The sequence below is a fragment of the Spea bombifrons genome, chromosome 4 (genome assembly GCF_027358695.1).
Source record: "Spea bombifrons isolate aSpeBom1 chromosome 4, aSpeBom1.2.pri, whole genome shotgun sequence".
Taxonomy (NCBI): domain Eukaryota; kingdom Metazoa; phylum Chordata; class Amphibia; order Anura; family Pelobatidae; genus Spea; species Spea bombifrons.
Window position 1 is genome coordinate 73,094,875 of NC_071090.1, and position 144,179 is coordinate 73,239,053.

A 144,179-nucleotide genomic window follows, 5' to 3' on the forward strand; every position below is an offset into this window, starting at 1 on the left:
CAGATTTGACTTACAGAGACAGCAGGTGAGGAGAGCCCTGCTCAAACGAGCTTACTAGAGACAGCCTATTTTACTTGACTATTGTGTTGCATTTGCAGAGGTTCTGTGCTGTGATGATTCCCAGTTTATTTTCTCTCCCTCCAATGCTGCCCTTTACAAAGTGCTCCCTAGGCCCAATTAACCCATCCAGGTCCATGGTAGGTTCAGCCCTGGAGAGCGGTTGGATATAGACGCAGAACGGTAAAATATAAACTAAAATACATTAATACCAAAAAGACAAAATATTCATTTATAGATTACAATGTCATACCTCGCCACAGAACAATTTAGACATAAATTGCAGTAAAGCATAAAGTATCATGTATAGCTTGGGAGGCATGATAATAGTCCTTGACACCCACATTTTTATTAAATGTATATAAAAAGTACTCCGTCCGCCATGGTGTGATGATTATTGCCATTGAATGGCTGCTTAAAGCAGCCAATCAGTGGCAGGAAAGCATTACCATTGCAATCAATGGAGGAGCCTTCGGCACATGAACAGAGCCCAACCCGCAGCGTTCAGATGGAGGAGAGTGTATCGTGTGCATTGGAAATAGTTGGGGGCATGGAAGGGGCAAATATGTATAGGGTGATTTTGCAGAATCCTCCCCCATGCATTTGCAAAATGGCACCATGCAGCTATGACGGCTGGAGTGTCCATTTTAAGCGCTGCGTAAATCGTTGGCGCTATATAAATAAAAGATAATATTAATTTGAATAAATATTGTTTGTTGTTTTCTATAGCACCATCATATTCCACAGCGCTGCACAATGGGTAGACAGGACATAATATCCCTTCCAGAAACAACACGGGAGGAGGGCGCTGCTCAGAAGAGCTTACAATCTACAGATAAATAGTTCTGTAACATTTCATGTGAAGCGTTAGTTACCCAAATAGTAAACAACAAAACAATTTAAAAGCAAAGTGGCACAACCCAGCTTACATATGTTAAGTTAACGAAGTGAAGGTGTAGGGGTCGGTAACCCCACTAACGTATTGTGTGATTAACGCGCTGCTGTTGCTGTTACGAGCTTGCCTTACCGTAATAAATAAATATAATGAATAATGAATAGCCAGTGTTGTGTAATCCTCATTATATGTCAAATACCCCTTGCCTATGAGCCTCACATGAGCAGGGGTACACAATACACCTGCCGTTACCCTACATGGTTGCCCTCCCTCGGTAAGGTGTATACGGCGTGACAGGACTGCCGCAGACCGAGCGCACCGTCATTCCTCGAGCCCGAGTGCTATAGCGCCGCTCGGTGACAGCGCGCGCCCCTGCGCTCCTCCCTTTCCTGGGTGTATTTTGTTGTCTCCTCCTTTTCCTTTTTTCTTCTGACAACTGGGGTCGTTGCGGCTCAGATACATGGAGGCCTGAAGCACCGAGACACAAACAAGGCACCGACACGACGGTATGCGGCACCGAGACACACTGTGCGTGTGACACAAACAGACACAACCGCTGACACGGCCAGGCCTTGCCGCAAAGTGACACCGTCCGGCCTGTCACACACACACACAGCCGGTAACAATCCTGCATCAGCACCTCAGGTACGGGGTGTGGGGCAGCTGTGGGGAGTGTGACACACCGAAGGGACAACAACTGTGTGTGTTTTTGTGAGAAAAAAAATAAAAAAAATGACGCGTAATGATGTGAGAAGTGGAGCTGTTTTGGGGTTTTCTGACACTCATGTGACAGTTGTGTGTGTGTGTGACCACTATAAAGTCATATGAAGTGTCAGTTGTATGCTGTTGCGGTTGTCCCATCTCCATTCATTATTTGCAGTATGTGTATATTGGGGAAGGTGCCTGATACTTCCGACTATGGGGTAATCTGCCAACAATGGCAGTGTATCATTGAGTACACCCTTTGGATGTGGGGCTAAATACGTGCTTATAGCATTGTACACACGCATGTATTCTTCATGGTGGCGGCAGCGTTAATATGTGAGGGTAACGCTCAGGTGTAATAGTGACTCCGGCTTCCGTTTGGGTACACAATGTAGTGTAATTGCTGTGCACGAGATGGACAGATGCATTGTGCACCTTGTAAGGCCGTGAATGAAACGGCACGGAAGGGCTATTCACGGTGACAATGCAATGGCTGACGGCAGCATCTTCTTTACAATTTGCATGAGGGGACGTCGTTAATCCTTGCAGAAATCTCATTTTGGTGCCACGATGCTCTGACGCCCAGTAGAGCTGCTCAAGGGAAAGTTTTGGTCCGCCTTTTTTAATGCTGTCGCACCATATTGTATCTATTTCGGTTTGATATACATTCGAATAATCTTTATATGTGTATCTATGTCACCATCTACCCACAGGGACTCTGCCTAGAAAAATGAGCCAAAATCTCTGGGTTTATATTCACTAAAGGGAGAGTTATGTTTTAGCTCCCATACATTATACGATATGCATTATACCTATCCATCCCGTATAAGCTTCTTTTGAGTCTGAGAGCTTTAAACAAGTAAAATGTACTATCTTTTGTATTTTAAGGAGTCCGAATACTTCTACAAGGTACTCTTGGTGGTAGGAAAAGCAAGCAGGATCAAAGTTCTAGATAAGGAGAATATATGTCAACTATATATATATGTGTGTGTGTGTGTGTGTATATGGATATAGAGATATATATACATACACACACACTTGTTGAACCCGATGCGTTTGGCCAGGCGTCTCATCATGCCGTGTCTATTGTTTTGCTAGACTTTGAAGTGTATTTTCGTGTGAGGACGACACATCAAGTCGGCTTGCATCATGAAAAAGGCAGATATGTTTTGGAAATACAGAGAAGGGGAGGGTAATTCCTCTGCTATGTGTTTACGCTTTCATATGCCTCTTAGTTATTTTTGTTTAAAAAATATGGGCTTTCTATAGAAGGGGTAGAAACCAAATGGGTTTGCAACGGATCCCATCAGGTATGATGTGTATGTCTGTAGTAGCCTTTTCTTTAGTTAACGAGTCCTAGACGGGTACTAAAATAACATCAATATATTGTATGTCTGAGCAGTGATGTAATGACCTTGTTGGCCAACCTAGGGCAGCACCCCCAATTGCCTCCCTGTCTGTGGTGGGCATCCTGGATTGCCGCCAGGGCCGGCCCAAGGCAAAATGCCGCCTGGGGCGAATTTTAAAATGCCCCCCTCCCCTTATCTACCCTTCCTCTCCCTCCGTCCCTGCCGCTCCCCCCATTATCTACCCCCCCCCTTGTACTTACCTTTCAGCAGTCCTGCGGCGAGTCTCCCTGTTCGGTCTCGGTGCCAGCTCGTAATGCTGAGCGCAGGAAAAAGGGGCTTGGGGCGGCAAAAAGTGCCGACTGGAGCGGTTGCCCCACTCGGCTCCATTGTCGGGCCGGCCCTGACTGCCGCCCCTGTAGACCTGTCGTCCTAGGCCTGCATATGTCACTGTTTCTAAGCAATGTAACATGTTTGTATGTTGTGATTGCTGAGTAAACTACCGTGTTTCCCCGATAGTAAGACACCCCCGATTGTAAGACGTATCGGGGGTTTCAGAGGGGTCGGCTAATATAAGCCGTACCCCGAAAGTAAGACATATGTCTTACTTTCGGGGAAACACGGGGGATTTGCCGGGTCCGCCACTCTAAGGGGCCGGGAAGTCCCCACCAAGGCCGGCCTTACGTGTCTGCGGCCGCACAGGATTTAAATTAAAACATCGGGGGTTTTTTTTAACTTTATTTAACATCCTCCATGTTAAATAAAGTTTTTTTAACTTTATTTAACATGGAGGATGTTAAATAAAGTTGAAAAAAAACCCCGATGTTTTTATTTAAACCCTGTGCGGCCGCAGACCCCTAAGGCCGGCCCCTTAGAGCAGGGCCGACCTTTGGGGTGTGCGACCGCACAGGGCGCCACACTCCAGGGGGTGCCAACCTGCGGCACCCGGCACCCCTCCAGAGACGGACAGTAATGTCCGCCGCTGGAGGAGCAGGCTCGCAAGGGAGCGGTATCGGAGGTCTTTAACAGACCTCCGGCTCCCTTGAGTGATTTTAAGCCGGGTTCAACCCGGCTTAAAATCACTCAAGGGAGCCGGAGGTCTGTTAATGACCTCCGATACCGCTCCCTTGTGATCTGCGCGGCAACAGCTGTTGTGCGCCGGGGTTTCTTGTCAGATCCCGGCGCACAACACTGAAGCTGCGCCCACCGCTGTCCGTGCCCTCTGACCCGGAAGGAGACAAGAACTGAAGAAGAGGAGCGAAGAGGAGGAAAAGAAGCTGAAAGAAGAAAGGAAAGGTAGGAAAGCATTAAGTGAGAGTGGATTGGTGTATATGTGTGTGGATTGGTGTATGTGTGTGTGGATTGGTGTATGTGTGTGTGGATTGGTGTATATGTGTGTGGATTGGTATATGTGTGTGGATTGGTGTATGTGTGTGGATTAGTGTATATGTGTGTGGATTTGTGTATACGTGTGGATTGGTGTATATGTGTGTGGATTGGTATACGTGTGGATTGGTAGGTGTGTTGATTGGTAAGTGTGTGAGAGTGATGGGTGTTATGCTGTACCATTTCCAATGTCTTTTTCATGATCTAATTATGCTCTAAAAGTACATCATAACTCCCATCACTCTCAATTTTTTCCCAATATAAGACATACCCCGAAAGTAAGACATAGTGGGGCTTTTAGGGATAAAAAGAAAGTAAGACACTGTCTTACTTTCGGGGAAACACGGTATTAGTTTGAGCGTATATCATCAGTAATGTACCTCTTTTTTTTGCGACTCGGTAATCAATGGAAAACCAGGAAAAGGTTCATCAGCCTCGGCTTTGTTAAAACCTCACTTTTATTGACTGTTTCATTCTTTTTAACACAGCTACACGTTTCATCTTTGTGTACTGGTTGTTGCATTTTACAGAAATGTGTTCAGTAAGTGTGAGCCCCGTGCTGTCCCCTTAAAGCTGTCCCTGACGCCCCTAGAAAAGAAGAATATGCTTGCGGTGTTTAACGGAGCCAGCTCTGGATCTGACTGAGGGAGAGTAACTCATGTGAAGAGAGAAGCATTTACCTGGTCGGTGGAGAGAGGGGCAAATGCATTTAGGAGGATTCTGTAGAATCCAGCCATACGTTTAAAAAATGGAGCACACAAAAATGTAAAGGGACAATGCGGCTATCATATGCATTAATGTGATGGCCGGAGTGTCCTTTTCAAATGGGATATACGCAACCTCTGGTGATCTAGGTGTCTGAGTATAGAGGCGTACGCCACAGACAGTATAGCTCTCTCTACGTACGTTCAGCACTTCCCGTTCCATCAGACTTTCTGCCTCATACACAACTCAATCAAAACCTCTCTGAAAAGCCACCTGTTCTGGGAAACGTACAACAACATTCCTTCCCATTACTCCCAACCATCATTATAATCAAGTCATCTGAACAATCAACAGCTTCAACACATCATCGGAACCGGATCAACTCATTCCCATCCAAGCCGTTCTCTCCTATTGTCTCACTCCCCTCAACCACCGACTAGATTGTAAACTCGCAAGAGCAGGGCCCTCTTCTCCTTTGCACCAGTTTGTTATTGTATGCGTTTATAAATTGTTCTACTGACTGTAACAGCGCTGCGGAATCTGAAGACGCTTTATAAATAAATGTAATGTAATAATCAGAGGATGACGCCGTATCATGGGACTCTGTTATGCCTTTGGGATTGTTTGTAGTTATACACACAATTTATAGTTTCTTGGTTACTTGGAGGTGTTACATTTTACTTGTCTGTTTATTTTACACAAGACACTAACTTGTTCATTGTAATGACTATTATAACTCCTCACCTGTTTCTGTATGCTTTCTGATTGTGTTGTATACTAATTGTTATATCCCGGGTACCCTTTGCACAGCGCTGCTGAATCTGATGGTGCTGTATAAAATAATAAGTTATAATACAATAGTTTATTCCAGGGAGCAGAGTACATTGTCCATTTTGTAATTTTAAGTGGTAGTAAAATATAAGTTTCCACCCTTAAGCAAAAAAATGGCGGGCCTTGTGTCCTGAGTAAGAGGAAGGTTGCATGAAGTGCTAGCTCTGGGGTTGGAGGGCATACAGGAGTACTACCTAACATCTTGGAAAATTGTAGCGACCTCAGATTGGTGCCCGGATAGTTTCAGTGCTGAAAGGACTAAGAAGGCAGCAGACACATTTTGTTGTAAGCAATATCATGGGCATTAAGGAAGTTCTAGTGCTCATGTCATTGACCATCTTTGCCTGGGAGTTGGCAAGTAGAAGAGCATCCTGGTACTTCACGTGTTGGAGTTTGAGGCCACAAAGGTACCTTTGCCCGCTACTACCACTTTTAAATTTTCCTGCTTAGACGATTCTTGATAAGTGCCGCAAAATGGTAGTCCGGACAAAGCTTTCATTAAAAAATGTGTTTTTTTTTGCTGAATATTTTCCCCTTCTGATTTAACTGCAACATCCTTTTGTCAGCATAATGCAAATAACGGCGCTTGGGTGTGTTAAAGATAGTTCAAACCTCAGGTATAACACTTGAACCGACCTCATGCAAATCAGTTAACGGCTACAGTGCAGATTCATTCATCCATAGGTCGTTTTACTATATGATCTGAAACTGTAAACTATGAAGTTTAAGGAAGAAAAAAAAAGGAATACCTTTCTGTCTCTTAAAAAGCGCCAACAGAATATTAAAAAGGAAAAACATGTATGGCAGAAAAAAAAATATAAGATTTTTTTTTGTTATGTTGGAATCCTAAAACATAAGTCTGTCTTAGCTGGTCACCCTCTTAACCTTCTCACCCCTCTACAATCCACCATGAATGCTGCTGCCAGACTTATCTTCCTCTCACATCGCTTTACTAACAACTCTCTCCTCTGTCAGTCTCTTCACTGGCTGCCTGTGCGTTTCGGGATTCATTTAAAAATCCTCACTCTTACTTTCAAAGCCCTTCACAGCAGTCCCCCTACCTACATTTCCTCACTCATCTCTAAATACACTCCTCACCGGTCTCTCCGCTCATCCAATGATCTCCTTCTAGCCTCTCCTCTGATTTCTAGCTCTCATGCCCGCTACAAGATTTCTCAAGAGCTGCCCCTATCCTCTGGAATGCCCTCCCCTGGGCCAATCCGTCTTCCCCCTGTCTTTATTCCTTCAAAAAATCCCTCAAGACTCACTTCTTTAAGCACGCTTATAATATTGCATATTAACAACCCCCATGTTCCTTTAGCTCACCTCTCCTAGTCCCTCTCCTGCAATACTTACACTAGTGTGGCTGGTCCATCCCTTACAATGGCACTTTTACCTATTGTGTAAATACACCCTAAATCCCTCTAGACTGTAAGCTCGTTTGAGCAGGGCCCTCCTCACCTGTTGTCTGTAAGTCAATTTGTTATGTTACATGCTACTTGTTATGTCCTGTCTACCCATTGTACAGCACTACGGAATTTGATGGCGCTATATAAAACAATAAATAATAATAATAAATAGGATTTGTTTGCTGAGAACCACATATACAATCATAAACTAGGATGCCAGTTATCAGGTTTAGATGAAGCATCTTTCTTCTCCTTTACCCATTCTTTCACTCTTTCACTTAATAAATCCATTTCTCAGTTAAAGAACCGCTAGAAGACCCCTTCAAGTGAATTTACTCTCGCTCGAACTGGTCAGAACTGAGGGGTGGCTTTCACTAGTAAGGAGGTCGCATGCCTTCATTTACCCATTATAACACCACCCTCCTGTATTATTATATACACATTGATATGATGTCCCGTTCTAATTTATCCAAGTTCTCAACCAAATGTGTTCTGCATCGCCACTGATCACAGACTGATGTGAAACTGCAAGTCTAGGCCAGAATTTTGGATCAGTGGGCCCACTTTTGCATGTAATGTTTCTTTCCAGGTCTTACAGCCTTGCGGTGGTAGCAGCATCTTTTAATTTGTTTTCAACTAAGGAATTGCTAATTAGCAAAGGTAAAATTTACATTAAAAGGGGCCCCCGACCGGTTGTTGTTGTTTTTGTTGGTAGTAGGGTAAATAGCAGTGTGTGCTAATTAGGTTTTTGTCCCATGAAGCAGATGTTTATGAAAACATAAAACTTTGGATGGGTGTTCCTGGTTTTCCCAGTGTTCGCTATAGTTAGTGTTGCCTTTCCTAACTTGACTTAGACCCTTATGGCAGTTCTGAGATTAGCTCAGGCTAGTACTGGCCCTAACTGAATTCAAAGTATTGCCATGCTTTTTGACACTGTGTGGCTTTGTAAGTGTGTTTGACACCATCTGTGACATCAACCTTTTGGCTAAGATCGGGTGGGTATCTATGAGATGAGGAAAACTTGATACTCTGGACTTACGACACAAAAGAGGCCTAAGGCATAATTTTTTGGAGTGATGGGTACACCTGAGAACTCACTGTTGATTGGGCCACCAAGCACACCAAACAGCACTTGGGACCTATGGCTGACTAGCACAGGTTACATTTTTATAATAACATCCATGGGTCAGGACCATAATGGCACACTGCGCTTTTCATTTGTAAACGTGTGCTTTTTTTTTTTTTTTCTCCCACATCCCCTTGAAAATCTCAACGGTCCCCCTCCTCTTTGGAAAGAGACCAAGAAGAGCTGGTACTCCCTTGCCAGTGAGGAAAGAAAGTGGCTACAATACCCTTTTGCGGGGTGTAGTCAGGGCCGGCCCTACAATGGAGCCGACTGGGGCAATTGCCCCAAGCGGCACTTTAGAAGGGGCGGCACTTTGCCGCCCCAAGCGCTTTTTTTTGTTTTGTTTTTGAAGCGGAGGAGAGAGAGAGGGGCACCGAGTGGTTTTCGCTTACCCGCTCGGCGCCTCTCTCTCTCTCTCTCTCTCTCTCTCTCTCTCCTCAGCGGCGAGTCTCCCTGTTCGGTCCCGGTGCCGGCTTGTAATGCAGAGCGCCGGAAGTGCCGTCAATTTCCGGCGCTCAGCATTACAAGCCGGCACCGTGGCAGGGCAGGGAGACTCGCCGCAGGACTGTTTAAAGGTAAGTACCGGGGTGGTAGATTATGGCGTCGGCGAAGTTTAAAAAGTTTAAATGCCCCGCGTCGGCGGGGGGGGGCGGCATTTTAAACTTCGCCCCAGGCGGTGTTAAGTCTTCGGCCGGCCCTGGGTGTAGTGCCAAGAAGTAGATGATTGGTGACCTGGTCTTTTTCTGTGGCTTTATGACACAGTGACCAGGACCTCAAGCTTCTAATTAAATCGTATGTGGGGCATTCATTTTTACGTGGATATGTTGCATGTCAGGTGCTGTATTGTCGAAGAAGAAGCTTCCTGCGAGAACCAGCTTCTGAAATAGCAGAGGATTGTGAATAGGTGGAAAGACCACTAAAAAGATTGAACTGCAAGTCTAGGCCAAGCTTCATTGGTATGTATAATTACTGGGCTTTTTTATTTTATATAAAAAAGGGGCACATATTACTTTCAAACACCGTGAAAATCACTCTGACGACGCCATATATAGCTGCTGGGGAGAAACCTCAATATATAAATCAGTGTGTCTGGGCTTCGTTACAGGCCCCAACGTTGCGGTAACTTTCAGGGAACTGGTCTCGTCATAACGGGACTCTTGTGGAAAATCGCCTGCAATTCTGCCACAAGAAGAAGATGGATTTTCCAATACAATCAAATTGCTTATATCAATCCTTAAACACAATCACATAGGTTTATTAAATACGCTGACCTCTAAAAGTAGATATTGGGAAATAGGTGGATCCTCTTTAAGGCATCCGAACTTACGCTACGTTCGTTAGGGTCTGGTTTAAAAGCATAATGCTGTGTCTCAGGAAGCCCCTAGGCAATGCCTATGATAGTGTTTTGTAAGCATTGACTGGTAGTAAGTATCTACACTATTCCTTAGAAACCTGCAGGTTCTGCTTTAAGTAGCAATGAGTTATTATTAGGAAGTTAACCAGAAGATGAATTACCTTAACATATATTTGTTTCCTGTTTTAAGGTCAGGGCTTGACAAATTTGTTGTGAATCTAGGCGCCAGCTAAAAAAGTTAGGAGCCAGGATTTTTTTTAAACTAACAGTTGGTTAGGAGTGATCTGATCATCACCAGCCCACTTACTAAACTCACAGCATTTGACCTGGAAGCACCCTGGACTTTCAGGTCAGTGCTGTTTTTTTGGGTTTTTTTTTTTTTAAATATTTTTTTTTGATATATATATTTTTTTTTAACACTTTCAATGCTGATGTTCCATTGGAGCACAGCATTGATTGATATTTAGTATCCCACAAGCTTGTGGGGACAAATGTTAACCCCTGCAATGCCACGAATGTGTTATAAACAATTGTGGAATTGAAGGGGTTAACGCTGCACTGTCGCTCTCATGGAGCGATCAGGCAGCAGGGGATGTGTTCGGCCAAATACATCTCCATGCGCTTGATATATACTTGCCTCCAGTCTGCTCCAGCCCTGGTCGTTTTATTATTGTCTGGCTATTGTTTCACATTTGTTAAAAACATGCCAATAAAATGTATAATTAAAGGCCAGTCTGGCTATCAAATGCACTTTATTCACCCCTTAGGTGATCATGGTGTCCTCCTTGCATGGGGATGGGGCAGTTCTGCAGCCTCGCCATACATCTGCCCCTTCTTCTTCTTCCCTATTTGCTGTGTGAGAGTTGTCCACATTTTGCAAACTTGCAATTGAAGTGCTTTCACGCCACTGATTGGCACTGATCATCAGACTATGGAGGAAGCTGCAGCGATGTATCTGCAGCTTCTCTCTAAGATAAGCACTTTAATGATTTATTAAAATGCTTTATGTTTGAAGAATGCATGTTAAGGTATGCGCAAAGCACTTTCATGTGCATATTTTTGTGAGGCTGTCTGGGACATCCTACTATCCCTTTAAAAAATAGTTTACTATTTCTGCAGTGCTTTGTAAACTGAATTTCATGTCATCTAAAGCTAGTTCCTCTCCCAGCGCATACTGGATCAAACTGACCTTCCCTGCCACCTTTCTCCAGTTCTTGCCTAAGGGTTGCATCGTCGGAGCACGTGACTCTAATGCGTTTTAATCCGGTCCGTGTTAGTGCTGTGAGCGGTAAATGACTTTGAGTTTCAGCTCTGCAGCGAGAATCGTGTCAAATGTGGTTCTCGCTATTTCCCTTTAATAATATTTTATTTTTATATGATGTTTTGTGTGTTGACGTATTTGAACACCTGTTTACTGTGTCTTTTCTGATTACTGGATTCATTCTCAATTGTAAAGGTATCAAAAATTCTTCCAATAAACAAATGCCAGAATGCACTGCCTGAACATTGACATTTTTAGAGAGTGAATCTAAGGTAGCCATTTGGTTGCTCTGATGAAGATATAAGTGAGAATTCCTAATGCTAGTTTAGTGTTGTGTGCCTGCCAAATAGGGTGTGAATGGTTCATTGGAAGAACATCTGATAATCAGAAGCAGTGTCACTTTATGTGGATAGGATCCAGCTGACATGTCATGCTCTGTGTTTACAAACTGCCTGTGTTGTATTAAACATGTCTGACGCTGGTATGTCTATATTAATGAGGACCCTACTAAATTTAAATAGACAAAATTAATGAAAGATCTGTGTTGAGAAGAATATGCATAATTATTTCTAACCAATATTGTATTCCATAATGCACATTTTGTTATTTTAATTTTACGTCATATAGTATGGTTATATCATTCCTCTGTGTTTTCCATACCTGCTGAAGCTGAATTAATTAATGTTGGGTGCATTAAGATTAAATATGTAATGTATTATACATAATGTGATTATACTGTCCCATGCTTCTCATCTACCTAGGCGTCCTACACCTCACCCTGAGCGTAAAGACCTTCTGATATACCCTTACTATGCAGACTACCGCACCTCTGGCCCATGGCTACTGAGTGCTGTTGGTGTGTAACCTCAAGTACGCAAGTGTGGGAGGTAAGAAGAAAATGTTTTATAGGACACTTTTTGTATTGTTATTGGTGGGTTATAGCCAACTTTATAGCGGATGCCTACAACACAATTTATATAATGCAATGTATTGTGTGTGGACTCGCTGGCATGGTTCAACATTTCAGCTGGGGAATGAGAGCATCTCAGTAACTAGGACAGTATAAATATATAGGTTGAGTGGAATATTGGTGCAAAGCAGTCTGATCACTGTAGCAACCAAAAAATTTGATCATTCAACTGGTTGATTTGGTGATAAGACCAGTTTTTAAACTTTGTACCCTTATCATGTTTTGTATTGTTTTATTTTGTTTTGTTCCTTCTGATATGTAGAAGTTATGTTATAGTTATGTGTACATAGCAATTGTTGTGAAAAGCAAGGCAACCCATGGTGCTTCACTACTACACCATGCCCAAATTGCTCATTAAACATGCCTGCGGCTGCCATGTATCTTTATCATGGTTTGTCCTGTATCTTGTAAGTCTTTTTACAGTTTAGAGTCTCATTTACAAAAAACGTTGTCTCCTTAATCTTTTTCTAGATTCCAAAGTCTTTATAGTTCTGTGTTTTTGCCCTTCTCCTGCAATTCTCAGTATGTTTTCAGTCTATTTCAGCATTTTAGCTTGCCTTTGATATCTCTCCATTTTATTATTCTTTGTCACTCTAACTTTCTGTACTCCAACATCTTGTTCTCTGTTTTCAACTCTTTTCTCAGGAGGACATATGGCAGTAGACTAACCAAATATGGCTGGCATGATGCCTCCGGTAAAACTTAAGTGGCTGGAGCACCTGAACAGCTCCTGGATCACAGAGGACAGTGAATCCATCGCCACTCGGGAAGGTGTCTCTGTCCTATATGCCAAGCTAGTCAGCAACAAAGAGGTGGTCCCTCTGCCCCAGCAAGTTCTGTGCCTCAAAGGACCACAACTGCCAGACTTTGAACGCGAGTCCTTGTCATGTGATGAGCAGGATCACTACTTGGATGCCTTGCTCAGTAGCCAGCTGGCCCTGGCCAAAGTGGTGTGCTCAGACTCTCCCTTTGCAGGTGCACTAAGGAAGCGATTGCTGGTTTTACAAAGGATTTTCTATGCACTGTCCAATAAGTATCATGACAAGGGCAAAGTAAAGCAGCAACAGCACTCGCCCGAGAACAGCTCGGGCTCTGCAGACACTTTGTCCATTAGCGAGCGACCTCGCTCCAGCACAGATGCCCTGATCGAGATGGGTGTGAGGACTGGCCTGAGCTTGCTCTTTGCCTTACTAAGACAGAGCTGGATGTCTCCAGCTGTTGGGCCTGGCCTGAGCCTCTGCAATGATGTCATCAGAACAGCCATTGATGTGGTAAACTCCTTGCCCCCTCTCTCCCTTGCCAATGAGAGCAAAATTCCTCCCATGGGACTCGACTGCCTGGCACAGGTAACCTCCTTCCTGAAAGGAGTGACTGTTCCCAATTCAGGAGCAGATACTCTGGGCAGGCGTTTGGCCTCTGAACTTCTCTTAGGTCTGGCTTCACAGCGTGGCTCCCTCCGTTACCTCCTGGAATGGATTGAGATGGCACTGGCTGCTTCTGCACTGGTTAATGAGACTGATAAGAACAAAACACTAACATCACAGGAAGGAATGATCAGCTGTGACTGTTTCATGAGCATCCTTCAGCAGATGAGGAGATCATTGGTAAGTTAAGATGCTGCAGTCCTACTCTTTATCTGTTTTGTTCTGTGTCGACATGACTATAACCACATGTGAGATAGTGCTGGTAGACTGGATGGAATAGCTCATCAGATTTCCATTCCAGGACAGCATATGATGTTGTGACTGCTCAAATGAATTGGACTTTTAAACAATTCACCTCGTTAATTGCAGCAGTAAAAATTAAGTAAATTCATGTAGTAAATAGTCTTATTGTGTTAGCAAAAAGCCATTGTACATGTGCTTTGATCTATTGATGTACTCAGCATGCAGGGTATTGAGGAGGGGTGACTGTAAATAAACACTCCATATACATAGGTAATTTCACATATCATTACTCGGTGATGGAGCAGTAAAGTGATTTTTTCCGAAACTGCATTCACCGCTGCTCTGGCTTGCACTTCTTACCTATTTATAGGTCTGGGACCTGAGCTGAAGCATACCATGCCTTTCCCAGATTTATACAGTTCAGACAGTGCAATATTTTAAGGGTGGTTGGGACATTGACAAGAGAAGAATGAAACCATGGTTTTGTTCTTTAACTGATGGGAAACAAAATAAGTTGGAACCAGGCTTTCTTGTCGATCAACTTGCCAGTGTCCTATAACCATGTGCAAGGCACCTACATAGTATACCTTATACAAGCATAAAGCCTTCTGGTCTTTTCTGAGGCCATTATGTCTTCCACTGTGCATATTAGCGTCAGGGCAAGTAGAAATCTTTATTTTAGTGATGGGTGCTTTAGAAGTACATGGATGGAGCTGGTGCGTTACCTAGCAATTGTTAAAGACAAAGGTCAGAGTACATGAGATTTTGTGTGCATGTCCTTTGCATGAGGGCAATATGATCTAAATGTGTTATGTGTCTGCTTTTGTATTGAACACTGTGCTCCATCTAACCAGTCTTGCTTGTTCTTCCTTTGTAGGGCTCAACAGGTGACCGAAGTCAGTGGAGAGAACCAACCAGGACATCAGATGGCTTGTGCTCCCTATATGAGGCTGCTTTGTGTCTGTTTGAAGAGGTAATGATGTTCTTTGTCTGTTGCGCTATTATAAAATGTGTATTTTTAACAAGTTCTATATTACTTTTGGATATTGCCAAATTACATCATATACCCCCAAAAAACAATCCCTTACTGGTACACCAGATGTTAACTGCCCCATCATCCTTTCCCAGGTATGCCAGATGGCTTCTGACTATTCCAGAACCTGCGCCAGTCCAGATAGCATCCAAACCGGAGAAAGCCCTGTGGTTTCAGAAACTTGCGAGGTGTATGTGTGGGGGAGTAACAGTAGCCATCAACTAGTCGAGGGGACCCAAGAGAAAATTCTGCAGCCCAAGTTGGCCCCTTGCTTCTCTGATGCACAGACAGTAAGTGTCTCAGTTTATTAAATGTATCGCGTCATGTCTGTTTTTAACATTATTATATTTACCTTTTAATCTACTCTGGGAGATTTGGATGGACAAGTGAGCTTCTGGTAGGCAGTTGAATAATTAATGTATGATTTGCTACACAATACAAAACTAATACAAGAAGAAGCATATATTTTCAGATTTTGGAATGGTGCTGAAATTACAAACATGTACATACAACATAGCAAGGAATCACTGTTGTGTGTGCCGATTCCTGAAGGCAGCTGACCACCAGTTGGTAAACAGTGTTCAGTATCTTCAATTAGGTACAGGGCTTAGTTCACTTAGTAATGTGTTCTCTGCAGATAACTTCCAGGATTGTATACAATAACCCCTTTCCCCACTTAGGGAAAAAGCCTTTCAAGTGTCTCCTTTTCAGACTTATGAGTAAGGTGAAAACTGTGCTAGATGATTTCTAGAGTTGCTTTACATGGCAAAGCCAATGTAATGGGTTTCCACTGAGCTGTTAACACAATGTACCCATTGAAGAATATTGAAATAGTTCTTTTTTTATATAGTTTTTTTTATAGCAAATGTCCGTTTATTCAAAAAGGTAAATCACAGAATACATATACATTGTGTAATTACATCAAAGTTGTGTACAAAGACAATATTACATAGTAATAGTACATGAATCCCTGAGTAGTACAAAACCGTCTAATCTCTGGAAGGAGAGTCATATGTTAACCATATGTAAAAGAGATCATTGGCTTTTTGAATGGTGAGCGGAGTAAGTACAACATAAGTTTGTTAAAGGATGATAAGTTCCAGAAAAACAATGCTCGTTAAAAAAATAAATAAATAAAAAGAGAAAAGATGCATTACCGTCATGTGTATAAGAGTAGAGGAGGAGTATATTAGTCAATAGTTAAGCAGTGAGGTAACGCCATATAATCTCTAGAGCCATCTTACTAAAAAGTTACGTGGATGAGGTGAACTTTAGATGTCTAGAGATCTTAAGAAGTATTGGGAGAAACGCGTATAGATGGGCCAAGAATTCTCGTAAAATCAGAGGAGGCAACAAAATCATTCCACCAAAACCATCTCCTATTGTGTTGGAACTCCATTCCTTTAGCAGGAAATTGTTCTTTTTTTTAAGCAGTCTTTACACTTGAATGTACCCTTAAGTTTGCTACATGGCTTATGTTATTTATATGAATTTAGCAGGGACATTTTTTTTACTTTATTTATATATTTTTTTTTGCAGATCGAAGCTGGACAGTATTGCACTTTTGTAATATCCACAGATGGATCTGTTAGGGCCTGTGGAAAAGGCAGCTATGGACGACTGGGATTGGGTGATTCCAACAACCAGTCCACCCTGAAAAAGCTAACCTTTGAGCCGCACCGCTCTATCAAGAAAGTTTCCTCCTCCAAGGGTTCTGACGGACACACACTGTCGTTTACAACCGAGGGGGAAGTCTTCAGCTGGGGGGATGGCGACTATGGAAAACTAGGCCATGGAAACAGCTCAACACAGAAATATCCAAAGCTTATTCAGGGGACACTACAGGGAAAGGTGAGTGATTTTGTTATTGCTATTACTTAAATGATGTTACTACTTTTTTTTTTTTTTTTTTGCATTGTTAATGTTACTTGTTAAATATATACTAGCACCAATGCATTTTGTTGATCTGGAGTTGTATCTCTGTTTTGAGGCTAGAAGGCAGCACAATATATTAAAGTGCACTTTTAAACTTTTTTTTTAGTAAAATTTCTTCCAAATATAGATGCATTTGATGATCACATTTTGACAACTGTATTTTTTGGAAAGCACCAATATCATGCAGAGCCTTATATATATTGAGGATTAGGGAGCCATAGTAAAAGTTAAATACGTAGAATACGGTAAATTACTACTTTTAAGAGATCAGTTGTGCTAATGAATGATAAGTGAAAATAAAAGAGAAGGAATTGTTCTGCATATTAACATTTTTTCTTTCTCTCCAACTCACATGTGTTTATTTTTTTATCACTCAGGTTGTGGTTTGTGTGTCAGCTGGTTACAGACACAGTGCTGCAGTCACAGAAGATGGAGAGCTGTACACATGGGGAGAAGGAGATTTTGGCAGGCTTGGTAATTAATGAGTACTTTGCTTGCACTGGCTACAGACACGACTTTCTTGCTGAAATCGGCAGAGAACGGCTGTCCATGCTAGTTTTATTGACAATAAACCCAATCGTTTTTAAGAAACCAGTAAGAAAACTGGAAGTATGCCGCTCTTGCAGATCCTGAAGAAAGGAAGTGAAGATGGCTTCCAGCATGATGAACAATTTATTAAAAACCCTCTTCTGAGAAGACACTTGACCACATACATAAAGCCTTTATATTCTTAGGGACAGAACTTTATTTAACCAAGTTTTTCAACTTCATAGAAAAGGGAAATGTGTGGTGTTTGGTACTTTGAGGATTATTTAATTCCCTGTCACGTTAACCGATATCAATTCACTGATTTGTTTTGTAATTGCCTGCATCTGTGTATAACTTTTTTTATGGTTCAATAATACCATGAGAAGATATAACACTTTTTTTTCTCTTTTTCCTGTAGGGCATGGAGACAGTAATAGTCGAAACATCCCCACTTTGGTGAAGGATATCAGTAATGTTGGAGAGGTATCTTGTGGAAGCTCCCACACAATTGCTTTGTCTAAAGATGGCCGAACCGTCTGGTCTTTTGGAGGAGGTGATAATGGTATGTACACTTTGTCCAACATGTTCCTTATGTTGCATTAAACTCTTAACTGAAAATTAATGTGCAGTGGAGATCATGCGTGAATGACCACCAGTGATTATTTACAACCTATAGGGATTGGGCATCTGCTGTTATCCCGATGTCTTGATATGTCTTGTAGTATAAGAGTTAATTTGCTCAGTTAGTCCTTTTCTGTTTATTCTGAATAGACACTCTCTTTTCAGGCAAGTTGGGTCATGGTGACACCAACAGAGTGTATAAACCAAAGGTGGTGGAGGCCCTCCAGGGAATGTTCACTCGGAAGGTGTGTGCAGGGAGTCAGTCCTCGCTGGCTTTGACATCTACTGGGCAGGTATGTCAGGGGAGTTTATTTGGTGTACACACTGACCCTCATCCATCTATTTAATTTGTACTTCTTTTTCCCCTTATTTTCATTTTTTTCTTCATCCTCTTGATTGCTCCCATTCTCTTTGTCACGGCATATCATCTTCTACGTGCTACCCCTTTTCAGTACTCTGTTAAGTTCCAAACAATAGACATAATATTATGGTTATCAGTTGTGGATACAAAACTGTTTTGAACCACCAAATGCATGGTATTGCTTGCACATGCCACAGTCCCACTTATATGTGCTGGTTTTACGTTAAGGTCTATGCCTGGGGCTGTGGAGCTTGCCTGGGATGTGGTTCATCGGAAGCAACTGCTCTTCGACCCAAACTCATAGAGGAGCTGGCTGCCACCAGAATAGTAGACATTTCAATAGGAGATAGCCACTGCCTGGCTCTGTCACATGGTATGTGTTCTTCTATTCTATACTGTACATTATGGTTTTGCCTGTTCATAGCAGCTACAAAATGTACTTTACAGTGTTCTACATAATGTCATTCATTGGGTTTATATGTCACCTGAGCCCTATTATTTAGTACATTTACACTATAATCACTGTATCCTATTGTGTAAAATTACCGTATTTGCTCGATTATAAGACGAGGTTTTTTTCAGAGCAAATGCTCTGAAAAATACCCCTCGTCTTCTAATCGGGGTCGTCTTCTAATCAGACCTCAAATAGAGGTCTGATTAGGAGACTAAGATCCAGATCCCCCGCACCGCTGCAGGGGACCTGGATCCTCCTGTCTCAACCGACCCCCCCCCATCGTACACACACTTACCGGTGCTTCCTGCTGTATTGCCGGGGCAGCGGGTTGACGTCTACGCGATCCGCGTAGACAACGTCCGCTGCAGCCGGAAGGAGGCGTGGCTAGCAGCGGGGGTTGTCTGCGTCCGTCGCGTAGACCTGCAGTGCGGGGAACTCTGATCTCTGACAGCCGGGGAAAGTATACGCGACGGACGCATACAAACCCCCGCTGCCAACTCCACCTCCTTCCGGCTGCGTTCGTCGCGTAGACACCGGTGCGGGGAACTCTGATCTCTGACAGCCGGGGAAAGTATACGCGACGGACGCATGCAAAGCCCCGCTGCCAACTCCACCTCCTTCCGGCTGCAGCGGAAGGCGACGTCAACCCGCTCCCCCGGCTGGAAGCACCGGTGAGAGAGGGGGAAGGGGGGGAGAGAGAGAGTGTGTGTGTGTTAGTTAAATGGGGGTATAGGGTGTGTGTGTGTGTTAAATGGGGGCATAGGGCATTTCTGGAGTGGCGTTAAGGGGCCATTTAAGAGAGCACTCTGCCTCCTGAAATGCCTTATACCTCCCTATATGCCACTCTGCCCCATAATATGCCTTTTAACCCCCTAAATGCCAGAGTGGCATATAGGGGTATAAGGCATTTCTGGAGGCAGAGTGCTCTATACAATGCCTTTTAACTCCCTTAATGCCGCTCTGCCTCCTGAAATGCCTTATACCTCCCTATATGCCACTCTGCCCCATAATATGCATCTTAACCCCCTAAATGCCAGAATGGGATATAGGGGTATAAGGCATTTCTGGAGGCAGAGTGGCACATAGGGGGTCAAAAGCCATACCATGGGGCACAGTGGCACATAGAGGGTTAAAAGGCATATCATGGGCCACAGTGCCATGTTGGAGTGGCAAGCCTGGGGGCAGATGTGCGTAACTGGGGGACAGGTTGGAAAATACAAGAAATAAAAACAAAATATTTTTCTCAATCATAGCTTTTATTAAAAAAAATAGTTTACATGAATTAACATTTACTGGTAAAACTTTTTTCCTTTTAGGGTCGTCTTATATTCAGGCTTTTTCTTTTTTTCCTAAGTTAATATTCAGATTTTGGGGGGTCATCTTATAATCAGGGTCGTCTTATAATCGAGCAAATACGGTACTTTCACGCTTATTTAGAACCTGTGCCAATACGTAAGCAACCAGAAGGAAAGAAAATAACATAAAACCATTTCAAAATGTTCACTGTAAGGGTTTTTGAAGACATTTCAATAAAATACTTGCTTTCCAATAAAGAATTTTGCTGTTATGAAATATTTAAGAACAGACAATTTCACACTGTATCTAAAATACAGTTACAAATTGATTTACTTTTGTCTGCCCACTGTACACATGAAATACAAATGCCTGAATCCAAATCATTTGGCAAGAAGGCATACCCGCGAACCATAGTCACATTTTGACTAAACAGAACAGAGTTGTCCTTACATTATGCTAAATTGCTGTTAGATGAAATTAATTTAGACAAATTAACTATTATTTACATTGCTTATTACAGTTACTCTCCAAGGTTATCCTTTATTAACAATGGAATTTATCTGAAATATAGTGTCACTTCATTGTTTACTGTATCTACATAATTTACTGTATAAACATTTCTTTTACGTGTTGACCTTAACAACCATAGACCCAATGCCCTTAGATGTTATTGAATGCTTTTATGGAAATAATTTGATTGCATTGACACATTCAGTTCCAGAATTTCATTTTTGGCATCTGCTATGTATTTGCCACTTATTCTGTTCAATTTTTGTACTTTCTCAATTGTTAGATAATGAAGTTTATGCTTGGGGTAACAACTCAATGGGACAATGTGGCCAAGGTAATTCAACTGGCCCCATCACAAAGCCAAAGAAAGTAAGTGGACTGGATGGAGTAGCTATTCAGCAGATCTCGGCAGGCACCTCACACAGCTTGGCATGGACAGCTCTTCCTAGAGACCGGTAAATACCCTTAAGAGTAATATAGTGCATATTCTGGCTGAATGGGTGGAATTCGTTCCTCTGCCATTTGAATTGCTCGCTCTCAACTATTCTGACTCTAGGCAAATTCCTCTAAAACAATTCCGTGTTTTGTTTAGCGAGAGGCTTACAGCGCGTGTAAGGCTATGTGTAAAAGTTTCTACTAGGAACCAGTTGGGCATGGTCCTTCTGACCGCCACCTATAACTACTTTTTGAAGTGTGTGTGTGTGTGTGTGTATTATACCCTCTTTCTCTCCCTCCAACAGAGTGCATAAGCCAAAGGTGGTGGAGGCCCTACAGGGAATAAATATATATCTTTTCTTTCTCGTTTTTTGGTGACCCTAATACAGTCCCCATGTGAATGGGCACTCTCAATACACCACTATTTTATAAGGATATTTCCGTATTTTTAACTGTTTCATTTCAGGCAAGTGGTAGCATGGCATCGGCCATACTGTGTTGATCTGGAAGAGAGTACCTTCTTCCACTTACGCTCTTTCCTTGAGAGATACTGCGAGAAAATAAACAGTGATGTACCACCTCCGCCTTTCCCATCTTCCAGGTATTATTATTTTGTGTTCCACACCTTTTCATTTTAAAAGTTCTTTCAAAAGACATATGGTATATTAAGACTGTGCTACACACGTTTTGTGTTCATGCTTCAGTGCAACTCCAAAGTGTGTGATCAAATGTGCAGTGAAACTGTCTTCTAGTCTTCTAAATATATATATATATATATATATATATATATACATACACATTTCTGATATGGTGACATGCTCTCACCTTCATCAGGCTTATTTAATTAAGTAAAAGTCTGTTTTATTGTTATTTTTTGCCTAGTGCATTTACTGGTCATGTGACATTAGCAGGCGCTAAAAATGGGGCAATACGACAACCATGGAGCGCATGTACATGGGGAGAAACAAAAAACAACACTAATGGTGTAGCAAGTAAACACAAAAGAAAATAAAAAAAGGGGTGTAAGATCCACTCACAAACTTGCTGAATAGAAAAGGCTCATCAGGTTCAGTAGGATTGCAGAATTTTAATATCTTCTAAAATCTATAAGAGCAAAAAGACCACAAATGGTGCAGTATCTTCACAATTCAGGGAAGAGGGAGAACTCTTGAGGCTGCTATCTTGGAGAGTATTTTTTATTATTATTATTTCTCATTTGTTCACACGTGGATTTTGGATTAATCCTTTTTTGTCTATAGCTAAAAATGGGGCTTCAGACCCATTAAGATTACGATGTGACTAAGGGAACTGGTAACTAGGGAGCAGGCATTACTAAGGGCAAAACAAAGAAAGGAAACACCAGAGATTTTAGATATGGAAAGAAACACTGGAGAATCAGCAACCTTCGCCTTCCTAGTGAAGAGCGCAAGATACCTAACTGGGTGTGGGCAAGTCTTATCGGTGTACAGTAGACCGTATATAACTAACTCATGAGATAGCTAGAGGGATTAACTTTTCATTTAATTATCTGTCATGATTGACAACAAAGCAAAATACACAGTTGAACGTGCTTTACTATATGTCTGTCTGTGTGTGTGTGTATATATATTTAAATATATGTATATAGTAAACTCACTGTAGATGTAATCAAAGCTTATTTTGCTGGTTATGTCTCTTATAATGTGCTTAATGGATATGCAGCTCGGCTGAAGTTAAGATGTTCAGTCTTGCATTGCATTAATTATTTTGCTTGTGCTCTGATGAAAGACCAAGGAAATAAATCCAGAAAATAATATATATTATTCTGCAAAAGAGCAGTGCATGTATTTTGTCACTAACCTTCACCCCCTTCCTAGAAGATTCCTGATTACTTAAGTAACCATAACTTTTATTAAATGGCTTAGTAAATCGTTATGTTTTATTGTCTTTTAAATCAATATAATGAGGTTTAATCTGTTGATAGTACAAAGTGATCAGTGTGTGGAGGTCAGTTAGAATGGTAATCATGATGTCATTGACCTCTATATATTTGATATTTTTTTATTTTAATTACACGAGGAGCTATAGGTCTTAGCTATAGGTGGTGGTTCACGGGGATATGTTTGTGCAATTATTTCAGGGAACACCACAACTTCCTAAAACTCTGTCTAAAGATGCTCTCCAATCATCTGGCATTGGCCTTGGCGGGAGGAGTTGCCACCAGCATCCTGGGGCGTCAAGCAGGACCCCTCCGAAATCTGCTCTTCCGGCTTATGGATTCCAGTGTCCCAGATGAAATACAAGAGGTGAGATCGGTATGCTTAAGATGGATGTACTGTAAACTCCATGCTTTTTGTGATCATTTAATATGCAAAACTGAAACAAGGAATTATTTTAAATAAATTATTCCCGTATTTGTTGACCTTACAGTGTTGGTCCATGGAATATGCTAGTTGAGACATTGGAATAAGATAGTAGAATAGTATGCTTGGTTTTTGAGTGAGTTGCATTATGCAAATAAACATTCAGATAAAATACTAAAGATAATCTGAGGTTCCACATCTCTACTCATTGTTTTCTTTCTTTTTCTACAACTAATTTTATAGTAATGTATAGATATTTATTGTAGCATCTCTAATCCTTGAAGGCTAATAACTTTTTTGTCTTAGATTGTCATTGAGACTCTTTCCGTTGGAGCAACGATGTTGCTTCCACCTCTACGGGAGAGAATGGAGTTACTGCATTCACTTCTCCCCCAGGGACCTGACAGATGGGAAAGTCTGTCCAAAGGCCAGGTAGGGACATGCGAGCAATAAGTGTCTGGATTTGTTTTAGGAGTTGTGGACTGCAGCACTGCAGAGTGCTTTTATTTTGTGAGGTCATAGGTTTTATTTCATTTTATTCCAATAAATGTACTTTATATGTAGACTTGGTGGCCGCCTTTGTCATTTGTGTCTTCCCCTTGCTCAGACACCACACGCAGCTTATAACTAATGAAATCCTTTTCACTAAAGACCTTCACGAGTCAGAGGCTCTCTCTGTTTGATTAAGACTGATCCATTCTATTGTTTGCCACTCGGCAATATGATAAGGTCTTTGTCTAGTAGGTTGAGCTAAGATAACGGAAGCTAGGACATTACTACACATTACAAACAACATTGTAAAAATGTAAGGTAAATTGTTTTAAAAGGGGAAACAACTGTTTAAAAACCTTTCTGTGTGTTTCTAGATGTCTAGCATGCCTTTGATCTGCCGTATCTGTTCACTTATGCACACTAACTGCTGCTTTTCCTTCTCAGAGAATGCAGCTGGACATCATCCTGACCAGTTTGCAGGATCACACACACGTTGCATCGTTGTTGGGATATAGCTCTCCAGCCGACTCCACTGATATCTCATCTCTGCCTCTTTCATACGGCTCAGTCTCTGACCCCACACAGGGAAGCCATCCTGATACTCACTTGGCTGAAATCCTAATGAAGACTCTCTTGAGAAACCTCGGCTTCTATACTGTGAGTTCTGTTTGACTTGGAGCTGACAGTGCTAGAAATCTTTCCAGATTCAATTTGATTTGTAGGTAGATCTGGTGTAAGGTCGCTTAAAATAGTGTGTGTGCGTGTATGTTTAGATTATATATAGATAGTATTATGTAGAGCAGAGCATGGCAAAACCCATTCACAGCAAAAGCAACCACTTCATGTAAAAACAAAATGTTACTTTTTGGCACTTACACAAAATGTTGGTCGTTCTCTTTTATAAATCCACGGAGTGCCAGATCTTTTATGCAGGCATACCTGTGGATCGACGTGTAAAATACATATAGACACAGAGGCACTTTAGTCCATTACATGATACTTCTATGTCTGCAACAAATTGGTGCTTTAATTTGAATAGGGAAGTATGTATATGTATATAATCTCTCTTTTTGTTCTCTTCAATTTAGGATCAAGCATTTGGAGAGCTGGAGAAGAACAGTGACAAGTTAATTGTTGGTGCATCCTCATCGGAAAACAGCCAGCCAGCCCATCTTCATGAGCTTCTATGCTCTCTGCAGAAACAGCTATTGGCGTACTGCCACACAAATCATATCAGCGAGGTACCTGGCCAAGGAAAGACGGCTTAAGTAATTCTGTAAAGAACGCCAATGTTTGTGTTATTCTGTAGCTGTTTCCTATTGAAACTAGAAGTAGTCAATATTACTTTATTTCAGTAACTTAGTTCACGATATGAAATGTCGACTAGTATATAGCTAGGACCAGAACAGCCATCCCTTAAACAGGAGTAGACTTTGTGTTGCTATTTATTAAGCATCCTGCTCTATAATTGGGTTTCATAAGCCTATGCTTTTCGTTGATCCTCTGTCATCCCCCGGTCGTGTGTTTATTGAACTGACGGTACTGACTCTCTCATTCAGAATTCCAGCAGCGTTGCTTTGCTCCACAAGCACCTCCAGCTCCTCCTCCCTCATGCCACAGATATCTTTTCCCGCTCTGCCACTTTGCTGAAGGAAAGTCCATGGAATGGGAGCGTAGGGGAGAAATTGCGTGGTACGATTTCCTATATTTACTTTATGCTCCGTGTTCTAAAAAATAATCACCTTCTATTTGCTGGACCGCAATCATAAACCACATCAATAGGAACATAATTATGAATAATTAACAATTATAATGTAAAGTATACATGCATTTATAATAGACCTTCTGTTGGTTTTGGAGTCCTACGTTTCCTTGTCACATTGTATAGAAATGAATATATGAAGCAGTGTGTTAAAGCAAGTTAATCAAGCCAGTAAATAAAACTAGTATTTTGACATATATATTTTTCATTGTAGTCTGCTTAATGCGCTATAAGTGAGTCCAGGGAGTGATTAGTCCTGTATCCTCTGTTTTCACTATGGGCCCAACATTTGTGTAAATTTGTCTCTTTACAGATGTAATCTACGTGTCTGCGGCTGGTAGTATGCTATGTCAGCTTGTTAATGCCTTGCTGTTACTGCCGGTGTCAGTGGCCAGACCTCTTCTCAGTTACCTTTTAGACTTGCTGCCACCACTAGATCGGCTCAACAGACTCTTACCTGCTGCTGCTCTTTTAGAAGATCAAGAGTTACAATGGCCTCTACATGGTAAGGACTCTTGCCCTATACATTATGCACCGCACATTTAACCAATTAGGCACTATTTGAATACAGTTGTTATCCACCTGAAATAGTTTTGTGGTCTCATATCGTTAAAATGAACACAGTTGGGGTTGTTTTGTTAAACAGCACTGTCTTTTTGTTATGTGCCGCGTGATCAATTAAACAGTTAAAAGGTTACTGGGAGTACAACTGAGCAGTCAGTATTTTAGATTATACTGTATTTTGTAATCAGTTTCAATTTACCTTTAGCCCTGTGTATAACATTTGGTGTCATCAAGTTTATCTCACTTGGTGTGGTAAGTTTGTTCAAAAAGCAGTTAATAGATCAATGCTTTATTGCTCCCCTTGTGTTATTTCTCCACTTTTACTGAATCTGTCATCATGATTTTGAATGAACTTGACTGAACTTTACTGGGGTAAAATAACCCCTTGAATTGGAAGCTGTCAGCTTTACAGTTTTTAGCACAAGTAACTTTATTGAATCATTTTTATGTCTTACATTTCTTCTTCTTACCTAACCTTACAAATGCTACCTGAACCAATCAACAGCAATCGGCAATATCCCAATAGAGAGCAGAGCATTTAATGATGAGAAATAGTGATTAAAATAAGCAACTTACACATATAAAAAAAAAAACACATTATGTGTATACCATGGGAGCGGCCGTTCCATTTCTCTAAATCAGCATGATTATTTTTTGGGTTTATTTATTTTATAGAACTGTAAAATGTGGGATTCAGAAAAAATGACCAATTCTCTTAAAATAAATAAATAAATAAAAAATTGCCACTTAAGTGATTATAATGATATTATAGCATGTGCTGTCTTTGTTTAGTAAGATCATTCTTGATCACTTATTGCTTATCTGTGTATTGCTTTTGATTAGGCGTGCACAGCAATTCAGTTCTTGGCCTTATGTTGCAGTGGTGTTTATCTAAATTGTATTATTGTAAATTATATCATCAGTAACACAGGGATATGTAAAAATTAGCAATGCCTGAAAGCAGTCATATTTGGCAATTACACAGTGTGCTGGTAAAATATAAATTAATATATATATGAAGTTTTTGCCGGACAATGCTAAATTGCACATTTTTTTTCCATTTTCTTTGCCTCTTCTGCAGGAGGACCAGATCAGGTTGACCCTTCAGGTATTCTCTTGCCCGCCCCTGCTCAATCATGGGTTTGGCTTGTCGATCTGGAGAGGACAGTTACACTGCTGATTGGCCGCTGCTTAGGTGGTATGCTGCAGGGATCCCCCATATCTCCTGAAGAGCAAGACACAAACTATTGGCTAAAAACCCCACTCTTTGGAAACGGCATTGAAATGGATGTTCCTCAGCTGGGTGAGAAAAGACGACCATCCAGATAATTAGTTTAGGACTACTATAACATACCACATAGCATAAGTAGGTCAACACAAGAAGGATCACAATTTTCAGAGTATTGGGCAAGATTTTCACAGCTGTATTTGGATGACATGGGAAGGTCCATAATTAAAATATACCACAAGGGTTTACCATGTCTACTCGAATGATAATACTGAAGAGTTCCTGTACCCTGAGAACACCACACATTTTTATCATTATTGTTTATTTTATTGATCAAGAGTAATAAAAATATTTGAATCATATATTCATGTAAAATCCAAATGTATTAAATGGAATTTAATTGATGTTTCTTGTAGACAAATGCATGAGTACGCTCCTTGAAGTGGCTCTTTCTGGCAACGAAGAGCAGAAGACCTTTGATTACAAATTGAGGCCTGAAGTTTCCATTCTGGTTGACTTGGCTTTGGGATCCACCAAAGAGCCAGCACGTAGTCTGTGGATTACAATGCAGGATTATGCTGTTAGCAAAGGTATGAAATTGTGCGAGGATTAACCAGTGTAGAATAAAATAACGAAGGTGTTCTTACTCTGTCCTTTCACATTGCAGACTGGGACAGCGCCACTGTTAGTAATGAATCTCTGCTGGATACAGTGTCTCGCTTTGTCCTTGCTGCCCTGCTAAAGCACACTGACTTGTTATCTCAGGCATGCGGGGAGAGTCGGTAAGCTTTCTTTATGACTGTTTAGCGCTGGTTCCATAAATCTACATTTATTGTGTACTTTTGGTGAAATCCCTGAGAAATATGTATTTTTCTGTAGGGTCTATTTTACATCTTACATCTTGTAATGGCCACATGTCGTGTCCTGGGCTGTATGTTATGTAAATGTATACCCGGTGGGCAGCCATTTCCTTTGGGCATTGTATAAATAAAAGATAATAATAATAATAATAGTCTAATGTATCTTTTTAGATACCAACCAGGGAAGGCATTGGCTGAGGTTTTTCGCAGCGTGTACAAAGTCCGTAGTCGCTTGTTTGCCTGCAAGAACATGGAGCTGATCCAAACTCGTTCTTCCTCTAGAGAAAGATGGGTATGTTCTGTAGTGTGCATGGTTTCTATTAATATTTTCGCATAACAGCCTACAAAGTGTAGTGTAGTGGCGTTGATTTGTCTGTTAAATACAGAAGTATGATGTAAAGATATAAACAAATTGAATTCTTGAAATGTCGCATATTAAAACATTGCATTCTCTGCTTCAGATAGGTCTTCGTCTAACTTTAAATGTGCATTATGGTAAAACAAAGCCTGCTTTCACTTTATTTGTACGTGAAGGATTTATGTTTAGAGAGCAGAGGCACACTAAAACAAGTAAGAAACTGGTAAAAATGCAGGACATTATAAGGCCTAAATTACCACACATATAGTGAGATTTAAGTAATTAAGGAAGATGTTCATGTCAATTTAAATATGCACCAAGTTTGCTTTTAATTTTATTGTTTTTCTTTTGCTTATGGACGGTTGTGTTAAAATTTAGTTTAATATTGAACCAGGAGTCTGAGAACCAGGAGTCTGCAGATCTGGGGTCCCAAGAGAACTCATTCACAAGAACCATAGATGAAGAAGCAGAATTGGAGGAACAGGCTGAACGGGAAAGAGAAGAGGGACACCCTGAGCAAGAGGAGGAAGAAGAGGAGCACGACCATGAGCTTCTAACTGCTGGCAGTGAGTGTTTGGTTAAATCCTTCATTTGATTTGTGGAGAAGTGTTTATTGACTTTGAAGCAGATGGTTATTAGACATGGAATACATGGAGTCATATGTGAGGTAGTGCTTGTGTTACATTGTGGTTGGAAGCCCATCCATTTATTCCACATCTTGTCTTTGCTGTTATGGTTCTGGAGCCTCTTTGTTTAAACCAAAAACTAAACTAAATTAAACTAAAAACTAATTAAAGGGACTTTCAAGCCATCATATGCTAGGTACATGGAAACTTTACATTTACATATTGTTCCCCCTTGCAAATGCATGGAGGGACTCCGCTCCAGTGGAGGTTTGGTGGCTGCTGTGGGTAGGGCTCTAACGAGACCCAGTGCACATGAGCGGAAAGCTCAATACAATGGCATAAATCAACTTAGAAGCAAAGAGCAACATTTGGAATGAGTTGACTTGCTCTGCTGATCTCTCAAAATTTAGCTCTTTACCATAATTTCAATAGTTATACCTTCGAAATATGTCCTTAAGTGTCTGCAGTAAGTTGCAGCTGTATGAGATTTTGCAACTGAAATATGACGTGCATATGGTTAGAGTGCAATAATGGAGATAGTTGCGCTGGCTAGCAGTCATGATTCAGACCATAGTGCATGTTATAAAGTGCTTTACGAAAATATTTGCATCATTTCATATGTAACACCTCCTACTACAAGGAGCAGACAAGTGTGACATAAGTCCCAAGCACAGAAGTGCTAAATTATATTTTTCATAGTCATTACTGCTTTGCCTGCACAATTTTGAGTCAGACAGGATTTATTTGTTTATTCACCATTCCACAACCAGGTCAACATCACATGCTACAGAGACATATAAAGAAATTTTGTAATTAACCCCGTTTGTGTTTTGTTAGTTTTTTTTTTTTTTTTTTTTAACCATCTTTGCACTAAATGCATTTTTTGCACCCACACACATTATATATTGTGGCGACATGGGGGCATTGTTTTTGCATGACGTACCAGGTACGTCACAGAACCAATGAGTCCACTTGGGCATGACGTACCTGGTACGTCACCGGACATGAAGATGTTAAAGTATTTCTTTTTTTTCTGTTGAGATTTTTGTTTCATTTTCATTCCTAAATTCTATACAATGACCAGACAAAGTATTAAAGACACTTCAGAAAAAGTTTGCAACCTGAAGCAAACCATTTCCTGTTGCTCTTCTTGTCAGAAAGAGTTTCACTACAGCATAAAAAAAGCTTTTCTTTTCTTTCACCGGTTTGCTGGCCTTTCTGACTGCGAAAAGTGTGTCTCTAATTGGTTTGTGTTAAATCTATAGAAACGCCACTGAAGACAAGACCTGCTTCCAATTGTCTTTCCTCAGTGATGTTGCTGCTCTCTTGTCCTAAGTTGCCTTCCTGTCTTTCTTGTGTTGCACATTACAGAAATATTTCAATGTTTCCTATCAGCCCGTGAGGTGGCACGCAGCCGAGAACGGGACAGGGTGAGCTTAGGCTCTTCTGGGGGCCCCGGACCAGGGGTTCGTGTGGAAGACCAGGCTCCTCAACTGGTACAAGCAAGAAAGGACAGTGGTCACCTAACCGAGGGGCAGGACCTCTACACTGCTGCTTGTAACTCAGTGATTCACCGCTCTGCCCTCCTCCTTCTGGGGGTAAGTCCAGTGATTGATCTGCTGGAAAAACCAAGGGAGGACGGTCAACACCACCCAGCGCCAGGAAGCTCAAATGAGGCCGCTGCTGCGATGACAAGGTAACCACCTATGAATAAACATTACTATACCAGGTCTGAATAGAGTATGAGCAAGGCATGTTTGTTTCAACTTTATGGTAACTTTACTAACAGGAGTGAAAGTCTCACAGCAGAAAGAAGATCTGTCCACATTCACCCAAACTACAGACTAGTCAAATCTAGGAGTGAATCTGACCTCTCTCAGCCTGAGTCGGATGAAGAAGGATACTCTTTGGTAAGTTAATGTAGGAATATTATGCTGCAGTGTTGTGTAGTAGGTAGACGGTTTAACTAAAATCTACTAACTATTAGGTACTGTAGACCCATGGTTCGCTACGTGGGATCTACTTGAGATCTGCTCAAGTCCCTTCTTGTTTTCCCAATTACCTTTCCTTGTACATTTGTGAAAAGATATAATTAACATATACACGTTACTGTAAAATTAATAATAAGGCAATTTATTTTTTTTCTGTTTCAGAGCGGAAGACAAAATACAGACTCTGACCTAGCAGCCTACAGAAAAAGAGGTAGGATGTTTTATGGCATCTGTAGGGATGGGAGGTCGTGCAGTAGTAGCCTGTTGTGTAGTGTGTGCTCAGAGAGGCTAAGAAACCTGGTTTGCCTTTAGCTCCACTTAAGCTTTTTTTGGCCATAGCTTTTTATAGGATATGGGACCTTTAGGAACTAATGGACACAGAGATCATTAGCTCCTCTTCTTGACTGGCACAGCCCAGAAATGTATTCTCTACTATTATAAACGTTGCAGCTCCCTAATGGAAAACAGAAATAAATGTTTATCTCGCCAGATGAGCTTCCTTAATCTTAACTCTGTCTCCCCCCCCCCCACCAAACTTCTTTTTTTCTTCTGACATGGCCGTTAGTCCACTTGTCCCCCATTGGCATGCTGAGCCCCAGGAAAAAGAAGACCGCCAAGCAAGTACCTAATGGCATGTTCCCACCTCTCCTTGTCTATTTGAAGCTTCTTCCGAACTGGCTCTTGCCTTCATTTAAAACATGATCCATTGTATGAGCTTACCATGCTTTGAACTGCAAAACAGAGGCATGCATTTTATCATCCACTGTATGCACAAAAGGCCTGTTAGTCCAGATATGGTATTATAACCTAATAATTTTAGTTAAGGGTGCAACTATTTCTCTTAGATGTGCTGCCAAATATCAGGAGGATGGTATTGGTAGAGCTCATTGCTGCTACGTCGTAAGTCTAAAGCATTGTTTGCATAAAAGCCAAGTCTGGTTTGGAATCTTGCTATATGTACTCATTTGTCGCTGCTCACAGTTTAAACTGACCAGTCTGACAAAGGCCAAACTGATGAGGGAGCTGGTGCCATTTCTTTTACTTTTTTATTTATTTTTTTTGCATCTAACTCCTAAATGGAGTATTAAATCAAACTTTGAAATTCTCTGATCAGTATTTCCTTCTCCCCAGGCTCCCCATCTGAACCCCCTACCAGTGACTCTTGGGCTCGTCTTAAACACAGTCGGGACTGGCTCTGTGGCTCGTACTGCAGTTTTGATGCTGAAATGGATGATGGCAGAACACTGGGAGTTCATACACTTATAGAGAATGCACTGAGCTTTGTAAGCGGAGATGTGGGCACCTCTCCTGGATTCAAAGAGCCTGAAGAAGGGATGTCTACATCTCCCCAGGCCTGTATTATTGCCTTGGAACAACAGCAACTGAGGGCAGAGGTATCCGTGTAACTAATACTATGAAAGCAATAATTATGTTTAAGTAGTGATTACTCTTGGTGCCATTGTTAAACACACAAATGAACTTTATAGTGTTAGTCCAAGAGAACATTAAGGATTAAGAAATGTCTCTTGTTGAACTCTATGTAGGAACAGCTAATGTTTTTTTATAGCAAAATATTAACATTACCTGTGTAGTGTTACTTCGGAATGAACACTATGCAGTAATGAAAAACAAAACATGTACGCAAGCAAAGTACTTTGTGCTTTTTATGCATCAATTAATAGGTTCCTTTCTAATTACTTGGCTGGATATGAAGACTTTAGTTGACTTTGAGTCACACCCATTGCATTTAGAATACGTTTTATGTAGCCACTACTTAACAGAACTAGATTTTATATTGTGTGGGTATCCCTTTTACATCTGATTGCCTGTGATCTGCCAAAACTATTTCCGAATCCCTGTCCCTGTAGGTCAGACTGTTTTTTAGTAATTATGTTAAATAATTCCTTGTTGTACCCGCAGAAATGATTCAGTGTGTCTAAAGAAAGGAATACGTTGACAATTAACCCCCTAACCTCCTGGGCCCTCCGTTTTGTCTTTATGTGCTGCTTGCAAATGCAGTATTACTTTTCTCACTGGAACGGAACAGGATCCTAACATTTTTACACTACTAAAGCATGGGATTTCATATTAACTGTGATAGGTTTAGGTTGTTAAGGAATATATATATATATATATATATATATATATATATATATATATATATGTATATATGTATATATATGTATATGTATGTATATATATATATATATATATATATATATATATATGTGTAATGTGTTTGGGATTTTCCAGAGTTGTTTGCTTGTCCATTGCAGCAATGGAGTTGTTAGTATATATCACCCCCTTTTGTTCTCCTGCTAGCTCCGACTGGAAGCTTTACATCAAATTCTTGTGCTGCTGTGTGGAATGGAAGAGAAGGGAAATACACAGACTCTAAGCAGCCGACAAGCTTCTGCATCCTTCGAGTCATCCTCACTGCTCACTTCCGTTAGGCTGCAGTTCCTGGCTGGATGCTTCGGTTTGGGTACCATTGGACATGGTGGAACCAAAGGGGAGAGTGTACACCTACACCATTATCAGGTAAAAGTGTCCTGTGTTGGCATAAAGTTACTTGCAGCTTTGACACTTAATTTTGATAGAGGAAGGACAAGCCATCTGATTTTTATTTACAGGATGGGATCCGTGCATCAAAAAAGAGTATTCAAGGAGAGATCCAGAAGGCTGTGCACAAAATATACCAGCAATTATCTGCCACACTAGACAGAGCACTGCAAGCCAACAAACACCATGTGGGTCAGTAACTTTCTTTCCTAATAAACTCTCCTATACCTTTTAAAGAAGTTCCATGCCCATGCTACGTGACGTGCGTGTATAGATAAATAGAGATCTAGATATATATATTTATAATGTATACACACACATCCATTTTTCCTGCTGTATGCAGAAAAAAGAAAGTTCTTCCTCCATTCTTAATAAAGGAGCAAAAAAATGTCATAGTACCGAGTTTTATTATAATCTATGTACCTCCTTTAGCATATGTGTGACCCACATCTCCCTTTCAGAAGCTCAGCAGCGCCTCCTCCTTGTGACAGTCTTTGCTCTCAGTGTGCGGTATCAGCCGGTTGATGTGTCCCTGGCCATCTCCACTGGTCTGCTGAGCGTTCTCTCCCAACTGTGTGGAACAGACACCATGCTGGGACAGCCACTTCAACTGCTGCCCAAATCTGGAGTGTCTCAGCTAAGCACTGCCCTCAAGGTAGCCAGCACAAGACTGCTCCAGATTCTTGCCATCACGACAGGGTGAGCATTGGTTATAGACTGTTGTAAAACATGAAACTTCGTATTAATAATACTATTGAAGACAAATAGTTACTTGAAACAACCATCTTATCCGTCTGTGAAATAAGACCTTATTTAACCAACATTTTGAAACTGTCAGTGGTGGGCCCATCGTGTAGAGGTGATAATTATCGCTTCTTTAAACCAGAAACAGAGGCTAGCTGTAAAGAACACCGTTCAACATTTATTACAGGTTGCTACCCCTGCCATGGCAAGTACTAATCAACCTCCAGTTGATAGAGGTGCTCTCAGAGAGCATCAGTGCTGACCTCTAGTTACTCAGCTGTTATGTTGAAGGTAGAGAAAATACGGTGCCTACATCTCATTCTCTGAAAATTATGCAGCATTAAAGACACTGGGGTTGCGTTTAAAGTTTTCAATAAATGTCACATGCTTCTCGTGTGTTTATTTTCCTTTATTTACTTTGCTTGAATATATGACCATTATTTTAATATTTTGGTATTATAATTAACTATAATCTTTTTGATTATTGAACTGTAATTGTCATTCCTCCAAACAGGACATATGCTGATAAACTGAGTCCGAAAGTGGTGCAGGCGTTGCTAGATCTGCTCTGCAGCCAACTAAAGAACCTGCTTTCTCAGGCAGGAGTGATGCTTCTGGCCTCGTTTGGGGATGAAGAAGTGGAAGACAAAAAAGCATTAATAGGAGAAAGTGAAAGGAAAGATTTCAGAGGTATGAATAACATCGGTTTTACCGGGCTGCCTGGAATGCATTCTAGGGAGTGCGTTAACGTTGCCAAGATCCACCAAGCATTAGGGGCGATCTCTTTCTCCTTTTTTATGTCTGCAGAGATCGGGGAGTGTAAAAAGTAATATCGCGTATAGTGAAAAATGAGCGTTATCCTTTTATTTTATACACAATAAATAAAATGCTTAAATGATGATGCTTAAAGCCTGTGTTTTACAGCTACACTGAGGAAGCAGCGCACAGCTGAGCTTCACCTTGGGGACTTCCTAGTCTTCCTGCGCAGAGTAGTGTCTTCCAAGGCTATTCAGTCTAAAATGGCATCTCCCAAATGGACCGAAGTTCTGCTCAACATTGCCTCACAGAAATGCAGTTCAGGTACGGCAACTTGTAGAGATCTCCACAATCCTTGATCCCTTTTGTGTGTGAATCCTGGATGTTATATCATTATCTAGATTTACCTTGCATGACAATTAGAACACGGGAAAACAAAATCTTTGTAAACTCAAAGAAAACAATAACGTGTCATCCATAGAACCTCAATTTATCCTTTCAGTCCCCTTTAGACATCCTTGTATGTCCTTAACCCTTGCGGCAAGATGCCCATTAGGACGCACAGGTACGTCCTGTTGCAGTTGCAGGGACATCTCCCTGTCGCTACACCGGACATCAAGCTGTCTATCGGCTGTCAGGCTATCCTGTGTTGGAAAAATCATATCATGTGTAGCGTTGCTCCCCCCCGAACCCCAGTACACTGTCATTAAAGAAATGCTTGACTGTGTTTAAGCATTCACTTTTGGTAAGTGTCACTGCTGACATTCACTGGATGTTCACTTGAGGACAGGTGAGCCTCACTGGAGGCTGGTTGCAATTATTACAATCTGCAATGCAGGGCTAGTGAGATCAGCACAAACAATTCAGGAGAAGGAGAAAAATAGTTTCTCCCCCTTCCACAAAAAAGTGAAATATAAATAAAATAAATAAATTTCATTGGGAGCCCCAATGAATGAGAGATCCCCAAAGGGATTTTGAGCCGTAATGCACTGGGAACAGTGCAAAAAAAAAAGTGAATAAATACTTCTCCTGAACAAAATGATCTATAATTTATGCGGGTTCATCAAATATGGAAAAGGAGAATCATGGTTTAACAAACATATGGTAAAATGCCGCTAATTTGCTTCTTACACTGTCAACCAGTGGCAGTAATTCTGCAGAATCTGTAAAGCGACCACCCAGCTATCATATGTATTAAAGTGCATATGATGGTGTGAGTGTCTCTTTAACCACTGCCACGCTATTACTAATATTGTTTGTTTCCTTTTAATGACATCTTTCTGTAAAAATGACTTGCCTTTGCTAATCTTTTTCTGTTTCAGGTGTACCGCTTGTCGGGAACCTTAGGACCAGACTTCTTGCTCTACATGTCCTAGAAGCTGTGCTTCCTGCTTGTGAATCTAGTGTGGAGGATGATCAAATGGCTCAGGTACAGTGTTAATGAAAGACTATGGCACTTTGACCTGTATTTCCATGCAAATAAAATAAAATAAAGCATTGCCTCTCAGGTGAATACATTTTGGGCAATTAAACAAGTAAACAGCAGTGCTTTTAATTGAGTGCATGCTCCATAAAACATATATTTCTATTCTAACACACTTTATAGAAGACCACAAAGTGTGTTTTGCAACATTGGCTCTCCTATTAAACAATTTCAAGTGTACTTAATACTCTTACCTTGTGATAGCCCATTCCTGTTAGCGGACATGGATGACCCTTTGCCATTGTTCTTTCTACAGGTAGTGGAGCGGCTGTTTTCTCTCCTGTCAGACTGTATGTGGGAAGCTCCTATCGCTCAGGCCAAACATGCTGTCCAGGTCAAGGAGCATGAGACAAAGCTGCAGGTATGTGATCTTATTTTAGATAGCATCCCTTAGGCTTAGGTAACCATATTGCCTGGTTAGTTATTTGTAAATATACTCATTGTCTCTGCTCATCCACACAGAAGCAGGGGGAGCTGGAGGAGGAGGAGGAAGATCTGCCCATACAAGAAGTCTCTTTTGATCCAGAAAAGGCCCAGTGTTGCCTTGTGGAGAATGGGCAGATTCTGACCCATGGAAGTGGGGGTAAAGGTTATGGATTGGCATCCACGGGTGTGACCTCAGGCTGCTACCAGTGGAAGGTACGTGGGCAGCTCAGAGCCTATAGTAGAGCTGGTTACTGTGGGGTTTAGATGTGCTATCAAGTGACCACCACCATCATTTCCGTAGGGGAGGGGAGAATAAAATGATAAAGATGCTATATAAGATAAGGTGTAAAGAATCACCTCTGCTTTAAAGGTTTGTGTCAGAGAGCTCATGATGGTAAACTCCATCATGAGTAGATATCAGAATGCTGTGTTTATATGTATAGGCTTTGTTTACCCATTTGTGGCTACATCTTTTTTAATGAAATATTAGGTCACTGGTAGCTTACAGATGTGGCCTACGTACTATGTAATTTTTTTGTTATTTCCTGCCTTTTTAAACTTGCAGTTCTACATCGTGAAGGAAAACCGAGGTAACGAAGGCACGTGTGTGGGTGTTTCCCGCTGGCCAGTCCATGACTTCAACCACCGCACCACTTCAGACATGTGGCTCTATCGAGCTTATAGTGGAAACCTTTATCATAATGGGGAGCAGACGCTCACTCTGCCTAGCTTTACACAAGGAGACTTTATTACGTGTGTCCTGGACATGGAGGCACGAACTGTGTCCTTTGGCAAAAATGGAGAGGTAAGGTTCCACAGGTCATGTTTAGTTATGGGTCTGGGAAAGCTTATCTAGAAAATGTAGCATCTGTGGTAACTTGGAGTCATGTCAGCAAACCAGAGGTGTAACAGCAAAAAAAAAAAAAAAAGAGTAAAGTGTCCTCTAACACTAAAAAGTTACCCTAAATCTGATGTATAACATTGGATAAATACAGGAGCACACAAGTTGATTATTAAACACATGAAAAAAACAAACGCATACTGTTCATATGATAACAGTAAATAATTGCAATGCAATATGATTGGAATTGTATCGCTCTTTGTACATATTGAGCAGCCTCTGGCATGTATACTGACTATAGAGTTACTGAGACAGACTACCCGGTGTTTCAACTTGTTTAACCCCTTAATGACAAAGCCCGTACATGTACGGGCTCAAAATGCATTGTTTTAAATGGGTTTAGGGACCGCCCATTGTCCTTAAGGGGTTAAGAGACAGAACATATTCCAATATATGCTTTTCTTCCGTTTTTTTTTTCTTTGTATGAACAATACTTTTGTTCAGTAGATATGTTGAGGGTATTTTGATATTTTTTGCTGTTTAACTTATGTGTTTTGGGGTTATGCCACAGCCAAATGGATAACTTACTACTGCAGGATGCATATTGCAGTAAATCAAAAGCCAAACAAAAATCATGTATACGTAGACACATAATATAATTCCGATGGTGTTTTTATCAAATATAGAAAATAAATGTGGTGTAATAAATATTAATCTGACAAAAACATTTACCAAATTAAGCAGGATCTAGTCGTAATAGCCTAGGGGGAGTTAAGTCTCACATAAACACTTGGGGCCTCAGGGGTATGTTCCTCAGATGGAATCTATATGTGAAAGAGACCTCTTTGCTCCAAAAAGCTTATGCAGCTTTTCATCTGTTTCTGTGTTAGCATAAAAATGTCTTTTTGACTCAAGGCTCACTGATGGACTCCAGGTCTATGTGAAGATTCACGTGTTCTGTCTATTTGATACTTCTGGCTTCTGTTTATCAATTGCATAGAAACAAAGACATAGCAGTATTGAATTTGACACATCGTGTATAACATTATCTGATCTGTAGTTTTCTATTTTGGAGAATTTATAGATTTTTTTTTTTTTTTTTTGATGGTTCCTAAGTCCTTTATTATACATGTATTTTAAGTGATACTCCATGCATAATAATCATGCGTATCAATGCATTCTAATTCTTTAATTTATGTTTTGTTATTTGATTTGCTTTCTGTGATAGGAGCCCAAGTTGGCATTTGAAGATGTAGATGCAGCTGAGTTGTACCCCTGTGTGATGTTTTACAGTAGTAATCCTGGAGAGAAGGTATGTTGAGATTTAATTTACATTCCTGTTTGTTCCATCATACTATTCTTTGGTATGCATAAGGCACATTTGAAACGTATACTGAAATGTGTGTGTGACTGCACATTCAAGCCTAGGTAAATTGATGAAAATCTAAGCTAATGCTTCCTTGATACTGCCGCTTTCATGCTTGAACATTAGTATGAGGTTCCTAATAGGGAAGGCGGTATTTCATAACGGGGAAGGAGTTTCATCCTACCGGTTCTGGTATGGAGAAGTCATCTTATCTTAGGGAAGATACCTGCAGTTCCCTTGATGCCCTAGGGTTCTTTGTGAACTTGGATGATTTTACTCCTTGCTCTTGATGATTTTGATCGGAATGCCTGCTCATGGGAAGAATCGCTACTGTCCCAATCCATTTGAGTTACTATTGTTCTGACATTGGTTTGGTTGAGCTTCAGAGCCTTAGAAATGATTGTGTAACTGATATCAGAGGGTCAACGTGGACTAGTGCATTTAGGGGTAAAGTTGTCCAATGAATGGAGCTTTGACTTCTTGAAAGCTTGTGTGACTCTTCATCTTACTACATGAACAATGGTCCCCTAAAATATATCACATTTCTATGGCTAAAACACTGTTCACAAATAACCAAGTTAGTATTGACTTGGTGCCCAGTAATAGAACATATCGTTGGTACTATTTACTGTACATGTTATGGGACAAACACTTGCAAATAGTTTTTTCTTCCAGGTAAAGATCTGTGACATGCAGATGAGAGGAACCCCTAGAGACCTTTTACCCGGAGACCCCATCTGCAGCCCTGTAGCCACCGTTTTGGCCGAGTCCACTGTGCAGCTCCTTAGAGTTCTTCACCGCACTGAGCGCTGGACACACTGTATTAACAAAAAGATGATAGAAAGGCTGCACAAAATCAAAAGCTGCTTACGGGAAGCAGGAGGCAAATTGAAAAAGAGCCGCTCTGTGCAAAGCAGAGAAGAACACGAATCCCGAGAAGAACGGGAGGAGGAGAGAGGGAAACATGGCAGACATGGTTTGGCTGAACTGGGGGAAGCACACCTGAAGACACTCTGTATGGAGGTGTGGCCGGTTCTAGCCGTGATTGGGGGGGTGGACACAGGACTTCGCGTTGGAGGGCGCTGCGTGCATAAGCAGACTGGTCGACATGCCACCTTATTGGGTGTTGTGAAGGAAGGCAGTACCTCTGCCAAAGTACAGTGGGACGAGGCCGAGATCACCATCAGGTATGTGCTGTTCTGGTTTAAGAAATTATAGGTACGCAACTACTAAATGTAACAACAAAAGCACTTCAATGAAATGAAAGTACCCATACATACGTTTAATATGCAGAATAGCCAGCTCCTGTGAATGTTTGTCTTGTGGGATGAGCTTGGTTTGCCCTGTCTAATGCATTGAAAAAACAAAAATTTTCTCAATCTTCTTGACACTTAAACTATGTAAGTGAATAGATTGGTGTGTGCACCGGTGATGGATTCTTAACAGATGCTCTAGACGCTTGACAGTCACCTGTGACAAATGTATTGATCTTCTCACATGAAACTGACGTTTGTTATTTTGTTTATAAGCTCTGTGAATATATGTATAATATGGTCAATAGTAATCTTTTAAGATGTATATATCGAGAGCAAATTGAAAGGAGGGATAACCCGATAAAAAGGCCAGGGATCTGTGCAATATATGCTGCCTTCTGTGCGGTAATTTTGAATTTCCTTGTTCCTTTTCTCACCTCTTTGAGCTCTATATTATCTTTATTTTTATTTCAATAATTCCTGTATGCTATACATTTTTTATTTTTTTATTTTTTTTTTTATTTTTTTTTTATCCACCGCTGCCAATGATTCTGAAATGTGTGCAAGGTTAGCTCTGTTTTATGCAGATTACAAAAATGAGAGCATATTAAAATAAAGATACGATATGCAGTCACTCAATGACACCCTAAATGTTCCTGTGATTCAGAACTCCTTCACTCCATTAGTAACTATTAACTATACTTCTCTCTGTTAGACTGCATTGCTTATCCTTATCACCATTGTTCTTGTATGCTTGTCATTATAGCCCATGGTCTTTCCTGTGCTGTGTATAATTTCACCATTTTCCTTAGCTTTTTCTTTCTTTTCTTTGGTACGGTGGTATTTCTGACACAAAGGTAAATTGTGCTTTTCTGCATATCTCAGAGAGTTGGCAGCTGTGTATATATACCTACATTTTTCCTGTACTCTCCTCTTGTCTGTCCCTCACTTGCCTCTTCCTGTGTCATTCCGATTTTTTTTCTCAACCAAAGCTTCCCAACTTTTTGGTCGCCTAGTGACACCCCTCTCTACAACTTGGAGCCTTGTGACCCCCCTCCCTTTGATGTGGCTCGTTTCCGTGGGCTGACGGCCTCAACGCTGCTTGACCTCACATACCTGACAGGCATCCATGAAGACCCAGGCAAAGTTAGTGCTAAGCGTCATGAAAAGAAGCACCGCCATGAGTCAGAGGAAAAAGGGGAACCGGAGCAGAGAGGCGATCCAGAGGTTGTCACAGAATCTCGAACCCAGGATGAAGGAAAAGCCGTTGTCAGTTTAGCACCAAAATCAGAAAGTGAACAAATTCCGCACCTAGGAGATGCATCAATGGTTGATTCTCAACACCACCCTACAGATGGGAAGCGAAAGACCCACGATCACATTCAACGAGGCCACGAAGTTGTCCCGTCTGAGATCAGAGCCGTGCAGCTCTCCTATATCAACCTTGGAGCAATGAAGTCTCTTGGAGTGCTTTTGAGCTGCAGCAAATATGCAGAACTTCTCCTGATCCCTAAGGTTCTGACAGAGAATGGTCATAACTCTGATTGTGCCAGCTCCCCTGTTGTGCATGAGGATGTGGAAATGCGGGCAGCCTTGCAGTTCCTAATGCGTCACATGGTGAAGAGGGCTGTTATGCGCTCACCCATAAAGAGAGCCCTTGGACTGGCTGATTTGGAGAGGGCACAAGCCATGATTTACAAGCTAGTGGTTCATGGGTTACTGGAAGAGCAGTTTGGTGGTCGATTAAGGCAAGGTATGACATCCCTATGTATCATTTTATGTAGAGGTTTTATGTTAAATATGTAAATATACTGATTAACAACTATAACGTCAGTGGCTAGACACTTCAGTCTAATACATACATACAGGCTCAGCTTTTAGAAGCTAAACAGAGATTTTTTAGGTTTAATCTTCCTTAGTGAGGCTGACATTTTTACTTTTAGTAGCTAAGCAAGCAAAGTGACAATTCTAAAAGTGGAAAAAATATTGTCTGGTCAAAATTGTAAAATTGTTGTTTTGTTTCTTACATGGTTACCTAATAGATTTAGACCAACAAGCAGAGGAATGTGACCAAGGCCAGCAAGCTCAAACACCAGTCACCACCAGCCCCTCTGCTTCCAGTACCACCTCTTTCATGAGCAGTTCACTAGAAGATACTACAACAGCCACCACCCCTGTGACGGACACAGAGACAGTGCCAGCATCTGAGTCCCCAGGAGTAATGCCTCTTAGCCTGCTAAGGTACCAAACGTAAATTTAGCTTGTGGAAAAGCTAACAATCTGTAGTGCCTCTTAAAGAGACACTTCACATCATCCTGTGTACTTTAATGCATATAAAGCTGAATGATCCCTTAAAATTTTCATGGTGTCTGCCTTGCAAATGCAAGGGAGGAATTCTACTTAATCCTCCATATGTGCAGGAGATGACGCGTGATATACTTAAGCCAGTTAGCTTCAGTCCTGGCCTGGCTTTTGTTCCAGGTTGGGGAGCGACTAAAAAGACCCCCTTATGCATCACTCTGATTTATTTGAGTGGTTGTCCTTTACTGCCACTGATTGGCTGCTTGAAGCAGCCAGTCACTGGCGCAAATTGTCTGACCAACGAGAGACCTGCTGCAGTTCTGGAGCGGATCCTACGATCCATGGATTCATGACTCCACCAATTTATTGGTCCCTTTTACTGCTGTACTTTATTGTTCCGTATGGATGCATTCCTTCCTGACACATAGAATTAGATTTTCCTTTCCCTCATTTACCGCCTACAGTGATTGTATGTAAAAAGACATTCCATCTTTAGCTCCGTGCCAGCTAAGGCATTTCTAGTAATGTGTTGCATGTCTCTTGATTCCAGATGTTTTATTATTTTTCCCACTGCGGTTTAAAAAATGCATTTAATTTCTTCTGGGTTTCCCTCATATATTTTCTATGTATCTCTTCAGGCAAATGTTTTCTAGTTACCCAACCACTACCGTGCTCCCTACCCGTCGGGCTCAAACCCCTCCTATCACCTCGCTGCCCACGTCCCCTACAGATGAGGTGGGAAGGAGGCAGAGTCTTACATCACCTGACTCACAGCCATCAAGACACACAAATCGTACAGGTGGGTTGCAAGAAATACACATTGGGCTTATTCATTAAAGTGGGGGATGGGAGGAGATGTTTTTGGAATAGAAGCTTACTTGGGTTGTGTCCTTCATTACATTATTGGGCAGACTAGATGGGCTGAATGGTTCTTAAATGCCATCGCTTTCTATGTTTCTATGTAAAGGGGAGTCAGTAAGGTAAAACTTAAATTTTTTCCTGCCAAATTTCATCGTTCTGTGAGATACTGCCATTTAGTGTGTTATATCTATATGTTTAAGTATATTAGAGGATCCCATTTGAACATGTTTCTTCAGGATGAAACTACTGTTTCAAATTGACTTATTAACTCTCATGCCTGTATGAAACATGTTAGTCCAGTAGTATAAAATCCTTTTTTTTTTTATTGGACTAACATTCCTTTTTAAGGACATGCTTTTGAGAGTATTAACCTCCCTTTGTCAAGTCAAAAGCGATACTAACTACAGACATCTAAGCGAGACATGGGCAGCAGTACTGGGGTTAAGGAGCATGATAGAGGCTGATAAGGTGCAGGTCACAGTAGTTTAAAGTGGATTTAAATTTAGTTTAGCCAGAGAAGAATTTGGCGTGGTAGAGGTAGTGAGGGTAATGATGTTTTGTTTTAAAAAAAAAAAAAAAAAAAAAAAATGAATTCGAGTAAAATCACAGAAAATCTCATATGAAGTTCTGGTGATGTAACAGAAGCCCTATGTCCATGTTTAATCTGGTGTCCTTAGCTTTCAAATGGTTAATCATCTTTATTTCAAATGTTTTTCTGGCTTGTGTGTTTTCAAAGTTCCCTGCTCCATTGAGGGCCTCAGGATAAAGTGGTGGCCAACTGAACTACAGTTATTGTTATTGTCATCGTGTCTGTTAATGAAGTGTCTATGTAGGTTCATCATTAGGTTCCGTTTCTGACTGGTTTCTCCAATGTTCACATTTATTGCACCGGATTAAACATGAACATGGGATTCCTGTTATATTACAAGAACTTCATATGATATTTTCTGTGACTTTACTCTAATGTATGCATTCTCCTCATGTTACAGGCATAACTTGGTTTATTTTTTTGGGAACAAAATTAATTGCCCGGTGCCCACATCCACTCTTTCAAACTTTCATACTCGTTCACTCTATCTCTCAGGCTTTCTAAATGCTTCCCTACCTTCTTTTCTGACCACTTCTGTTGACCACTTCCGTATCCTCCACTACTTCTTCTTTATATTCGCCCTTCTCTTCTCTAGTCTATCTTCATTCCTTAATCTGCTATCTTCTTTCTTCGTCCGCATGTCCGCGGACATAACCCATAGACAACCTCCACCAAAATGGCCGCGCTACAGTGACGTCCCCTCAGATCCTCCATTCAAGGGAGAGGATGTCACTGCAAGCGCAGTCATTTTGCCCTTCCGTGAACTGAGTGAATAGCAGTCATTCAAATATTGAGTATCATAGTTTAACAGAACTTAATATCTGAATTAACATTTTTGTGTTGCCTTCATAGCCAGTTTGAGTAGATTATGGATATATCCATAGATATGGACGGTCCATTTATGTGTGTGTGTGTGTGTGTGTATATATAATATATATAGTGTGTGTATATGATTGTGTATACGATATCTGTATTATAAGAGACTATACACTAAATTTCTATCACATATTATATGTGTTTCTTGTCCCATCAGCTTTGTCAGACCCCAGCAGCCGACTCTCCACATCTCCCCCTCCTCCTGCCGTAGTTGTGCCTCTGCTTGAAATGGGATTCTCAATCAGGCAAATCAAAAAAGCCATGGAAGCCACAGGTATACATTTTCCCCCGGCAGCTAAATATACCCTCTCTGCAGGACAATGCGACTTAATAGCTTCACAGCATGCTTAGAGATACTCACCTAATCTGTGGTATCCATCCTTTACCCATGTCTAAATCAAGGATTGCTGCAAGGTCTGTTTTACTAATGCTGCTCTTAAATTAACCATATAGAACTCTTTTCCTCACACATGCGGAACACAATGTCCACCTAGTAATTTCTGTCTTCAGTTAAAATACAGCAAGCTGCTCCTTTGCTTAGTGTACTTGAGTACATGCATATGCAATGTGTGCAGCCTGTTCTCAAGTGTGACAAAAACATCCTAGTATATATTGCTAGTGTTTTTTTCCCCAGAATGGGTGACTTGTTCTTTGTACAGTCCTATTAATGAGCTGGTCGTCATACAGAGGCTGGACTTGCCCTGTTTGTATAATGATATCACATGCCCTCTAAGACCACTTTTGTTCTAGTCTAAACAAACTCAATTTCTCTAACCTCTCTCCATAACTAATATGTTCCACCATCTTATTCATTTTATAGCCGACCTTGCACGGCGTATTCAAGGTGTGGTCTTACCATTGATTTATACAGAATCAAAAATAGCTATGTTGCTAGGTTTACGGTCTACAACTATAACCAAGTTTTTCTTATTTAATTATTTTCCTACACAACCTATTTAAAGGCATAATTTGTGCATTTATTATACATATTTAATATATATATATAAATATATATAAAAAAATGTACACACATACATACTGGTTGAGCTTTTGATCCCTTTTTGAATATTGCTACCACTTCTGATTTATGTCTTATTGCACGATGCCAGGCAAAAGAGGATCTTTGAAGCTAAAAAGCTATGGTCTGGCTGTTTCTTTGCTAAGTTCCCGATTGTATGTGGCCTGCCCTGGTCCATTATCTATTTTAACTTTATCAGGCTAAAACCTTGTCCTGTGTTAACCAATTGCATTTGCTGTGCGTTATTTTAGCAATGTTAGCATACCTGCAGGTATCGGCTCTTTATTCATATACAGAAGCAAAACTTCTGCTTCCTTCCCTAAACAACCTTACCGATTTCAATGGGCAAGCAGTTTCCCTCCTTAGTTTTTCAATTTATTAAATCTGCATGTTGCTTTCAGGTGCTAGAGAAGCAGACCCCCAGAACATTACTGTATTGGCCATGTGGATGATAGAGCATCCTGATGATGAGGATAGGTACTCTGGCAGGACCCCTGAGCAGTGCCAAGGTGGCTCCATCACAGTATCCAGTGGCAAATCAAGTGAAGTAGCCTACACAGGGGATATTTCATCAGCGGACGCCCCAGAGATGGAAGAATGCTTTTGTGACAGGTATTGCAATTCTTTTTCTGAAATATGTTGTGTACATGCAGCTGGAGTGAGTGCTCACACTAAAATGTTGGTGGCAATGGAAAAGCGTTTGTACAGTGTTTTGTTATACCAGCGATGTTTTATAGAGACAATAATGGGGATTATTGTTCTTTAAAAAAAATGTTTGTGTTGTTTTAAAGGGAGTTGCTTTCTTAGACAATTAAGAATTCTGCTTGCTACAAAGAGTTGGTTGTGCAGGCACTACCCTTTATTAAAGCAATATTTGGGCTAGTGTGTCTTTAAATAATATATTGTGTCTCTTGTAGCCCAGACAGCATGGAACAGGCAGAAAATGCTGGAGCCAGTAGTGGTCAACAGGCCAGAGGCAGGTCTACAGTCACCAGAAGGCAGAAGTTTGACCTGGCAGCAAGAACATTACTGGCACGAGCTGGTATGACATCTGTATTATTATGGCTGTATGTAGTGTTAAGGAGTTAAACACATGTGTATATGTTAATAGTTAAATAAAAGCAGCACCTCAAAGCACCTAGCCTATATAACAAGGTTGGACAGACTGGTCTGGGGGTTCAATTTTTTCTGCATGTTCAACAGGGAACGCCAGGAGCAAAATTAGGTGTACCATCCCAGCTGCTGATGCTCTTTGCTGAGGCTGAATGTGTTATTACAGGGTCTGGCAAATATAGCTTAGGGTAATAGTTGCTGATGTCAGTATGGAGCGCATAGCAGGATAGCTGACCTACAGTGCTCTGAACTGACACGCTTATGACTTTACGAGATCCAGCCTTCTACCAGACTCAGGCCCAACAAAGTGGCTTGGGATTGATATTAGGAAACAAAGAGAAAAACCTAGGCCTAGAGAATGGAAAGTTAAATGTACATGGAATGGGAGAATGTACAATTGACATAACTGGATGGCAACAACATACATTGGTAGAATTGCTGAGAGAAATGGGCAAGGCGAGATAGGAACGCCAAAAAAGAGAGGCATCAATACCCTGCCTCTGACACTCTCAGGTGAGAGCACCCCAAATAACAGTGATGCTCACTAACGTGGTGGAGTCTGCGGACAATTTCCAAGCACGTAGAAGTCTTTTAAAGAAGGTTATCAACACCATTGAGGACATACCGCTCAAAATAATTTGCTGGACAGTAAAGTGGCACATGGTTAGCTTGTTACTAAAAATACAGCAGCCATAAGCATTATGTAGGGTGGTTATCTGACCCTTGATCATAGGGACTGCCAGAAAGTCTGAGATCTGTGAATACTTTTGGTCTTTAGTGGCTCATACACACTCTGTACCTCTTTTTCTTTTCAGCTGGATTATATCGTACAGTTCAGGCTCACCGCAGCCAGGGCAGGAGAGAAGGTGTCTCATTGCAACAGGAGCCTGGAGCTCTCTACGACCTTAACCTGGATGAGGAATTGGAGATTGACCTAGACGATGAGGCGATGGAGGCGATGTTCGGGCAGGACCTGGCCAGTGATAATGATATTCTGGGAATGTGGATCCCGGAGGTACTGGACTGGCCAACATGGGTGTGTGACGGCGGCTGGCGCTGCTTTAATATCTGTTCTAATCCCACAAACCTTGTAACGCTGCCTAGCTTGAGATGCAAAGCATTTGTGCATGTGGAAATAATCTACAGTTTGTTTAACCAGACAGCACGTTGTTGTATTCTGTTGCCTAAGCTTTGGTGCTTTACATTGTGGAGCCTAAATCTTCCCATCTGCTTTGCAGTGAATTGATATTCTACCAAATAATTTAACTTCAGCCCTGATATGAGTGTCTCTGTGCCAGTTGCATATTTGTGGAGCCTAACTTGCAATTGAGGTGATATTGAATGAATGTATGAATTAGCATAACAATTAACATACAGATTATCACATAATATATTTTATTGCATGAAAGCTATTGAAATTATATTCATATCAGTTATATTTCATACCCTCTGTGTAAAAACAAAATAGTGCATTTCCCTTGTTTGGTCCTAATCCGCAGCCTTTGTACTCATTGTTTAGTTGTCCTTACATTCTTTTGCAGCACGTGTGTGAAACAGAAGACCGAGAGGAGGTGGTTATTTGTGAGCTGTGTGAGGCAAGCGTGCTCAGCTTCAATCAACACATGAAAAGATACCACCCAGGCTGTGGTCACAGTGCCAACCGTCAGGGTTATCGCAGCGATGGTTCCTATGTTGATGGGTGGTTTGGAGGAGAGTGTGGCAGCGGGAATCCCTACTACCTACTATGTGGCAGCTGTCGCGAGAAATACCTGAGTCTAAAGAGCAAGCGCAAAGCCACTGCCTCTGAGAAGTGAGAACATACAATAATTATTATTTAAGCCATGCAGTCACTCTTTTTTGCTAAGAATTTTGAAATAAATCATAAATACACAATTGCAGTAGCATAGAATGTTGCTTAACATTTATGTTGCTGTAGAATAGAACATTGCCCATGTATCCATTTTATATGACTGTTTTAATAAAGTCTTGATAAAGAAGAAGCTTTAAATTGTTAAAAACTGTGCTTACCATCCTCTGTTATATGAGGCAGCATGAATCTGAAGATTTACTTTGGAAAGCTGTCCTGTGCCTGATAATAGCACATCCTATTTCTTTATTTCAGGTACAAAGGACACGCTCCAGATTTAATTGGGAAGCAAGACAGTGTTTATGAAGGTAAAACGATTTAGGATGGAGAAAGAGGCAGAACTCTGCTGAACTTTAAATAGCAATAGTACAAAACACACAATGTACACTATATAATAAATACATTATAGTTTCCATCACAGTTAATTTACATTTTATTACAGAGGACTGGGACATGTTGGATGTTGATGAAGATGAAAAGCTGACAGGAGAGGAGGAGTTTGAACTTCTGGCTGGGCCTCTTGGCCTTAACGAACGCAGAATAGTACCAGAACCAGTCCAGTTCCCAGACAGCGACCCACTGGGAGCATCAGTTGCCATGGTGACAGCTACCAACAGCATGGAGGAGACACTTATGCAGATAGGTAGCTGCGATGTCAGGGTTTTTTTTTTTCACTCTGTAACTTGGTGTATTATTCTACAATGTAGGTTTCAGACAATCTTGCATACTTTTCTGTTAATTAAATGAAGGAGTTTAGTTAAACTGCTGCCTGTTTTGTTGTCTCTGAATGCACGGAAAGGTTTATGGGGGGGCTTGGTGAAGCCCATTGAAACCTCTGTACCACAATGACTGTGTCTTTACAGAGCCATCAGTATGCAATAAATTTAGCAACTGTTGGTATTATTAGGAAGAAAAGAGGCAGTTACCTTTACGTTTGCATGTCTGTTATCATAACCTATGAGTCTTGCCTGACAACATAATGAGCATTTGCAAAATGATTAGTTATTGAGAACCCTCCTTTTAAAAAGAAAATAATTTTCAACCTTTTAGATCAACAGTATGGTGTTGCATATTACAGCTCTGAAATAAACTACGAAATAAACAGTACACATTTTTTTCCAATGCCTGCTCTTCACCGCATTATTATTATTATATTCAGGCTGCCATGGTGCTTTGGAGAAAAGCTCTTCTGGCCGGGTAACGCTAGGCGAGCAGGCAGCGGCGCTGGTTAACCCACATGACCGCGTGATGGCATTACGGAGGGTGATTGCGGCTGCTCAGGTCCTCTTAGCTCGTACCATGGTGATGCGTGCACTTTCACTGCTGTCTGTCAGGTTTGTACTTGCTATTCCAAGTAGACCAATGTTATGCTGCAGTTTGTAGTTGGCTTTACAATGTGCTTCCAATGTCCATATTTATCTTTTTATTTTCTAATGCTATCGCCTGATAATTTTCATAGGTTGTGATGCTATTCCTTTTTTAGTATCTTAGCATAATAAAATAATCTCCCCAATAGTAGATCAGTTGTCATTTTATATTCTACTGATTAGATGTCTGTGTACCATTAGTGAAATGTCTATGTCTTACTCTGCCTCACAGTGGGTCTAGCTGCAGCCTCGCTGCGGGCTTGGAGTCTTTGGGCCTCACAGACATTAGAACATTAGTACGTCTCATGTGTTTGGCTGCAGCGGGCAGAGCCGGTCTCTCCACCAGCCCCTCCGCCACAATGTCCGCTTCTGCGGACCGCTCACGTGGACTTCACAGCAAGACCAGCAAACCCATTTCATGTCTGGCGTATTTGAGCACCGCTGTTGGATGTTTGGCATCCAGCACTCCAAGTGCTGCCAGGCTTCTAGTTCAACTCTGCACTCAGGTAATACTGTTTCTAGTGGTGCACGGTGACAGTCATAGCAGTTTAAATATATGTAAAATGTTTTTAAGTTCACTAACCAAACTATAATATTTTTTGATGTGATCTGTATTTTCCTATTAATTTCCACACAAGGCGTGCAGTGGAGCAAATATTGCTCTATTTGAACACGTGAAAAGTAAAATGATTGTCTTATTAAAGTATCTGTCTTTTTTATTTTTGTGGTTGCATTCATGCAGAATTTGATATCAGCAGCAACGGGTATGAATTTGACTACTGTGGATGATCCGATTCAGAGAAAATTCCTACCCAGTTTTCTACGTGGCATTGCTGAAGAAAGCAAATTGGTCACATCCCCCAACTTTGTAGTGACCCAGGCATTGGTGGCTCTTCTGGCTGACAAGGGAGCAAAACTAAGACCAAACTATGATAAAGCAGAGATGGAGAAAAGAGGTATGATACGTGTGGACTGCTGCCAAGTTTTCTTAAGTTCTGTTTGTAATTGCTGAAGTGTAGCTCTCAATAGATTATAAAATAGAAGGGGGTTTAGTGTGGTTGTTTGCCTTTGGTTAAGCCGTGAAGCTAAAGCAGTGATACTTTGTCAATAGTTTAGTTTTACGGCTGGCAAAGATCCTTCTGTGGACTAGATTATGTATAGCTGTTGAGCATAATCCACATGTAACATCCATATTTTATCTGACCCATATAACTTGCTCATGTTCCTAGATTCAGTTTGCCTTGGTACCCTGGCATTTCTATTAAAATGCTGTAATGCTGTAGGTCCCTTGGAATTGGCCAACGCGCTGGCTGCCTGCTGCCTGTCTTCGCGGCTTTCCTCCCAACACCGGCAGTGGGCTGCCCAACAGCTAGTACGCACCCTCGCAGCTCATGATCGTGACAATCAGACAGCACCCCAAACCCTTGCGGACATGGCCGGAGACCTAAGGAAGTGTTCTTTCATCAAGCTGGAAGCGCACCAGAACAGGGTGAGTCTTTACTTACTTACTATGCTTTATTAACATTATTACCCTGCATTATATCTCTTCAACAAGTGTGAGAATCAGATTCCCGGTGGAACAAGAAATTGCTAATTACACCATAAGTAGCTATTGTTTGTTTTTGTCTAACTTTCAGCATGGTAGTCTTTCATTTGATTCCACTTCTAGGAGCCGCTAGTGTTTAAATGTTGCTCTGCTAACATGAAATTGTTTGTTAAAATTTGCATTATTGAGTAGCTTAGTATTATTAACAAATTATCTTTTATATAATATGTAACGTATTTGCTCAGTTATAAATAAATAAAAAATTTGAATATTAATTTAGAAAAAACAGCCTGAATATAAGACTACCCTATAAGAAAAACGTTTTACTAGTAAATATTCACATGTAAACTATTTTTTCATATTTAATAAAAACTATGATTGAGAAAAAAAATGAATTTTTTGCTTTTATTTCCTTTTATTTGCCAACCTGCTGCTCAGTTATGTACATCTGCCCCCCAGCTATGCCTTATACCCCCCTATATGCCACTCTGTCCCCAGATAAGCCTTATACCCCCTTATATGCCACTTTGCCCCCCCCCGACTCACGCATGCATGCCTAGACTGGTCCCCCATGCTCCAGACTCTCTGGTGTCAAGTGGGGGCAGCCGGTGCTGCTGGGCTTCTATGACCGAGCACCGGAGGGTCACGGCAGTGCTCCGTCATGAAGCCCCGCCAGAACTGCCAGCAGAAGTTGTCTGCACGCAGACGTTTACCGGCAGCCAGAGAGGAGGCTCCAGGTTTCCTGCAGCGCTGCGGGGGATCTGGATCTTAGTCTTATAGTCAGAACTCTATTTAAGGTCTGATTATAAGATGACCTGGAATAAAGGACGTATAGAAGCTTGTCTTATAATCGAGCAAACAGTATTTTTTGTTGCCCCTTACGTACACTTATAACATGACTGCTTCCTCCCTAAAAAGAATTACAGCTACAATCGATCTTTTTATATGTCTCTGCAACCCAAGTTTTCTTGTGTTTGTTTTTAATCCAAAGGTTCATTAAATTAGGAAGAGACTGCTGCATTATCTATTTATTATTGTTTATTAATAGTGTTAATAGTATTAACAGTATCTGCAGTGCTGTACAGTGCATTACACAAACAAATAAGCAGAGATGGAACATGAGGAGATCCTTGATCTTTATACAAGGGAGATATGTCTAGATATTCCTTAGTACACCCGGTTATTTTTTGGAAAAGGACATTATTCTGGGGGGCGGACATTAATCTCATTGTCGTTTGATTTTTTGTAGGTTATAACCTCTGTTTGGTCCAGTAAGAAGGAGTTATTAGCCACAAGTGGGAGTGATGGGACTGTTCGTGTGTGGAATGTGTCCAAGAACCAGTATTCTCTGCAGCAAACATGCATCTTCCATAAAGTGTGAGCGCAGAAACCTCTCTCCTCCTTTGTCAATTACCACTTCCAGACGCACACAGCGACCGTTTCCTTATGTAGTGGAAGAAATTGGGTTTCTTTTAGATTTGCTTTTGGATTGTATAGGAAGTTTTTACCGCCATGTTTGCAGAGAATTCCCCGCAGACTTTAGATGCAGAAGACTCGGATCACAATGATGACCACTCTTAATTACTTTCCCTTAGATAACTAACTAGCGTCCCGTCATGGACATTACAATTATGATTCCCAAACCTGTGGCACTATAGCGTGCATATAAAACACATTTTCCTGTCAACCCTAGACCAGTTTGAACTTGTGCTTTGATGTTTTGCTAACCATTGTTTTTTGTCCTAGTGAGGGAGCTGCTGAAGAGGCTGACCCGTGCCTGTCTCCTGTATGCTGGAGCACAAGCGGGAGGTACCTGGCTGGAGCATTGGAGAAGATGGTAAACATCTGGCAAGTAAATGGTAGGATTCAACGTAAATATTACTTTATAGCACAGGTCTGTGTAATGGGCATTTTCATTATATTTTGGGGGATATACTTTGTCTTTAATCATATAATACTAGCCTATAAAAACTCACCTTTGGCAGGCTAGATGTTAGATGTATGTTTAAAGTTGAAATAATTGTGCATTACTATACATGTAACTTGCATAAACACTGTACAATTAAAACTTTGATGTTATCCCCTATGAATCAGGAGGAAAGTGTCTTGTGGATGCTCAGCCTCACTGGGTGTCAGCAATTACATGGCCAGAGGAGGGTCCTGAAGGTGTGTGGACTGGGGATACCCCAGAGTTCTTGTTGGTTGGGCGCATGGATGGATCCCTGGGGCTCATTGAAGTTATAGATGCCTCCAGCATGCGCAGACTGGAACTGGATCACTGTTACAGGAAGGAAGGTAAGTGGCCATCACAATCATGTAAATCATGTAAACAAGTTTAAAAACACCAATGCAGTACAATCTCCTTGAAATGAGAATTAATCTTGGTACATTTTATGGTATTTTTATTGTATAATTGGATAAAGAGACCTCCCTTATTGTGTCATGCGCAACTACATGATTACGTCAGATTCATGTGACAATGCATCAGGCAGGGGACCTCCCAATCGCATATAGCGCAATCATCTCTATACTCCCAGGGGCCATCTTGGTTCACCCTTATGAGCAGTGGGACAATATCCACATGATCTGTCCATGTTAACAGCTTGATCACAAACAAGGGGAAATGCGAGAAAAAAAAGTGATATTCTGCATCTGGGAGTGTAACTGAATAAGAAATTTGAGGGCCACAAGTTGCTTGACCCAGTTCTACATCCACAGTTGCTCGTTCCTGTTATAAATATAGATTTATTATGTGTGTTTCCAGTGGCTGTGACCTGCATTGCTTGGTTCAGCGAAGATCGTCACTTTGCAGTTGGATATGCAGATGGGAAGCTATTGATTGCAAACAAGGAGCCCATGGAAAAAGGTGGAATGGATCTTATTGATGCACACAAGGTGAATGAATGAATGAGATATTGACTAGGAACATATATCCTTTCTTATTGAGCTTTATATTTATGTGTTAGAACATTTATGAAATATATATTTTTTTTTAGGGAAACCGGGCGTAGGTATGACCATATATCAATGTTCAGAAATAACATTTGTGTGTGTGTATATATATATATATATATATATATATATATATATATATATATATATATATATATATATATATATATATATATATATATATATATCTCATAATCGCTGTTTTGTTCAAATTCATACATTATATAATTTTTGTGTGTGGCTGATGGCACAAGAAGGTTACTAACCGAGTTCAATGTTCTCTCTGTACTAAACTGAGGGAACCACTAAAGGAAAACCACTTTATTTATATATAATACACACACACACACACTGTGAAGTATCTAAGAAGGAGCAGTGTTATTTTATGTGCTGTTGTCCCCTAATTTTTTCCTGTATTGATCTTGTTTTAGGACATGTGCACAAGCTTGAAATGGGATCCTACTGGCCAGATTCTGCTGACTTGTGCCAAAGAGGACACAGTAAAGATTTGGGGGAATTCAGCGGGGGCATGGAAACCCTGCTACTGCCTCGCTCATCCATCAGTAGTTAACACAGTAACCTGGTGCAGCCTCCCCGGAAAAGCAGACAATCCACTGTTAATGCTAGGAACGTAAGTGGAATGGTCCCCTTACCTTTAAACCTAGGCCTTGACATGAGAACCAGAGAGCCTGTTTGATTACCAACAAATCACAACATTTGACACTCATTTTGGATGCATTCTTCTTTTTTCACAGTGAAGATAATGATTTGCAAATGATCTGATATGTATTATATAATGTAGAACTGCATGTCACATTGCAGGGGGTGCCAGAATGGTTTAGTGTGTGTGTGGACGGTCCCCTACTGTCATCTAGAAGAATTTCAGTCCAAATCGGCTAAGCCAGATGAGTGGAGAGAGACGACATCCAGCAAGGTAAGTGGCTCTAAAATAGGTTCTTTATTCAAAACCGTTATAGTAATTATATTTTTGTGTTTCATGGAGCAATGGTGTCTATTTCATTTCAGGATTTATGTAACAAAACTGAGGTGGCACGTTGTGTGTACAAGCTTCGTGGTCACATTACCCCCGTGCGTACTGTGGCTTTCAGTCCTGATGGATTAGCTCTGGTTTCTGGAGGACTTGGGGGTCTTATGAACATTTGGTCCTTAAGGGTAAGAACAGTTGTTGAGTTAATTGGGAATAGCACTTGCCATATGCAGCTACTCATTTTAGCCCTTATCAGGGCAACTAAAGACTGCGCCAAAATAGTTTTCAAAAATATAATAATGATATGTATGATATATATATATATATATATATATATATATATATATATATATATATATATATATATATATATGATATATATGTATATAAAATAATTTGGTGTTTTGTTTAAAGATTAGTTTGGTGGCAGCTAGTTTTACACACTCATAGAGACATGAGTTTGTCCGTTTGCAGCAAGCAGATAGCACGATTTTAATTTAAACTTGTGATACTTTCTGTCCTGTGTAATGGTTTAAGTATATTGAATGAAACCTTTAATTTGAAACTTCTCTATTTTAGGATGGTTCCGTCCTACAATCTGTTGTCACTGGCTCTGGAGCCGTTACAACCACAGTCTGGATTCCTGAAGTTGGAGTAGCGGCCTGTTCCAACAGATCAAAGGTAATTTTTAGCTGCCCTGCTTCTAGAGAACCGGTGAAAACTAGAGATTTATTCAGACACCATGGGGTTGGGTGCTGAGTTTTATGGTAGCATTAATAGATGCGTCAGAACACAAGGTATGCACATTTTTTCATAGAGAAACGCATAATTTTAGTATCTATGTTATAATGATCTCCATAATAAAAAAAAATAAAAAACTAGCTGTCCCTTGTAAAAGTGCTGCCTGGATCCCATGGACCCACCGGCCCGGCCCTGCATGGGGGGTATTACTGTACTCAGGAGATGTTGCAGAACGCATATTGGGATGTTGTTTGACAGTGTCTAGTTTTCCAAAATATATGGTATGATGGGTAATTTGGGACATCTTTGAAGCCGACCAATTCAAATAGGACATGAGGGCAGTATGACAGATTTGAATTAACTTGGGGAAAAAAACATAACATTGAGTATTTCTAGTAGAATCTATTTAGCGAGTTTTTTTTTTCATTTAGTTTTGTAGATGAGTAAAAGATTTTTAAAATAGAAGTCAGAAAACATGCTTTTTAAAAATTTTCACCATATTTTATATATTTTTTTAGTAAATTAGATAATATGATCAAAATAATGTTATCTAAAGAAGCCCACAATATATAATGTGTGCTGGTAGAGTAAATGAGAGAAGACACATAAACATTGCAGAGATGTTAAAACAGCCATTGTCACAAAGGGTATTTAAAACAAGAAAAAGCTTTTGTCTTTAAGGGGTTAATGTATATAATGTTGGTAGGGAAAGCCACACATTTCTCACTTTGTAGCCATGAATTTTGTGTTTTGTCATAAAAAGTAGGGGTATTTGTGATGTACAGATTGGAATTTGTGTAAAATTACCTGATGCGAGTGTTAAGAAAGTTTGCAGGGATTAACACAGTTGAGGGTTAGGAGTATCTGTATCGGCTTGCATGGTTGAAGGAGAAAAAATATTTTCTTTTAGCCTTAAATACAGTGCTGTATACAGTAATGTAGTTTAGCATTGAAGAAAGTCTAGGTTTGTTTCACTTTGTTCAAATAAAGTTCCTTTATCCATCAGACATGATATTTTGGGTTACTTTCCCTGCTAAAACACCATACTTGGGTGATTCTTTATGGCAATGCTATTGATGTCTGTTCCTCCATAGATTTTCATCAGTCAGTGTGTCCAGCTGGATGATTTAGACCAAGTCATTCTATTGTTCGCTATATGCAGTATGATAAGGAGTCAGGGGGTTTTGTCTAAGAGATTAATCTAAAATGGTTAGCACATATAGCACATACACAGCATGTGTTATATGTTGAATTATGTAAAAGCTAGAATGGTTTTAAAAAGGAGAAAACGATACAATCGTTTTCAAAATTCATTTTAATGTGATACCAAATTCTTATGTATTAGTCAATTTGGTTCTAACCAAAATCAGAAGAACTTTTATAGTTTTATTTTGAACTTGTAAATGGGGCAGAATGATGTAACGCTGCCCGTTTTCATAAGCGTATGTTCATAGTACCTAAATTCTGTATGTATCATACCCCGTCACAGGATGTTCTAGTTGTGAATTGTACTCCAGAATGGATGTCATCCAATCACATCTTAGCAACTTGTAGGACTGCACTGAAGCAGCAGGGGATTGTGGGACTGAACATGGCTCCATGCATGCAGACGTTCTTGGAGCGTCTTCCCGTCATGCTTCAAGAACAGTACGCATATGAAAAGGTATGTCTCTCAGTGTCTCCTGTGTGATTCATTACTAAACATCCCTATTGAGTTTTAATGAGTCCTGTAGCTGGAATTTTCTAGCAGTCAGTTGTGAAATTTGCGAGCTTTATACTACCTAAAGCAAAAACGTATGCTATTGTGAACGTGTTAAACATATTATCAGCTTGTGTTTGGGCTACAGTATACAGCACTTGCCTTGTTTTTTATTCTTCGTAGCCAGAGGGTGATGTATGGCTATGAAGTGTTTACCAAGTTTTCCTGTAATGTGTTTGCTTTATGTTGTTCAGGAGTGGTGTTTATAAATATGTTTATAAATGTTTCTATGGTACACCCAATCTATGTTCTGCTGAGCTGATTCTATGAAATGCCTGAAACTATCCTCTGCATGAAGTGTGTCCCTTGTTTTTCAGCCACATGTGGTGTGTGGGGATCAGCTGGTGCATAGTCCCTACATGCAATGCCTTGCATCGCTAGCAGTTGGGCTGACATTGGAACACCTTCTGTGCAGCGCTCCGCTCCCCCCTCACCACCGCTCCGTGCCTCCGGATCCAGCTTCATGGAACGCTGCAGAATGGGCCTGGCTCGACTGCTTCTCTACCACCATTAAGGCTGCTGATGCCCTTGCTAGGGGTGCACAGTTCCCAGAATCCTTCACCGTCCCTGACCTGGAGCCAGTCCCCGAGGAGGAACTGAGGCTCTTAATGGTATGGTCTCTAGACATAAGTACTTAACCACTTTTTGTTCTTTAAATACAATTCCAGCTGTTGTAGGGCCCCAGAATACCAAGCTGCTGGTCATTTAACTGCACATTGAATTATGAAATTTGTCCCTAAATAATATAGCTAGTTTATTTTAAATGTCTATTTTTGTACAGTTTATTTTAAATAGCTTATGATAAATTATATTCCTTTCAGCTTTATCTGTATGGATACATATTTATTTGGCATTAGGTGTTTGTGAAGCATTACCAAAGAAGAAAAAATGGCTCACATCTCGGTTCTTTAATCTCACTACTAGGAATATTACTGGTCTGGCTCTCAATGTTTTGTTTCTTACAGGATAATAGCAAATGGATCAACGGCATAGATGAACAAATAATGTCATGGGCCACATCCAGGCCAGAGGTGAGTAAATGCATTAACAGTCTGTTAAATCTTATTGTCTTTTGAACAAGAGCAACAGGAAAAAAAATTCATATTTAGTGCCAACTGCAAAAAAGAAACCTGTGATTTCAGTTTGCTCTTAAATTAAATCAGCCAACTCACATAAACCTTCTTCATAGAGCCTTTTTTTATTTTTACAGACTTTAACACTTTCTGTGTCAGAGCGATGAGCACAATAGCATAGCAATACACTGACACTTCCATAGCTAAAATACATAAACAGATAAACACTTGAGTCTTCTTGAGGCAGTTCAGGGGTAGAACTAAAAAAACTTGGCTTTTTGATCAGTAAATGAGTAGTAGTAAAACGTTACTAATCTGTAAAAAGTCATGAATATGTCACTTGGCAGGACTGGCATCTTGGAGGCAAATGTGACGTGTTTCTGTGGGGAGCTGGGCGCCACGGGCAATTGGCAGAGGCCGGCAGGAATGTGATGATCCCGTCAGCAGCTGCTTCCTTCTCCCAAGCACAGCAGGTACCACTGCGACAAAGTGAATGCCAACCTCGTAATAGATTTTAAGCTCTTAGGCCCCTCTTCTCCTTCTGTACCAGTTCATCTTAACATTTGTTATGGTCAGTTTTGTATATAGTCATTTTTTAAGTTTTACTTTTCACTGTCCCCCTATTGTAATAGAGCTACAAAATCCACTGGCACTCTGTAAATAAATAAAATTGGGGGGCAATGTATATGTTAGAGATTGTCTAAGGGAAAAAATGAGTGAATGCGTGTGGCCTTTCTTTGTGTTCCTACGCACATTTAACTTTTGCCTTCCCTTGATGATTATTATTAACCCAGTATGTTGTCTCATTTTTAGGCGATCTGTGGCCAGAACTGCACTTTTGTGATCCAGGCCAATGGCACTGTGTTAGCCTGTGGTGAGGGGAGCTACGGACGCCTTGGGCAGGGAAACTCTGATGATCTCCATGTACTTACTGTTATCTCTGCTCTGCAAGGTAAATAGGCGCCCAAGAAAGATAGATTTAGCTGTAGTCACTTGCTTGACTCGCTCTAGAATTTGGAGAGAAATCTCTAATACGAAAGCTCTTTTTTATTTTGCTATTTCTGTTTCTACATTTTTGTCTGCTACTACTCGTTAATTTATTTGCATCTTGATGTCTAGTCTTTTGTTGAAGTTGAGTACATTTTATTGAGCCAACATAGGAAAAGATTAACATTTTTTTTAGATGGAAACCTCTGAGCCCCTAAAAGCGTATGACAGAAGAGTTGTGGTTTCAGCTCCCTCACTTTACTATTCATTGTACTGGAACAACACTGGCAAGCTCCTCAGACCTGCATAATTCAGAGGGCAACAAGTCTTTGAAGAAATCCCACAGATTTAGCTAGACATTATACAGGGCCAGTCAAACTCTCCTGTCGGTTCCCTTTAGTGAATAGACACAAGAGCCCCTAGCCCCAGCTACAACATACACACATAGTGTGTATGTGTGTGTTAGTATTTGGTGTTAGCATGTGAATTTGTGTGTTGGCGTATGGTGGTGTTGTGTTGGGGGAGAGCCTAGAGTCAGTGGCCCCCGGGAGGGGGGAGTGGAGGGGCAAAAGAAAGACTGTATGTGTACAGTGATAGTGAGCTGGTGTTAAAGCGAGTTTTGTGTTAGTATGTATGTGTGATATGGGGGCCTTGAAAAAAATAGTGCACCCAGGCACCATTAACGCTAGGCTTTCCCTTGTTCTCCTAAGGTGTGTTTATGGGAGGATCTTAAGGCAAAGTGATGGGTGGAGCAATCTGGTGAGACAGTAGACTGGTCATGGGGAGGGCTGATGGGAGGAGCCGAGGGGCCCTGGCATTAAGCATGTGACTTTATATCTTTTCTGTGTTAGTTCAGTAAAAGGTAAAAATACTCAATGTTCCCATCAGCTAATATGATTTTATCTGTTTTCCTCATATGGCGGAAGAGACCAGAAAACTATATGTAGCGTTACATTGTATTAGACAGACAAAAAATGTATATCAACCTCGACTAAAGGCTTCATTATCTCTTGGGGTAAAATGCTATATACAAATGCTTATTGTGCAAGAAACAAGAGCTTTCAAAACCAGACAATGGATCACTGATTACCTGCAGCTGACTGGATTGTCACTTGTGCTTTTTCTGTCGTTGTCACAGGGTTTGTGGTGGCTCAGCTGGTGACCTCCTGTGGTTCAGATGGACACTCTATGGCTCTAACAGAGAGCGGGGAGGTGTTCAGCTGGGGAGACGGGGATTACGGAAAACTGGGCCACGGAAACAGTGACCGTCAGCGGCGTCCAAGACAAATTGAGGCGTTGCAGGGGGAGGAGGTGGTGCAGGTATGTGATCGTGCTATTAACAATGCAGGATAGTGGAACCTGCTTATTAGGATTGAGTTATCAGAGATGTCTAGAAAATTTACAGAAAATAAAATCTATAGATTGAAGAATCAGGAAAATGGATGCATCCATTTTTTAATTATGAAACGTAATGGTGACACTTACTTTTTGGGTGGGTCATTTAGCTAGGACATCTATATGGGACTGGTAAGAGATGAATCAGTAGCAACCAGGTTATATGGGCTTTCAGGTTGCTCACTATGGGTGACATTAGGTTTTAGTAAATATGAGATTATTGTGATGGAATTAATTGGTGATGTGTACACTGCCAGATGTCGTGTGGCTTCAAGCACTCAGCAGTGGTGACGGCAGACGGGAAGCTGTTTACATTTGGAAATGGAGACTACGGACGCCTGGGCTTGGGAAATACATCCAATAAGAAACTACCTGAGCGGGTGACTGCCCTGGAGGGATTTCACATTGGACAGGTACACCATTTTATTCTAGTACTGCTAGAGGAAGAATTTGCACTTCTCATATACAGAGAAGACTTTGGTGGTTTTTCGGTGGGTTTTATGTGATGTCAGTCCGGTCAGTGTAAATAAATGTTCTGTGTTATTGGTTATTCCATGTACATTGTTAGTAAGAGGCAACATAATAACGCACAATACAAAAATCCCAACATTAGCGTATCGCATTTATGTTTCTGAGTGTCTAGATGTTAGAGCACAATAAATATTAATAATACAAGCTAATAGAAAATACACCCTAACATTTCTGTGAGCTTGCAATGTAACCTTAATGGCACTTTCATACAAAGTTCCTAGCGAGAATAGTGGGCTTATTTAATATGGTTAATTGAGACAAAAGTACGGGACTATGTTAGTATGTTAGTATGTGCTTCTAAATTTCTTTGCACTGGCATGTGGGACCAGTACATATATATACATTTTCAAAATACTTGCTCATTGTGGGATTAGTAAATATCACAAGCTATACTGTGTATGTGTTAAACTTTTAAAACAAGCATTTAAAGAATTGGTGATAGTAAATACATATTTAAAGTCTAATGTTAGCCTGACGGGCATTGTTAATAATTTGGCAGTACAATACTTGACATTAAATATTAATCATCTTGTAATAATTGCTAGTGAGCACCATTCCTATTTTTGGCAGACATGTTGCAGTCATTTCCTTTGCCATTTTGTGGTGTTATGTTTACACGCAGGGAAAATCCCCGAATGGGGTGTATATAGGTAATGGCAGGTCTTCACTACCAAGTATGCTGGAGATGTGTGATATTTTAAGGTTCCCTTTAATTCTACATATTATCTGCTAGAACTTAGATTTAGGAGCCTGCCACGGATTTGTACTGGCTCTTCTGGCACTTACGTCTATCATTTTGTTGCAGGTTGCTTGTGGACTCAACCACACACTGGCCGTCTCAGCTGATGGCTTGGTGGTTTGGGCTTTTGGAGACGGAGATTATGGAAAACTTGGACTGGGAAATTCAACAGCCAAGTCTTCCCCACAGGTGTGAAAAGTGGAAATATATACATGGAAGCTTAAGATCATAGTGACTCCTAGGACGTATATTCTAATAGCAAATGAGAAAAAGAAATCAAAGTGATGTTGGATTTGCTTTGGTCCTTTTCTATTGCAATGTTAAATAAAATTCTATCATTACTACAGGCTCATTTCTTAATTTTCATGTGTATATAACAGATCATTAAAACACTTAATCCTGAAATCCTGTGCAAATGCTAAAGCATTTGCTACATTTTGATACAAAATTCCATTTTTTATGGTTGTTGTAATTGAATGTTTTATAGTTGTTGTAATTGAATGTATTATTTGCCAGGAATACTTTGCATAATAATTGCAACTTGCACTCTCTTTGCAGAAAGTGGACATTCTGTGTGGAATTGGCATAAAGAAGGTAGCTTGTGGGACACAGTTTTCAGCAGCACTCACCAAGGATGGACATGTCTACACATTTGGCCAAGGTTATTTTATCAAATTTAAAGAGACAGCAACTGCATAGCCCATTACTCTATAGCTATTCTTTTCTTCACTTTGTTTTTTAAATCCTGTCCATCTTGATTAATAATAAATGTATACTTTGCACTATATTCCCACTGCAGACCGTTTGATTGGTTTGCCTGAAGGACGAGCTCGTAATCACAACCGCCCTCAGCTGGTGCCAGGACTACTTGGGGTCTTTATTGAGGATATTGCTGTGGGAGCGGAGCATACATTGGCTCTCTCGTCATCTGGTGAAGTGTATGCCTGGGGAAGTAATTCAGAGGGACAGGTGAGTGCCACATCATACACTATAAAGGAACAAAGTTACCCTCAGAACTGAGGTTGATGATTTCAATAACAGTCTGGTTGTATTGACTAGAAATGTATTGTGAACATCTGGTACTTAATGGATCGTGTCTTTTAGCTTGGCCTAGGTCACACCAACCATGTGCGCGAACCTACTCTTGTCACAGCATTGCAGGGAAAGAACATCCGCCAAATTTCTGCTGGTAGATGTCATAGTGCAGCGTGGACCGCATCGCCTGTACCACCTCGAGCACCAGGTAACTAACAGCCTCTGGAAAGTAGGGTTATCTCTTCGTGATGTCATCTACATTGATATGGGGCACACTTGGTGTGGTGCTACACAGGCCTTGCTGTGTGGGCTGCTGTTGCCTTTCCTCACCCATGTATAGCCCTATAAAAAATATATAAAAAATGTAAGGACTTTAACAATGCATTATGCACTTGGCCTTTCTTGGAGGAGAAACTCAGCTAGGTTGTCCCTTAATAATGGATACTTAATATTGTAGGGTGAGATTTCTCATCTCACAGCTTAGTGTATGGTAAATAAATCCCAGTATGAATGCTGACCACCATTACCCATGTATGCTATTTGTTTGCGTTTTATCTTTTAATTAAGTGTAATTTTTGTACCTTCAGGTGTTGCAGTACCATTACAGTTGGGTCTCCCTGATGCCGTCCCACCCCAGTATAGCTCACTAAAGGATATATGCACCCACACAGTGCGAGCTAGGCTGCGGCTTCTATACCACTTTTCTGACCTCATGTACTCTTCCTGGAGGCTTCTAAACCTCAGTCCCAATAATCAGGTATGAAAATGGTAAATGTAAGATGGATTGTAAGTACCGACAGGTACAAAACCAGGGGGCCCGGTCCCTCACTAGCCATCAAGCAAAAACTCGACCACAGACCCCCATCCCCGCCCCGCTGCACAATGGACTGGTTGCAAGGGAGAGCTTTGATTCAATCCCCACCGAACCGGTCTATTTGTGCTATGAAGGCTGTGCAATATAGCTGCATGTGTGTGATTACAAATAAAACATACAGAAATAGGAACAGCCTGTGGTCGTGGCCCAAAAAATCCAAATCCAAGCAGATATCTCAACCATCCCTAACGTAAGAGAAAATATCAATTATACCTATATATATCTATATGTATATAGCATGGTCACATCATATTTTCAGCGTGGTCACTAATATTTATGTATTAGTGTATGTCTGTAAGACTAAACACGCATACCGTTTTGATCTCTGTTGTATGCATTTTCTAGCTATATAGCTATCTAGTATATAGGTGGCCGGTTCCCCTTTTGTATAAAAAATATGTAGTTTGAAGGTAATAAAATGTGGGGGGTTTGGTAAATAGGATCCTGTTTTGAGAACTGTCGATTACCTAAAACTACACTGCAGCATTATAACCAATCGTTTATATTACAATATTTATTTTTCAGTAGACAGTTATTACTTGGAATAAACTTTATGTGATTTTGTTGATAATTATGTATGTTGTCCTTACAGAGCAGTACATCTCATTATAATGCAGGCACATGGGGTATTGTGCAGGGCCAGCTCAGGCCACTACTGGCTCCAAGAGTTTATACTCTACCCATGGTCAGATCCATAGGAAAAACCATGGTTCAGGGAAAAAATTACGGACCTCAAATTACAGTCAAGAGGATCTCCACCAGGTACGTGGTTGTATATTAAGCTAGCCCCTCTAGCAATGTTCTGGCTTATAGAAAAAAAATATTTAAATGTAAGTGGAATCAGATTCTTCTTGAAAGAGAACATGATTTCTTTGCCTTGAGGATAAAGACTTTCCTCTTGTTCACACTTCAGAAACATGGTAAAAAATAGTGATTTCTACGACAAAAGCTTGATTGTAATACAGTTCAGGCAGGATTGATTCACTTTTCAATGCTATCATATCTTTGCATTAGTTGGATTTTCAATGGTCGACCTGTATTTGTCCACAGACATCCACCTTTGTGCCTGAACTTATCCCCCTCTTTATGGCACCATGCTCAGTTTTCTACCAACATCCTTATTGTGATTGTCTCTCCTCAGGGGCCGAAAATGTAAACCCATCTTTGTGCAAATTGCTCGGCAAGTAGTGAAACTTAATGCCTCGGATTTGCGACTTCCATCCCGGGCCTGGAAAGTGAAGCTTGTTGGAGAGGGAGCTGATGATGCTGGAGGGGTATTTGATGATACCATCACTGAAATGTGCCAAGTGAGTAACCCATGTGGTTTAATACCCTCTTGTTAACTTTATTCAGGTCTTATATAAATAACCTTTTGTTCAGGGGCTTAAAAGGGACACTCCAGACATCATTATATGCACTTTAATGCAAGTTTTATATGCTGATTTGTATTCGTCAAGATGTTCTAGTTGTTTCTACTGTATTTTCAGGAACTGGAAACGGGAGTAGTGGATCTTCTTATTCCATCACCAAATGCTACCACTGAAGTGGGATATAACAGGGACCGGTAAGATATTTGCATCAGTAGGCAAACATGCTTTTGGCACTGTCAGCAACGCTTACTACTATCCTGTGCCCTTTAAGTAGCTTTCATTTGTTTTCTTATTGGGAAAACAGAAGATGATTACTCCTGCAACTTAAAACAGACTGGATTTTTCATTTATGAAATATCAATCAGATCCTACATTTATTATATGCTTTTTTTTTTATATATAGCGTTCTTTACCATTGATAACGCTATATATTATAATAAATATATAGCCTTATCAATGTTAAAGAACGCTATAAAAAAAAAAAAAGCTGAACACCTGGTCAGCATGGATAACCTATTCTACCTGGGCAACAGAGATGGATTTCAGCCATATTTGCTTTAAAGTGCTGTAGTCTATAGTTGGCATGTTCCGTAACTTGTAACTGTATATTTTAAGTTCAGAAGCTGTTTATAATGTTAACTACATAATGAAGCGGACACAGTGGATAATTGAAACCGATAATTTTTACATATCAAAATTCTTTATACCCCCAAATGTTGTTTACAAACTGTTCTACTGGGGTTTTCACCTTGACTGCCTAATTGTCATGACTAAATATGGGTTGGGAAAAAATATTCCAGCTTTACTTAGTCTGACCCAGACTTTTGTTTCTGCTCATTGCAAAACTTAAACATAGTGGAAATTGCTTTTGTTTCAAAATGAAAGAAAAATCACCCTGGGGGTGCCAAATCAACATGGTATCCGTGTTCCTGTAAACAATGACACTGTCCGCGGGTTCTGTATCATTTAGATTACCTGACATTTGCAACAATGCCTTTTCCAGGCTAAAGGGCAAAATGCCAGTAAAATTGCCTCTAGTGCGTGACACTGGTTATCAATCATTTATACTCAACAGTGTAGTTTGAGTAAGTGGGCGTTTTGCTGTTAAACGTTAAAAAGCAGCTAAAGCCATTACTGCGCTTCTTTCATTTGAAAACAATGCAATGACATACTGTGTTACTCACTTAGTTACCTACGTCTGTCTTCACCCACCCTGCAAACTAGCTCGAAAATACATAGATCAAATAACATTTCTATGTAATGGCATACAGATATAAATGCTTAAAAGTGCCTCTCGCGCATCATTCCACCGGTACATTGTTCATGTGCACATCAAACTGACTTACGTATAGCCTGTATATTTCCATGGTTATTGGCATTATGTGTAGATGTCCAAAAGAAGCAGGACTGAACTAATTATATGACTATTTTTCAACAGTCTGAGGAAAAGGGGGCTATAGTTGCATTTTTTCAGTGTAAGGGTTGACCTAGCTAAATACTTGACAATCAGAACTGTTTTATTCTATTATTTTAGGTTCCTATTTAATCCATCAGCAGGGATGGATGAACATCTCATGCAGTTTAAGTTTCTGGGCATCCTGATGGGTGTAGCCATCCGTACAAAGAAGCCCTTGGACCTACACTTGGCCCCGCTGGTATGGAAGCAGCTGTGCTGTATCCCACTGACACTAGAGGACTTGGAGGAAGTAGATCTGCTGTACGTACAGACGCTCAATAGCATTCTTCACATTGAAGACAGCGGCATCACCGAGGAGACCTTCCATGAGGTAGAGCCAAACATGTAGTCAGTACTTGTCCGACTGGCTAACCTAAAAATGAGCATGTCTGTAACTCACAAATCACAGGAATGTCGTTATTTGAACATGAATGTTTACTTTCAATATCAGTAGTGACAAAATTCACATAGTGATTGTGTGATGTTTTTTGCATGACAATCCATAGAATCCAAAACAGGTACCGTTGTAGAGGTTGGCAAACCAGTCGGTGTATGAGGCAAGCTAAGTCAACGCCTTGTGACGCTTAGACTGGGCTCAGAAGAGCCTCTTGCGAGCAAAGCCAGATTTTCCTGCAGCTGGAAAGTATATGTGAGTCCCCATATGGACCATACATTGATCAAGATGAGCCGGGTCATGCTCCTCCTTTGTTCCCAAGCCATGCAGACACAGGAATTCCACTGGAGCCAATCCCAGCTTGCTCATTTATAGTGAGAATGACTATAGTTTTGAGCGTCTTACCTTATTTGCACCATGGTACCGTGGTATAGATAGAATGAGTTAAATCTAGAAAACTGAAATACTTGGTTATTTTATTGTGTCCTGTTTCCAGATGATCCCCCTTGATTCCTTTGTGGGTCAGAGCGCTGATGGTAAAATGGTGCCCATTATCCCTGGAGGGAATAGCATCCCACTGACCTTCTCTAACCGCAAGGAGTATGTGGACAGAGCCATCGATTATAGGCTACATGAGATGGACCGCCAGGTGAGAAAATACAGGGGGCTGTTAGGGATGTCTGTGAGTACGGGCGAGATGCCTAGGGCAGCAATAAATTAAAGGTGGTGAAAGAATCTAAGGGTTGACTACTAACTGGCAGAACTAGTTTAGCATTATTATGTTGGTGGCTACAACTCTTAAAGTGGGAATTGTGCATTTCAGCACTCTGTAGGGGTCGAATAAATGCTGCATCTGGGAATGGAACAATATCAATATTGGCTGCAATGTAGCACACATTATCTGTTCTTGCTGTACTTTACAGGTAGCAGCGGTGCGAGAGGGCATGTCATGGATTATTCCAGTTCCTCTCCTCTCCCTTCTCACTGCCCGCCAGCTAGAGCAAATGGTGTGTGGGATGCCGGAAATCTCTGTGGATGTCCTAAAGAAGGTGGTGCGCTATCGAGAAGTTGATGAGCAGCATCAGCTAGTGCAGTGGTTCTGGCAGACGCTGGATGAATTCTCTAATGAAGAGAGGGTCCTGTTCATGAGGTTCGTCTCGGGCAGATCCAGACTCCCAGCTAACACTGCAGACATCTCTCAGCGCTTCCAGATCATGAAGGTTGATAGGGTAAGGAAACAACTCAAGGTTCAAATGTTCTGTCTTGTTGGATCATCTGTTTCTTTAACTGTGAGCTTGATTGTGGTGGGATAGAGTTGAACTGAAGAAGCGTTTACAGTTGTGAGAGCAAAACAAAGCGACCAAGTTAGTATTTGGAACAGAGTTTCAGGTGCAAAAGTTGTTGGCAGCAAATTACAGCTGGAGAAAAGTCTATTCAGAGTTTTACTTACAAGTTATTTTGAGCGGTAACTTAAGCAAAAGATTGAAGAGAATAGTGTTTGAAGATCTTAATTTGTACTGAGATTTGCAAGCTAATAACCTCCTATGAAGTTAGTTATATGGCTCCTTATACCATAAAATTCTGCTTTCAAAAGATAAAATATTTAAACACTAGAAACTCTAGTTTCATTTTTTTAAGTCACTAATTTAGTGTGGAAAATGAATTAAGTCGATATTAAAAATTATGTAGGTAATAGATTCTACATCTTCAAGCCTGTTTGTCTCATTTAAGCAAAAGTTAACTTGACAGCCATTTCATTCTTTCTTACATAAAATGTTCCTTTAGCGCAGTTCTTGGCATGAAAGAATTTCGTGTTCCAGTAAAGGCAACAAATGCCACTCTGTTTTTGCAGGACGGGTTACACTTAGAGCACTGCTGAGCTAGAGACGGCAGAGTATTGCTGAGAAAAAGGATCAAATAAATGCTTATTGAGATGGAACATTTTGAAAATGCATAACCTCCTAAAAAAATGTAATTACACATTGTCACTCACGCCACTCTTCCCACAGCCTCACGACAGTCTGCCTACCTCACAGACCTGTTTCTTTCAACTACGGCTCCCTCCGTACTCCAGCCAGCCGGTGATGGCCGAACGTCTGCGCTATGCAATCAACAACTGCAGATCCATTGACATGGACAATTACATGCTGTCCCGCAATGTGGACAATACAGAAGGTTCTGACACAGACTACTGAGCCCTTCCCCTACCACCGCCACACCTGCTCACTCGTGCTGATGAAGAACAGGCATTTTACAAAATACAGTGTCATTTTTTTTTATCGACTTAAAAATATGTATTTCATTTTTCCCAGATCATTGTGAAATATAACGCAGTGAATTTGTCCCTTCCTCCCTCACTCGATTGAGTATTAATAGGTTGCATGGAGAGCAGACTTTCTGTTAAAGGACAGGGTAATGGGCCTGGGCGTTGGCAGTGTTTTTTTCCCCTTTTCTTTTGAAGCCCACCCTGCCCGGTGTACTTGAAACGTTATACATTGGTGCACTTATTGTTCATCCCAAAGGAACAGTTTTACATAAATATTCCTATTTATTTTGTTTTAATTTGAAAATTGCCTGTGCAGGATTAGAAATGCAGAAAATTAATAAAATGTGCTGAAGGCGCCACTTGCTGTACTTTTAGCATTTGTGTGTAAAGCTGGACGCATCTTCTCAGTGAAATATGTCCAAAGCAAGGTCTGTTAAACACCTCCGTGGATATATACACTAAGGATGCACGTTATGTTTACACTGAACTATATTATAAAAAAATAAAAACTTGACTAGGATTTCACAAGAACTCAGTATATAAAATAACCGCAAAGTAACCGTAAAAGCAACTTTTCAGAAATGTGTTGGGTCAATATTGTTTTCACTGATTAGTTCTCAGAGCTCAAACAATCTAGTGGTTTAGTGACAGGATCTGCCCGGTGGGTAATGTCTGGTCAGGAAGGACTGGTCTTCACTTGTAGGGTGGCCACCTGTCATTTAATTGGGAGATGTCTATAGATGATGATTTCATGTGAAGTAACCCACACACTCTTCCCATTATCCTGATCATCATCATCATCATCTACTTTAGGAGATTATACGTTCAGTCCTGGAAACCAAATATATTCTCTTATGTGGCTACCAACTGTAAACATCACAACATAAGCTTTTACACGGCAGCTTTAGGGTTTACGAGACTGATAGGGAGGTCATGTCTGTAAAGGATAAGACTGCTGTTCTGCGCACACATTTTGCTTTCCAGTTACACACTGTCTGCAGGAAAGTATGCAACAGGCCCGCTGCAGCTGCTACCGGATTTAGTGTTTTGCATCCCAAGGATGTTCTTCAGTTCACCAAATCACAGCAAGCCTTTAAAAGGTCTACAGGCCGGTGACTTTCCTTTCTAAAACCTGTTGGCATCTGGCAATGTTCTACCATTTGTAGCACGTGTCTTAAACCAATACGAAGAATATCACAATAGTGTCCACTTACTGCAATAGTACACAAAAGAAACAAGAAATGCTTAAAATAGCACATATTACAGCACACAACCAATAGAAAAATCCACATCAATGTTAAAGGGCACCGATGCACTGAACATGGTCGTTGCACTGGTTTTTCTTTAGTTACATGTAGCCACAGACCCAAAGTGTCCTTTTAGATAATCATGATTCAGGTTGAAATGCCATGTATGCATTTGAATGGATGCCTCATTTATTACATTTTATATTAAAAAAAAACACAACATACAAAAGGATCCCCATATAATAACTATAAAAAAGCATAATGGCTTAATATGACTTTAGCACACAGAACAGACTCAACAGGAGAGATCATCCCCAGTAACGGACATCTCCACCACATCCCTGATGTAGCTTGAATGTTATTGTGTGGGTCAGACACATCCTTACTGATACATAAAAATGTTATCTGCAAAATGAAGATTGCGTGTGACCGGATTCCCCTATTAACCCGTAAACAAACTTGCTCATGGGCAGAATTAATTATTCTGGGCTGTACCTGCCCAACATTAGCCGTTTCCCATTAATTAAGAAGTCTGACCTCATTATTTCACTGATACCTCAGCACTCATGTAACATTTTCACTTATTACAAGAAATGAATAGTTTGTGATCTAGATGAATTCTAGTGGCACATCCTTTTGGTGTAGTTGGGATGCCAGTTATTCTCTAGCTGTCCAATGTTTGGTGGTAACTGAACTACAGGGATACTATTATTCAGTATAAATACACCAATGCCGCTCTCCTGGTTCATGTATTTTCTTCTTTCTATAGCGTTATGATAATAATGCATTTTTTATTTTGTCTGTGGACCAAGACATTTTATTTTATTTAATGGCTCACTAAAAATTAGGTTTTATTAGCATCTTCTATTTATGGACTACCACTAGGGTATTTATAATTAAATTGCAGCAGGTGTTTTGCTGATTTACTTTGGGGTTTTTATTTTTAACGATATTCTTGTTGTTTGCATGCATGTGTTCCGAACATGTAATTGTTTTGTGATATTGTCGGTTTATTCACAATTGGGTGGGTTTGCAGGAGAGTTGTAGTTTGAACTCCGCTAAGTGCCAACTGCACTAAGCTTCTCCTGCAAAAAGACATTGATTGGTGATACAACAAAATATCTGATTTTACTAATTTAACTGTGCATTAAGCTCGCCCCTTTTTTGCAGGAAAAGCTCAGTGGCGTTTGTATAGTGAAGTAGGGTCATTTCAAACTGCAACGCTTACACAGACTTCCTCTAAGGTGGAATAATTGTCCATTGTTGTGTCATTCCACATGATGTAGTCTTCCAGATGTTCTGCATCACAGTAAACATGGATCTGCGGTATGTAGAATCCATACAATCACACACAGCAATCAATTTGTAAATCATCGTGGGAAGCGCATATGTATAAGAACTAGCATGATGATTAATAACCTTTTCCCCTTGATTTTTACCATGGGTGCGTTATACTATAAAGGAAACATTTTACATGTTCTGGGTAGCGGCATGCAAATGTTTATCAGGGCCGTTCGTCCTCATCCTGATAATAACCTCATTTTAAAGGAGTTAGAGAATGGCACGTTTTTTGTACGGATTTAGAGCACTTAGCATGTAAACAAACACACTAAGTAAACAGTAGTACTACAGAGCACTTTGTGTAAAACTCCCCTCATTCCGTCCTTTACCGCAATATGAGTTTACGTGGAGTCCTCTGCAGAAAAAGGTTTGCTTCAGGAATCCTGTCTGCAATCATGTTTGCGCTTCTGACAGCCTGAATGGCGAGCTTTGGGCAACTTTCCTGCAGCCGGCGGAGCCCATCCTGTGTCACATTTCGGCAGAAGTTTACGTGGAGAGTCCGAAGGCAGGTGGCAAGACTGGGGACCGCGGCTAATGTCTGGTCAGTCATTCCAGAGCAGTTCTCTAGTTGGAGACTTTGAAGTTGGGGGCAGCTGGACAGGATCTTGATGAGATTGTCATCCGTTACATGTGCACAGCCAGATAATGTCAATGAGCGCAGGTTTGGGCATCTAGGAGACAAGAGACACATTGCTATCAGATTTTGACAAAAATAATACACAATAGCATTTTAATCTTTTTTTTTTTTTTTTTTTTTGGTTTTAACTGTTTTTACCCCCCCCCCCCCGACATTTCTAGTGGTTACTCTGTGCATCCCTTATAGTTACTGTCTACTGCCTTTTATTTCCTCCACGCTACTTATTTGACAGATAGTTGCTGCCATCTGTCTAAAACCCGCACACCTGTCCTGCTCTGGTAGAGGTATTTCAGACACCGCAGACAAGCCTGATTTCTGCCATTAACTGAAATTCATTTGAACAGTTTGAATATTCATTAAGAAACTTATTTGTGCGGATGTCTAATCAGGACATATGACGTATTTTATCCCTACTGTGTGGAGAGTATAAGATTTTAAGTGAAAATTCTGCACAGTTTTGTATAATATTTCAGGAAACCTATTCTGTGGCTGAAATGTAGTACTGTGGTCACCATAACTGTCTTTTAAGGACTGCTTGTGGGAGCTCTGTTACGCTGCTGCATGGGTTCTTTAAGGAGGGCTGCATAAAGGTAGATGTAGAGGTAGATACAATACCCATAATGCTGTGCATTAGCAAAACAGCCAGATTTGCTTGGATTATGATAGCTTTGCTGCCTTATTGCATTTGGATTTGTGATACCAAAAAACTTTTTTGTGTAATGTCAGAAAAGCATGTTTGGTATTTGCTTCATAGTTTAATACAGCAGAGAGTGTATGTTTAAATTCCCTCTCTATATTAGCCTTCACAACTTCTGATGAGAGGCTGTTGCTTTTATCAACCACCCTCTCAGCAAAGTAAAACGACTGAGGGTGCCAGCGCGCATTGTTTCAAAGACGTTCCTAAACACCACTGGCAGTCAGCTGTTTATATGCATAAGTCTGGAAAGGGTTAAACAGCCATGTGTAAGGACCACTGTCATAAACAAAAGGACCAAATGGAGAAGGTTTGGGAGACTACTGACTCTCACCACGAGTGGCAATCCTACCAAAATCTCTCTTGGAGTGAGGCCTAAAATCATCCAAGGGGTTACAAAGAAGGTGCTGCAATATGTAGGGCTCTCTTACTTAAGGTCAGTGTAACAGATGGTCGAGTCACGAAGACACTGGACAAACGTTGTATTCATGCATAGCAGCTAGGTGGAAAAACCCTGCTCTCTAAAAATGTAAAATGCTCATCTAGCGTTTGTCGAAAAGCACCTGAATGCTCAAAAGTAGAACCTTAAAGGGCCCCTTTATGTCTGGCAAATTTCAAATAATTGATTCCACAACCTAATGCAAGCCCGCTGCTGGCAATGTAATGGTTTTGAGAGACCGTGGTGCATCAGGACCTGGACAAGTAACCATCATTGAAGGAACCATGACATCCACCCTGTAGATTGTAAGCTCCCAAAAGTAGGGCCCTCTTTATGTTTTAATGAGTGTTAACTTTAAATTCCATTGCAGATTCTAAAGCTGGAGTAACAGGCATTGGCTGTTGTGTCAAATACTTCTAAATCAAATTTATACAAGCATCCATACTATGTGCTGTTGTGTCATTCAGGTTCCATTTAATCTAATAATATTATTACGTTTTGGTTGAATATCTAATAAACCTTCAGTGCCAAGATAAGAGCAGACAGACATGAGGGGCAAATATTTTTTTATACAACAAACTAAAAAATGCTCCTTGACACCTATTGTTCACAAAACACAATGCACGGCGTACTTTTTATAACAAGACTATTGACTGGACTGAAACTCTTGAGGCAGTAGTTGCTACATGGGGTGATAAATGGACTATAGTGTGTATGCACACATGCTGTACATACACTTATGCAGTATATTTGGATATACAGATATATACAGCTGCCAGTACTCACCTTACACAGACCCTCAGTAGGAAATCACTGACTATGTGTTGATGTTGGTTGCACATAGACTTTTGCAGGGCACTTTTCCCCCAGTCTTCAATGTTGCATATTTTCACACGACTAGAATACCAACAAATGGATAAATGTTTCAGAGCTGGCCCCAGGATATAATTCTTCTTTGTAAGCTCAGATGGGGAGCTGAAGTTCAGCAGGAGCCACAATGAAGGTTCTTGGTAAATGGCCATTAAGTCATGGCAGGTCTGCGATAAGGACTTCCGGCTGTCTTTGTCCAGGAAAGAAAACAAGTGCAGAAGACACTCCCGATCGAGCTGTGTTATGTGCATGGTGGAAGTTCCTAACGCTTCCTCATTGCAGGAAAGATAAAACTGTGTGCTCCTAGGGTAAGAAGTGTGTACATTGATTTAATTACTTATTCGAAAAAAGCATCTCTTACGTTCTCTTGCATAGCCTTAGTCCAAAGCTGATGAGTCTCCACAGGTTCGTTCTGAAAACTGTTTTATGTCCCCAAAACTAGTACCTATCTAAAGGAACTGCCCTGGTCACATCCTTCAAGTATGACTGCTCACAGATTGTGAGCTTCCAACTTAAGGCCCAGGACATATATGGCATTTAGCATGTACCCGAGCAGCTGTTGTAACGAGATATATTTAGCCTGACGTCTCCGTGTGTGACAGGTGATAATTTGTGAATATTCAGGGGCAGTTGCCATTACCGTACAATGGAGGTCTATGCACGCTTTCAATGCATGCACATATATGTAAAAAATACATATAATAAGTGAAGATGCTATTCTTTTTGTTTATATACATTTCAGGAAACCTATTAGTGACTTTAAAACTATTACACTTATGTTGGCAAAAAATAAAACACAAGTACACTGCTTGTTATGTGCTGTAATACGATTAGGAACAAATGGTTTCTGATAATGACAGACAACTGTTCTTGCCAACACATGAAAATGTCTGTCAAAATCAATCTTTCCTGAACACACACAGTATCACAAGACACTGCCCCCATTACTGCGCTACAGCTTGTAATTCTAAAACATGAGGTCAATTACATGGAATGGGAAGCCAAGTGACAAATACAAATAGTGTAACACAGCCAACATTAGTGGTTTCAGGGGAAGGAACATGGAGCAGCAAGGAGAGCTATCGAGAGAGTCTGTATGGCAAAGTAGGGGGTGACACTGTGTTTGTCATGATAAACCAACTTTGTAATGGATTATTTTTCACAATGTTCTAATTGTCATATGGTCTTCTTTAGTCAACAATCTTAACTGCCTGTCTTATCAGCGGGACATTTGGCTGTAGCTCTGGCAGTAACATCAGATATTGCTGTGCTTCCTTAAACGTCACATTGCGTTATTACATTTATATGGTGCCAGCAGATTCCAAAGAGTTTTTACAATAGGGGGAGTGGAAGTAAATGGCAATTTAAAATGACATCACATTAAAGCATACTGGTACAGGAGAAGAGAGGCCTGGTTTTGCAAGCGTCCAAACTATCTGGTGGTTGAGAAGGACATGAGACAGTAGGAGGGGACTGCTTGGGTGAGTATGAGTTGATTATAATGAGGGTGATATGGCGGACTCGTGCAGTTGGGCATGGCATGTGGCTCCTTTTCTGAGGATATTACGAAGAAAGGTTGTGTAGCTGAAAGGTCAAGAACGGGGAGGAGAGTTCCAGAGAAGTCGTGCAGCACCTACCGACTAGGGCAGCTAGGAGTGTAGTTGGATATGAGTAGAGATATTGGGGGGTACAGTTTTTACTACATGCATTGTAACAGTTGTTGAAGTTTTACCAATATTCGATACAAGTCACTTTGCCAGCAGATGTATAGATGAAAACTTAATTCACTTAAAATCTTTCAGTTATCATTACGACAAATAATGCAAAATCAGTCTGGGACACCAACAGAAACATAGCACACAAAGCACATCATTGGATGTAGTCTTCCCTGAAGGACCATGGGAAATTACTTGAAATCTCCATGAAATGCCCTTTACATGCATGTGGTGGAAACAGCTATGGGCAAAAATCTTAATACTAAGAAAATAAAACAGAACACCGCTAATAAATAATATTAACAAAAGTGACAAATCGGCTTGCAGGTTTAGTTTGGCTTCTAGCTTCGATGTAACATCTCATTACATCAGAAGGGCCCAATTCAAACAAGAAGATCTAATCGAAAGATAAAAGTGCTATATGCGAGTTTGATTAAAGAGAGAAATTTGAATAACCACTTCTTCATGATGCACAAATTTAATTTTCCTTTAATTTCCCCTACAAACTATACAAATACAGTCTTGTGTGAGAGATGGACACTCAGAAAATACTGCGGCAGTGGGACTGGGCTAAGGCAACTGTGTCTCCTAAATACTGTATAATGTACAGTACACATGTCGGGTGATACAATGTTACAGATACCTTCATGTTAGACACCACACCTTGGATGCAAGCTCAGGAAGGAAAGTTTAACGTATATTCATATTATCACAGGAAAAGTGCAAAATCAGGCATTGGCTGCATACACTCGATATATAAATAGACATTCTATATAATGCCTGATGCTAAGCAGGCAAATAGTCCAATTTAAGTTTCACTTCAATTTTTTTTTCAGAAGTAGCCATTCTTTGACATTAAAAGTAAGAATTCCAAATCAGCTATACTCCGGGCCAGTTAAGAGCTGCAGATAAACAAGACTGCTGTCTATCCTCGAATGAACACAAGCCATATAGTTAACCATGTTGACTGAACAGCTTGAATCCTGGTTCTCACACTTGGTCAGCGGCAAAATTCCACTTTCTTAACATATTCCTTTTTTTGTGATAACGCTAAAAGTAAAAAAAAAAAACACAAGACAAACCTACAACAATTCATCCGTACTGTGCAAGCGACTCAGTATCAAAGGCTTGTTGGGAGAGAGAGGTGTAATGGTGCCGTTTCAAGTGTCAGTTGCAAGTGTCCGTTACAAGTTTCTGAAGTCAGCACTCAGAGGGTTAAACATGCAGGTGATGATTGGATGATGCAAGCCCTTTACAAAATACCTACAATGCACTTATGAGGGGTATATTGGTAACATTTGTGGGTTTTTTTTTCTTTTTTTGGTTAGTTCCAGTATGTGTGTGAATGTTGAATTATCACCCAGCTGTGTGTGTATATATATTTTGTTTGTTTTGTTTGGATATTGTATATTGTGAACAGACCCATTGACAAGTACACAATGAAACTGGATACCTGAGCTCAGTACATTTAGCAGATTGTGGTTTTATGGAATCAATGGCTATGGACACGTATAACGGAGTTGCAATAACAATTAAGTCACCGCTTAAAACCTTGATACATAACTGAAGCAGATAAAGATGAGACAAGAGGCACTTTTAACCCCTGCAGAGCCAGAGTGCTATTTTGCACTTCTGGATCACAGCAGTTAAAAACAAAAACATTTTCTATAAATATGAGGAACGCCATCTACTATATTCTTACCAGAAATGCTAATTTCACTGTGACAGACCAATGTGTCTAAGGACATTTCTAACACTGGTCAAGAAGGTATAACTAGTGCTGCAGGCACTATCCCCTTCAGAGTGATGCTCGGAGATCAGTTTAAGGCAGGTCATCAAAATGAAGTTTCTTGGTTTTTGTCTTAAAGGTCTCCATTTCATGAGCCCCAAAGCTTGCAGTTGAATACCTCCCCAAAATAAGAAGGGTTTTGAAATGCATATGCCTAGAAATGAGCAGTTTGTGGCATGACTTTGCACTGTCACAAGAAGAAAAACAAGAAACCTATAAATCAAGATGGCACTACCGCCATTATCGGCTCTTCATTTCTGAAGAGTATATATTCTTACCACCTGTAGTTATTTGATCTGAATCTGCATGATTTATTTTTGAAACAGACAGGCAGCGCACTTTAACACCTACCCATTGCAGAATCTTTGCTCCCATAAGGCTAAAGCATCCGTCAATACAGATTTCTGTACTAACAGCCACACTAGGTGTGCAATAGATTTGAAAGTGCAGTGAAAAAAAATCAAGGGGGTGTTTTTATCAAGTATTAGCAGAGGATGAAACGGTGAGCCCTGATGGGGCAAGGTATATCAAGGTGGTGGGAATGAGAAGAGGTATTTAGAGTTTCTCAGGGACAACTGGGCTTGGACGCTCCACGTAAAACAGAATATAAGCCTTTGCTTTCACCACGGTCTCTTCTTCGGTCAGAGTCACTGTACTGTCATTGAAGTGAAACCAGCGTCCTTCATGTGTCGCATAAGCAGTGTAGTGTCCAGACCCAACACTAAGGAGAGGAAGACAAGAAAGAAATCTCACTAGTTCTCTTCCAAGATATAAGTGCTTTTGGAGTGATAATAGAGTATTATAGCAATTTACAACAAAGCTGTATTTTCCTAAAATAAAATATGTTAGGTGGGTAAGGCAAGATATGATTAAAGTGGTGATGAACTACAAAAAAAATTTGAACATTTTAGCTGGGTAAGTGCCGATGAACTACAAAACTCTCATGATCCTCCTCCATCAACCACCACACTGTCAAACAGTCGTGTTGCAAAGAGAATCTGTGAAATCTGGTGGCAGTAAAAAGTAGGACTGTCACGGTGCTTATGGCTCCCTTCCACTAAAAAACAGCTTGTGGTGGCGAAAAGGTTAAAAGTAAGTTTGTGGTTCCTTGGTTGTTTGACAGGTGTTTGCTGCACAGAGTAACCACAATACTCACCCAGATCCATGATGAACGACAACAGCTGCAAGATCATAAAGGCAGCTTTCTGGGCCAATGTTTTCTGGCTAAAATGGAAAAATGAATAAAGATGGAGATGGGTTAGATCCCAAAACAGTAAAATCAAATACATTCAAAACTACATTACATGATGCTCTCCTGGACCAACTAGACACAAGGAGCAGACCATTTGTCCGTGGAAGTTTCACTTATCACCCTGTAGAATCTCAACTTGTTACCTGCAGTTCAGCTGATGAACAAAAAATAATAATCAAATACATTTTAAAAATATATATGGTCTTATTGCGGCTTAAAGAGTAGCTCATTTATTAGCGGAGTAGAATCTAAACATGGCTTTGGGGAACGCACAGCTGTCTAACAGTACAGGTGTTGGTTCCTAGACAGACAGACATTATTGTCTTCGGAAGGCAAACAGTGAAAGAGCAAACAAAAATCATCTTCTCAGCTCAACCCTATCTGAAGAGACCTCTGAGGTCCTGAAAGTCTATTTAACTTTACATCTCTTTATATGCTGGCAGAATTAACAGCATCAACTTTGATTAAACACTACAAGGTCTCAGGTCAAGCTATGTAATCAGCTGTGCACTCAGTCAGACTTACTGAGATAATGAAGACACACCACCTTATCTAGAAAAAGGAGGGAATGCAGGCTAATTACAGAGCGGCCTTCTTGAATGATAAGGAGTGGGCTTCCTTTTTAGACAAATTTAGAACAGGAATACATTCCAAGATAGCAAAATCCCAAATGTACTGATTTTAGATAATCCAAAATAGAAAATAAGTGGGCTTCATTGCCTTAAATAATGTATTCAGCAAATGCAGTTCCAGCCATATCAAAAAACTTCACGGTGTAAGCATTATATGAGGCCATTCGGTCATTCTTAAACGGAGAAACACTGAGGCGCTGGCTGTTTATAATGCCCGGTGAATAGAGGAAGATGGCTTTTCATATTATTAGAACCCACTCTTTAGTGAATAAGCCTCAATCTTTAGCATACCCAGTTACAATAGGAAGTTACATCAAATTTACCATACAGGGCTGAAGAAATTGTTTTTAGCAGTGCTCCTCTGAGATAAGCATTCAATGTAACACATGCAACAATTATGTCATATTGTTGGTGTGATTATTTATGCTATACATTTTAAGTGACTTGTATGCATGGAGAATTGCATGCTAGAGTATTGTTTTATATGCTTTACACACGTTTTATGTCTTTTTTTCCCTTCTTTAGGGAAACAATATAGAGTTTCGGAAGGTTTGCTTGCATATAAATAGTTATTGGATTCTTTAAATGGCCTTCCCCTCTTTACGATGAAGAATCTAACACGTACACCATTAACCTAGACTATACACTGGGCCCATGTAGGTGACAGTACACAATCATTGCACGGGAAGACACATACAAACTGGGTGTTTATATGTTATAAAGTACACCAGAAAAACCTGGGTGTAATTTTGTTCCTCAATAATAGCAACATTGTAGCTGATGGTAATAAACTATAGAGAGGAGCTTTTAGTGGTAGCGGGAAGAGGGTTTAGAATGCTACCTGGTATAAGACATTGGAGGTTGATGTACTAGGGGGACAGATTAGTAGGCCTGCTCAGAGATGTGGCAAATATATCCAAAAACGTAAAGGATGTAAAGTCTAAATATAAGGATAAAAATGTAAACATTAAAGGAGAAGCCATGTCCTTCAGTCTGACAGCAGCCATATTGAAGCAAAAACACAAGTGGATGTACAGGCAACACTCCCTTAACAAGCCAAAATGCCAGCACTAGCAAAGGAGAGGACATCAGCAGCTCTATGTTTGGAGAACAGAAAGGCTTTGGGGACATACATGTTCAACCAGTATCTTAAAATTAGAGGTAAATGGTCCTCTAACTGCTCTATTTCAATGAAATTGAAATGAACAAAAATGATGACTATACCTCTAACAAGAAGCACTTCATGTCCAACCCACGCAGAGGAAAGTCTACATAAGTGTCCACTTTGTTTCTTAAATAAGCAGTCCAATGGAACCTCTTCAAGTGTAAGCAAAGGACCTGCAAAACACAAAAACTAGATGTTTAGTCCCTCATACCATTACACTAGAAGTCCCAGATGCTCACTAAAAACCCACAGGCTTAACTTCTCATTTAATGTGTTAGGCTTAACAGTTGGGAACATTTAAAAGTTCAATGCTACAAGATTGAGTAGGTTTATGATTTTTTCCACTGTAATGGACAGTACTGAGGAACGTTCAGCGATGGTGCCTGCCAACCTTTGGTAATTTCTGGATCCAGAATTTCTTGGTAGATTTTTGCTTTTTTTTGCATTTCAAGCACATATAAAGCTCTGTCTCGTCCAGCTCTTCCAGGTCTGTAAAGCTGCGAAGACAGTCTGAAAGAGAAAAAAAATAGCTGGGAAAGACAACAACAAAAAAAAACCTTACAAAGCATGACTCTGTTTACTAAATTAAAAAAATGCAGCGTTATTTGGGCTGGAGAAGGCTCACTGTATAGGGCTAAGCCTTCTACACAATAACATTGTCGTACCAAGATTATATTATGTAATGTGCAGCAGGATTTTTTTACACAAAACTTTTTTTTTTTTTTTTTAATGAGATTTATGGTTATCTAAATCACAAGTATTACAAATGTAACGTAATCTAGATTGCAGATGAAATTGTATACCACTATACGGCATATATTCATCCTTTTGCCCATATGGTTATACATGTAGCAATCTGGATATTCTATAGAAAAAAAAAAAAAGGAAAAACCAAAAAGGTACCTTTGAGTGTGCAGACTGGTCCATTTTCTTGGTTCTTACAACGCTTGTTACGGAATTGACTTGGAATATCTAAGGAGAGATCTTGAAAAGGAAAGGGAGATCAAGATTATGCAAGTCACAATATATTTACGTCTACCAGCTATTCTGGATAGCTCATACTTTTTCTTTCTTAACTACATTGTTTGAATGCATTAACTGGCAACAAACCGAGTTTTTTTTTTTTTTTTTTTTACTTCTTTAAAAAAACTCCCTGGAACCACTATGCATTATAAAGAGGCATATATTGGGTACAGGACTGATCTGTACCCAGTATAATGCATAGTTTAATCAAGGAGGTAACTTCTGGGAAGTCCAATTTAAATAACACGCATTATACAGAGCCAACCTCACTATTCTTGGAGCTGATGCTAACAGGTGCAGCGATCTTCAAATGGGCAAAGTGATCCTGATTTTCCAACATGAGGGAGGGTAAAGATCATACCTAGGAATGGATCAAACTTTCTGGATTCTGTGCCACATATTAGACAGTTTACTTCATTCTGTAGAACACCACCAAACACAGAGGTCACCACTGTTGATGCACCATTTCTATAAAAGAGGGAGAAAAATAGCAAATGGTTCACACAGGTTTAACTCATGAGCTGTAAACCAAAACTGAAAAGGATTGAAAGACAAAAAATACAGCCACACAAATAATTGGATTTAACCCTTGAGAAAGGTAGCAGATCACTACGACAATGGTGCAAATGTATGATGCCTACCTTATGTCCCTTGCTGCGTAACACATACTTGCTGTTTGCGGAATGTATGCACCTTTTTAAGTATACGTCATGATTTTTTTTAATTAACGATTTAGCAAATTCGCAAAACTTTTTTGGTTGAAGGTCATTTTGTTACTTACTTTTGATATACATAACATATATATCTATATCTATTTATATCTTAGGTGCCCTCCATTGGTGGTTTCGTGAAAGCCAAAAAAAAAAAAGAATCCCTCACCCACTGTAACCAGATATCATTTCTCTTATTCGTTAGCCATATTTAAAAAGAATGTAAAGGAATGTTTATAAAGTTGCTTAGACTGGTCAATAAAAGGTTATAACAACGTATCACATGGTAGAACAAATGTTGTTCCCTAGGTTTTCACAACATTTTGATGTTGGGTTTTGGCAACAAGTATAAAACAGAAATGGAAACTCAGATTTATGACCCATTTGTTTCTGAGTAAATCCCATGAACATTGAAAATGTAGTGGTCACTCACATCCAACATTTGCTGCTTGTGGACTGACTGCTGTCTGCTTGCGACATGACAGCGTGGGAAGAACCATCAACTTCACCCTGTAGCTCCAGATGGAGATGGTCCAATAGATAGCGCATGAACTCATGGGCGTCTTGCTGCTGATAACCCCTGTAGAAGTAGGTTTTTGTTTACAAATAATGGAGTTGTGGAAAACAATACTGCCTACGCTTGATTAGTTTGTGCCAGGAACTAATTCACAAGAACAGAGGTTCATTAAGAAATGATTCATTTGGTATTAATCCCTGCCAAAATTAGAAAAGTGGCTCAGTGATGTAAAAGTACAAGCTGGTTTTTGACTGATTGGTGACATCATAAATCAGTTAACGTCATATATTGTCTGCATGTTTGCCAAACATCAGAACTCTAGCACATATTTAGCTTATACTGGAAGAGTTAAGGTGATTTAAAAAAACTAAAATCCACAACGCTTTTAAGAATTCAATTCAAGTTATTGTAATTTAAAAGCTCCCCTATGTAACAATCAAATCTAGCTTCTCTTTAAACTGTGTTACCTGAAGTTCGGCATGATCTTCCATACCACATAGAATAAGGATTCCGGACTAAATGCCGCCTGGCTGCCTTGCCACAACGAACACAGTGTCTTCCTAAACTCTTCAACCAGCGATCTACAAAAAAGATCAATCGTTATTACAGAGAAACACACACCAAACTTTAAGCCTTAATATAAATTACTCATCCTATAATCCTCATTTTTTCCATTTTAACCGTTTTTTTTTTTCCTATTACATACTTCAAGAGATAGGCTTTTTTAATGTTATCCTAACTGCAGTCTGACACAACTCCTTCTGTCGCACTCATCTGCTCTGCAGTCTCCTTCTGTCTCGAATATTAGTGAATATCTTATAATTAGTAGAACACATCAATATCCGTCAAATGCAGTCGGCTCTTATGAAACAAGGACAGATTGTCTGAGGGTGGAAGATCAGCATGGGTATCTTGAAAGCAAGCAATACAAAATTTTCATTCCATTAATATATTTTCTTTTAATATGACTGGATATGTCACAAGTCTTCTGACTAGCCTGCTCAATAGCTATGCAGTCATTTCACAAACTTCTCTCTTATTTCCACTGGGATTAGGAAAAATACAAACTCCTCTAGCTTACACCTGCTTTACACCCAGTAACTCACACATTAACTTCTCCTTGACTACGCGTGTGGTAGATTCGGCGTCCTGCTGTCTTTCCGTTGCGAAGCTCTACAGCTGGTAGTTCCTTGAAGTAGCAGCAGAACTGCTCAATGTTGCTGTAAGAGGACAGATAGGAGAATAAGGAGCAGGGCCTGAAAATAGCACACCGGTGATGGACTCCAGAAAAAGCTTGGTATAGGCAAGCAGATTCAGCCTGCTCGAGCTCTAAATACTCTACAAGTAGAACAAGAAGCTGTGTGAGCCATCACATTTTTTGGCCCCCCCATGATATACATATATTTATTAGTAGTAGAAGTATTATTAAACACTCATCTACAGACACCAGACAAACCAGAAGGCTTGTTTTTCATTCAGAAATCTCATGGTGATGCCACAACCACAAGGGATTCTGGGTAGGCGCATGCAAATAAGGCTAACAATTTTCAAGGGATCCATGTATAAAGTGGATATAGAGTCAAAGGTGATAATTGTATTTGCATGTGCCTACCCAGAATCCCCTGTGGTTGTGGCAGCATCATGAGATTTCTGAGGGAAAAACAAGCCTTCTGGCTTGTCTGGTTTCTGTAGATGAGTGTTTAATAATACTTATACTACCCCTTAAATTTAAGTGGAAGGGTTTCCATCACTTTTACCCACCATAACTTATGTAATGCAGTGCTCGACAAATCCCAGGCGCCAGGTCGCCATGGCGACAGAGAATTTTGTCCTGGCGCCTAGGTTTTGTCAGCCTCTTACATCCAGAAAAAATTGTGGATGTAAGAGGCTGAGTCACCACACGGGGGCGCTGCTGCTGCACAGCCACTCCGAGCCCGCCCCCGAGCCTGAGATCACTCCCACGGAGTGAGCCTGTAGGCTGAAAACGCGGTTGCTGCAAAACCAGCAATCGTGTTTTCAGCTGCCACAGGCAGCTTCAGGAAAGGGGGTTGTGTGTTGATTGGGTCCCCACACAAGTGTGGGGACCGGACCCAACACCCCCCAGCTGCCTGATCGCTCCATGAGAGCGACAGTGCAGCGTTAACCCCTTCAGTGCCGCGATCGCGGCATTTAGGGGTTAATTCCCGTTTTGTACGGGGCTCTGCTGCTGGTGGTCTGCCTGGAAGCCCAGGCAGACCAGCAACAGCAAAAACGAGCCCCCACAAGCCCTTTGATGATTCCTGTAGGCATGGAAGCCTACAGCAGTCATCAAAGACTCCCCTCCCTGCAATGGCTGGTCTATAGACCAGCAATTGAGTCCCAACTGCCAGAGGCAGCTTCAGGGACAGTGGAAAGGGTTCTTTGGTCTCCACATGAGTGTGGAGAGCAGCCCCAACACCCCCCTGCTGCCTGATCGCTCCATGAGAGCGACAGTGCAGCGTTAACCCCTTCAATGCCACAATTGTGTATGACACATTTGTGGCATTGCAGGGGTTAACATTTGTCCCCACAAGCTTGTGGGGACTAAATATCAATCAATGCTGTGCTCCAATGGAACATCAGCATCGAAAGAGTTAAAAAAAAATTAATAAAAAAAAAAAAAAACAGCACTGACCTGAAAGTCCAGGGTGCTTCCAGGTCAAACGCTGTGAGTTTAGTAAGTGGGCTGATGATGATCAGATCACTCCTGACCAAGTGTTAGTTTAAAAAAATCCTGGCTCCTAACTTTTTTACCTGGCGCCTAGAGTCAAAACAAATTTGTCAAGCCCTGATGTAATGATTATATATATATATATATTCTAACGTACACATATGTATTGTATACACACATATACATAAAGATTATTCTAAGTAATTTTTAAAATATCCCAAAAAATAATAAGAGACATCTGGCCCATGTAGTCTAACCATTCATATATAAATTAATTAAAAAAAAAAAAAAAAAAAGCAGAACAAAGAACACACAAGATTACCTGAGCGATTGAAGAATTGCATTCATGAAGCAGGTATTCCCCAGATTTCTGAGACCTGTAGCACAAAGAGCGGTTGTGCTTCCCTGAAAAAGACAATTCCGTAGTAACCTGATTACTGCACTAAATATATTGCACTGTTGTAAAGAATGGCAAACATCTGATAACCACAAATACATACACATACTAATATACTCTACATTAAAAACAAGAAAAGAACTACAGCATACAGTTTGAAAGGGCTACAATACTTAATTGGTCATTTACGTATGTAGAGTAGCCTATTACATATTAGCCAAATGGTAGGTATACTGGGTGATACTTACATTCACTTTAAGCAGCTTCTTATTATGCGAGGCATTCTCCAATAGTTTTCTTTTACGATGTCTATCTGCTGTAAATGCAGAGCTATCAAAAGGACAGATGCAAACAATACGTAGTTAGTAAATTAAAACTAATCATACACCGGCAAGGCATCGATATAACGCCTAAACAGACTTAGACAATTTACGAAATTAGGAGAAAACCTATAAATTACCTAAAAGGGAAACAAGTTTTTGGCTTAAATTATAGGTTTTGTTTAGAAACAGAATTTGTATTGTTTTAATGACAAAGTGTAGACAGGGTACACGTGCTACAGAGACACTCACTTTTCCAAATTCTGCAAGTGTTCTCGAACTTTCTGGACTAAACAGAGCTTTGTATCGTTCACCACAAAGTCATCACAGCGGTAGCTGTAGAGAAGAAATAATGGGGTATTTAGAACAGACTGACATTCCCAAACATTCATGCTCATTTATCTTAAATACCAAGATAAAAGGTTAACAAGGCAACGCTACTGACCAGTATGTGCTGTAACTGCTGCAGTCCATACAAACTGTGTGTTGAGTCTTCTCCTTGTCAGACTTTTCTGGTCGCTTGTGATTAGCGAGTGGGGATTGAGCATCCTCATAATGTTTCTTGGCATGGCCATTTACATATCTGTGACAAAAACAAGGTAGAATTTTTTTTTACAAACCCCAACATGTTTTCCGTTATCCATTCCCTGCTTGCAATGAAATGGTACTGACCTATTGTATGACCTGTGCAATAAAATGGTTTTTCTGTCATCAAACCATCAGGATAATTTACCAAATGAAACAACGCTTCTCTGTTTTCCAAGGATTATGCCGGTGGCTTATCACCTGCTTCCATTTTTATCTACCTAGATTTACAATGTTAGTGTTTGCAAATCTATGGAATCTACTGATAAAAAGCAGATTTCATGTGTATTTTAAAATTGACTTAATACCTGTTAAAACACATACATAAGTGCTGGAATATCATTTTCCAAACAACTGCGATACAGATGATCTGCTAACTTTGCCTCAACCTAAACGGTTAAAGAGTGCCAGGGCCGGACTGGGAATGAAAAGCAGCCCTGGAAACACTTGGAGACCAGCCCCATATAGTTTATCTCGCGGTCGAGCTCTTATACCCACACGCACCCCTTATATATACCCGAGTCACACTATTTGCCATACAAATAACATTCTTTTTATTACATTATTTGTATTAAAATGCCAGAAAGCAAAAGTGTTAAAAGGCCCTAATAAATTAAATACATTACACATAATGGAATCAAAACATTTGCTACTGCAAGCATTTTTAGATTAAAAAGTTCCATTTTATTCAGTGGAACAAAACAGTGATCACATTATTCTTCACAATATTATTTTAAGAAACGTTTATTTCTTTATTAATTCATGTAAACTATTTTTTCATATTTAAGAAAAGCAGTGATTGAGAAAAATATATATATATTTTTTTTATTTGCCAACCTACCCCCTATATGTCACTCTGGCATATAGGGGATAAAAGGCATATCACGGGACAGAGTGGCATATAGGGGGTTAAAAGGCATATCATGGGACAGAGTGGCATATAGGTGGTTAAAAGGCATTTCTGGAGGCAGAGCGGCATGAAGGGGGTTAAAAGGCATATCATGGGGCACAGTGGCATATAGGGGGGTATAAGACATTTCTGGAGGCAGAGGGGCATATAGGGAGTTTTAAGGCATATCATGGGGCACAGTGGCATATAGGGGGTTAAAAGGCATATCATGGGGGACTCTACCTCCAGAAAAGCCTTAAGCCCCCATATAACACCCCCCCCTCCTGCCCGACTTACCACTGCTTCTGGTGTCTGGTGAGGGCAGCGGGTGAAGGCCGCCATTCATGAAGTTAAAGGGGCTGGTGTTCACGCACCGCACCACACCACACAATGGTCGTGCCCCAACTGAGTGCTGAGGCACTGCCATTGGGTGGTGCGGTGTGTGCACCGCCCCCCTTAACCTCATTAGACGCCGGGAGGAGGCGGCCTGGGTGCTGCTTTCAATACCACTCGCAGCCGCTCAGCGGCTGTTTTGAAAGTTTGTCTCCCGCGACCGGCCCACGGAGTGACCGGCCCAGCGGGAAATTTCCTGGTATCCTGGTGGGCCAGTTCGGCCCTGAAGAGTGCCTGATCAAAGGGCAGATCTCTAGCTGTTGTGGAACTTTATACCCCATAATCATCAATATAGATATATTGTTTAAAAAACTCTATATAGGCCTGCTTATTCAGTCACAGGTAGATCACTGAAGCCACAAATAAGGCAATCCTGAGTATAAGAGCAGAACAAGGACCAAATAACATTACAGGTTTTTATAGCAGGAAAGGATGGACCAAACGGTTAAATCCTAGAAGGTAGAAAAAAGTATCCATCAAATTGCATTATCATGTGAGAGGGGAAAGTCACCCCAACATCCTAGTTTTTGTATGCTAGCAAGAGATTGTTGTGTATGTGACAATAAGACAATAATGACAATAAGACAATAATGATCATGCACATCCATGCAGGACATTAGAAAAGATTCCTCGAAGAAACACACGCTAACACATGGCTTACAGAAATAGTAAGAGAAGTGTATCTACACGAGATTATGTTTTTAAACATCACGTCAGTTTTATAATCGGGGACTACTTAAGATTTCTTAACAAATATAGTAGAGAGAACAGTGTTTGGGCCAAGCTTCCTACACTCACCTTCCACAGTGGACACTGGAACACGTCAGGCAGACCCACGGGCTTTTGTTTGAACGGCACACTATCAACGAAACAAATAAAACAAAATAAATGATTTACCAATAACATCCACCAAGTGAGAGGCTGTACAGAGGAGAAAGTCAGCAACAGGATTTCATGGGATTTACAGGGGAACCGTCAATGATTAAACACGCTATCATCCCATAAAAACATCTTAATTACTTCAGTTAAAAATTCATATTAAAAGATGAAATCAGAGGCGGAATCTAGAACATTAGCCAAAACAAGATTCTATATTTTCAATAATTTGATCCACATGCGCGGTAAACCAATGCAATGCACCTGCTTTCCTCAACACTAATCTCTGCTCTTTTGAAAGAAATACCTTTTCCTTTTTCAAGTTGAACAACTTTGTTGACACAGATAGATAATTACCAGTCAGTTACTAGCCAAACACTTCATTTTTGCCTTTTAACACCAAGAAAAGCTACAAAAAGTTCAAAGGTTTGCCTTTAGTGACAATTTAGCCATTTAAACTTTCCTGCCTATTAGCCAACAACAACTGATGTATCTTGACCAAGCCAGGGCAGCTCCCCAGCCACTCAACGACTACCTACCTGCAAGCCCTCCATGCTCTATACCGAGTGGCGGGCCATAACGTCATATCCCCCTGTGTTCCATTTCAAGGACGCACGCCACGTGCCACAGCATAAGTTCACTGTGGAGGTTTTACCAGCGATGCCCAATCCTCCATATTGTATATAAGCCATTACCAATTGCCCCATGCAGCATTGGTATAATTACCCCATTAGCACTGCAACCCATGGGCATGCAAGTCATAGGACTTGCATGCCCATGCTCTCTATTAACAACACCATATTGTGTCCATGTGTTACAATGGTTAAAGAAAGAAACATTTAGGAGTTAAACCGTTAAACGTAAATAATGCTAAAAGTCGGAAACATTGTGAAATATAGATTATCCAGGAAATTTGCCAATTTAGTCCGGGATGTCAAAATTGTAAGGTGCACTTAACACAAACAAGACAATTTTCAATCGGTTACAATATAAACAAAAGTTATACAAATACAGAGGGTGATGACTAGCCGAGCATCATAAGAAAGGGGGAAAATGATAATTATATGCCACTATTATGTCCTTTACGTACAGTGTTAATATAAGTTGTACTGTCCTATTCCAAGGCTTTGTGTTTTCAAAAGATATCAGACGCATTGGGCCAGTTCTTCAAATCGAATTATAAAATCCACACCCTACCTTTTATCTTCCTTGTAACATCATGACTTATCGCACACTCGCAGGAGACTCGTATGCGTAATACAGATAACCTTGCCTGACCTTAGTTATTAGGACAAAGATGAAAAGCCCCGGTGCACTGACACTCTAGATCAGTATTGCTCGGAAAAGGCACTCGATTACAGAAGGTGTGTATGAGTAAAGCTAGCAGACATGTTCAAATCCAAGGTGTATCCAGTTAAATGGATGTGGGTGCAATGCTTAAAAACCCCATAGGCATTAACTATATTATGAATCCAAAGCCTCCAGGGAAATAATATCTGATCAGTACAGTAATCCGGGAGCCCTTATCTGCCATCACTTTCTTTGAGTCTTTGTAATCCATGATTTGACACTTCCCTCTTTTTTCATTGCCTTGAAATCTGCTTTATTTACAATTTTAACAGCCAAGATAAAAACAAAATCATTTCTAAATCCGTACTATATATATATATATATATATATATATATATATATATATATATATATATATATATATCTTTTTTTTTTTTTTTTTTTTATTTTTTTTTTTTTTTTTAAAAAGGAAAAAAACTATCCATGCATGAAAATGCCCAACGGCCAAATGGTTGCAAATATAGTTAACATAGGATAAGCGGCAAAGAATTGAAAAACAATTTGTATTGAATACTTGAATGTATTTATTAACTAGTTAATTTCGCCTGCCAAAATAGGACATCTGGCACTGTTACAAGAGGAGTTAAGCAGCAAATAGCAACTGAAGGGTTAAAGGACATAAAAGTAAAGAGAAGCATAAAGAAGTAAGAAGGCAGCCTCGCCCAAGGAAATCAGGATTCAGAAACCACAATCACTGCAGTGCGAGCGGCTTCTTCCAACAATAAGAGGAGATCACACATAGACTACCCCTCCACGCTTACTACATCCTTATACCCCCCCCTCCTGCACTTCCATCACAGCAAACACCAGGAAATCCCGGATGCACGTAAAGTACAAGTATATATATATATATAATCTAAAGCGGATCGCTGGGGGCCACAGATAGCACAATGGCACATAAGAGTTTGTCCCAAGCCTCGCAGCTGCTTTAGAAATTGTCCTGTTAGCTCCAACCATTACAAACAGGAATATACCCATCGAATGTAACCGCAATTCCAGGGCAAAGAACCAAGTGTGGAGCAATAACCTTGGAAAACCAACTGAATCTTCCTACCGATTGCACTTATTTAACCCCTTCACTGCAGAACTGCTCTTAATTCATAACCCCATTGTTCTAGCATTTTACGCTTTTTGTTTCCCTCAAAGGATGCTGTAATCGGATGCAGGGTACTGGGGTTTCCATCTGAGTCGTTACTGCAATGTTTCCATCGATGTACTTACATTGTGATCAAATATTATTTATAAATAATGTGAAACTAGAGTTTTATAAAGAATAATAACGTATATGTTTACTCATTCGCATGGGCTATATCAAACTAACTGAACATACCCAGATGATATATATATATATATCTAACATGGATCATCGGCTCCTGTGTTTCCTGGATCAGGCTGTTGTAGGGAATGTGATGACAAAGAATGATGTTACAAAGTTTCACTATGCCATGTGTACATACATGTCACGTGCGTCTATGGGAACATGCTTTTGTTTAGAATGTGTACCCCAAACACGTATTCACTTTCCATACACATGATGCACATCATAAAAAATGTATATACGGTTAGTATCCCGAAATGCATATATACGTCTACCCTTGTTTATAGACTTTATTCAATATATATACGATAATTGAGAGACACGCAATATGTCATCATTTTACACACAATACGGTGTAAACAAAAGGAATGTGATATTTCTCTTAGGCCCCGGCTGTACCCGGCTCCCTGCTCTTTACAATAAAAACTCCCCACTAGGCCGTGCCCGGAGCCGGGGACTTTCCTGGGAACCGCAGCCAGGCGGCGCTGCGTCCTCTTCCCCCACCGCGAACAGTTCGAGGAGGAGGAGCCGGACTCACCGCTGCAGCACCACGAAGAGGGGCAGCCGCTGGGAAAGGCAGCGGAGTCCAGAGCGATGCAGACACTGGCGGTAAGATGTGGGCACTCCATGGCAGAGCGGAGGGACACAAAGAGTAATACACAATATTCTTAAACCGGGACTATTTCCTGCATGGGAACCTAAGGGCGGGGCTGCGTGACGTCTTGATTCGCCGGTATCGCCCCGCCTACTGCGTCCTCTTCTTGGTCCCCATAGCAACTGTTACCCATTTGATCGCCACACCCCCTAGCACAAAGCACCGATGTGCATCCAAGTTGTTGTTAGAGTCTCGGCACCTTTCACCAAGCACTACACCTTCATTAATGCCAAAATGTGTGCCATCACCAGGATTCGTATGGTGCAGATGAAGACATAAGGCATTGGCAGCACAGCTCGTGTCATGTGCATAGGGAGAGTTATGGGCCTCCTTACTACAGATCCCTCATCGCCAGGGCTATTGTACACCTACAAGACCAGAGGGTTAAAATCAGGGGTAATTTCCCTTTAATCAGAGGAGGGCCAGCTTTGTTGGGCGCGGCAACCAAATACAATTAATATTCTTTTTTTCAATGCCTCCTATACATGGGCATAGGAAACCCTAAACATCTGGGGGATAGCATATTCCCTATCTGATACCCCCTTTTTCTCCCCATCAGCATGGGTGTAGGAACCCCTAAAAATCTGGGGGGGACAGCATTTTCCCCCATCAGATCCCCACTTTCTCCCCATCTCTCATACTATCGACCCTCTCCCTGCCCCCTTCTCACTAGCTACCCTCTCCCTACCCTCCCTTCTCACTAGCTACCCTCTCCCCACCACCCCCTTCACACTAGCTACACTCTCCCTACCCCACCTCTTCTTACCAGCTACCCTCTCCCTACCTCCCCTTCTCACTAGCTACCCTCTCCTCCCACCCCCCTTCTCACTAGCTACCCTCTCCCTAGCTACCCTCTCCCTACCCCCCTTCTCACTGTCTACCCCAGGGGTGTCCAAGTTTTTTCTGCAGTGGGCCACTTCATCAGAATTGTATACGTGCGCAGGCTGCACTCATTTTTCACCGTGAGAAAATATGGCCTTTAATAAAATATGCAGATTAAAATAAAGTAAATGACACAAAACGTTTACTTTTCCTCTCACTGATTTCTGGGCCTAGAAAGTTTTGTGACTACAAATTCAGGACTCAGGATAATTAAAAATGAAATAGTTCTATATATTCTAGGGATACACCAAAATGAAAATTCTGGACCAAAACATTCACGGTTCACTTAGCCAAAACCGAAAATGACCCCCACCTTTAAAAATAATAATAAAAACTCACATTTTTAATAAAAGTAGGTAACCCACCACAATTGGCCAAAAAAATTAGCAATATGACTTGGCATGATAGGAGTGTGATTGCTAACAGCAATCACACTCCTATCATACCCAGGCAGCCAGTACATGCTGGTACAGGGTGGCTGTAAGTGATGTGCAGACCCCATATTGCTGGCAGCATCAATACACAAGGGGGGGAGCTAGCTAGGTTTCAGCATGTCCTGGCTGACTTGGCATGATAGGAGTGTGATTGCTAACAGCAATCACAGTCCCATCATGCCTAGGTTCCAGCACTTACACATCCATGCTATCACACACACACACTCATTCATTCATATACTCATTCATTCACAGATTCATTCCCTCAATCACGCATACTCATTCAAACACCCTCCACACCCCCTCGATGCCACTCACAGACTTCAGCAGGGGGCGTGGCCTCCCTCTGCGTTCTCTGGTACTGCACAGAGGAAGCGGGACTGGAGCAGAGTCATGTTCTGCTTCCTATGTGCAGCTACAGGTAATTAGCAGGGCTCTTGTTGTAGCAGGGCTCGAGGTGTGGACCGCGTAAGATCGGTTGCCCTGGCTGCCGATCTTACGCTGGCCGCACCTCGAGGTCTCGCGGGCCGCATTTGCGGCGTTTCTATTGGGGGGGTTCCTACGGCCCTGGGGGGGATTTCTTCATTATCGGTCCCCCCGCATGAGTTACTGGGGGGGATCTGTCCCCCCCGGTTCCTACGCCCCCATGCCCATCAGATACCTCTTTCCTCACTATCCCCTACCCCACTTTCTCCCATCTCTTTTTTTGCACAATAATATATAACTTGAAACACTGCTAAAAATAATGTACGTTTAATACATTAAATATAGGAAGAAACAGCTAATCTTTGTAACAAAAACATTTTTTTAAATATTGAAAAATTGGACCCTAGGCAAGCATTTCCTCCACACTCCGTATCATGCAATCACTCGCTCCGCTCTCGCACCAAAAAGAAAATATTTGCCACACTAACTGCAGATTAGGGGAAGACTGAGAGTCAGTGCAGTCTTCCCTCCTTCTGTTCTGACCCTACCATGACATTGACAAGTCCTCTCCCCAGTAATCATCCCAGAGTCCCTTTGTTCCCTCATTCACTGAGGGGATAGAGGATAGAGGGGATAGAAGATCTCCTTACCCCAGCCCAAAGTGAACTGTAAGAGACAACTGTCCAGACCACAGAGGGTCAGTGCACTGTGGTAATATATTTAATTTTTTGGTTGTATCACACAGAGGTAGGAAACACTTGGGGAAGTGGGAAGAATAAAACAGCAGGAAAAGTACTGTTGCTAAAGACCACTTAAAGGCAACAAGAACTGGTTTACACGGGGAGGGGGGCACAGGGCATGGGAATCACTGGAGCATAAGGGCCCCGAATGGCTCACAGGGCTGAAGAAGAGTGGGAGGGGTACACAAGGGATGTAAAACACAGGCCTGAAAAACATTATGAAGTACACAGGAGCTAGAGAACACCTGGGGATGTACACAAGGTGAAGCACTTTTTGGGGTACATAGGACCTAGGAATCAGTTGGAGTGCAGAAAACCTGGGAGTAAACATAAGCTAGAGGATATTGAGCCGTCCATATTGGCTGGAGACCACGCAAAGGCAAGCCACAGGGTCTATAGTTGGGGGTTCACAGGGATTTGAGTACAGAGAGCATTCATATTGTACACAGGGGATGGAGAACATATTTGGGGCTTCCTGAGACAAAGAAACACTTCAGTTTAACTATCCACTTTCCACATTTATCAGGAAACTTTAAAAGGATACGTAAAAGTGTGCTGTAATTGTAGAAATAGGAACTTTAACATCTAGATGACAAATGTATTTTGAAAAGTCCCAAAGTACCTTATTGTTTGTGCAGTAATCACCATGCTTAAGTATTAAATTAGAGGAACACAAATGTAAATGATTCTTTTTGGTACAATGATTCCACATTCATATTCATTTTCTATTTCCCTACAAAACTCAGATGGCTGTCATATCTTTTTCATTGACCTTGGAAGAGCTTCAACAGCCTAAATGCCAGGTTGTGTGCTTATTTTTCTTTGTTTTTGTTTTTTTTCTCAACACTTTTGAACACAGCGGCATAAAAATACCATCTCAAATGTCTCTGATTTGCTTGCGCAATGTAGTATTTTTCCTTTGGGATGCAGAGCCATCTGGTGGACATGTGTCTGAACAGCTCGGTGTTCACTGAAGCATACATTGGCAACACATATTAGCTCAGTTTCAGACCTGTTGCTCTGAGCTCAATGTATTCTGCTGGTTTCGTTGGAAAAGGTCTCCAACAAAGGAGCCATTATCATTCTTAGAATGCATATATTCAAGGGGTATGACAAGACTAGAATTGGCAGACTGAGACATACATTAGGTAAAGAGGGCCCTGCTCGTATGCTTACATTTTAGAAAGAATGCGGTGAAGAGAAACATAAGGTATAGAGAAAGAGGAGAGATAGTGTAGGGGTGGCATTAGTGGCAGATGCGTTCTAGCTGAAAATATGGTATGATTCTCTGAAGAAGTGGATTTTGAGATTTTTCTTGAATATCGAGACGGAGGGTGAAAGCTGGAGGACAGGTGGAAGTGAGTTCTAGAGGTAGAAGGGAGAAGTGGAGCAAGATCAGTGAAGTTTTGTGAGCTTGAAAAGGAAAAATGTGATAAGCCCTACAATAGACATTGGGCCAAATGCATCGGGGGCAGCATTCAGGCTAGTGGGGATAGGCAGGCAACTCAGTATTAAAGCAGCCAATGACAGTAGGTAGACAAAACTCACAATGTGCCTGTACGAAAAACGTTTATGGCAGCTGAACAGAAAATTCATAGGGAAAGCACAGAAAGAATCAAGTAAGTCATCAAGTAAATGCTGCCTAAAGTTTTTGTTGCTCTAGACATCCTGGTGGCTACATGTGGAATTACAAGTAAAACACACAAAAAAGCTTCAGCATCCCTGGGAGAAATTGTCCCCTTAGCAGTGGAAATTAACCAAGAGCAAGAACGTTGATAGCAGCATTTGGCTGCCCTCCTGTCCTTCTAATCTTTGCCCACTTAAGGCTGTCTGGGGATAGCCCCAATCTCCACACAAAGCTAACCCCACCTACTCATAAAGCCCCCCCCCCAAGAGTGAGAGGTCTTGGTAGCCTACACTTAGAAGATCTCAAGTATGGCCATAACTTTCCATGTACTTTTCTAGCTCTGTGGAAAATTCTGGATACGGTGTAGGTCGGGGATATAGTGTGATTGGCAGGGATAGCTCATCATATGGCATAAGAACACTCCAAACAGCATAACCCCAATTGTTCACATAAGTTAAACAGCATCACTAATTTGCATCTGTACTCCATTGGCATAACTGCTGGGCTCAGTACTAAGTCCATCGTGTTTTCCCAACAACAGAGAGGACAATCCACCTAAGTAGCAGTTCGGAGGAGAGTTTAGAGGAGAGCTGTGGTTTAAACTCCCTGAAAGCACTGTGCATTATACAGGGTCATCCATGGCCAATTCTAAAAGATTGGTGGAGCTGGCTCTTCAGAATGCATAGTTCAATCAGTGAGATGACTTTCAAAAAATCTCGCTGATTTAAATATGCTGTATGCAGGGCCAGCCAAGCTACCCACTGGGGTTGGCCCTTCATAATGTAAAATGAAATTAGCAAACTCTCCTGTCCACTCCCCCTCCACGTAATAAACCCCAAAATTTAAACTTTTCACCGCTATGTCTTGTAGAGTGAAAGTAAATGATTCATGAGTTTTACCCCTCAGCATCTCTAGCCAGACCTTGGCGTGTCCTTTTAACCCTTTTTTGGGTCATTTTAGGTATGTACTGAATGCCTTCTTCTTTAGTACTATGTAAATACTTCATGGAATCTGGTCATGGAACTAGCAAATGTTTTATTTTATTGCTGCCTTCTTATCACTATATTTTTATCAGTGAATCTGTGCTAATGTATGAGAAACAAAAACATGTTTAGTTTAGGGGCAAAACAAGGAAGTTTGTAGCCAAAATATATTATCTGTCATTACAGTATCTCAAGGTTATACATACCTTATGTCTTAATAGTTCACAATTTTCTGTAACAATTTTAGAATGACATATAAACAGATCATACGGTAAGTGTCCTTCTCCTTCACCGGGGCATGCGGCACATTAAAATGGAAAGAAAAAATTACAAGGCACTATTTTTAATGTTAATATACATGAATAAATGAGCCATTTAACATGCCTTTAATCACTGTGGCAAGGTATGCTCCATATGCACACAACCATTATTTTAGAAGGGCTTTAAAAGAAAAGTTGGTCCTACTTAACTGATAATGGGATCTATTTTTATTGCTCTTTATTGGCTGCCTCAAAAATAGGAGAAAATTATCCAAAATAAAAAAAGTGAGGTTGTGCGCTAAATGATCAAATAATGTCCAACAGTAAAAACACTCTGTGTATGGAGTATTAATCTTGTCTGACCTGAAATCCTCATTACTAATAGCAGGGATTTAATGGGCCATTAAAATTGGACAGTTGGCCTTTGGGTTGCTTACCTTGCATGGCTATGGGTATGTCATCAGCACATACTTTGTATCTATAGCATGATTTCTGCTTTTTCTGGATAGCAAAATTACACGTTTCCATATTGTGGTCACTTCTTTTGCACATAAATCAAAATGATAAATACGTTTATGCAAAGAGGATTTGGCCTAATGAGAGTGCAGGAGTTGAAATGAGAGACTTAGTTGAAAATCTTAGCTCAGTAATTAAATTCAACAAAGGTAATCATTGAGCAGAATAGAGAAGCTCGTATTACCTGTGGGAACGTCCATGTGTAACCCCCAGTGTATTCTCCATACTGGAGTCTTCATAGGTGCTTTGTGTTAGGTAGAAGAGGATGTGATCTCTTTAATAACAGGTTTCCAAAATTATAGAGAGCTGACTCACAGAGAATATTTAAAAAGAAAAGCTAAATATTGGCATTTTAACCAATGAGGTAAACCAAATAGTAGAATTAAATATCTCAGTTAGAAAACGGCAATGTTAACAATTTTCTGATGACGTAGACTGGCTACTTAACACTTACAATGTGTTTGCAATGCACATTTCATTAATACATAGTCATTAAGTAAAGCCCTTTTTAAATTTTTGGCCTTATGCTTAGCGTATAAACATTCTCCAAAAACCATCATTCATTTTCTACATTTATTTCAGAATGTTTATCTTTCTAAATATCGTGCGTGTCTCTGGAAGATCACTGCTTGGGACAGGAGAAGCTCCTGGCAGCTGGTTACAGTGGAACTAAACAGGTTCTTGCTCAGAGACAAATAATGGTGTTAACAGCATGCATATTATAGTAACATATCAAGGGCTGATATGATCACTGAAGATTCAAGGCAGAAGAACAGAAAGAAATCTGGCACCACAGAAAGACAGCATTTGAACATTTTCTTTTTACTTGGATTTTATAATACCTCATTATAAACCGACCCCCAAAATGTGAATATTAATTTAGGAAAAAAGATTAATTATTAATTCACATGTAAACTATTTTTTCATATTTAATAAAAACTATAATTGGGAAAAATGCATTTCTTCTTTTGATTTCCTTTTTTTTTGCCAACCTGCCCCCCAGTTATGCACATCTGTCCCCAGGCTTGCCAATCTTCCCCCAGATATGCCACTTTGCCCCTCAGATATGCCTTATACCTCCTATATGCCACTCTGCCCCTCCTGACTTACCAATGCATACCCAGACTTGCCCCCCGTGCTCCAGACTCCCTGGTGTCTAGTGGGGGCAGCCGGTGGACGTCTGTGTGATGCACCGTGCATGGTCCACCAGCTGCCAGAAAGGAGGATCCAGGTCCCATGCAGTGCTGTGGGGGATCTGGATCTTAGTCTTATAGTCAGACCTCTATTTGAGATTGAATTATCAGACAACCTTAAATATAAGACAAGTGGTATTTTTAGAGCATTTGCTCTGAAAAAAACCTTGTCTTATATTCCAGTGAATACGGTAATTTGCCCCGAGTACAGTGTTGCAAAAGTTGGTGTCTCTGCATTAAGTATCATGCATCTTGTGCCAGTGAATAATGGTATATGAGAGCATTTCTAACCACTCACCTTGGGCCTACCCTTGGTGGCCTTTTATGTGACCCTATTTGATGCCTAGAAGTGATGACTACCCTTATACCAAAAAAAAGTAATTGAAAAAAATAAACTCAAGCCTACTTTTCAGTTTCACTTTAGAAGAGTGCATGGACTGTTTTCTGGAGAATCCAGACCTAGATGCACACTAAGAATAACATTCACAATATCTGTCATTATTAGTAATCTAATAATCATCATCAAAATAATCAGTTATACAGAAATCACACTGGTAACTCAACATATAAAAGCACACATTCTTTGGTTGGGCACCCAGGTAACCTAAAGCTCTGGTAGGAATCTCTTATTATTATTATTTATTGTTTTATATAGCGCCATCAAATTCCATAGCGCTGTACAATGGGTAGACAGCACATAACTAGTAGGATGTAACATAACAAATTGACTAACAGAGACAATTTTTCTTATAGTTGAAAATCTGAGGTCAGAGATGGGACTTTGTAATTAGAGAATTTTATGACATCTCTGTAAACACTGTAAACCTCTAGAACTAAGAGGTCGCTAACAGTGACACACTAAAAAAATCACTGACACAACTGGGTACAAAACAGTCTTTCTTTCTTTGTAACAGTGTGGATACAATAAACAACGAGAGTACATGGAAAGAATTTGTATAAGGATAAGTAACATTTGTGTACATTTACTCATAGCGAAAGTGAGTTTTCCTTGGGCACTTATAAAACCAAGATTAATTCAATTTAATTAATGGTACAAACACTGAAATGCTTCTTCTTTGCATTGGACCAACACATAAAAAGTTTAAAGTTATATATTTTGGATCTCAGATGTCTCTTCTCCATTTGAATAAGAAACCTTTGAGTTGTGGAAAGTGTCTGTAACTTTTTCTTTTTTTTTGTATTGTCATAATAAAAGGTATCAACTGAGTGTTGATGTTTATCTTCAATATGACTTGTTTATTCAGACATATTCCTTCTATTCTGTAAGCATTCGTTTCTCTGGTTTTTTTAAGTGCTTCTGCTGATCAGCCTTTAAATAGTTCACTGATTTCCATTCAATAATATATTCTTAATTTGTGAGTCACTTGATATTCACTTTAAATAGGAGTTACAAGTGTCAGAAAGTCTGAAATTTGTCTGCCACCAAGAGTATTCCATTTAACGTGATAACAAAATAAAGCAAGTTTGTTCATCACTGTGGACTTATGGTTCATTTCAATGATGCTTGGGTTTATTTGCAAAAGTTGCAGTTGCCCATTGAGTTTGCAGGAGAGTTGCAGTTTCATCTCACCCACTTTTTTGTGAATTATAAACAATGACAAGTTTCCCTTGCAAGAACGTGAGCTGACTCTGGGTAGACACTGGGTGAGGAGACCTTCAAGAAATCTCACTAATGAAACTGTTTCATACGCAGGTTCCACTCAGCCCTTCTTGCATGAGAAACAGTAAAAATACTGATGACCATACCAATGTAAGGTACAACACATAAGAACAGCACAAAAAGAGGGGGTTAACAACCCATTGGCATTTGCTTTTGTGTCACCTGACCATTAAGTTAAGTGAAGTTAACTATTTTTTTTTCTGGGAATGTACCGGATGGTTGCCAATCCCTGGTGATATCTGAAGTTCCTGCATAAACAGAAGACAGCCCTGAATAAGAATTTTCTTTGTTTACCATTTTAAGTGGATTTCAACAAAGAAGGCTATTTACTAAAGAAAGTGAACGGGACAGTTTGCTGCAAGAAGAACTAAGATGACCCCTTATAATGCTTAGTTCAATTAGTTTCTTCAGATTCACCCATTGAAGCATGCATTATATGGCTAGTTCACCCCTTCTAGTTTTCCCTTTGTAATAAATAGTAAAGGAATTGAAAAAAAAACAACGCTCCTTTAGAAAAAAGACCCCAAATATCTTCAAGAGTGTCTCTATTATAAAGCATTTACCCTATGATGAGCCCCTCTTGTGCTCCTTGGTGCTCATGGAAATCAGGGGTGACCCTAGGGTTTCTAGCTCTATAGGCAAAACCTTTCTCTAGCAGCTCTCCTTGGCATGCACTTGCTTATTTGTGTAAGAAAAAAAAACAGTTGTGGGGTCCCCACCAACTCATTGTCCTAGACAGCCATCACAGTCACCAATGGAGTAGTGGTGAAAACTCTAACCCCAAACATAAAACATAATCTGCTCATTTATTCTGCCCAAAGTAGACATATGCAACCCACAACAAAACCTCTCAGGTGTGCACAGTATTGAATTATACACTTCTCCTTGCAGAAAGAACCCTATAATCCACAAACACAGATCAACATAATTATGAACTTTCCAGCTATTAGAAGGACATTCAGAGCACTGATTTTCCTACTAATCCTGGAAGCCACGGATGGCTGATCATCTTAATTCATCCCTTCAAATGCAGCAGAAGACTTCTTAACCTTTGTGGATCCACCTAGCAGACTTCTCCGGTTTCCAGAGGCACTTATCTTTATCAGGGTAGATCTAAAGGGAGTTGGTTACTTGAAATTTCAGGAAAGCTGCACCATTTAGGTCAGCATGTAAAATGTTCTTGGCCATTAAAACACTTCAACCTTTTCATTTTTTGTGTGACTATTCCTCACTTTTAGAATATGTGGCAGATTATAATTGTTATCTGTTTCTTTTATATCCTAACAAACATGGATTCATTATAAGTCACTTCATTTACCTTCAGTTTTGTAATTTTGGCAATCTTAGTAGTTCTCAATTCTTATCGCGATATCACAGGATGCTGGACAGTAGACAGTTTTTTAGACACTAATAGATACAAAAGCTAAACCAATAATCTAATATAGTACAGTTCTCATCTCATTTAATTGACCCATCATAAATTACATCTGAAACAGGCCTAGGAAAAGCTTGTAACGTTTATGAGAATCAAGAATAAGAGAACTATTAAGTTGTGGTGATTCCTGTGAGACCCCACTATAATAATGCTTTTAATTCCACCAATGCATCAGTGGCAGGCAGGTACTTGTAATGAAGGTTCAATTCTTAGAGTATAGCTTTTCTAACATGTAGTCATTAAATGGCTTTATATATATATATATATATATATATATATATATATATATAATGAAGGGATCTCGATGATTGTATGACAGAATCCTAGTGGTCTTGGATAATGCTGGAATTACCGGTGTGTGTTTGCATTCTTCAATAGGGTGAACACATAGGCCATGTTTTCCAGGACACATATCATTTTTACACATTGCTGACCAATGCAGTATGTGGGATGTATAACTAATTGGTTCCCTTCCATGAGTCTATACATCCCACATACTGCAGGGCAGCACTTTATCTGGGCTGGTCAGCAATATGTAAAAACGATATGTGTCCTGGAAAACATGGGCACCCTACTCTCCATATCATCTCCATACATATCATATTAGACTGTTGGGTGGGCAAGTGGTTTGTAATGTGGCTTCTTTAGCAGACAGACGTGGAAGCCAATGTACACATCACATAACAGGGCTATAAATACAGCTATATAAACATGTTGTTAGCTTGCAGCTGACGTGATCCAAGGCACGGTGCCGTGCAGAACAAAAAATGGAAGACTTTGCTATTTACTTTGTGTATACAAATTATACATTAAACCCACTTCAAAACCCAAGCCGAGCCAAAGCATTGCAGTCTTAGAAGTGGCTCCGCTACTCTTTTGTTAACCCTTCACCTAAATGATATATGTACAGGGTGTAGAAGCTTGCCGAGCTGCATGTGTATCATACTGGTTTATACAGGTGAAACCTGCCAAGTACTCCCCGAATACCAGAGTACTACAAACAGTCATAGCTGTGTATTCTACACCTTCCTAACATAAGGTCACCTTATATTTTATAGGAGTTATTCTTTGACCCACTAATAAACATTTCTGTGTCATTCTCACTCTTAAACCCTTTACAACTATGAGGTCTTTGTGCCAGCATAGTGCTGACACGTTAACCCATTACACATGTCTCAGTTAAGGTAATTAAGGCTTTTTATTCTATGAAACATGTATACGGCTGATTTAAACCATTAGGGGTTATACACGAAAAGCAATTCTGCCACGAAGAGGTAAACGTGGAGCAGTAACCATAGAAACCAGTGCAACGTTCTTGCTTACTGATCGACTGTCGGACTTTGCACCCCTACCAAGACCCTGATGTATTTTTTTTGCCTGCAGTAGGCAATGCTACCCACAGGTGTAATCAGTCATGGTTGATGTAAAGCAGATAGATGGAGGCAGGGTTTAGGGCCGGGGCAGGTAACAGGTTGGGCTGTGTTACTGGTGATGAGACAATCTGGGCTGAGCCTGACATAGCAGTACGTTGTATGAAACTCAGAAGGTTTTGTGCAGGGACTGAGTGAAGGAGTTGTGACAAATCAGTGGTATTAGTCCAGCTACAGAAACTCTTAAGAGATGTGTACACTGCTCCTGGTCTTACTATCCTCCCCCGCTATATGGGCAGCATCTGATGGTAAGATTAATAGTTATTAATGTGTACTATATCTTTAACAGTCTTATTTCTATGTTTTCAGTTTTTTGGGGGTTATTACCTGCGATTTATATGTGGAGCTGGTTAGACATAGCATGTGTTTTGAAATTGAATTGCTTATGATCTATGAAGTTATGTTTGTGGCTGGCTGGGAGTTGTGGACCAATATTAATTACAACTCCCATATAGTGTACTGTTTGGGAGATGCAGTTTGTCTTCTTTTGCAGTGACCATTTAAGCGGAGAAAGCCAAATAATTTGGGCTACAACCCCAATTAATAAAATAATAGAAACTGGCTGTTATTGGGATTTTTCTATTCCTACTAATGCAAGTCTAATATCTCAATACTATTTTGTATGTAATTCAAGCTGTGGATAATCCCACACGTTTGTATCACTGTTCATCTGTTATGATTGATGTCATTGACTAGAAGAAGGAAAGAAAATGTATGCATAAAGTTTAAATTGCTGCTAAACTAGAAAATTATCCAAAAGGGATGCATGCATAGGTATAGATACCCTGGGAGATAACATGATCAGCATCATGTGTATATATAATGAGTTTAGGATGGGCACCATTAATCTTTTTACACTTTGCATTAGATTTGCTTTGTGTATGTATCTAAATCATGCATTCCAAAAAAAATTTTCTTTCTTGTGTTACAGGAAACACTTGGGCATATACTGGTAAGCATTATATATATATATAGTACACCTATGTGTTTCTAGAAGAACAGTTTGTGGGTTGCATTCCTTATACATGACTAGCCATTTGAAGGTAATATTTAATATAATGGATGGTTTGTAAAAATCTTAAATTTTTTTTACTGGCCAGCTATAGCCACACTCCCTGATTCTCCAAGTTGGAATGTGCTCTTTTATTGCATTATTGCTCTAGAACCCAATGCCCTTTAGCCATGGCGTTTTATGTATACAGGACAAACAGCAAACATCTTTAAGACAACTTAACCTAACCTATCTCCAAGTATAAGATCTCTTCGCAATCTTATGAATACACAGACAGGCACTCCACTATTAACTTTATCCATTATCAACCTGCAGTTAAACCACATAGTAAGATGATGAAATATTCCATACTGGGTACAGCTATACTCTGCATATGGGGAGAGTATGCCTGTGCGGGAACTTCCCCCTGAGCCTTATCCAGAATACCGGCTTTTGTCACAATTTCTTTTGAACTGTTGCAAATAAACAATATGCTCAAAATATTAGTTTTATCTAGCCAGCACTGGTATTTGCAAGGTTTTCCCGCATGGGATTGTAATGCTATATGTTTTAAAGAGCACCTGTCACCTTGAAAAGAATTTATGGTAATTGCCAAATATCAGTGTGTAGCAGATTTTCTGTGTGTGTGTATTTCAAATATATACATTTTGTTAAGCGGTGTATGCACACCCACTGGATTATCATGATTGAGATGCTATCTGTACAGCAAACAAGTCTCTGAGCATTAACATATTAATGAATCAGAACAGTTTATTTAGGTAAAGAACTATGAACTTTTATATATATATATCTATATATATCTCCCCCCCCCCTTATATGATCTCTGTCAAGGTCACCCACTGAATGTTTTAAAGTGATCTGCACAAATGGTTCCTCATGAATGCAAATTGCTTTGTCAGAGTTAGTGGTGGAAATAACGCTGCAGAGCTTCACCTTCCACTCAGGAAGGCTTTGTGCATTGTAATTGGGCCAAGCATGGCAAATGTCTCACCTGACCCTGAATAGCTATTGAGAAATGCCTCCCAACTTTGCAAATGGCCAAAGAAGGACATTTTGATTGCTGTCCTATGAACATGATTGAAGGAACACACGGCCATCATATGCACCCCCCCCCCCCCAAACACAGACACACACACACACACACACACACACAATATCACCATACACTTCTCTCTGCAAATGACTTCCACTCCTCCAGCGCTGGCACAGGGAAGACTACGGACAGGGTCAGTTCAGATGCCCATGTGTAGAATGTCTTCCCATTGATTTCAATAAGAACACTTTCCTGCAGAGGTAGACACCAACTTTGTTCATGATGGGAATTTTCTGGCGTCTGTGGTGGACAATTTTATGGTGCTCTGTCTACCTTAAGAAACCTTGCCATGGACACTGGTGTCTTTGTTCGGACACTTTGCCTATCCCTGCATTCCTGCTGCTAATTGTCAGCCTCTCTTGTGTAATTTTTATAGATGGGGGTGTTTGTTTCCTACATCTTCCTATATGGTTGTCAAGGGGTTAATATGCATTGTTCAATGACTTACATAAGATGCCCCTACAGGACCAATGACTCACCTGGTACGTCATAGATGTAAAAGAAGAGGGAAACCCTGTGCCACGCTGCAGTGATTGCAATGTCGCTGCTCTGGCTGATCTCTCCATGACCGGAGCTGTCGCTCTGCAGCCAAACAAATGCACAGATACAGTCGGATGAAAGAGCCGCTGCTTGTGGTGGGGGTTCCTTTTATATTGGCTGTGTGTATTTTTATTGAATTTTTCCCCAGCTTTTTTGAATTCATGGAGGAAAAAAATCTTGCATATATGAATATGGCTACAAAAAATTATCTGTAGTAGTACACTAAATAAAAGGGAAATAACAGTTGGAGGAAGACATGGCAAAATAAAAAACTTGATCTGGTCCAGGAGCATTTTATATTAAGTCTTGTTTGTTTCCAGAGGAGTTTTAATATGCATTTTTCTATAGTGGGGCTGTCGGGGAGATTATACAGTATCTTCAGTTTGGCACTTCCGGGTAGGACTCTTGCAAACCATTTATAAAAGCTTCTGTTTTATATAATGAAACTTTAAATTCATACAATGGTAAGAACTCCTTGTATATTACTGTAGCTTATTATAAACAGACTTCTAGATAAATCTGTTCTGTGCCTTCTATAATTTTGTGTCTGTACCAAGAAGTTATGGAAAGATTAATATTCAATAGTTTGACTGTATGTTTCCGAACATTGGACAAAAAGCTGTATATAGCGCAGCCCATAAAGTAAGGTGGGAATTGTATACTGTGGGCTCCGTAAAGGACAGAGAATTGCAAATACACTCCCTCATACAGAATCCTACACTATCCCACCTTAATGCAACTCTCCAGGAAGAGTCCTGAGGTGCTAACCGATCTATGGCTGAACTGCTTCCAGATACAAGGTCCAGAACAGGAGGGAAATTCACAGATGGGACCAGGGCCAACTTTTTTTGAGGGTCTCTTTTCCATATACCTAATGGAAATAAAATGTAAAAAAAGCCTCTAGTTTCTCATTAACTACTATGTGCAAAATGTGAGTCATGAGGAAGAGAATTGAGCGGCACTGTTGGTGTACCTGGTAATTTCTCGTCATGTCTGAAGCAATTGCTAGCTGTGCTTCTGATCATCCCACCTGACTTCATGGTATACTGAAGCCTTTGTTACTGGCGCCACAGATCTGGTTCAGTCGTATGGATCAGGAGTTCAGGTATCGGAGTTGCAAAAGGAGCCTTAACCAGAAAGAAATTGTGCACCCAACAAAAAGTTAACTTTGTTAAAAGTTTAATATGCTCTACAAACTACAATGTTTCCTTAGGTCAAAATGGTGAGGATAAGTGGCCAACAAAGTTTGGATTTTGTGGAGCAGTTTATCAGTCGCCTCTTGATTTCCACAAGAATATATTGCAATATGATTCTACCCTGCTTCCTGTCAAGCTGTATGGATACAACGCGTCCTCGACAGACATGTTTACCGTATCCAACAATGGACATACAGGTGTGGAAATGGAGAATCAAACTTGCTTCTTTTCTCTGCATCTCCTGGTCTACTGATGAGTGCAGTACAATAACTTCTCCCTATGTATATACTCTTTATTTTTCAGCCTCTGTGGCTTTGCTCCCATCAATGCAAATGGACATTCCGCCATTCCGGTATATTGCATCGCACCTTCACTTTCACTGGGGAAATCTAGCCAGTCCTAAAGGATCCGAGCATTGCATCGAGGGCAAAAGATTTGCAGCTGAGGTGAATTAAATTTTACTCTCTGCCGCCAAAATTTGTGTGATGGTGTTAAAAATAAAAAACAGCCCCCCTGTAAATCTAGCTTTAAGGAAGGTTTTTATACAAAGTCTCCACAGTAAACTATATATATATAATATATATAATATATATATATATATATAATATATTTGGCGTGCAGCACAACATACTTCCAGTCCAATTATGCTTTTCAACTAAATTTAAAATGCTGTCTGCATCCAGATTTGTTGAATGTTAACCTGTTGTTTCAGGCACCCTCTTATAGTAAATGTGGTCCTGCTGGGTGTTGGTTTTTACTTAATAGCTGTAATTGGCTATTTTGAAATCCAAACTCACAGTACAGCTGGCTGGTCTGTCAGATAATCTCAAAAGTGCTGGCTAAATTCCCTTGAAAAATTTTCATATGGTTTCAGTGAGCAAAGAAAATATCAAAAAGTAGATGTACAGTAAATTGTGCGTGTACTGAAATGAAATGTTTTGAGGACACTTGGTCTATATCTGCTTAGTGAAGGTAAATTAAACTCTGATGGTTATCTTGCCTAAAGGGTCACCACTCCATCTCTATTTTCTGCTTGGTTGCCTGAAAACAGACAACTGTTCTGCTTCCTGGCAATGTAATATATTTAAAAAAAAAAAAAAAATATGGTTTTATTGTGTAGTTTCCAATCTTCCTCAGTTTGCAAAGTGGGCTTTAATCCATTACTTTCAAATCGTATTCCCAGCTGCACATTGTTCATTATAACTCAAAATATGCTGATGTTGCCACCGCAATGGACGCTGCAGATGGGCTTGCTGTACTTGGTATTCTCATAGAGGTAAGACATTTTGTATATGAAATCTATTTCCTATCTTAAACTTGTCTCCTTTCTCCATACCTTTTAAATGGCAATCAGCAACTTAGGTGAATGACCATAATGTGCCGTTTTCATAATAGATCCTTAAAAAAAAAAAAAAAAAAAAAAGGGGATGCCAATGTATAACCACAAGGTGGATGTTTACCGTTACATAGGCTTTCTTTTGTAGAATATGGCAAAAGTGGCAGATCTCTTAAAACGAGAGGTGGAATATTCCCTACCAATAGCCGCTTGACTTGGAATCTGCAAGATACGTGTTTTGTTTTTCCAGATTCTTTTAGATGACTCTCTGTTTTGTATCTATAGGCTGGCTTTTTTAATCCTGCATATGAAAAAATCTTCTCTCAGTTTGGAAATGTCCGATACAAAGGTAAGGTTCTTTATTGTATTTAGTAATTTGAGTTGAGTTTAAGTAAATATCCCAATTGTAAGTATATGGAGATTAATATAAATAATGGACATTTAACTCTAGAACTTGAATGAATGTGGTACAGGAAATGCATAAATCTTTTCCACTTTTTGCAGATCAGAAGGTTGAGATTGCAGGGTTTGATGTGAGAGAGCTAATCCCAAAAAGGCTAGATGAGTATTATCGTTATGAGGGGTCTCTTACCACCCCACCCTGTAATCCTAGCGTACTGTGGACTGTCTTCAGGGAACCTGTGTTAATTTCTGAGGAACAGGTAAGTGCAAAATCATTTAGAATCTCCAGTGATTGGTGCATGCATGAAATCATTAGATATTAGACTTGTGCATTCAGAGCCATACAACTTTTACGAAGTGTGCCATTTTTGTAAACTTGTACAAATATCGAAAACAAGTAGGGTCTCCAACAAAACAGACAGCTCAGAATTTGGATTCCTTTGTGTGTATTTGGTCTTGTGTAACTGCCCCAGGAGGTCTGGGCAACAGAGCAGGTAGCGAGGGGAAATCAGACCACTGAAGAAGAAAGGAAAAACAGAGCTGTGGAAATCAGAGATCCCTTGTAACAAGCCCATTGAGCAACCACACGCTTTTAATGACTAAAAGAACTGAGTAATTCTCAAGTGTTTGGTAGGTTTCTTCTAAAGTCATTTTTCTGCTTACAGTTGAAGTCCTTGGAGACGGCCCTATACTGTACAGACAGGAACAGCTCAGTACCTGTGGAGATGATCAATAATTTCCGACGGCTGCAGCATGAAGGAGACAGGCTGGTGTTGGTGTCGTTCCGGGAAGGTCAGTAATATAGACAAATGAATATAAAAGCGTGGGACTTCCTCTAGGACAAATAACCTCTACCCACCCACCCCAAAAGTATTCCTGGTGATTCAAACTCTCCTTGTATGAGCGCTGGAGGACCTACTAAGATTGAGTGACATGATCCTCTTATTCTGAGAACTTGCCTTGTGGTGTAAGCCTGAGGAATGAGTTGGAAAGTGTGCTATAGGTTTACCTTTAACTTGTTTGACACTTCGCTAAGCTCAATGGCCAGGTTTTGTTTCCTGGAGTATTAATATGTCTAACATGTCTTGCAGGTGTAGTACTGGCTGTGGTTTTGGCATCCATCCTCTGTGTTGTAGTAGCTACTGGCATCATTTGTTGGCTGTTTCACTGTAGGAGACGGTAAGAAGCCCTACGTGTGCTATACATGAATTTTAAAAATGTATTTATCCACATAACTTTCTGTGGCTACAAAGAATTGGGCTCTTAATGAGTATCTCTAAGAAGCTTAAACTTTGATTTGTTTTGTTACAGGAGCAAAGACCGTGGTGAGAAGAAAAATGTAATGTACACAGCAGCAGTTACCTCAGAAGAGAATACTTCAAAAGTATGATGTCCCACCGTATGTCTCCTTGCAATGAGCCTGGAAAATTTGATGAGGCCTCACCCCAACATACAATGGATGCCGCTTTCGCTGATCTGCCTCCCTCAGAGCTGCTGCTTTGCGGTAATGGGCATCACATGTAGGGAGATGAGATTGCACACATACATTCTGATGTGTTCTGTTTCTATCCTTTTATCTATGAGTGGAAAAAACCCTGAAAAATGTTTTAAATATGCAATCAATTTTAAACATGTTAATATTTGAACTGTGTATAAACCCAAAAGCCATATAATTAGACACTTGTACAAAGTTCTCAAGCTCTGGCCTGCCAGTCTACCTCAAAGTTGGGCTACCTCTAAGATACTTTCTGCTTTTCTGTGCAGACTGTGATACTGTTCGTTAAGCTCTTGGGAATCTGCACACAAGAGTATACAGGCTCCTCTGACAAATAATTCTGGCATTGATCCTTAATTCATGGGAACGTCTAAGAAGAAATGTCTTAGCACACTGCCACTCGCCTGTACTGTCATGAATGTACTCCATTGCCTTTTACGTTGGGGTAAACTGACAGGTTTGACAATCTAAAGCTCAAACAACTTGGGCATTCGTACAAGTTAGGATGCCTACGGAAACAACTTCTGGAATAACTTATTTATTTTCCTGTTCAAAACAGACCGTTTTATGTTTGATTGTAGAACTCCATTAGGTTTTTCTAATGGAGTTTTATGTAGTACTGAGCATTTCCGTAGTATGTTAAAATTACCAGGCCAGGCTGCCACTGAACACAATCCAGATAGTTCTGTCTATCTCCTCCTGAGATTATTTCATTTAAGTACATTTTGTGATGATGTTATTCTTATTATATCCTAATTGTAAAGCAAATTGAATAAAAACCTGGGAGCGTGCGGCATTGTAACCCGATATCTAACTGGAGTGTAAAAAATAATATAAATAAAATGAATTGTTCAGTAATTAGATAATTGTGATCTTAATATTTAATATCATTAATAAAATGTGTTATAGACCTGAATGTTTTGGGGGGTTTTTTGTGTATGAAATATGGAATTTTCACGACAAAAGTGTCTTCGCAGGATGTGAACCTTCTGACAAAGTTGCTTTTGCTGGACAGATTACAAAAATTGCACTTTTATGCATGATTTCTGCCAGTAGTAGTTAGTAACCCCTATATACATTTATGCCAGTGGCTGGTGTAAGCCAAGTCTTAGTCTGGGTGCATGTCATGTCCATGGATGTACAATAGAAAAGGTGAACTTATCTAGTTAAATGAAATCCACGTTAATATTTAACATGGTAAAGGATATAATTGACCATTGCCAAAGTTAAACATGAAAACATAAAATGCATGTAGTCCTAGTAAACTCCTTAAAACTTCTGTTATAAGGATACTGACCGGAAACTACGTCTTTGCTGGCAAATACTGTATGTTAAAGTGTGGCAGACTGTCGACTGATGCAGAAAGCCCTGAGGTTAGAACGCGTCTCTCAATTCTTTTACACCTACTATTTTTTTTGATACGTGATCCACTTCTGGTGTTCTCTAAAGGACGCAGGTACCTAAGAGACAATAAAGCCCTTGGAAACAGAAGTCAAAGAAGGTTTTGTTCTGTGCAACATCTGGTGCGTGGAGAGAGGAGTCATTCATTAAATTCTGTATCCTAACAGAGCTTTATACATTACAATGAGAATGGGCGCTCTCAGCTCTGCAGTATTGGGTTCAGTGATGCAGCACATAGTACAGGGGGCTTTGGATTTCTGCTCTCTACCCCTGAGCAGGTAGGGCTCAATGTAATTCCTTTGTGTCCCTGAAGTACGTTACACACAGTCTCCCAGCAGAAGTGGTAGGATGGGGTAGTTTAAACATGCAGAGGATAGGGGTAAGGCTATCTTGAATCTAAGACAAGACCAAGAACCAAAAACAGTTTGCCATCAAATGCTGTCTTTATGAACAGATGCACGGCAGTTCAAGCTCTTTGGAATGGAAGTGCCCTCATGATGTTCCTATTCCAAGTAGGGCATCAATCCATTAAATGTAATACCCACTTAGTAGCCACAAGGATTGCAAGTCAAAGAAATTGGCTATCAAGTTTGAATTCTGCTTACTGAGATTTCCTTTTCTTTGCTCATCTCCCGATAGCAATTACTGTGTTTTATTTAAGTAATTGCTGCCTGGGATGGCAAGGGAAAAGAGCATGTCTCACATAAGGCTTGCTTCTCTGACACTAGCAAATTGCTGAAACCCACCTTTACAAATAAAGGTGTATACTTAGACGCTACACTCTCATGCTTTTGAGGATCTACAATATCCTATAATGTGAACTGTAGTTCCTCAACAGAGGGAGAGATGTCTACAGTGAATTGATAGATCTACACTATATGGACAAAAGCATTGACACACAACGCTTAGTTATTGAAAGCAGGAGTTTCAATCAGACCCATTGCCACAGGTGTGTAAAATCAAACACCTAGCCTTGCAGTCCCCATTTACAAACATTTGTAAAAAAAACAAAAAACCAAAAACTTAAGTGTGGCACTGTGATAGGATGCCAGTTCCTGAAATTTCATCCCTGCAAGATACTCCACGGTCAACTGTAAGTAGTATTATTGGAAGGTAGAAGTGTTTAGGAACAACAGCAACCACGGCGACTTTTTGGCACATGGTGCGTAAAAGTCGCCAACGCTCAGCTGATTCCATAACTGAAGAGCTCCAAACTTCTGCTGGTATTAGTATCGGCACAAAAACTGTGCTGCGTGAGCTTCATGGAATGGGTTTCCAAATTCAAGCAGCAGCATTCAAGCCTCACATAACCAAGTACATTGCCAAGCATTGGATTGAGTGATGTAAAGCGCGCCACTACTGGACTCTGGAGCAGTGGAAACGTGTTCTGTGCGGTGACAAATCGCGCTGCTCTGTTTGGCAGTCTGATCATGAGTCTGGGTTTGGCGGATGCCAGGAGAATGTTACCTGTCTGACTGCATTGTTGCAACTGTAAAGTTTGGTGGAGAAGGGATAATGGTAATGCTTCAGCATACCAGGACATTTTAAACAATGCTATGCTTCCAACTTTGTGGGAACAATTTGGGGAAGGCCCTTTTCTATTCCAGCGTGACTGTGCCCCAGTGCGCAAGGCAAGGTCCATGGATACATGGTTAGATGAGTTTGGTGTGGGAGAACTTAACTGGCCCCCGCAGAGCCTTGACCTCAACCCCATATAACACCTTTGGGATGAACTGGAATGGAGATTGCGAGCCAGGCCTTCTCTTCCAACATCAGTGCCTGACCTCACAAATGCTCTACTGGATGAATGGGAAAAATTCCCCACAGAAACTCTCCAAAATCTTGTGAAAAACCTTCCCAGAAGAGTGGAAGCTGTTATAGCTGCAAAGGGGGGACCAACTATATATTACTGTCTATGTATTTAGAATGAAATGTCATAAAAGCCCCTGTTGGTGTAAAGGTCAGGTGTCCCAATACTTCCAAGTGGAAGTTCCTCAACGAAAACAAAACGTGATGAAAGTGTAGTTATGTAGTAGGGATTCAATGATTTGTTTAGGTATTACAACATTCAAAATGTAGCACAAAGTGTGTAATTGTAGGGACACTGACTTCTTTACAATTTACAAAAGACACATTTTAATTTTTCCTGCACTAAATTGCCACTGACGATATTAAGAGCAGACTTGGTGTTACAGAGAAGAGACAGACAGAAATGTTTCTCAAACATGTTCCCAATGGGAACATTTTCTTCTCTTTTCTAGACAGGGCATTGCACCACCAATGGATTGCTAAAAAATAATCTGCTAAAATTAGGGTAAAACATAGATTTTTAAACCACTAAAGTCTTTTCCTGTGTAAACAGGTGGTTACATGGACATGGAGAATCACCTTCTGTAAAACCTCAGACCCGCTTGTATATTTAGAAACATTATAAATAAAAATCCTAGCCAGTTACCCTGCTGTAATCCTGTCCCATGATGATTGCGCGGAACCTTTTTACGTTGGCCTGTCTAGTGCTGAGCTTTACAGCCTCCTCAGTGCAGATGAATAAGGGTTTGATGGGTACCGAGCTACAGCTCATATAAATATATACCCTTCATTGGGAGGCAGTAATGGGTCCATACCTTAACCCCCACTCCTGGGATCTATGTTCTGATCAAAAAGTGTAATGGAAGTTTGCACAGCAACTGAACTCCTCAGCATGGCAGGGCTTAGTTTATAAAACACACTGTCCAATCCATTCATAAGCGATGGGGCTTATTAACTAGAGTAAGGCACACAGTTTCATCTGATTTCACTATTCATTATTAAGAGCCAACTTCAGGGAGCTTTGTCCAGCCATATGTGATGTATACTTAAATGACTGCAAATTGGATTATACATAACTCAACCATCCTTGTAGAAGGTTACTGGGTCTGCTCTTCATGTTGTATTGTGAAGTTGGGGAGTAGAAACTGCAACTGTCCTGCAAACTCCCATTTTACTTAACCCCTGGTATCCGTTGCAAGGTAGGCATCGGGAAGGTTTTGGGGGTCACCGAGTAACCCATTAAAACTATTGTGTAAACTCGAGAACTAAATGTTAATCTACCAAGAAAAAGTGCTCTTTGAAATTAGTTAATCTGGAACAAGTGAATCTAACCTGCCCTCTGGCTCCCCCTAGTGATAAACTGTGATAGCCACCATTACCTCCACCTTTATTGGGCTAAAATTCTACAATTGGAGATTACGGTAAATCATCATCATTACTTTTCTATTTAAGCCTAGGACAAAGTTGCTATTTAATTACCAGAAATACATTAATATCAGGCTGTAGAATCCAGCTGTTTACTTGGGATCACGTAGTCCACTTCCCTTTTAAAATTATACTGCATTTCTTCTCGTAATTAAATGAACCTAGATAACGCTCCCTCACCCCCATCCCATAAAGCATAAGAAATAATCCCACGTGGGGTGTCCTTGCCCCTCCAAATTGCTTTTCAAGTGTTAGCATCATAGGTTATATGACTGAATTAAGTTAACCCTTAAACTCAACTGATCACTGGACTTTTAAATAGACCCAAGAGTGTTACCACTTTTTGCAAACTCCCACCTTAATGATATAGAATTTGAAGGCAGATAATCATCTGGCTCATCTAGTCAGACCACATGGTCCCTTGTGTTCTATTCCCACAAAAACACCAGTTTTTACTCATGAGATCAAGTGCTCCATTGATTATGTCCTAGTTACAAATTTCAGAAAAATCTTATTTTATTATTTTTGGAACTAATTCACACAAAGAGGCATGTATGGCCTAATAAGGCAAAAAAACCCAAAAAACATTTATTAAGTATTCCAGAAATAATCAGATCATTTCAGAAATTAGTTTTACAAGTTAGCAAGTTTACAAGATAATATACATTCTGCCAAGTGATGTGAAAAAATAGACACAAAATAAAATATGTAAAACAAAAAAAAAAAATTGGCAAAATCAAATTTTTTGCCAGTGATGTCCCCTGCATCATTGGGGAGCAACATGTTTAAAGCATACACATGTCCAGCTGTGGAGTCTGCTAGCTCATAATTGGAGAAGAACTGTTTGGAACTTAGCAACTTTGGGTTGTACACAATAAAGTTACACAAAATGAACATTTCTGGAAAAAGAAACAAATAAAAATTGATACATGGTATAAACAATATATAAATACTAAAAAGTGAAATATTTTCTTTGTTTCCATGCACAGATAGGAGATTTCTGTAACCTCCAAGCTTTTCACATGTACAGTGCAATGTAAGAACACTGTCAGGAATAACTTCATGCTGTTGCATCAAAAAGCACTTGGTCTAGAGGATTTTTCTGAATACCAACCTTTCTGTCAAGGGAGAAATCCCCGTGCTCAAAGGGCCAATATATACCAACAGCTTTGCTGGCCACCCGAGCACCGAGGCTTACACACTGATAACATGATGGCCGGTATCTCACCTACATTCATTCTCAGCCCTTGAAATTCAAAGTGCAATATTGACCTAGTTAGCCTCAAATATGAAACGAAAAAAAAAAAAAAAAAAAAAAAAAAAAAATACAACACAGTAGGTTTTAAGTCTCTGTCCTAGAGACAAATCCATATTATGTCATATGTACATTCTGAATGGGATTTGATTTTTTTTTTTTTGCTAGTCACATACAAAAACACATTCAGCAAACCATAGAAGCACAGCAAAGCACAATGAAATTGTTTTTAACATAAAAAGTGTGAGCTTGTAAAATAAAACCTTCAAAACAACAACAACATTGGACAAAATAAGCCAATACAGTAATGTGTAAAATGTGGATCAGGTGTGCAACAATATTAAAAAAAACGTAAGCTTCAAGGAATGAGTAGATTGGTAAAATAATACACCACAAAAGTCTTGTGCAAATTATAAATTAAGACAACTTGCAATTAGTTGCAAAAGAAAACGCCTTTAGCTTGACGGGATGTAGGGTTTTACCCAATGTCTTTCTAGACACCCGTGCATTAACACTCCTGTACAGACACACATCACAAAACACAATTTGTTTTTGTAAAGGTGGCATAAGGTGTGAATGTAGCATTGTGAGAACGTCATGAACAGCAGGGCGTGGATGGAACCCTGAATGCAGTTGTCAACACGCAGCCACTCATGCGACCAAAACCTCTGGCTGCATTCTCAGCCGCTCCTGAATACACTTTTAGTTGGTTTAGTTTAGTTTAGTTGATTTAAGTAGTTGGTTTAAGTAGTTCTACATTTGGAATTACATGTGTGGACTATTTACACAAGTGAAGCTCATGGCAGCACAGCCCATTTATAAACAAATTCCCCAAAAACAAGCAGTTTTAGCCAACGTGAACAACTTTTATGATGTAAATGACAAGGCACAGCAGTGTTTGATGGGAGTGAGGATTTCAGTGGCAGAATAGTAATACAAATGAGTGGGATCTCACGACAGGAGCAGTTTTAAAATTTTGTTTGACTTTAAAATCAAAAGGCAGTAATGACATCAAGAGGCCTGGGTCTCAATTGCTCAGGGTTGCTCTACTTGACATTCTTCTGTCTAGGTAGAATTTCTTTCCATTATTTTAGTAGCGCATGTATGCGACATAACTTGGCAATATCACACAACATACAGGTCTGAACCTGGAATCCTATTTTTTGTTCACACGTTTCACAGATGGGGCGTAACACTTCACTATGTAACCTTCCATTAATGCAACATGGAGGGTTTAAATGCATTAAAAACAAAATCAGATTAAAACCTTGTTTCTTCCATGATTTTTTTAGATGTTAAAAGCTGATGCAAATAAACATTTTTAAAGACATTAAGAACGTTAGACATTAAAAAAAAAAAAAAAATTGAAAAGCCACCATTTCCTTCAGGCTGTGGCTTTTGTGTGGATCCAAATGCTGGGCAAAAACCTAGGCATATAATGTAAAGGGACCAAAAAAAAAATAAAAAGTTTTTACACTCGTCTGCTTGTTCCTGTTTTTCTTTAGGAAAGAGTAAGGAGCCGAACTTTCCGAAATAATCTTCCAATCCAGAAATCCATGTCCGGTGCTTTCAGCAAACAGCATTTTTTCCCTTTACAAGCCTTTGCAGCACCTGTGCTTGGCCTGAAGCTCTTAGATCAGGTGTGCCTCAGTCTATACCCCAGTTTGTGTTTCAGTTCATCAGAGTAACACACAACGAAAGAAACTGCTTTTCTTGGATGACTTCTCAGTGATTTTAACGGGACCGCCTCCGCTGGGCGAGCTGCTTTCATTCTGCAACAGTAGAGATAACAAAAGGACAATTAAAAGAACCTTGCCACTGCACAAGAACTTCAAGGCGCACAGACAAGCAGTAAAGAGTGTTTCTGAGAGAAATAGTGCTCGTTTAGGTGAAACATCTGGGAATTACCAAATCTTTAAATTTCAGTACCTCCAAGCCCAGTGTATACATAGATAAACATTTCCTTCTGGTTAATAAATACGCACCATTTTTCTGTTAAGCTTTGTCATGATGTCTCGTCCAAGCGTGAAAAATGCCTGAAGGGGAGAAAATTAAGCAACTTATGAAGACATGGATATGAAATTGATTAGTAGAATAACGCTAACACTTTAATCCATGTACATGACAGGGTAATTTTACATAATCATAACTAGAGAGTTCACTATCCAAACAAATCCTATGTATTCAAGAAAGTTTAACATCCCTTACCTCTTCCACATTGATGCTGGACTTTGCACTGGTCTCAAGGAATTTTATCCCATAATCAATGGCAAGCTAATATCAAAGACAAAACACATTCAAAATGTTCAGATTATGTCATCATACATTCTCAATAAGGGACAAGGTATAAATTGATAATTTATAATGGGGAGTATGGGGAGATGGAAGAGCCAAGAAGAAGTCACTGTGGTGGCAGAGTAATGAGTGGTCAGATGGATGGCAGCTGTTACCTTCTCCCCTCTCTCTCGTGATACTTGTCTCTTGTCATTCATGTCACATTTATTGCCAAGAATCATCCGCTCTACATCCGAGGAGGCATGCTGAGAGAAGAGGAGTCAAACACATAAGTAGCCATGTTAAATCATGGAAAGTAACCACTTGGTTGTGTACATAAATACAACAATTTAGGAAGGATGGCTTATGGGAACAATGCAGGCAAAATCCTCTAAGGATAAATTATGTGTCTGTGTTCCATCTTGCATATGGTATGTGTAGTGCTACCCATTGTACCCAACCTACACACACCAACTACTACTCTGCTATTCTAGCCCATAAACCCTAAAAGACAGGTCTATATAAATTTATGAAGGTTAATGTCCCGCTGGTGATTGACTCAAAATTGTCCCACATATGCTGGGAAAGAAGTTACCTTAAATACGGGTTAATAGAGATTTTAACTTAAAATATAAAAATATTTTAATGTATTTTTTGAGCTCAGAGACTTGTTTAGTTTTCTTTCCCCATTATCCAGTCTGCTACATAAGCATCTAATGCAGGTGGCTACAGCCACGCCGATACATACATCTCAGCTTAACCCACACTTACTTCTTCTATGTTTCTTATCCAGTTTTTTATGTTGTCAAATGACTTTTCATTGGTTATATCATACACCAACATGATGCCCTGAAAGTATGAGAGAGAGAAAACAAATCAATTTATTAACCACCCAAATGTGCGCAATATGTTGGATAATGAGGGTTACATCAGTAATGAGGTTTGGTCAGTACAACGAGCCATCTGTACTGGAGGAACTGCATGGTCCAATGGAATAAGCCAGCTGTACTTAGATATTATAGAGTTATACAGATGCATTGGATGAGCAGGGTTGTATTTACATTAATTGAGACCCGGGGTAAGCCAACCACCTCACATATAAATGTGGGTAAGGATAAGGATAGTCTATATAATGAAGTAAGAAGATATATAGGTGGTGGTAATAGTGAAAGACATGAGGAATTATAAAATGTTTACCATTGCCCCTCTGTAGTACGCAGTAGTGATTGTACGAAATCGCTCTTGCCCTGCTGTGTCCCTGAAAATAACAAAAATGAATTCAGAGTTTCTGAAGTACAGACATTATGAAGAGATACAATCTGAAAAGGGGAACATGAACATACCATTTCCTTTTATTTTGAGTTATGTAGGTTGAAGGGGACAGAAATATCATGTGGTTTAGAGACAAAATAAATGTTTGCAGATTTGTAAGTTCCCAAGCCTACAGCCAAAGGTGCTCTTGCCTTTGTATGACATTGAGCCGTACAACACCTTATACCTTCATAGCTCAGTTAAGTGACAACAGAAGTCATACTATGCAGGTCAAAGTTCCTTAACGTGCTCACTCGTTCATAATGTATTGTAAAGAGGGTTCTTTGAAGTTGTAGCTGCATTTTGTAAAGAATAAAATAATATATATATATATAAATATAAAAACACAACTGTATATGACTTCAAATTTAGTTGTCACATTCAGTACAGAAAGACAATGATACTCTCCCAATATTTGTTACCAGAACCCATTTCATGTTTTAAACATTAAGTAAGCATCTAACTGAACAGCTGGGGCATTTGTGTAATAAAACAGGGGGGGGGGCAAGGATATGTTTGGCAATTGGTGAAATCTCAGAGCACTTTCAAAAACTGGAAGTTTCCAAAAGTGAATCCATAAGTTTACCTTGCTCTAAAGGCTATGTTAAGTAAATCTTGCCTTGTTATGCATTATAATACACACAGGGTATGTTGAATAAACCTGTAGGCAAAGGGTCCACTTCAAATTGTTGAAGCTCTGAATTTATGGCATGGCTTCCTGCTCTCTTCCTCTGAAACACACTCCCTTCCTGAACTTTTGCTGAATCTTGTAAACTACTCACATTTGTAGTACCGTCAATCCCTTCTTTGCTCTAAGATATATAACTTACGTTTTCATGTGTTTTAGCAATTTTTATTATTTCGCTTAATTTACAGGGCAAGCCATCAGAGATGCATTAGCGTACTTGTTTTATATTATGATAGCCAGGGTGGAATTATGGCATCTATTTCCTCAACGGGATGAGACAGGAGTCTACTTTACAAATATGTTTACATTGAAGGAGCAGTTATTGACTGCATGCACACTATATGCAGTTACCTAGAGAACTAGCACTTCTGTGTTCCATTACAAGTTCTGTACTTCTTGCATTTTAATCAAACCTCATGATTATTTTTTTGGTTGTTTTTAATAAAGTATTTCAACTGCATAACTTCGGTTAGTTAACACAGAAAAAATCTTAAACCATCTTACCAAATCTGAAGCTTAATCTTCTTTCCATCTAATTCTATGGTGCGGATCTTAAAGTCTATGCCTGGAAACAAGGAAAATATCATCAAGTTGAATTCTGCAATACACAGCTGCCCATGACTTTATTATGTGTGATATATTTTTTAAACTCCTTAAGTAACACTTTGGTATGCCCGATCTATAAACCTGAAAGCTTAGACCCTTTGCAATCATGAAAATGTGTAGCTCAATGAATTCAGGCAATGAAGAATTTATAGCCCACCCCTGCCTAACACTTCCCAATATAAAAGTAATGTATGTAGAACAACTCCATGAGAAGAGCTTGGCTTAGGGGATAATCCAACAGCCGCAATGACACCGACTATATACTAGCATTGGCAGAGCTTTTAAGGTTACTATACCAGGGGAGGCCGGTGATCTCATGTATAAGCCGATTTATATGGGCACCGAGTTATGTGCCCAGGGGCTCTCATGGGTCTTAATTTGCGCCAGTACATGGGCAAAAAAATTACAGAATCCCAGAGTGAGCTTGTGAAATGCCTTAATATCAGACAGGATCCTTAAAATGCTAATCACCAACCATGGGTTTACCTCGTATCCCTTTAGAAGGCCAATTGAGTGGAACAATTACACTGAACATGTGATAAATGGTTTATGAATAAATACATTTTAAATAATCTAGTGTCAAAGTGTTTAGATGCGGCTCATACATTAAAATATTTCTTGTAATGCTGTCACACACACTTCTTTTGTTCGGTACAGGAAGTGGCCTATATGCGTCACGGTGTATATAGAGACAAGAGACCACTTCCTGGAGTACACTGCTTTCACATACTAAATGCACAATCTGAATCAAACAACCAGGGTGTGTATTATCATCATTATATGTAATGCACACATACAACAGAAAACCATCTAACAAACAATAGGAATTCATTAGCTTCTCTACTTTTAGATCTAAAACCCAATGGTTTATCCCCTGGGTGATAACATTTAGATGCTTTTTATATGTTGTATAAATGACATACACAAAGCTGTACCAATATCGATGGCATTAAGTCAACGTGTGTATATTATCTGTTAATTTTAACAAAGCCATAACTGAGATTATAAACTAAATGTAAAGTTGTATCAGAGTTTGCAGGAGAGTTGTGGTTTCAACTTCTTAACTTCACAGTTCATTATAGCCACCCACCGGAAAAACACTTCTGCTATAGGAAGAGCTTAGCTGGCACTTTGCAATGTATAGTCAAATCTGCGAGAGTTCTCCAAAAGTTTCCTCACACATTACTCAGGGAGAGCTCGGCCTTCTATGTTTGTCCTTTGTAATGAATTGTTAAATGAGGGAGAGGACATTTCAATTCTCTCACAAACTCTCCTGCCAACCGTCTCTTTATTGAAGAGACCCAGTTGGCTTCTTTCATAGGCCCCTGAAATTTGGAGAAAGCAGCGTGTAATACCTGGATTGCCATTTTTAATCAATACCAGAGATTGAAGAATTCAAGACTGCACAGGATGTACATTAAGATATCCTACAGAAATACAGCTCGTGTAAACTTTTACAATAACTACTGTAGAAAAACTGGAGCAGGCAATTTATACTTCAGAAGTTACAAGCTTTTCAGCACCCCCTGCTTGCAGTCAGCAATCCTGCTGAGACAGTATCTAAGTGATTGACAGATGATCTTAACAGGTACTCTCTACCATTTGTGAGCCAAAACAAGTGACCTTCACTGTAGAAGAAGTGAGAAAAGACTGTCAGCCCCGGTCTTGGATTATAGGCTGAGATCCATATGGACATTATCTGCACTTGTCTACATCCCATTTCTCTGAAAACGCCATCAGGAAATGAAAGAGAACATTGACTTCTCGAACGGAAGCCAAAGATATTGTGAATGTTTACTAGTTCTTTATGCAAAATTCAAAAAGGGCAGACTAGTAAGAAGTCTATTAAAGATGACAAAGTAATTTCCAAAGCTAAGTGACACGTAATAGTAAAATAGAAAAAAAACACGAGGCCACAGAGAAGCCTGCTAAAATAAAAATCACACTGCCCGGCAGGCCTCTAGAACTATCATCATTCTCCCTCTTTAAGAGTTGCCACAAGCTTATTCCCTATTGATTTGCAATTTATGGCGACTGAATAAAAAATGCAGACTCTTGTAAGTTAAGGAATACTCAGAACTTTCAGTGGTCTGAGGTAGGAACCCCACCAAGCTTCCATTAAGAAAGCTTGACGCACCCCTTTTCCCCCCCCCCGAGAATAAACAGAAATTCACAAGGAAATTTGAGGCTGTCAACCAGCTACTAAGGAGCGATTTCTGAATAAACAGGTCCCCCTGACGTCCTTTCACTGTTTGAATGCTGCTTATTTGTGTACTAGGTCTACAATGCAGAGGGTCAACCTCTTATCGACCTATCATAAGATGTGTGGCTGCATTAACTGGAGATAAGTTTTTGAACTGACTATATAACATTTTATCTGGATATCTTTCCTGAGTTTCCCCAAAGTTATACTACAGACCTGAGACCAGCAGGTCACACTGTTGACCATCTCCTCATGGACACAGACACTTGTCCATGCCTATACACAAATATGCTACAACAGACAGCATAGGAGTACAATAAGCGCAAGCTCCACTGTTAAACCCTAGGACAAGTAGCGGATATGAACTGGTCTTTGTCTGTGGGACAGTCCCTCAAACATGCTGGCTCAGCTACTGCTTAGCACATAAAAAGACTGAACTGTTATTGAGCAAGGGAAAGGAAAGACAGCTGTGACCCAAGGGGCATCTTGCTGGGGGTAGTGGATTCTGTAACCACAAGAAGCCAAACACACACAAAGCAAGCCCAGAATATCTTAACGTTTTGCTGGCCGAGGAGCCAGAAATACCTGGCCCTTCCACACATTATTGAATTATCCTAGCAGAAAATAGGTTGGTAATCGATGTGTATTCAAGCACACTTGTTCAATCACGCTAGGTTATAAGGTTTTAAAAGAAACACATTGTTATAGTGAGACCCTATACTTCATAAGGCCATCTCTATGTAACTTCAACCATGATGCAATTGGGATTGGGTTATTCAGGGAACATTTATGAAATGCAAGACCCATGACGTTGCACAAGGAGTACCCCAGCTTAGAAACAAATGGAAGTTCATAAGGGAAATGTACTCAGCTTATTTTAGCCTGTATCGAAAAGTCAAGGACAGTGACGGTAGTAACAGGAAGCTACCAAGCCTTGTACAAAACTTCCATTGACCAGCATAATAGGCTCCAACTGCCAGTCCTTCAGCAATGAACGCCATTATCTGATATCTGCTATGGGGGCAACTAGGGCGTCTGTTTACCTATGAAATGTTACGCTTTAGCCTATCATATGTGATAAAGATGCATAAAAAAGGGGTAATAAAAACCCAGAGTGAACTTTTCAATTCATAAATGGGATCTCGAGTGAGGAAGTGGGCTACAGGAAAGAGATAGTGCTTTTGAGCATGTGAACTTGAGAGCAACACTGGGAATCCCCACACGGATGCAATTCTCACTAAATGGGGAAATAGCTAAAGCAGCGCCATGAATACATAAAAAACACACAATACGCATGAATGCTTGACAAGTGCATGTTTAGTCGGCGACAAAACGCCAATTTTAGAAGTATAGCCTGTACTGCCTACATATCAACAAAAAAAAAACCCAGAATGAAATCATGAGCTGTCAGGCAGGATGTGGGAGCTCGAACGTGTTTGATACCTTTTGATTTTCTCAAAGACTTAACCTATTGTTAAATGCAAAGGCAATTATTGTCTGTTCCCAAAGCCTACTCACAAAGTAGAATGCTAGCTTACAGGAACAGCATGGCAATTAACACAGTACAGTAAGTGTGGGTGTATAGGTAGCGTTACCATAGAGGGAGAGCTACAGTACAGTCATAATGAGTCATTGCACCACTTAACGGCTATACAAGCATACATGCAGCCTTATCCTATTGCGATCGTGAATAAAGGTGCCTCGAGGGTTACTGACATATGGCAGACTGTCTATTAAAAAATAGAAATATGAATAAAGCACTGTTTGGAGCAGTAAAATCTTTCAATTTGTATGTACCATTTTGGGTTTGTGGATTGTATGTTGGGTCACTACTCATTTGCGCACACATAGCTCAATTAAAGATCAATTACCTCCTTAGAATATTAGGCAAATCAGGTGACAAGGGTATAGTATACAAGCTACCAAGTTCTGTGGGAACAATATAGATGCAATACATCGTTTATTTAACAATATCACGTGGACACCAATTCCCTCAATGAGAATGTGTTAATATTTTATTAAGTGAAATAAATAAGATGTTCTATGAACAAGGAATTCCTTTCACATAACATCCATATAATGGATGGATTCTGCTTTAAAGCACAGCAATTATTCAGCATCTCGGCAAGTGAATGTTCAATCACATAGAAACAGAAGTAGTCATTTACAGACAGCATTACAGTCCAGCTTCACTTGATAGAATCCAACCATGCAGATCACAATAAAATAGCATAAAGAGTTGGGTATCGTGGATTATACCTTAGAAGCGATGAGTGGTGATTTGCTTAGGTGTGCACAATCCATTATTGGAAGTGTAACAGCACACCACTTATTGTGGGATTACAACTAGTACTTTGAGGCCTCTTATTAGACCAACATAGAAGGGTCACATATGGACCTGAGAGGAAACACATTCCGGCCATAGATAGAAATACGTAGCGGGATACTCAACCCAACACCACGCTCTTAACCAACACCAGTCTATTGTGTTATAAGAATAGAAGATGCACCAAGGTACTAAGTGGTCGGGTAGTAAGGGCATTCGTAATATCAGACAGGGAATCACAATCTGCTCAGATGGGCAATTTCACTCTACGGAAGCTGAAATGTTATGCAACAGGTGGCAGAACTACGGATATCAATCTTCTACCCCCACATAAGGTGGGTGACTGATACAAACATACTACTTATTTAAGTAGAAGCACAATTACACAGGTTTGATTTGTGTAATAGGATTCAAAAAAATGTATAGAGCCTATTTTCATACAGATCCTGTGACTTAAGGTTATAAATTGCTACACATGCCCACAGCTAGTATGTGCTGAGTTTAAGGAACAGCATTGTGCTTAGTTGGCATAAAGGGATCTCAACAAAACATTTCTTTAAAAATCCATAATAGCCATAGTACAAAGTTTAGATAACCATAACCAAAGCTAGTTACATTAAATCAGATCTAGTACTTGTCTATGGTAGTCTAAGAGTAGTCCACTTCAGACGTTTCAGAAAAGATATTTTGGAAGATGGTTCTTTGTTGATAGATATTGTATATTTGGTCTCTTATATGTATGTGCTTACGTACCGTACTTTTCACTGGCAAACCCTAAACTTCACATTGACTACTTACTCAAATTACAGAACAACCAACATGGAGACCAAAGCTCTGTGGAATGTTGTAGCAAAAAATAAAGTGAAGGTGTACAACGAAACAATCAGCAGATGAACCATTCCTGTGTGTTTGAAGACAGTTCCTAAGACTGATTTCACAGCGTAACACTATTTGCAGTTGTCGGCCTCCAGCATCTTAGCAAAACATTTAGAATAAAAGGTCTCATGTCATACAAGTATCTGTCAACATTCAATCAAAACTGGGAATCGTCCTGAAATAGTGTGCGTGTGTATATTATATCTATAGGAAAAAAGGGAGATACTTCCTAAAAACATACAGCAGCAACTCAGGAAGGACACCATCCAATGGCTGTACCAAATATTTATATACATATCTACGAAGAGGCGCTTATCTGGCACATCCGTCAAAGTGACAGCTTTAACTAAGACATCTCAGCTCCACATGCTTCTAAAACAAACCGAATTAACCAACGGTACAGGATAGCCGATAGGTCAAACACCACCAGCGTTTTATTATGACCTCCGTGTGTAAAGAAGGACGCCAGCCTTTAGCACTAAGGTTCTCAAAGTCATCCCTCGGGTGCAGAATCACTCTCTCTTTACATAAGCACAGACAGGCTTATCCATAAGGATCAACGAGGAGATTCTGCAATGAAGCGGTTTGTACGGACCTATAGAAAAAGTGACCTATATCACCCAAAATGTATTAAGCATGCCATCATCCCAACTTCTCCGACAATGTCGGCGTTCTCCATGACGGTCTTTACTCAGCTACTGGTAATACAAACAGCTGCACGTTGTCACTTGATTTTTGGTGGGGAAGTCATGACATTGGGTAGACTGAATAAATTACATTAGTTTACAAAAAGTTACCAGCAAGAGGAAGGCTGGAGATTTGGAAAAGTAAAATCATAAAAAAGCAGATGACACAGTAGTTCCATAATTTAGGATGGCTGAATAGACTTCTACCTACACATACACCGTACAAGTTTCCGCTCCTGCGGCTACAAAGAGAAGCGTATGACAGGAAGCAATAGGAGGCTAGTGGTCAGAAATAGCAGAAGAACTTCATACATGCGGAGCTCGGGGGAATTCCAAAAGAACCCACCTCATATGCAGTGAGAATGCCCGGTGGCTACAAGGACAGGAGAAACAAACTGGGCAACAGCATCAAAACACAAGGGACAGTAAGAGCGATGTGACTAATGAAGGAGGGAGCGAGGAACTTCCTCTGAGTAACTGGAGACTGCAGCGGAGACGGGGCTGTAGTGACCGGGGAGCCGGTGCCTGCTAAGCATAGAGCAATACGGGCATGGGGTGTCTAGGCGGCTATGGACCATAATGAGCGCTATATCCAAGTGATGGGGATAGACATTTCCTACGCAGGGTATAAGTACCCGGTGGGTGTGGCAAAGGGACTGACCGATTGTTGAGATGAACGTTGTGTTGAAGGCGTCTTCACTAAACCTGAAAAGCAGGCATGTCTTCCCCACTCCGCTGTCTCCGATCAGCAGCAGCTTGAACAGGTAGTCGTACGTCTTCGCCATCTTTAGTCCTTCCTTCCAAGGTGCAGAAGCTACCACTGATCCGCGGGGATAACACAGACCAATAGGAACGAAGGAGAGGGGCCCACTGTTATCTACGTCATTCTTCCTTCCACTGTCCTGACCACTGGTAGGCTAGAGGCGGGACTTCGAAAACTAGTGTCACCCCGGAGACAGGTGACGCGCATACACGAACCTTTTCCTATTACCGCCATTCGCCCGGCAAAGGCAAGGGCGCACGGGAAATGTAGTTTTCTATTTATTGTCTGGAGATAGCGCCGGACACTCCCTGCTCTTTTCTCCCTATTGGTCAATCACCACAAAGCTTCATGGGGGATGTAGTCATGTGGAGGGACTTTTTGAAACTAGTTTATTGGCCGCGTTTGAGTACCGCTTTGTTCCAGAGTGATACGTGAAAAATAGTATGCTGGGTTGACTTGATTCTCAGTTATGCTATTTTTTTGGCAGCAACTCTTGCTTCGTGTAAAATGGCCTCTTAGACAGGATGCGGATAGGTATTTATTTATACCAGTTCCATCTCTCACAACCTATTTCAGATGTCCTGTCCCAGATAGAAAATCTCCAAAAAGGAACATCTGGCTCTGTTTGGCATCTGGGTATTCGGCGCCCTTTACTATAATGCTTACTGCAGGGCTCAACAAATTTGGTTTGAATCTAGCAGCCAGCCAACAGATTTAGGAGCCAACTTTTTTTCTTTCCCAGTTTTCATTTTCATATATTACCCCCTAATATGCAGTTAAAGGCTGTTTATTGGGGTAATACCACATAAAACACACCTTTCTTCAGTCATGCACCACTTTGTATGGAACTGCATTTAACCCCATTCATGACAAGGGGTATTTTATACCATGAGTACTTGTTTGTTTAACCATTATTTTTACACTTACACACAACACTATACAATAACAGACACACACATGCTAACCTCTAATGCTCACAAACAGTAACACACACTCTAACATACTACGTTCATGTGCACACATACTAGCACCGTACACTAATACCCATACTGTAACATACAAAACAACTACACGCTAACCCTACGCTCGTAATACACATCCACATACTATCCAACAAACACAAACTGGCTAACACTATAAATATATAGATTTACACACGCTAACACCAGGGCCGGCCCTACAATGGAGCCGACTGGGGCAATTGCCCCAGGCGGCACTTTTGAAGGGGCGGCACTTTGCCGCCCCAAGCGCTTTTTTTTTGAAGCGGAGGAGAGAGAGAGAGGGGCACCGAGTGGTTTTTGCTTACCCGCTCGGCGCCCCTCTCTCTCTCTCTCCTCTGCGGCGAGTCTCCGTGCTCTGTCACGGTGCCGGCTTGTAATGCTGAGCGCCGGAAGTGACGTCAATTTACGGCGCTCAGCATTACAAGCCGGCACCGTGGCAGAGAAAGGAGACTCGCCGCAGGACTGTTTAAAGGTAAGTTCCCTGGGGGGGTGGTTAGGGTAGATAATGGCGTCGGCGAAGTTTAAAATGCCGCCCCCCCCCCCGGCGGGGGGGGGGCGGCATTTTAAACTTCGGCCCAGGCGGCATTAAGTGTTGGGCCGGCCCTGGCTAACACTATGCACACATACAGGCTAAATCTGGCGCTACAATACAGTAGACATACTGATTCTGGCACTATACATGTACACACATACACACTGATACTACAGTATGCACACACACACTCACAGTCTGACTCGGACACTGCACATATATACACTGGCTCACAGACTGACTCTTACACTATACATATACACACAAACACACTGACTCTTGAAATAAACCTTGCTCATTAAGCAATACTTTGTAAAGTACCATCTGAGTCCATATTGCAAGATAAACTTACCTCGATTGGCCCTCTATAATGCATAAGTCTGTAAAATAGAAATATTACCAAAGGTCTCAATTGTAAGGTATGTCTTTTTGCAGATGATACAAAGACTTTACTGGTGGAACAAGCCATGTGGTAAGCGATTTAAGAAAATGAAGCATCAGAAAAAGCAGGAAGGACAAAGAAGGTCTCAATATGTATAGCTTGAAGGAGAGAAGAGAGAGGGGAGATGTGATAGAAACATTAATACTTAAAGGCTTTTAACAAAGTACAGGTGGGGTGTTTATTTGAGAGGTGAAACTTTAAAACAAGAGGCCATAAAACTGGAGGGTCAGAGGTTTAGATGTAATATTAGGAAGTTTTATTTTAGTGGATACAGTGAGGGAATTTAAGCATGCATAGAGTAGGCATTAAGCTATCCTGAATCTAAAACAAGACCAGGGACTGATTAATGTCTGAGTCTCCACATCAGGAAATACAGGCAGACTAGCTGGGCTGAATAATTCTTATCCACTGTCAAATTCTATGTTTCTTGGGCCCTGCGAAGATTAGATTTTTCAAATTTGATATATCTTTAAAAATTTGAAAATGTCAAATCGAGTGCTCGTCACCATAACATTTGGTGTCTGTTGCTCTCACCCTGCAGGTGCCTTCCAGCAGCGGACATTTCAGGGCAGGGCAGGGCAGGGCCGGTTGGGGTGATCATTGCTAGCCTTCTAATCACCCGATAATGGAGTGAGTGCAAGGTCTGTTCATACAGTGCTTCACTTCATTTCTACCTGGCGTTGCTCACTGCTTCCGTGCTAAGCACTAGGATATGATGTGAAAGAAAAGGAAAAGAATGAGGAGAGAAATTGTGAGAGAAAAGGAAGAGAGAGAGCCATGCTGGTGGGGGGAACAAAAGGGGGAAGAAGGGAAGAGACAGATAAAAGGAACAGCGTGAGAGAAAAGGAAGAGCACAAGATAAAAGGAACAGAAAGGGCAAATAGAGTAATTGTGTTTTGAAAGTGTTTGTGTTATGGAAATTTTATATGTAAGGGCAGGTGTGTCTGTGTAAGGGCAAGTTAGCGAGTTTGTAGGGGTAAGTGTATAGGATGTTTGTGTGTGTAAAAAACATCTTAAATATTGTCTTATTTCTTTACTTTAGAATATTTTAAGGGGAATTTTGGATTGGTAGATTCGATATTAGATTCAAATTAGAGTTTTTGGTCAAGATTCGATTTAAACAAAAAAATTAAATTCACAATGACCTACTGTGAGCTGAAACGGAAATTCTGTGGCAAACTCTGTGGTTGGAAACGCACGGCCACGTGCTATGAGAGCATAAAAACACAACCTAATAGTGCACGTATTTCATTGGTGGCCCCTGGTGCTCAGTCATCCCCAGTCTAGTACCAAATTCATGTTTCCACCTTTCCGAATAAAGGTCTTCAGTTGGCCATCAATGAAACCAGAGTTCTGTGCAAGAATCCTGGACTTGCTTCTTAGTTAAAATACCTAGCCAGATTCTCCAGCAGAATGTGGAGGGCAAGTTTTTGTCATTAAATAACTAGCTGTGAGGTCATTAGGTCCCACACAACACCTTAAAGGCAGTATGATTGAAACCAACGTATCCTACTTCAGCTGTAATATATATATATATATATATATATATATTAGGCATGATTGAAAAAATGTTGTCAAGTAAGAATATTTTCAAAAATAGACATGTTAATAGTTTAATTTTATCATTTAACAAAGTGAACAGAAGAAAAGCCAAATAAATCAACATCTGATTTGACCAGCCTTTGCTTTCAAAACAGCATCAATTCTTCTAGGTACACTTGCACAGCATTTTAAGGAGTAATGCAGGTAGGTTTATCTTGGAGAACTAACCACTGTTTGCTGCCACCACTGAGCTGATGGCACTGCTGGGAATCTTCCGAATGTATCAGGAAGAAAGCATGATGTGTCTTTCACCTGCTCCACTAAGTTTCCTTGGCCGACCACTGTGTCTGCTGGCATCAGCATTGTCCTTTTCCTTGTGCATGGAAACCCCTGTCTGCCTTGACATTCCTTACTAGGAGAGACCTTGCTGATGCAGGATAACTACCTTGTGCCATGTTACTGTTGTCAGTATATGACTTTTGACATTAAACTATCTTCAGCAACCTCACATTGTTAATGAGTTTGGCTATTACTTGCCCAGTTTTGTTACTGCCAAAAAAACTGTTTCTGTTTTAATTATTGTGTTTCAGCCTACAAAGTAAATTGATGATCATTAGCACATGTTTGGTATAATTATTTAATCATACCATGACTTTGTGCAAGTGTGCCTAGAAGAATTGATGCAATTTTGAAGGCAAGGCGGGGTCACATCAAATATTGATTTGATTTAGATTTTGCTTCTGTTCACTCACTTTGCACTTTGTCAAATGATAAAAATAAACTATTAACATATTTTACAAGCATTCTCACTTTGCAGCATATTTTTACGCCTGCCTAAAATGTTTGCCCGGTACTGTGTATCCACCATTACAACATTAAATGAAAGGTTTAAGGTAGTGTTGATTTTCACCTACCACGCCAAAATAAAAACCTATTTATTATGAAAACTTGTGTTTACTGGATGAGAGCCATAACATGTTCCATTATGATTATTTGGAGCCATATCCGCAAGATGAATATATTTCATAATACATATGCCGACGAATGGACGAATAATGACAAATATTCTCCACTTTTTCAGTTTGTTTTCGTCAATTACAACAGAGATCATCCTTGTTATTGTTGATTCGTACGAACACAATTATTCATAAATATATTTTCTTTGGCTTTTATAAGAATTATTGTTTTTAAACATATAAACATTCTGAGCTCCTATTTAAAAGGGACATCAGAAAAAGACAGAACAACAGGTGGATTTGGGTCTCCCACCCAAAAAAAAAGGAGATGTCGGAGGTGTGCCGTGATCTCCACTAATGTAAAACTTCCAGAACAGTATGTCTAGCCATCATTAAATCAAAGGAAAAGAAGAAAACGGAGATGTGAAGAATAGGAACTCCTCAGTCAATATGCACAAAGGGAGATTTGCTTTTTCTTCCTATTTCACGGAAATATATTTTCCATGATTGAATGGGAGTGTTTCTAGAAAATATGCAAGAGTTATAGAAATACCCAGTCATAAAGAGTCCTTTGTATTATCATATCTCTGAATTGGCTTTCCAGGAATGTTCAAGACTTTGTACCATAAACAAAAGTATTATTAATAGACCTCTCCATATATTTCAGCTCTGCTTGTAAAGGTCAACATGTTTAGCTTTGCACAGTCAAAGGGCTCTGGGAAAATAATGTATAAGATACATTTTGTATAACGATGTATAGTTCCTAAACATTGTTACATTTGAAATGGCCAAAGAGCACACTTATTTTAAGGGTCAGTTTTGTGAGCTATCTATAGCCTTTTATGTAACTGATTAAGGTATTTAGGAAATATATTGTAAATGTATTTTATATAAGCACTTTATATTAATACATCTTTGTAACCTTTACAGGTATGAAACACTATGATACAGTCACCAAAGATTCTGAGCCACCAAAGATTCTGAGCTCTTAAAAAAGAAGAAAAAATTGCACTGTTCTTCATAATGAGGGCCCCTTGGGACGACTGCTTGAAATTATATAGTTTCAATGTCTTTTCTTATTCATGGTGCATATGTTATATCCTTCAAATACAAAATCACATATGGAATGGAATGTATTTTTGTTCTGCAAATACAACTGGTGTGCTTGAATCTTTAAACATATGATTGTCGTGAACCATTTATGCAACGTAATGTCCACTTTTCTCCAAACATCAATAGGCCTTTAAGTGTAATTAACATAAAAACTAAGGTGTTTGCCTAAACTATATAATGCATTATATTTTAACCCCATTATGGCACTTTGAAGGTACAGATTTTTGCTCACATTATGATGCTTATATATGCCCAGCCTATTTTATAGCGGCAGGGAGAGTTCCCTGGGCTTCATAGGAGATGAGGCTGACTAAATACAGCCTGGACTCTCCTCCGTCAGCAGAAGCCAGTGTTGCTTGTTTGCTGCCATCAGATCTAGTGTAATGGTGCTTGATGCGAGTGTCGGTACACTATTACTGTTTGAATGCATTCCCTTTCTGGTAGGTGTCAATGTCTCACTGGAGGGACTCAGGAGTAGAGAAGAAACCCAGGAGAGAGTCTGTCCTGTGTCTTCTAGTCTCTCTGATTACTCCCCCTGCTGGCTGATTACACACATTGTGATGAGCAATGCATGGCCATGCAGCCGTCCTTGCTGTTCACAGTGTAAAGAGCGCAGAGGAGATCAGAGGGAGAAAGTGGAGAATCAAAGTTTCTCACTTGTTCAGAAACTAAAAAACAATAATAACGTTTTTAAAATACGCTATAAATTAAAAAATCATGGCATCACAGGGATCCACAAGATGTGAGAGTGTCTATATTTATATGTAATCAGGAACAGGGCAATAATCAATAAAATAAATTAATAAAAAAAATGCCCCAATACCCTTCAGCACTACCGCTACACATAGAAAATTAAATTACAAAAAAAAAATCACTACCTCCCAAACTACTTAAGCCAAACAAAAAAAACAATATACGCCACTGTGTAATGGATGGATGTGTCCCTCTAGAACATAAAAAAACTGTGTGTTGTGGGAATTTTACCAAATATAAATCTGTAAAATAATTTAAAAAAAATATTTTTATATATATATTTACATAGTATAGTTTTTGTACATAGCACCCCACATAATGTTTTATGTTTGTGGGGGGGGACAATGTATAATTTGTGAGGGTATATTAAATATGGGAAAGGGGAATCATGGTTTAGAAACACATGGAAAAAAGATCACAGAAACACTCCTGACTTGGAGGGATAAACTAATCTCCTTCTCTTTTGTGGTAGTATTTATCTCAGCTTTTACTTAAAGAATTTTCGTGTTAATTTGCCAGTGACGAAATAATGATGGGTCCATGTATTTTACTTGATGAGAGCTATATATGAAGTTGACATAAAAGTTTGAGGGGTGTTATCGGGAGTGGGGACGTTACTTGCAGGTTCGCAACAAATAGCCTCTCTGATGGGACACACGTGAAAGGGCAGGGGAGCTAAACTTTCAGCTCGCATGGGCTATGCTGTGAACGATCTCCAACCCTCCAGCGGATAACACGCAAAATTCTTTCAATTGTTATGCTCTTTATGATTTTCATGTGCTATGACAATTGCCCATACTAAAGATGGCCACCTGACGTCGTCACTAAAAGCGTGCGCACCGCCCTACTAATTCTTCAGGACCGGAAGTTTTCTCTGCTTGTTGTTGATGTCCACGCGGGACAGACATGTCTGTGAGTGACAGCGCGTGTGTTTAAGGCGGGCGTGGGGGGAGTTCGTGGGTGAATGTTGGGACACCGGGGTCTAATACCGAGTGAGCCGTGTGAGGCTCGCCAGTTTAGGGTTGCTGCGTAGACACGGTGGCGCAGAGCACATGGCTGGCCTTATGTAACGGAGTGTAGTGTATGCGCTTAGAAGGTGTCATAAGAAGTTCTGTGTGCCTTGCAGGGACAGTACGACACAGCGTAAAGCATGGTGTAAGGGAGAACAGATTTTAAGATATGGTAGACGCGCTCTCGGGATCGGGATTAGCCTGCGAGCTTTGCCAGTGTCACGGCGTGCACACTAGCGGCCTCTAGTATAACCGGTGATGTTATTTCTTAAGGCGTGTGGTGCTGACATATGCCGGGGTAACTGCGCACATTCCGCCCGCACTCCTAGAGGCACATCCTCGGTTGTGTTGCCGTAGCGGTATTTGTTTCTTATAACCGGTGAAGGAATAATGGACTGACTGCAGGAAAGTTACTGAGGTGCTGGGAACTAACCCACCAACGTTACTACGGAGATATAAATCCATAATACATGGGGCGTTGTGATATGCAGCGTCTGTTCTCTCCTCACGGAGGTCAGTATGCTGACTGGCTTGGGTGGTGGGGGCTGCAAATGACCCCACCCATGTGTCCATATAATGGGAACTCGCCATATAGCCCTCAGGGTGTCGGCTGTAACTAGGTCTTTACGGGAGGAAATGCACAATGACTGGATCCTTTAAGTTCTTTTTTTTTTCCCCCCTTGTTTTCTATGTACTCTTGACACCATCTTTGACCCGGTTGCATGTAATGTGTGTCATGTTTTTTTGGGCTAATGGCACATGAAATGGCCTCTTGATCCCGAGGTACCTTATTTTCCTGATTAGCGTTATCATGGTTTATTATGCACCATGAATATCCAAAGGTTCTTTCTAGCTCCACGTCCTACATTGATTACTTTAACGATAAATGATCGTCAGCTGCTTCATAGAGGCTTACAAGCTGAATCTTCAGACACTGCCGCAGTGAAGCCTGGGAGTCTTTTTCCTCCCTAGTTTATATGTAAATCATTCAGCAAATAAATCCATAACGCTAACTTCCCTTGCTTTTCTACTTTATTCTACCTCCTGCAAGTTTTTTTCTTCTGCTTTCTGCTGCCTGACTTTCTTCCCTTTTCTTACTTTTTTTGCGATATTTTCTTCCCCCTCTTTGCATTTTTTATCTTGTTAGCCTGCTTTTTAGAATTGGTATCATGTAACCTCTATTCTGCACACACACCTTATCACATCCTACACTTCCGTCCTGTATGTTCCTTGCATCCAAGAACGTGTTGCCAGACCCCATTGCATTGTCTCTTCATGGGACAGATACGATGGGTATGGGCCCCTCCATGTTCTCCACCCTCAATCTGGCTCTAATTGTGCATTTCAGTAATAGAGTTGAGCTAGGGTAGTGGTAATATTTGGCTGAGATAGAAAATATTGGCTTTAAGCTTCCTCTTAACGTAGCGAGAGGAGCCTAACACGAGTTGGGTGAATATTTTCTTTATTGGCATCACAGAGTTTACGTTATAATGGCACCTTTGAGCAGACAAAAGGAACGGATGGCCTGCTTACTGGACCTTGCATCCAAAAAGCGAAGTGGAACCTGAAACACAAGGAGTTAATTCATGGTTATAAAGATTGCATCTAAACCTAAAGTCACTAGGTTTAGGAAGCAGTCACATAACTGGTATCAAGTGAGTGGGATACTAAATAACATTCAAGGCATATTGTAGAACTGTGAAGAATGGGGAAAATGTACCAAGATGAAAAGTGTCTGTTTTTAATACACGGTGTTTGTTTTTTAGTTGGCTAAAGATTTACTGCATCCATCCTCCGAGGAGGAAAAGAGAAGACATAAGAAAAAGAGATTGGTACAGAGTCCAAACTCTTACTTCATGGATGTCAAATGCCCCGGTAAGCGAGTCTCGGATTGTATGCTCATTAAAGAAGGATTGGTGTTTGTGTATGTCTGTTGGGGAGTTCACATAATAAATACTGCTTTCGTTTTCATTTCTTCAGGTTGCTACAAGATTACAACGGTTTTCAGCCATGCACAAACAGTAGTTTTGTGTGTAGGATGTTCAACTGTGTTGTGCCAACCAACAGGTGGCAAAGCGAGGCTTACGGAAGGTATCTGATATGTTTGCTTGACATAACGGAAGCATAGGTTAAAGCAATAATACTAAAAAAAATGATTCTGTAGTATATCAGGCTAGCCTAATTAATCCTTGAGTAGACCTTAATTCTATAATGTCCAGCTGCAGCTTTGTCTTGTGTTGACTGTTAGTGCTTGGGTTATTGATAGTCCTGGGGTTTGAGCCGGACTCATCACCTGCAGGGCAAATGCATACGGGGCAGTTCTGCAGCATTACATAGGTTCTGTGATGGACACACAATGGAAACTTAGGGACCACATTTAAACGCATATGGCTGGAGTATTTTTTGGCTCATATGGCCCCTTAATGTTCATGTAAGTTTGCTTCCTAAAAAATCAAATGTAGCCGCTAGGTATTGTTGGTTTGTGCAGCAAAACTGTGCAGACACCAAGTGTTGGGCCTTATAAAGGGAGCCCATTGAAAACGTATCTGTGTGATCGGGTGTGTGTTTTAATTCGTTAAATGGTGTTGAGGACCACCGGAAAACAATACAGTGAACTGCTGCCATCAGAGTAGTGCACCAGTTATGTTTTATGACCGCCTTTATAACGCATGTTGTATTCACTATACTATCTGTTTGCAGGATGTTCTTTCAGACGAAAACAACATTAATCATCCCCTCTCATGCTTGACTTGCTGCTGATCACAAAATGAAAGTTTCACCCCTCAGGATGATTTGCCTTACGTCTGGTCCTATAAGCCACTTGTCTTGCTGTGGTGTAGTATGATCTTGCTGGCTTCTCAAATTCAGGGAGATTTTTCCAGTTGAAGATAACATGCAAACCATTTCCTAAATAAACACAAATTTGCAAAGGATTTAGTTGTAGTGTTTTTTTTTTGTTGTTGTTGTTTTTAGAAAACTGTATTAAGATACTGCATTTGGTTTTATATTGCTGGTTGTCATCTACTGACAACAATGAATTGGTCTTTTAGGGAATGTTTTGCTCACTGAAGACAGCCTCCGCCCTGACAGAAAAATGTTTGCCATGTAGCAGTAGCCTTGTCGTTCGTACTGTCTGCTTAATCCTTTTCCTGCCAGAGTGCCGAGGAGGCTGTCTACGCACATTAGCTATGATTTGTGTTAAAATGTCTCCTAAGAAACCATAAAATGCAAAAATTCACTCCATTATACTGAGAAGCCCAACAGGTAAAACTATTGGATTTTTGGTGACTTTCTTTGGGCAAAATGTTGTACGTTACATATCCCTTTTGTGTGACCCATTTCAGTCCATTTTACAATTGCACACTAGAAAAAAACAGGATGTGCAGAAATCTTAAGTTTTGTGAGATGTAACAGATTCTTTACATTCCTTTTGAAGGGTAGCTATATCCCTCCCCACTGGCCATTACCATCTCCAACCAGAAAATTCATCACTTTTTGGACAACTCCTTGGTAAAATGTAATGTATACCTTACTTAAATCTTTTATGTATAGAAAACATTTTAAATATCTTTGAGCAAATACAGTATATGAAGATAAGACAAGGTTTTTTTCCAGAGCAAATGCTCTCAAATATAAGATGGGAATTTTTCAGGTCGTCTTCTAATCAGACCTCCAAATAGAGATCTGATTATAAGACTAAGATTCAGATTCCCGCAGCGCTGCAGGGGACCTAGATCCTCGTCTCTGGCAGCCGGTGGATGTCTGCACGAGGCGTGCAGGCAACCTCTGCTGCTGCTGCCGGGGCTTCTATGACGGAACACTGGCATGACATAAGCTTCTCTTGCTCCACCATAGAAACCCTGGCGGACGTGCTGGCAGTAGTGGAGGTTGTCTGTGCGAATTGCGCAGACGTGCAGTGCTGCAGGGGACCTGGATCCTCCTCTCTGGCAGCCGGTGAACGTCTGTGCTATGCGTGCAGACAACCTCCAGTACTGATATGACGGAGCACCAGCGTTACGTGACCTTCTGGTGCTCAGTCATGGAAGTTCGGCGAAAGTGTCGGGTAGCGTCGCCAGATGCTTCCACTAGACAGCAGGGAGTCTGGAACATGGTGGACAAGTCTGGGGATGCATTGGTAAGTCGGGTGGAGGGGCAGAGTGGCATATAGAGGGTTAAAAGTGGCATAAGTGGGGGGGGGCAGGTTGGCAAATAAAAGGAAGAAACAAGAAATGCATTTTCATCAGTTTTTAGTAAATATTAAAAAATAGTTCACATGTGAATATTTACTAGTAAAACGTTCCTATAAGGTAATGTTTTATAATCAGGCTTTGTTTCCTAAATTAATATTCAAATTTTGGGGGGGGGGGTCATCATATAAATTAGCAAATATGGTAATATGTAAAAAATATTCTTGGCACAAGACGCAAAATGAATGGGTTCACTTCCCAGTAACAGTTTGGTCACATTGGGACAAAATCTTTAGGCAGATGTCAAGTCATCTTGTGGCCTGCATATCCTCATCAAGACATATTGGAAGCTGCTGCATGTGTACATTCACGCTTACTCTCCAGTGAAAAATGGAAGAGATGTTTATTGTAGATATTACAAATATATGATAAGTGTATCAAAGATTTCCACATTAAGGTTTTATTAACAATAGAGTTACTTCTTTGAGTAAGGATATATTAAACAAGAGGAATTCAAAGGGTCATGAGAGTTCAGACCCAAACCGGTTAGTCACTCTTTGTTGGTGCATAGACAACAGACGCTTTCAAAGGCTTCTGATTTTATCAACAAACTTCATTTAAACACTAAGAAATTAAAATACATATTTTAAAAAAATTAAAATACGACCCATTGTATACACAATTCCCTGCCGGTGAGTTCACCAATGCTGGTTTTGCCCCAGAGATCTTGATTATTGGTTTGAAGATTTTTCCTTCTCAAACTCTAATGCTATCTTGAGAGCAGTACTATTGAGTCCAGTAGCCTGCATGTTGGCTATTATAGTTACCACAACCCCTTTTGGTGGAACTACCATGTTAGTGTTTGAAGGACTGTGATCCTCCACTGCAGGAAGGATAAGTAAGACACTGCTGGCCCCCACGGCTCCTCCTGTGTGGGACACATAATGCCTTTGGTGCCTACAGTGACCAAAATCCATTTTCTTCTCCACTGTCCCCCAGCCCATGGCATATTTGCCATCTCTGTCCCAGGACATTTTGGTATTGGGCACTTGTGTCCACATCATAGACACAGTGTCGGGTTTGAGGTATCCAGGCAGGATCCGGTCAGCTGCCTTAGCTTGATAACTGTACAAGAGAACATTTCCGAAGGTCAGGAGGTCATTAACTGTGGAGAGGAACCCACCGCCGGCCCATTTGCACGAATTGTCCACATAGGGTGTATTTACAAGACGCTTCTTCTCGTTGAAGTTATAAAACCTATGGCACAAAACAAGAAATATATAAACATTTAATTGGTACTATCATTGAATCATTTATTTACGTTAACTGGACTGTTAAATGATGGGTTTGAGAAGGTGACAAGCCATAAAGGATGTATGTGTTTAAGAGGTGTGTGTAACGAGAAAACGGTATCTTATGAGTGTGTCTCCCTCTGTATATAGGAATGATTCAGTATACGAGGGCAGCAAAACCATCCATTTAGACAACGATTCATTTGTGGCACTGCATGCACCTGCACGTGGAGTCTAGACCAAGGATCTCAACCTTCCCAGGGGTGAGCTCCAATTGATTCAATGATTTCCACTACATGAAAAGATGCCTATTTGTAGTTACCGGAATTATGTTTTTCCAATCATTATTGGCCAGTACACTACAGAAACACCCGAGGCTGCCAGCAGGGGGCAATATGCACAAAAAACCTGCAATGTTTGCCAGATGTATATTAAATAAGAAAATTATGGTAACTATTGCAGTCTTACGCCACAATACAACACGGCGTAAGACAATTCCTATTCCTTCAGAGTAACTGGTTTGCAGGAAAAAATATCAGGAAAGATGAAGGGGGTCTCAATATGTATAGCTTAAAGGAAAGGAGAGAGAGGGGAGCTATGATTGAAACATTTAAAAACTTAAATGGATTTAACAAAGTACAGAAAAGGAAGCTAGAGGTCATACACATATATATACACACACACATTACTATTTAAAAGTTTGGGGTCATTTAGCTGTTTTCATTTAAAACAAGGAAATGTGTAGCTTTACACCTATGAAGATAATCAGTTACAAATCTGCCATTTCCAGTTACAATAGTCATTTACAAATATATGTCTGCAGTGTATTTCTGAACCATTCGATGCTATTTTAATGGACACATTTTGCCTATATATAACTTTGAATGCATGGAATTTTCATGATAAT

General features: G+C 40.3%; 7 protein-coding genes and 1 long non-coding RNA gene across 12 annotated transcripts in view; 3 read left to right on the plus strand and 5 right to left on the minus strand.

Moving 5' to 3' along the window:
* The first annotated feature begins 1,371 nt into the window (after positions 1–1,371).
* HERC1 (HECT and RLD domain containing E3 ubiquitin protein ligase family member 1) lies at positions 1,372–71,026 on the plus strand. Of its 4 annotated transcripts, none has more exons than XM_053462056.1 (79): positions 1,372–1,597; positions 11,837–11,962; positions 12,691–13,649; positions 14,590–14,685; positions 14,841–15,035; positions 16,285–16,596; positions 17,058–17,154; positions 17,627–17,770; positions 17,995–18,122; positions 18,419–18,563; positions 20,734–20,905; positions 21,352–21,486; positions 23,005–23,170; positions 23,534–23,659; positions 24,164–24,376; positions 24,808–24,960; positions 25,279–25,411; positions 25,795–25,986; positions 27,127–27,348; positions 27,690–27,863; positions 27,941–28,055; positions 28,305–28,425; positions 28,886–29,057; positions 30,489–30,813; positions 30,907–31,027; positions 31,271–31,319; positions 32,240–32,502; positions 33,431–33,649; positions 33,742–33,862; positions 34,132–34,369; positions 34,929–35,104; positions 35,339–35,494; positions 36,493–36,599; positions 36,910–37,014; positions 37,116–37,292; positions 37,645–37,884; positions 39,149–39,232; positions 39,962–40,473; positions 41,532–42,292; positions 42,582–42,780; positions 43,479–43,639; positions 45,324–45,440; positions 46,586–46,796; positions 47,102–47,226; positions 48,113–48,333; positions 48,839–49,107; positions 49,420–49,472; positions 49,607–49,807; positions 50,324–50,498; positions 50,764–51,037; positions 51,274–51,487; positions 51,815–52,020; positions 53,327–53,454; positions 53,824–53,936; positions 54,172–54,372; positions 54,842–54,972; positions 55,461–55,660; positions 55,852–55,963; positions 56,056–56,202; positions 56,597–56,698; positions 58,248–58,421; positions 58,835–59,128; positions 59,483–59,548; positions 59,938–60,063; positions 60,404–60,542; positions 61,716–61,897; positions 62,230–62,385; positions 63,309–63,431; positions 63,801–63,903; positions 64,042–64,211; positions 64,347–64,485; positions 64,865–65,034; positions 65,744–65,913; positions 66,293–66,458; positions 66,639–66,715; positions 68,056–68,308; positions 68,868–69,020; positions 69,295–69,600; positions 70,381–71,026. In XM_053462056.1, the coding sequence occupies exons 3-79, from the start codon at positions 12,720–12,722 to the stop codon at positions 70,564–70,566; spliced, it is 14,508 nt and encodes a 4,835-aa protein (XP_053318031.1). In that variant the 5' UTR covers positions 1,372–1,597; positions 11,837–11,962; positions 12,691–12,719; the 3' UTR covers positions 70,567–71,026. The 4 variants fall into 4 exon arrangements, with proteins under 4 accessions (XP_053318031.1, XP_053318032.1, XP_053318035.1 ...); XM_053462057.1 differs by having other exon boundaries at positions 48,113–48,312; XM_053462060.1 differs by having other exon boundaries at positions 41,556–42,292.
* Positions 71,027–72,836: 1,810 nt separating this feature from the next.
* On the minus strand, positions 72,837–73,418 carry LOC128490258 (uncharacterized). The gene is made up of 2 exons (XR_008353936.1): positions 73,359–73,418; positions 72,837–72,953 (listed from the first exon to the last, which is right to left on the minus strand). It is a non-coding gene; the product is annotated as an uncharacterized LOC128490258 (long non-coding RNA).
* Positions 73,419–73,439: 21 nt separating this feature from the next.
* FBXL22 (F-box and leucine rich repeat protein 22) lies at positions 73,440–76,477 on the minus strand. Its single transcript, XM_053462074.1, has 2 exons — positions 75,782–76,477; positions 73,440–73,896 (listed from the first exon to the last, which is right to left on the minus strand). Exons 1-2 carry the CDS (start codon positions 76,114–76,116, stop codon positions 73,551–73,553), a joined length of 681 nt encoding a protein of 226 aa, XP_053318049.1. The 5' UTR covers positions 76,117–76,477; the 3' UTR covers positions 73,440–73,550.
* A 3,179-nt stretch (positions 76,478–79,656) lies between these two features.
* Positions 79,657–94,194, minus strand: USP3 (ubiquitin specific peptidase 3). 2 transcript variants are annotated; one of them, XM_053462067.1, is made up of 15 exons: positions 94,024–94,194; positions 90,740–90,800; positions 88,520–88,657; positions 88,327–88,410; positions 88,003–88,084; positions 87,680–87,762; positions 85,775–85,888; positions 85,136–85,249; positions 84,585–84,731; positions 83,803–83,909; positions 83,322–83,402; positions 82,810–82,928; positions 82,478–82,591; positions 80,526–80,589; positions 79,657–80,090 (listed from the first exon to the last, which is right to left on the minus strand). In XM_053462067.1, exons 1-15 carry the CDS (start codon positions 94,112–94,114, stop codon positions 80,017–80,019), a joined length of 1,473 nt encoding a protein of 490 aa, XP_053318042.1. In that variant the 5' UTR covers positions 94,115–94,194; the 3' UTR covers positions 79,657–80,016. The 2 variants fall into 2 exon arrangements, with proteins under 2 accessions (XP_053318042.1, XP_053318041.1); XM_053462066.1 differs by having other exon boundaries at positions 80,526–80,593; positions 94,024–94,191.
* An 11,687-nt stretch (positions 94,195–105,881) lies between these two features.
* CA12 (carbonic anhydrase 12) lies at positions 105,882–113,226 on the plus strand. Its single transcript, XM_053462069.1, has 10 exons — positions 105,882–105,995; positions 106,679–106,699; positions 109,606–109,785; positions 109,892–110,034; positions 110,772–110,864; positions 111,210–111,273; positions 111,429–111,586; positions 111,992–112,118; positions 112,418–112,505; positions 112,638–113,226. The coding sequence occupies exons 1-10, from the start codon at positions 105,938–105,940 to the stop codon at positions 112,714–112,716; spliced, it is 1,011 nt and encodes a 336-aa protein (XP_053318044.1). The 5' UTR covers positions 105,882–105,937; the 3' UTR covers positions 112,717–113,226.
* A 6,330-nt stretch (positions 113,227–119,556) lies between these two features.
* RAB8B (RAB8B, member RAS oncogene family) lies at positions 119,557–130,540 on the minus strand. Its single transcript, XM_053462075.1, has 8 exons — positions 130,343–130,540; positions 123,489–123,549; positions 122,183–122,243; positions 121,757–121,834; positions 121,162–121,251; positions 120,920–120,985; positions 120,697–120,747; positions 119,557–120,483 (listed from the first exon to the last, which is right to left on the minus strand). Exons 1-8 carry the CDS (start codon positions 130,464–130,466, stop codon positions 120,391–120,393), a joined length of 624 nt encoding a protein of 207 aa, XP_053318050.1. The 5' UTR covers positions 130,467–130,540; the 3' UTR covers positions 119,557–120,390.
* Positions 130,541–137,574: 7,034 nt separating this feature from the next.
* Positions 137,575–140,726, plus strand: RPS27L (ribosomal protein S27 like). Its single transcript, XM_053462076.1, has 4 exons — positions 137,575–137,695; positions 139,560–139,668; positions 139,774–139,884; positions 140,494–140,726. Exons 1-4 carry the CDS (start codon positions 137,690–137,692, stop codon positions 140,520–140,522), a joined length of 255 nt encoding a protein of 84 aa, XP_053318051.1. The 5' UTR covers positions 137,575–137,689; the 3' UTR covers positions 140,523–140,726.
* A 1,320-nt stretch (positions 140,727–142,046) lies between these two features.
* LACTB (lactamase beta) overlaps positions 142,047–144,179 on the minus strand; it is a 10,200-nt gene continuing 8,067 nt past the window's right edge. The window contains exon 6 of the mRNA XM_053462068.1: positions 142,047–143,237. Within this exon, the coding sequence (XP_053318043.1) occupies positions 142,712–143,237 (526 nt within the window). The 3' untranslated portion in view covers positions 142,047–142,711. The remainder of the gene's footprint in view (positions 143,238–144,179) is intronic.

Excerpts from the sequence above, each read along its gene's own strand:
- HERC1 (XM_053462056.1), top strand. The coding sequence starts at position 12,720 with ATGGCTGGCATGATGCCTCCGGTAAAACTTAAGTGGCTGGAGCACCTG. Across the intron at positions 36,600-36,909 it reads AGGATGATCAAATGGCTCAG|GTAGTGGAGCGGCTGTTTTC; the intron begins GTACAGTGTTAA and ends TTCTTTCTACAG. Across the intron at positions 64,212-64,346 it reads GAAGTAATTCAGAGGGACAG|CTTGGCCTAGGTCACACCAA; the intron begins GTGAGTGCCACA and ends CGTGTCTTTTAG.
- FBXL22 (XM_053462074.1), bottom strand. The coding sequence starts at position 76,116 with ATGCACATAACACAGCTCGATCGGGAGTGTCTTCTGCACTTGTTTTCT. Across the intron at positions 73,897-75,781 it reads CTACTGAGGGTCTGTGTAAG|ATGCCCAAACCTGCGCTCAT; the intron begins GTGAGTACTGGC and ends CTTGTCTCCTAG.
- USP3 (XM_053462066.1), bottom strand. The coding sequence starts at position 94,114 with ATGGAGTGCCCACATCTTACCGCCAGTGTCTGCATCGCTCTGGACTCC. Across the intron at positions 87,763-88,002 it reads AGAAGCTGCTTAAAGTGAAT|GGAAGCACAACCGCTCTTTG; the intron begins GTAAGTATCACC and ends TGTCTTTTTCAG. Across the intron at positions 83,910-84,584 it reads ACAAGCAGCAAATGTTGGAT|AAATGGTGCATCAACAGTGG; the intron begins GTGAGTGACCAC and ends CCTCTTTTATAG.
- CA12 (XM_053462069.1), top strand. The coding sequence starts at position 105,938 with ATGTGTACACTGCTCCTGGTCTTACTATCCTCCCCCGCTATATGGGCA. Across the intron at positions 110,035-110,771 it reads GCAAAAGATTTGCAGCTGAG|CTGCACATTGTTCATTATAA; the intron begins GTGAATTAAATT and ends TCGTATTCCCAG. Across the intron at positions 110,865-111,209 it reads TACTTGGTATTCTCATAGAG|GCTGGCTTTTTTAATCCTGC; the intron begins GTAAGACATTTT and ends TTGTATCTATAG.
- RAB8B (XM_053462075.1), bottom strand. The coding sequence starts at position 130,466 with ATGGCGAAGACGTACGACTACCTGTTCAAGCTGCTGCTGATCGGAGAC. Across the intron at positions 122,244-123,488 it reads AAGATTAAGCTTCAGATTTG|GGACACAGCAGGGCAAGAGC; the intron begins GTAAGATGGTTT and ends TGTTATTTTCAG. Across the intron at positions 120,986-121,161 it reads CACGAGAGAGAGGGGAGAAG|CTTGCCATTGATTATGGGAT; the intron begins GTAACAGCTGCC and ends CTTTGATATTAG.
- RPS27L (XM_053462076.1), top strand. Across the intron at positions 139,669-139,773 it reads CATGGATGTCAAATGCCCCG|GTTGCTACAAGATTACAACG; the intron begins GTAAGCGAGTCT and ends TCATTTCTTCAG. Across the intron at positions 139,885-140,493 it reads CAAAGCGAGGCTTACGGAAG|GATGTTCTTTCAGACGAAAA; the intron begins GTATCTGATATG and ends ATCTGTTTGCAG.